This window comes from Quercus lobata, chromosome 6 (assembly GCF_001633185.2).
Source record: "Quercus lobata isolate SW786 chromosome 6, ValleyOak3.0 Primary Assembly, whole genome shotgun sequence".
In the NCBI taxonomy this organism is placed as follows: Eukaryota; Viridiplantae; Streptophyta; class Magnoliopsida; order Fagales; family Fagaceae; genus Quercus; species Quercus lobata.
In genome coordinates, this window is record NC_044909.1 from 45,989,472 (window position 1) to 46,124,261 (window position 134,790).

Below are 134,790 nucleotides of genomic sequence, written 5' to 3' on the forward strand. Positions count from 1 at the left end.
CACTGAAAGGCAAGTCAGGTTACTAAAATCAAACAATGCCTCTCTGCCTTGGATTATTATTATTATTAGGGGAAATTACACTTTACCACCCTAAACTATACACTAAATTACCCTTTGCACTTTAAACTATTCAATTTCACACTTTACACCTTAAACTATTACACTTATCACACTTTACACCCTAACTTTTACCGTTAAATTAGATAGAAATTAATAGTATATAACTTGCACATGATTTTCGCTTAAGTGTCACATTATTTAAAGCCCAAAACACCCTTTTCACAAACAATTAAAAACAAATGCTTTTTTTTTTTTCTTTTTCGTTTCCCATCTCTCTCGTGCGTACAACTCTTCCCAACAACTCTTCTCCTCTTTCTCATTGTTCAGTTACTCCTTTCCCCAAATCAAACGTACAAGTTTTCTCTAAGTCCCAAAATCAAATTTTTTTCAAAGCCCTAAATTATATCCCCAAATCATCGAGACATTTGCAACAACTTCATTAAATGGGATTCTTTGTTTTGGTACTGTTGATGACCCATTTCTTTTTTTCGCTGTTTTTTCAATTGGGTTCTCCTTGTTTTTCATTTTTTGTATCAGGGTCGTTTTTTGTTTACTATATTTTGATTGTTAGCTATGTGATAAAATTGGAATATGGGTTATGTATATTTGTTGTAGTAATCGATTTTGGTTTAAATGCTGCAAAAAAAAAAAATGTTTGGGAAGTTTAAATCTTGTTAATGCATTTGATGGTGTCAATAGTAGTCACTCTCATGTGGTATTTTATAACTAACATGCAAAACCAAAAATATAATGATACTACAATTTACAGTTCTATTGTTTGTTCACTTTCCGAATGTGACTAGCCTTAGTAATAGTGCAGCCTTTTAAGCGTTTTTTAGTTCTACTTTGTCAATGTTTATCGTTTGGTGGTGTTAGTAGTAGTCACTCTCATGTAATACTTTTATATCTAATTTGTAAAACTGAAAATGTTAGAATACTTTGTTTTGGTACCGCTTATGATTTTGTTTTGGTCTTATTAGAGACAACGTGTATGTTTGATTTGGGGAGAGGAGCAATTCAACAATGAGAAATAGGAGAAGAGTTGCTGGGCTAGAGAGAGGGCCGGAGGACCTGTATGCATGTGAGAGAGAGACTTGAAAAAAAAAAAAAAAAAGCAATTGTTGTTTTTTTTTTTTTGATACAAAAAAAAGCATTTGTTTTAATTGTTTGTGAAAATGGTGTTTTGGTCACTAAACAGTGTGCCACTTAAACATAAATCATGTGCAAGTCATGTGCTATTAATTTCTGTCTAAGTTAACGGTAAAAGTAACGCCGGGTGTAAAGTGTGATAGTTTAGGGTGTAAAGTGTGCATTCAAATAATTTAGGGTGCAAAGTGTAATTTAATGTATAGTTTAGGGTGGTAAAGTGTAATTTTCTCTTATTATTATTATTTTTTTAAACCTCTTTCATTTTTCTCTTAGAGGAATGAGTAGCCCTTTCGTATAAGGTAATTCTTTTAATTAGTATAATTTTTTTATTGGTTTATTGCTCATATGATTTTGACTGTTCTATATGATTTTTAGTTGCTTCTTCCTTTTTTATTTTTTTGGAAATTTTTGACACTAAACCAAAAAAAAAAAAAAAACCTCATCATTTAATGATAATAATAATACTCACTATGTTCTAAATTGTTGGTCCTCTTTAAAAAATTCAACATTTGAAGGGAACATTATTTAATGCATTGATGGACAAGTAAAAGTGTGTGAATTTCCAACATTATCCTCACTAATTTAAACTATAGAAGAAAAATGATATTGACTTTTAAATAAAGTAAGGATAATATAAAAATCTTATTTATTAATTTTGGAAAGAGGACTTCATTTAGGGACATTTCAAAATAGAATAAAGGACCAATAATTTGGGAATGGGGAGTAATAATTGATGCTAAATTAGGGGTCTCGTGACTAACGTGGCAATAGAGAATCTAACTATGGAATACTTACAAGACACAAGAAAGATAACATTGGTAGCAATGCCCTGCAACCTCTAATACTTAAATTAGCTACCTTATTAAAGAAAAATCTATTTGTAATTTTGTAGTGTATATATAGATGGCTCATACCTGAGAATTCATACCTGATTCTCAACAAAAAAAAAAAAAAAAGATGGCTCATACCTCATTTTGGTGAGAAACCATGAATTTATGGATGTGATAGTGGAGTATATTACTCTTTCATTAGTTCATCAAAGAGAATATTACTCTTTCATTATGGCCGTTACCTCCAGTGTGACCCAAATGGCCGTTGATGTGGTCATTACGGGTAATGTTAGGAGAAATTATTAGATCCACCAAGAGGACTGTTGACATGGTCCTATTTCACCCCTCAATCAATAAAATGCTCTTATTTATGCAAATGTGACGTCACCTAATAGTTTTTATTTTTTATTTCTTGTGATGATTAAGAAATTCACTTATATATTTGCATAAATGACATTATCTCATTAGTTGAGAGGACCATATCAACAGTCCTTCTGATAGACCTAATAATTTCTCCAATATTTAAAGGGGGGGGGGGGGAACATGCCCAAATCTCTCTGACTAACCACCCAAAATCCCATATCATGGGGAAAAAAGGATGGGGACTAGATCCACGTCAACACGAACCCACTGTTACATCATCACTCTCAGCATAAACCCATATCGACATTGAGAGAAGAAAGGTTGAAGGAGCAACAAACAAGGTCCAAAAATAACCTCTATCTCTCTCTCTCTCAAATTTAAAAAAAATATTTTCACTAGGGAAATACTATAATTGTTTAAGTTAGATATTTCCTAAATATAGATCTTATGTTTTTTTTTAATGTTACAACTTACAACTAAACATATGAATTGATTTAATTATTCTATTACAAAACCGTCTTTAGTAATAAAAATTATCATTCATGTTCTATATATCAAATATATATATTTATATATATATATATATATATATATATATATATCATTCTTGTTATAATCTCCTTTGAGTGTACCAAATGTGCCACTAAAGTAAAGTCTCAAGGATTGTTACTGATCTTGCAAATGAGTGTTGATCTTAAGACTGGAAATGAAAGGAGAATTGGATAGTGACAAACTTCAAAATATTTTAAGAAGAAAATGTTAAAGTTACAATCAATTTTATTACAAAAATCTTACAAACTGACATAACAATGAATATAATTAGTGTTAAATCAATAATATATAAATAAAGATATATTTTTTTATTAATTTATAAGATTTATATAATAAAGTTTGTATTATACTTAGCATCGTTTTTTTTTTTTTTTTTTTTAATTCTTATTCGTTGGATTTTGAGAAAAAAAAATGTTTGGAAGATGGAATGCAAGGAAATTCTCGTTTCCTAATATTTGAGAAGAGCAAACTTAAGATCAGAGAATATAATAGTGTCAATCTTCAAAATATTTTAACAAGAAAATTCTAAAGTTATTTTGTTACAAAAATTTTATAAACGGACACGATAATGAAAATGATTTGTGTTATATCAGTAATATAATAAAAAAGAATTTAATCAATTTATAAGATTGATATAATAAAATTTTTATTTTACTTAGCATCACTTAAGTTTATAAGAGGGAATTTTAAATCTATGTCAATAGGAGTATTTTGAATTAAAATTTTTATAGTGACTTTTAGTTAGCTCAAACATTATGGAGAGCACCAAAAATTTAATAAGGAAAATGCTAACGGATGCCCTTAGAGCAATGGTTAACAATCCATTTAAAGAAAGTTTTTATAGGAAAAGAAAAAAAAAGTATTTAATGTTTCGACAGCCTTTTTATTTCCCATAAAAATAGTGATAAAACTTTCCTAAAATGGATTGTTAATCATTTCCCTAAAAGCACTTGTTAGCATAACCCATTTAATAATTTGATTTGGGAGAATTCAAATGTTGATTCTTTTCATAAAAGATATCATTTAATGCAAAAGTCTTGTAGTTCAACTAACATTTCCTTATTTTCAACGAAAACATTTAGATTCAAATCATTTTACCTCCATCTATAGATATATTAAAGAATAATAAAAATAATACTTCTTTACTACAAGACTTTGGGCTAAACTTAAGATAATTAAGGAGCTTACAAACTTACATCCCTATTCACTTCCCACCGACTTCAGACTTCAAACTCATGGGCCAGGTTCTCTCTTTTGTTCTAGTCTATAATAGATTCATATTTGCTTGCTCCACAGCCCATTCAATAAACTCATGGGCCAGGTTTTTTCTTTGTTCTAGTCTATAATGTATCATAGTTGCTTGCTCTGGCAGCTCCACAGCCCACTCAATAAGACAAATACTATATTCACAACATTTTTGTAACAAATAATAAGTGGTAGACTGTTATTGGTTTTTATAGGTGGATAAGTAAGTAACTTAAGTTGTGGATTCAAGTTAGAACCTATAACAACTTACCACCTATGATTTATTGTGAAAATATTGTGAACGTAGCATTTCTCATTCAATTATAACACAAACCAGTGGTGGCGGCCATAGTTGTTAAATCGTGAATCAATTTTTGATTTTTTTGTATCGTGTATCGTAAGATACACAGACACCTAATAAAATTATAAAATAATTATAGATGTACATATATAAAAGATATACTCATTATAAATTCGAAATATATTCAACTAATAACTAATTTAATCATTACTTATGTAATAAAATTTAACAAAGCTAATTAAAGAAATCAAATTAACTTATGTTTATAACATGCACATTCAAATTTATTAAACTCAGAAGCGATAATACATGATATATGAATCAAAAGAATAATATCTTTTCATTATCTTGGCTAATCAACTCCATCAAAGTCAATGTTATCATCATGTTCAACATCTAGCAAAATTAGTTTTTCATAGACATTTTCTTCATTATTATCAACATTTACTATATATGTGTGTGTGTGTGTGTGTGTGTGGGATACAGAAATTTAATAAGGTAATAGTGCCATGTGTCATATCCAAGGCTAAGGAGGCAGATGCAATTTCGAGGAGATCATACCCTTGGACGGCAAGGCCAGGGAGGCGAGCCTTAACCATGTCAATGGCACGTTACTAGAAGAGGTCACACTGTAGAGGAAGAGTTTCAGGGAGGGGGTTAGTCTTGATGTGTCTGAAGGGATGGTAGCTACCACCACACCAAACCCTTTGGCCGCATTTATGTGGAGAAGACCCCTGAACAGTGCTGTCTTGGTTGCTGCAACTCACAGAAGATTTGGGAAGGTGTCTGATGGGACAAGCACTTGAGTAATGGCCTACATGATCAACAAATGGAGGGCCAATATCAACTGAAAAAGGCTCTGTAATGTAAAAGATCCTCCAAGAAGAAAGGAGGGGGGGGGGAGGTTCATAGAGAATCCCAGAGAGAGAAATACTGTAGCAAATTGTTCTTGAGAGCAATTTAATATGAGTATCTATGCTCGGACCTTGGCCGAGGACTAGTATTCTTCTTTGTTCCTTGTCTTTTTCTCCTTTTTCAACTATGCTAGGTTATTTGAATCAAGTTCCCGCCTCTACAAATTCATTGTATTATGTCAACTCATTAGTGGCACTTACAATTGGCGCCATCTGGGAAAATCTTCACTTAATCTACACACCTTTAAGGAGAGCGCCAAAGGATGTCTAGTAGCGAAGGATCCATGAGTTCTCATCTTGGTCGGCAGGATCGGTTCGTAAACTTGGAAAACCGCTGGGACCGTGAGGTAGCTAGGTTTGAGTCCAAGAGCTCGAGACCAACCCGTTCCCGTCAACGCAGCCACAATTATTCGAAATCACAAAACTGTCTCTCAAATGAGATCGTTGGCCTATGACGGGAGGTGAACCATCTACGTAGGCAAATAAGGTGGAACCAGAGAAACCGATGGAGTAGGAGTCTCACTGTGAGCTCGGGCTCTAGTTCAGAGCTAGAACGGGTCTTGCGGAGAAGAAGAAGGACGCCTCCTAGTGAAACGGAAACCGATTCTTTTGAAGATTCGTACAGAGAAAGGCAGCACCGCAGGCGGCACAGACCCATCCCCAGGGAGATAGGAGTAGGGATGCCATGAGCAAAGGCCTTTTCTAGATATCCAAGTCGCCCTTCACGAGGTGGATCGAAAGGGCCGAGCTGCCCAAATGCTTCGCGCAACCCACCTTTATCGTTTACAACAGGAAGACCGACCCCATAGAGCACGTTAGCCACTTCAATCAAAAGATGACCATATACACCAAAAACAAAGCTTTAATGTGCAAGGTGTTTCTCTCCAGCTTAGCCTAGTGGCAATGAGATGGTTCGATGGACTACATGAAAGGTTTATTGATTCCTACGAGGAGCTCACCAAAGTTTTTGGTGCAAGGTTCGTTACTTGCAGTAGGGTGCCAAGGACATTGGACTCCCTATTAGCGCTGTTGATAAGAGAGGGAGAAACCTTGAAGACCTGCTCGGATAGGTATTGGGAACTGTACAATGAATTGGATGGGGACTTTAAGGACGTTGTGGTACGCACCTTCAAGAGCGGGCTACCCACCGAGTCCGACCTATGGGAGTCCCTCACCAGGAGACCTGCTCGGACCATGAAACAGTTGATGGACCAGATAGATGAGCATACGAGGGTAGAAGATGACCGAGCACAAATTTAAGGAAAGGCAAAAGGCTTCCACAACTGGAAGGATAACTGCTTCAATAAGATAGGGGGAAATTGGCCCAAGGCAAAATTCCACAATTAGGGACAACTGAGTGAGGTCCAATGGGTCAACTCGGTGTTCAAGGTCCTAATCCACCAAATACTGCAAAATATTTGGAACGACCCTTACTTCACTTGGCCACACAAGATGGGTGGAGACCCAACCCAAAGAAATCAGTCAGTGTATTGCCAATATCATTAGGATAAGGGCCACACCACTAAGGAGTGCAAAACCCTACGGTCGTACTTGAATCGTTTGCTTAGGGAAGGAAAGCTGGAAGAGTTCACAAATGAGACCTTGGCACAAAGAGGAGCCCCGCATCAGGGATACTAGGGAAGGTAAGCACCATGACCCCCCTTGGGGACTATTCATGTTATCCTCGCTGAACTTGAACAGATGTTGGTCGCGTCAACAGTGGTGATGTCTGTGTCTTCCCCCGTCATCAACTTTAGCCAAGAAGACCTTTGCAAGAGGGCCAGGATGGGACCTAGTCTAGTAATGGGTTTTTCTAACGAAGACCTGGTTGGCATTACCTAACCCCATGTTGACGCTTTAGTTGTCACAATGCGAATTAGGGGCTTCGACGTGCACAGGGTAATGGTTGATGGGGGAAGTGGGGCTGAAATCATGTACCTAGATCTATTTAGAGGACTGGGGCTAAAGGAGAAAGACCTGGAGAGTTACAAAGCCCCACTCATGGGATTCGACGGGAAAATGGTTATCCCAAAAGGAAGAATCAAGCTACCGGTCCAAGTAGAGAAAGAGGAGATGTTAGTGGACTTCATTGTGGTGGATGCGTATTCACCATACACAGCTATTCTAACTTGGCCATGGCTACACACTTTCAGAGCCATATCATCCACTCTGCACCAAAAGGTGAAATTCCTTACTGAAGGTCGGATCGAAGAAATACGAGGATACCAAGTCTTGGCGAGACAATGTCTCATCGCAACAATCAACCATCAAACCCCTCCGGAAGGAATGGACGAGGCGCCACCAAAGTTATAGCAGTTAATACTTATCGCGACCAAGGCCGAGGACAATAAGGTTGGAGTGACAGAGGCCTGTAAGAGCCTTACCAAGGTGGCTATTGGGAGTAATCTCGAAAAATAATTTTAGGTAGGAGCACATCTATCACCGGCAGAAATGGACGAGTTGATGGCTTTCCTCAAGCAGTATATCGATGTATTCACCTGGGACCCATACGAAGTGCTAGGGATTGATCTGGACTTCATATGCCATTAGCTGAACGTGAATCTCGAAGCTCGGCCAAAGAAACAACCATATCGAAGATCCTTTGATGAGCATGCCAATGAAGTGAAAGAAGAAGTCAACAAGTTGAAACAAGCTTGGGCAATAAAGGAAATTTTTTATCTGGATTGGCTAGCTAACACTGTGGTAGTGAAAAAGAAAATGGGAAGTGGAGAGCTTCACTGATCTCAATAAAACTTGTCTCGAGGATAGACCAGCTAGTTAATGCCACCTTCGGGCTTCCTCGGATGAGTTTTGTTGATGCTTTCTATGGATAACACCAAATCCCTCCAACGCTCGTTGACTAGGAAAAAACAGCCTTTAGGACTCCTCTTGGCAACTACCACTACTGAGTGATGCCTTTTGGGTTGAAAACCCAAGATCTACCTACCAAAAGATGGTGACAAGAATGTTTGAGGCCTAGCTGGGTAGGAATATGGAAGCCTATATAGAGGACATGGTGATAAAAAGTAAAGTTGCGTCCGAGCATATACAAGACTTAGAGGAAGCTTTTTCTGTGCTCAAGAAACACCAATTGTAGTTGAACACTTCAAAATGTTCGTTTGGGGTGAGCTTGGGGAAGTTCCTAAGCTTTATGATAACATACGGTAGCATTGAGATCAACCCAGATTAGATCAAGGCCATAAATGACCTACATCCACCTCAGAACCCCAAAGAGGTGCAACGGTTAACGGGCAAGACAGCGGCCCTAAGCAGGTTCATATTGCGATCGACAAACCGATGCAAACCATTCTTCCAACTTTTGCACAAGTGGAAGGATTTCTCCTAGACCGATGAGTGTGATTGGGCCTTTCGAGAACTGAAGGAGTATTTGTCAAATTCACCGGTGTTGTCTCGCGCTGGGCAAGAAGAGGTCCTCTATGCCTACCTAGCTGTCACAAACCACGCGGTCAGCCTTGTCTTGATTCAGATTGATTCCGGGGTTTAAAAACCAGTGTACTACGTCAGTAAATCTTTACAAGATGTCGAGACGAGGTACTCTCAAGTAGAAAAAGCCATCTTAGCCCTCGTCCACACTACCAGGAAGTTACCACACTACTTCCCTGCAAGCGATATTACAAAAATCAAACTATTCTAGAAGGGTGGTATAGTAGGGAACTATACTAGGGGCTTTTAACATCAAGTACCAACCGAGGACATCGATTAAAGGTCAAGTCCTGGCTGACCTTGTCATCGAGTTCTCATAATATCAAACCAAAGAGGGTGTACAAAGCCAGGAAGCTGTTAGAGTTTTTGTCGTTGAAATTTCCCCTCCATGGACTGTGTACACTGATGGGGCTGCCAACTAGAGGGGCTTGGGATTTGAAATGTCATTGTCTCCCTGGCTGGGATAGTTCTGGAAAAGTCCTTGAGGCTGTCCTTCTCGGCTACCAACAACGAGGCCAAGTACAAGGCATTATGGTAAGGATTAGAGGCAGTAAAATGCTTGGGAGGAAACAGCATAGAGGTCTTCAGTGACTCCCAACTGATAGTGGGGCAGGTACTGGGAGAATATGAGCCAAGGATGCAAGCCTATTTAGGCAAGATAAAGCAACTCCAGGCACACTTTTAGGAGTTCACCTTAGAGCAAGTACCCGATACAAAAATTCTCATGCTGATTCACTAGCTACATTGGCAATGATGTCCGAGGGTAGTCTACCACGATTAACCATAGTGGAGGAATTAGACAAGCTGAGGTGGAAAGACCAAAGCTCGACCATGGTGCAGTCTGTCTAAGCTGGACCTAGCTAGATGGACCCCATAGTGGCATTCTAAAGGGGTGAAGACCTGCCAAAGGATAAAGCAGAGGCTGTGAAGATCCAGAGGCAAGCCCTGCAATACTGGCTATCTCAAGAGCAAAAATTGTATCGACGATCTTGTTCTAGGCAATACCTGTTATGCGTACACCTAAAAGCAATGGAACCATTGTTGGAATAACTACACGAAGGGATTTGTAGGAGCCACACGGCGGGAAGATCCTTGGCTTATAGAGCCCTTATCTAGGGGTATTGGTGGCCTAGTTTGCAGAAGTCCGCTCGGGATTACACGAGGAAATGTGATCAATGCCAGAGGTACGCCCTAAATATCTAATAACCCAAAGGGATTTTGAATAGGAGTGTGCAAAACATCACCGGAGTCGACCCAACTGACCGGCGTTGAAGACACCGTCCCAACTGTAACGCCGACCAAATGAGCTGAGGCCGGCGTTCGGACTTCACCCTCCGTTCCGATGCTGGTGCGGTGAAATCACTGAATTGAGAAATCTGAAACTGAGACTGTGGCCGAATCGAACTGATACAGGATCTGTCATTTTTTTTTTCTTTTTTATTTATAATGAAGCTGATAAAACAACGTCATATGTATGGGTGTTATTAAAAATAAAAAATAAAAATAAAAACAAAAGCAAAACGATGAGTTTTATGCTAGGTTTTCAGATTCTCAAGGGTATAAGTTCATATTTTTCTCTCAGAATCTTTTAACTCTCTCTCTTGCTCTTTCCTCTCGAGTCTCACTTGACGCAGCGCCTCGCCTAAGCTCTCACCGTCGTCTGATGCAACGATGCCTTCTGAGCTCTCACCATCGCTCACCAGTCATGGCAAAACAACGGTAAGCTTATTCGCGTTTTCAGTTTTGTTTGTCTTCGTGTTTTACTGTTTTTTCCTTTTCATTTGTTTGGGAAACTTGAAAGCATTAATGATTAAGTATTTATGTTGGTTTGAATGTTTGATTAAGTTTGGCTGTTTAGGAAAGAATGATTTATATGTTAAGTGTAATCCCCAAGACTCACTAAGTCACTGTACCAAAACTTTCTTTGCCTACACACTTCCCTCTAACCCGAGAAAGTAGAAACCATGGTGATTTGTTTGAGTATATCTTTAGTAGCTAAGCTAATACTATTGGTTTTAGCACCTTTTAAAATCTCTCAAAGCAAAGTTTGTGTGACTGTGTCTATGTCTTTCTATTTTGTGGGGGGTCCAACTCCAAGTAGTTGCTTACATATATAAATATAATATTATATTAAGGTTGGATGCTTACATATATAATATTAACTATTAAGGTTGGCTGTTTGTAGCTGCTTACATATATAATATTATATATACACTGATGCTTACATATAAAATATTAAGGTTGGCTATTTGATTAAGGTTGTGATTTACTAATTTTATAATAGTGGACTGTAAATTGCTGGAAAGACTATTATATTATATAGTCTAATAAGTATCTAGTTAGCCCCCAAAAAAATAATATAATATAAAATAACTATGTCATTAGTCTATGTTATTACTTTAGTAAGCTTATAGTAACAGTATAAACTATGTCTTAACTATGTCATTAGTCTTAGTTGTTACTTTAGTAAGTTTATAGTAACTGTTAGTCTACTAAGTACTAACTTCTTCTTCTTTTTTCAACATTTTAATTTTTGAGGGAGACAAAGATTGAGAGAGTTTACGCTTTCAATTCTTCATGGAGAGGTAATCACTAATCACTCACTATATTCAGCATTTCAATTCTCCACCTAGATTTTGTGCATCTGGGGACCTTAACCCAGCTCCTCCTAATCCTGGTAGTGCTAACCCTAACCCAACTGAACTTGCAACACCAACTAGACTTGGTGCATCACCGTTTATAGTATGACAACACTTCATTAAGTTGGTGGGTTCTGATCCCAATAATCCTAGGTTTGAATGCAAGTATTGTAAAAATCAATATAAATGTCATGGAAAGAAAAATGGTACTTCAGGCATGTTGCAACACGTGAAGGTGTGTAAGAAGTGGCCTTTTCCTTGTGATGATAAGCAAAAAACTTTGTTTTTCCAAGCCAAAAGGGAAGGGGAAAGTGGTTCAAATGTATTAGTGGTTGCAAATTATAGTGAAGAGAGGATAAGGTTGGCTTTGGTAAGGATGATTGTCATTGATGAATTGCCTTTTAAATTTGTGGAGCGTCAAGGCATTCAAGAATTTATGGAAATAGTTGAGCCTAGGTTTCCTATTCCCCATCACACTATCATTGCAAGGGCTTATATTAAGATTTATTCTAGTGAGGTGGATATTTTGAGAAGGGCTTTTGTTGGGCAACGGGTTTGTGTGACAACAGATACTTGGACATCCATACAAAACTTGAATTACATGGTAGTCACCGTACACTTCATTGATGGGGATTGGACTTACCAAAAGAAAATCTTGAACTTTTGCCCTATAACTAATCACAAAGGGGGCACCATAGGTAGAGCGGTTGAGTCATGTTTATTGAAGTGGGGTATAGATCGGTTGTTTACAATTACCATGGACAATGTTAGTTCTAATGATGTGGCAATTGATTATGTGAAGAAGAAAACAAAAGAAAGAGATAGTAGCATATTGGGTGGTGAGTTCATGCATATGCGTTGTTATGCGCATATCTTGAATTTGATAGTGCAAAGTGGGTTGAAGTCCATTCATGAATCAATTGCCAAAGTTCGGAATGCAGTGCAATATGTGCGAGCCTCTCCTGCAAGGTTTGAGAAGTTTCAAGAATGTGTTGAAAATGAGAAAATCAAAGCCAAATGTTTGTTGTCCCTTGATGTGCCAATAAGGTGGAATTCCACTTATCTCATGTTAGATTGTACTTTGAAATTTGTGAGAGTATTTGATAGGTTGGAAGAGGAGGATGGGCATTACAAACTTTATTTTTGTAAGGCGGATGGGAATGGGAAAGGGAAAAATCCCATTGGTCATCCTAACTATCTTGATTGGGAAAATGTCAAGACCTTTATGAAATTTCTTGGCGTATTTTATGAGACGACACTTAGATTTTCTGGGTCATTATTTGTCACTTCTAATACATACTTCCATGAGCTAATTAGCATTAAAGATCAATTGCAACAGTTGTGTAGTGTTGATGGGGATCCACTTTTGAAGAGTATGGTAGTAGAGATGAAAAAAAAAATGATAAGTATTGAGGAAGTATAGATAATATCAATTTGATGCTTTTTGTTGCTGTTGTCCTTGACCCAAGGTATAGATTGAAGTATGTAAAGTTTTGGTTTAGAGTGGTATGGAAAGGACAAGGGGGATGCGATGAGCTCTAAGGTTCAGGATGCATTGAAGAGGTTGTATGTGGAGAGAATGGGTTAAAATGGAGTTTCGAGTTCTAGTGGTAGTGGTGCTTCATTGTCTAGGGACTCTAGGATAAGTGTTGGTAATGCTTCATTGTCTGATCGCATTAAAAGTTATAATAATAGGTTTATGCAACACTTGGCGGACGAGGACAATGTGGAAAGCAAATCTGAGTTGGATAGGTATTTGTTGGAATCTTCTGAGGACCCTGATGTGGAAAATTTTGACATCTTGATGTGCTACTCTTTGCTTTGAGTTAATTAGTAGTTAGTATTATGTAAGTATACTTGCTATTATCATTCGTTTGTGTTAATTATAAATATTTTATTTCATAAACGTTTTATTGTTATTAACACATGTTTATTTTGTTTTGTTTTGTATTTTGTAGGAGTTTTAGAATGATGCATAGTGCATAGACTTACTGGACAAAGGACTTACAAAAATTAGCATTTTTTTGCCTATATGCTAATTATATTTGTACATGTTATTGGTAGTGAACTTTTCACTAATGGTAGTTATTTAAGTATTCATAGGTGGGATTATCATTGGGGATACAAGCAATTAGCATTCTTTTGCCTAAAAGCTAATTTAATTTGTATATCTTTCTTTTGGCATTTGTGGACAACTACAAATGGTTTTATAATACATTATTAAGTGGATACATTAACACTTATTGTTATTGACACTGACACACACAGTGACACTAATGATATTATATGCTACATGATAGTATTTTGAGAGTTGAACTCTTATTGAGGCAATTTCAAAATATTTTTACATGGTGAATGGTGAACATTTTTTTTTATGTGAACAGATTTGTTGAACAATTTTTTTTACGTGAACAGATTTGTTGAACAGGTTTTTTTTTATGTGAACAGATTTTTTGCACAGGTTTTGGATCAATGTTGTTTGGGTGAACAAATTTTTTATAAAGTTTCTGTTGAACTGATTTTTTTTTTTTTATAGGTTGAACAGATTTTTTTATAAAAAAAAAGAAAAGAAAAGATTGTTAATGCTTCAAATTAAGCCGACCAAACCGATTAAACCGAGCCGATCAAACCACACCGCTATAGGTCGGAAAACCAACCCTAATTGGTATGCATGGGTTTTAATTATTACAAAACCGATCCCTATTGGTTCGGTAACAAATTTGGAAAAAACCTGAGCCAATCGAACCGCGCACACCCCTAGTTTTGAACCCACTCTCTAGCCCGTGGCCTTTCGCTTAGTGGGGTCTAGACATCGTGGGCCCTTTCCTTCGAGCTACTGCAAACCGGAGATGGTTGCTTGTTGGGACAATTTATTTCACGAAATGGGTAGAACCCAAGCCATTGGCTAATATCCGAGACCAGGACGTGAAGAAATTCGTGTGGAGGAACATTGTCACGCGGTTCGGCATACCTTACGCCCTCATATCTAACAACAGATCATATTTTGACAACAAGGCTTTCTAGAAATATTGTAGTGAACTTGGAATCAGGAACAATTACTCTACCCCTACATCCCCACAAGGAAACGAACAAGCTAAGGCCACCAACAAGGTGATCCTTGATGGACTGAAGAAAAGATTGGACGAGGCAAAAGGGAAATGGGTAGGCGAATTACCCCATGTACTATGGTCATACAGAACTACCCCGAGAAGATCAACCGGGGAAACCCCCTTCTCCATGACGTATGGAGTGGAGGCAGTTATACCCGTGGAAACAGAATTCCCAACAATGAGAACAGATCAGTTTAAGGAGCATAACAATGATAGTTAGTTGTGTGCAAGTCTGGACTGGGTCGAGGAGAAAAGAGAGATGACAACGATAAAATTGGCCCACTACCAACACAAGCTGAGGCAGGGTTACAATAAAAAGGTGAAGTCACGGCCACTCGTGCCACGGGACCTTGTCCTCAGGAAAGTGGTCAGCAATACGAGAAACCCATCCTAGAGCAAATTGGGGCCAAATTGGGAAGGCCCTTATTGCGTCACCTCAGTAGCGGGCATATGTGCATTTAGATTAGAGGATTTGGATGGAAACACTGTACTACGACCTTGGAATGTAAGTAACTTGAAAAAATATTATTATTAATAAAAGTATATCTCATTTGTTATTCCTGTGTCATTGCATCTAAGGGTTAAATAGAATCTCAGCCATGCCTGGTCCCTCGGACCCATGCCTTGGGTAAATTAACTTCTCAACATATATTTAAGGGTTAAACAAAACCTCGACCATGATTGGTCCCTTAGACCCATACCTTGGGTAAATTAACACCTCAATGAATTCTCTAAGGGTTAAACAGAACCTCGGCCATGCTTGGTCCCTCGAACCCATTGTAACACCCCATAACTTTGATACCAATTTAATTATATGTAAATTATAAAGGAGACCTACAATTAAATAAATTAAATTGATTTGGGCCTAAGATATTAAAAATAAGATAAATACTATGGGACATGAAGCCCAAGTGAGGTGGCATAAGTAAATATATGGGTTGAAAACCCTAGCCTTCTTCCTTTTTAGTCACACGTGTATTTTACTGATGGAGGCTTCCTTTTTGCTTCAGCCGACTATTGAACTTTGTCTTTCTTCACTGTGGCGTTGAGTTGGAGTCTACATGTATGATTTTCTCATGCTCTAGATTTAAGAAGTTTGAATAGTCAATACCTATAATTGTATTATATTAGATAAGGAATGGTCAATACGTCAGGAAGGGCCACAAACTTTGAAATTGAACCAAATAGAGTAATAGGCTTGGACTTTTTCACCATGTTAAAGGGAAAAGAGTGCTTGTGGTTAATATGCATTCACACATAGCCTCGATTGTTGATCGATTAACCATCACCTCTTATTATTGTCTAAAACTAGTCCAGCGGCATTAAAGGGACAATAGGCAACTAGATTGATAGTAAGGCTAGCACGTGGCTTCCTATATTTGATTGAATATATATAATAATTTTTTTACTATGAAGATTTAAAGCTTTTAAAAGGAGGGCTGGTATTTGATGGATCCCAATCTGGGAATCTAATAATGAAGTTGGTGTTATGATCTTCTATTACACCCATACAATTGTAAATTGTGTGATGGAGAATTTCCCAAGCTGCCTCAACTTGATGAATTGCTTTGCCATAGTGTTTGTGGGAATAGGACTTAGATTGAATATATATAATATTAGGGTGAATTAGATAGTTTAGTGAATAAATAGAAAATTTGGATATATCAGTATTGTCTAGGATAAAATTGTTTAAGTGTGAAAACAGATTTTAGTGGGAAATTCGTGTACTGATAAACCTATTTTTGGTGTTGCTAGGTTCTAATTCTACTGAATTATTGTGATTCAAGGGAGGTTGATTTCCTTTATTTTTGCAACTAAGAGGTAAGTGGTGTTTACTAATTTTGGGGGTTTTCTCGAAACAGTGTTGATTATTAAACTATTTTATATTAAAGAAACATGTTGATATTTTATATATGAATTGATATTTTATAAATGTTTGATGTGCACATTGACTATTCGTTTTATGAAAAAACTTGTGGGACAACCTGAATTTATTTAAACTAGTATGCGTGAATATATCTTTATATTTTTTAGAATTATGAATGGATTATTTTTGTGAGCATATTGAAATGTGTTTTGAAAACCTATGGCAAGTTGTGATTAAAAGCTTAGTATTGTATTTAATCATTAGCAAGAGACAATCATACTGCAGCTAGTTCTTAGCAAGGAATGGTCCTAAAAGGGGGACAATGCACATTTGATAGCTCCTTAACAAGAGAGTATACTATTGAGGATCCAAAAAGGAAGCTCCTTAGCAACGGAGTGCACCTTTAGATTCGAAAGGAGTCATCCTTAAGAAAGGAGATGAAAAGTAGGTTCCAGTCCCAAAAAGGGGATAGCACAACCTTATCAACGGGACGTAAACGTTGACCACGAGAAAAGTCTAGGGAATTGTTTATGTGATGGTATTAATATATATATTATGAGGGCTCACAATATAAAGATATTATATATATATATATATATATATATATATATATGAAGTATTTGATGATAAATATTGATGAGTTAAAAGTTATGAAATTGTTGTAAGAATTATTTATTTGAAAGGTTTGTTCCCACACCTCAATGTTAGTGAATTCCACTTATTGAGTTATCTCACCCCCCCCCCCTTTATTTCCCATTACAGATACATTAGAGGGATTATTGCAGTAGAAATTCTTGGGAGACAGCAGTTACGAACTATTTTGTGGAACTGAGGATTTTATTATTATTTTATGGCATTAAACATTGTAGTGAAGAATTATTTTGAAAATGTTTTGTCTTTGGTGAATTAGAGCTCTGACATTCGTGATGAGATTTAAGGTTGGTGGTTTCTTTTATTTAATATTTTTATGGATTATTCAGATTATATATACTTTTATTGCTTATGATTTTGGGGTGTTACACCCATGCCTTAGGTAAATTAACGCCTCAACATATCTCTAAGGGTTAAATAGAACCTCGGCCATGTTTGGTCCCTTGGACCCATGCCTTGGGTAAATTAACGTCTTAACAAATTCTCTAAAGGTTAAACAGAACCTCGGCCATGCTTGGTCCCTCGGACCCATACCTTGGGTAAATTAACGCCCCAACATATCTCTAAGGGTTAAATAGAACTTCAGTCATGCCTAGTCCCTCAAACCCATGCCTTGGGTAAATTAACATCTCAACATATCTCTAAAGGTTAAACAGAACCTCAGCCATGCCTGGTCCCTCAGACCACATGCCTTGGAAAAATTAACGCCTCGCCTCACCAAGGATGGGACCTCGGCATATGCATCATCATGGGAAAACTAGGACCCATGTGGTAACACCCAAATAGAGAAGTCAACCTACGCTTTGGTTAAAGACTCTGAAGGTATGTTCATGAGGTACTCTTGAAATAAAAAACCTCAAACACCCCTTTTTCTACTAAGTGTTTCGTTCGTCTCTGAGGACTTAAACATTTCTACCAATCATACAATTTCTAATACCAACACATAGTCATTTTTCTCACTATTTGCATGGGCTTAATTTGCTTGAATTAAGAACAATTCATTACCGTTAGCTTTTTGTTAAAGTATGAGTTTTCATCCTTAGAAGCATCATCGGTCTAACTTCTCAGCAAAAGACAGTACCATTTCTACAGCCATCGAAGGTAGATATTGCAGGGAAAATGAAAGTTCACTTGTCATAAAGCAAAAGTTAACATCTTTTCATTAATAAAAAAGGAAAGGTACATCGTAAACCGTCGCAAACTGCCACAACAAAAGAAAAGTACATAAGAAGAAAAGAAAGATCCTAGCTAAGTCTAGGCTGGAGGAGGATCTTCTTTGCTATCTGGTTGAAGGACAAGAGGATCAACAGTCTTGCTCGAGGTGGCCTTCTTTTCCTGGGCTACAGCTTGAGGCTTGACCAGCTCGGACTCCTTTGTTTCGGAAACAGCCTCCTTGCCTTAGTTAGCCTCTAAGCCCTTGGTCTTTGGCAAAGGTTTAGCTTGGGAGACCTCTTGGCCGTGAATAGCCCCTTTGCCCCTAGCCTTTGGCCAAGTTCTACCCTAGGCAGCATCCTTGCCCTTGGCCACCTCTACCCCCTGGCCTTGGTCACCAACCTTGCCAGGCCCTTTGGAGGTCTCAGGGGGGTGAGAGAGGCCTGGGTGATTGGAAGCTGCTCCAATGCAGTTGTTGCAGGGGCAACATCTATCTCAAGGCCCAAAGGTGCTTCAGGAGCTTCTCGAAGGTCTTGTGGGTAGTAAACATTCTCAGCCCTCCTCCACTCCAAGGTAGCAGGAACTCTAGTCAATTTCAACGCCTCGGTCCACACCTCGAGGCAATAGTCCCTGTAGACCCCTTCCAACTCATCAGTCAGGCAGGCCTAGATCTCCTTCACTCTGAGGTCATAAAATTATTGTCCTTAAGCATCCATAGCCGCCTAAGCTACCTAAACAGCCTTTTTAGCTTTCTCCAGCTTTGCCTTCAAGTCCTCAACCTGCTGGTTGGCCATGGCAAGCTCTATCTCCGTATAGTAGTGCTTTTTATGTTGCTCCTCGACTTGCGCCTGAGCATTCTTAAGGCCAGCCTCAGCACTCTTCCTACCCCTATCCTCAGCAGCCAGCTTCAGAGTAAGCTCCTTATTCTTCTGCTTGACAGTGGCCAAAGACTTGTTGGTCTCTACAAAAAGATTGTCCGCAAGTCTAGCCTCAAACCAAGCATCTTTCACCCACTCTTCGACCATAAATACCTCTTGGATTGCCTGCACAAAAACGACAAGGGAAACCCAATCAGATAAGAAGAAGATAACCTAGCATGAAGTTAGTAAGATGTGTTAAAAGACTTGCCAATGCTAAGTCCCTCTGTAGGGATAGAAAGAGATCCTGCTGTTTTAAGTTTTTTAGAGTAGTTATATCCTTCGACAACAGAAGGGACTGCTCCAAAGCGTCGGTAAGATAATGGGCATTCCCTCTCTAGAACTCTCTAATGGTGGAGTTCCATGGTATAGTGGCCCCGTCCAGCTCTAGCAGAGAGTTCCACGTCGGGTTCAAAGGGTGCACCTCGGCCACATGCTCAGCCTCCTTACTCTCGGCCGAGGAAGCCCTTTGCTTACCTTTGGCCGTCTTTGGCACCTTCAGAGGAACCCCCTCATTAGAAGGGACCAACTCTCCCTCTTTGACCACCTCCTTGTCCTTCTTCCTCTTCCTCAAATTAGCAAGCGCGAAAGGGAAAACTGAAGGAGGAGGAGGAGGAAGCTGAGAGCCCGAGGCATCCTTAGAAGCCGACCCCTTAGACCTGCCTGCAAGGAGTTCATAGGGGCTAAACCCCTTCTTCCTCTCCAATGGCATTTGTTCTTCTTCTTCCAAACTACTAGTTATACGTGCAATGACAAATCCGGAGGAACGAACACCTGAAGTTCTATCAAGTTCGTCCTCCGAGTCCGAAAACTTAATCACAAGCTTTCCCTACTCCTCCCTTTCTTCCTCAAGCCAAAATTAGTCTATCTCCTCCTCAAGTGACAGGCGTGAGGAAGTTGTTTCTTCTCTTGGAACTACTTCTTTACGGGGAAAACAATGGGAGTGCAGCTTGACCTGCACGGTACCTTCTTAGGTTGGGAATTCGAGCACCAAAACGTCAATCTGAACTAGTCGAGGATCACCCGCTCTAATCACGTTGCCCATGTCCTAAAACTTATCGGACAAGGGCTTGAAATTAAGGATGAGATGGACAGCTCTCAGTTGTCTGTCCTTGCTCACAAACACCTCGGATCTCAGCACCCTGTTGAGATCTAGCACGATGACAAAGTTAAGATTGGGGGCCACGAATCTTTTATCTGTGAAAAAATCCGAGTAGCAAAACCACAGTTATGAAGGTGAGCTATCAGTCAAAAGGAAACAAACTACTAAAGAAATGAAGAAAGAAGCAAACTACAAAACTAATTCCCGTGTTGAATGACCTAAACCTAGGGTACCCCACCTTGTGCTCCTTCTTGGGTTGAGCAGTGAAGACCGTCATGTCATTCATCTGAGACGATCAGATAAGCCTAACTTCAGAAGAGCTAGACTTAAGATAATAGCCAAAGTCTGGGAGAAGATGGCACTTGTACATCCAGACAACACCGTGCTAGGTAAGGCCCAACTCCATTTGCTTGTTGAGAGCGTCTACACTACCTAAAACTCTAAACAAGTTGGGCACGCATTGATGAGGGCAAATCCTATAGGCGATCAAGTGTTAACACCCTATTTTGCAACCCGCATTTAACCTCACATGAAAGGTAAAAGGGTAATTTTACCTTGGAAATATGCATTTTGATTCTGGTCATTAGATCATTAATCTCATTTTACCAAAATGATCTTGATGTTATAACGATCAAATCGACTGGTCATAAGCCCGAATTGGACCACCAGATTGAAAGTTATCATCAAATCAAGTTTTAATGGCTGAGATGCATCATCACAAATTGAGTCCGACTATATGTGATTATGAACAATTGATTTCAATTGGTTATAAGTATAATCAATTTGAGATCAATGATGTATCATAATTTGATTGGTTAGGACTACATTATATGGTAGGGTTGCATACACCTAATTAACTAGATAGTTAAACATTAATTATTCAATGAGTAATTTGTGCAATTATCTTTTAGTTAGAGTAAATTTGGAACCATTTAAGTTTGAAATGGGAGTGATTGGAGCCATTTTATATTAATTGGGAGCTAATTTGGAACCTATTAATGTTAATTGTGCTGAAACCAATTTCTAACAAATAACCTCTGCTCACTATTTCATCGATATCTCTCAGAATATTTTGAATCTGTGGATGAGGTTAATTTTCCCAGAAACTAGACATCCGGGGTTTCAATTTGAGCACAAGAATGAGACAATTCCAATCAGAATTGAGTCAAATATGATTTTTTGAAATTGGCTCTACAGGTTGTTATAGCAGCTACGGGAAAACCGAACTTTGCTTGCTCCTCACTCTCATCAATCTCCACATTTAATGTACCAAATTTTCTCAAAGGTTAAAATGAGATCTAGGTTCATGATTCTTTGTCAACCTTCATTAAATGGCCTTCCATTCATATTTCTTCCACCACTACTATATAAACCCCTCCTCTCCTTCATTTCAAAGCACACGAAAACCCCCTCTCTTCTCCTATCTTGAGTTCTAGTGAAGTTTAGCAGTTTTGTCATATCTTGGTCTTCCTGAAACTCAAGGTATTGAGTGAGACTCACTCTTCCTCTCCTAACTCTTCTTTTCCTCTACCCTTAGGACCTCTACCAAGAGTCTCTTCCTCCACCATATGGATCTTGCATGAAGGTATAATCCATTTCCCTAATTTATTTTTTGTGTTGCCATGATGAGAATTTAGGATTAAAGCATGATAGTAGCTATTTAAATTCTCTTGAATATGTTTGAATGTTCTTAAATGTTCTTCATATGTTCTTGGTTGTTCATCACATGTTCATGTATAATACTAACTTCGATCTTAAATCCACATCAAAAAACATGAAAAAGATGTTTATTTAGTGGTTCTTTTAAATTCTTGAATCTAGGATATCACCATCCACACACATTCACTAGAGTTTATTTTTTAATCCAAATGCCATGCTTAATAAATTAAATTAGGGTTTATCATATGCACACACATTAAATTCAACATGCAAATTGATTGATAACATATTGCATGATGTGATATGAATGTTGGCCATTACAGTCTAGAAGACCGGTTTCACCGAGTAAGGTGGGTGCCTAACACCTTTCCACCTTGTAGCATAGCCTTCGAGCTTAAATTAAGGATTAGTAGATCAAATGCTTATCCATATAATTTTTTATTTTTAGATTGTAACTAGGAAACAAAGCCATGTACTTTATCTTAGATTGTATCTAGAACCAAAGCCATGTAATTTTCCTATGATCAATGTAAATTCAATTACACGACTCCACCCATTCACATGGGTTTGGCCCAACATTCTATAAAAGTGAGCCGGGGGCGCGGTCTCTCACATCAAGTAGTCCCTGGTCACTCTACCCATGGGAAGCCTTATTCTCCCTTCTATGAAGGTGGTCATTGGAATAACAACCTCCCTCTCCCTTCTGAGGGTGTGCCATTCACCCAGAGGGCAATACTGCAAGGAGACACCCTGGGGAATATGATGTAGGGCCCTAAACCCCTCCATACCTGCAGGGGTATCTACTAAGTGAGCAAACCTACCCATTTAAGCAGGCTAAGGTGAAAGGAAAAAACTTTTTTGAAGAAAGAAATAGAAAACACAAGCCCAAGGAGATTGGCCGAGGAGAATAAAATTAGGATAAACAGGGAACTTATGAAAATAATGACTAGAGTCACCTCAGGAGCTTCTTGAAAGTTTAAAGATTTGGAAAATGGGAGAAATGAGTCCCTCAGGCGCCTTATATAGGAAGTAGAGTTGGGCGGAAGTTACCCTGCCCAAATTTTGAGGAAAAATACTAGTCATAGGATCTCCATCTCATTGTAGGATATGGGGGACAAGGCGCCACATGGAGCATGTAATGAGTCATTACAGACTCTGAAGCATCAGGAACAATTACAGGGCATGCAAAGTGATGTTCTCATGTGGGAAAATCAAAGAAGAGTGTGGAGCCAATCACCCAAGATCAAAACCCCATTTTCCACCTCGAACAAGAGGGAAAAACTGAGAGTTTTAAGGGGCATTGTGGGATACAGAAATTTAATAAGATAATAGTGTCATATGTCAAATTCAAGGGCGAGGAGGCTGATGCAATTCTGAGGAGACCATACCTTCGGACAGCAAGGCCAGGGAGGCAAGCCTTAGCCACGTCGATGGCACATTACAAGAGGAGGTCACACTGTAGAGGATGAGCTTCAAAGAGGAGGTTAGTCCTGACGTGTCTAAAGGGATGGTAGTTGCCACCATATTTATTGCACCCCACCAAACCCTCTGGCAACATTTATGTGGAAAAGACTCCTGAACAATGTTGTCTTAGTTGCCACAACTCACAGAAGATTTGGGAGGCATCTGATGGGACAAGCACTCGAGTAGTGGCCTACATGATCAACAAATAGAAGGTCAAGATTAACTAAAAAAGGCTATATAATGTAAGAGATCCTCCAGGAAGAGAGGAGGGAGGAAGGTTCATAGAGAATCCCAAAGAGAGAAATACTATAGCAAATCATTCTTGAGAGCAATTTAATATAAGTATCTATCCTCGGACCTTTGCCGAGGACTAGTATTCTTCTTTGTTCCTTATCTTTTTCTCCTTCTTCAACTATGCTAGGTTATTTGATTCAAGTTCCCGCCTTTACAAATTCATTGTATTATGTCAACTCATTAGTGGCACTTACAATATATATATATATATATATATATATATATATATATATATATATATATATTATTCTAATAAATTTTTCTTGTAATTCTAGCCTTTTAGACTCAGACTAATAATAACAATATAAAAAAATTAATATATTTTCATTTAATATATTATTAATAGCATAGAAAATAAATTTGCACATATGAAAGTGAGTGTTACGAGCATAGTCTAAATTTTGTAAGAGAACGAGAAGAGAGGAAAAAAAACTTAATTAAGTTTCCCAATAATTTTGTGTTAAAAAAGTCTAACAACTTGTTTAAATCAAATAAAACCACAAATTTTAACCAAAAAAACTCATTTTAAACTCTCATGTCTATGTCTCGTATGTTTTATACGATTCACTGATACGATACGATTTATACGATACGCACTTATATATTAGACGATTCATGAACACTTACGATACGCTCTTACGATACGAAAATTTTTGTACATGATACATATCACATAGTGTACCATACTAACAGGCGGCATTTAATCCTTTGGGCTTGATTACTTGAAAGGAATGGCTTTAAATAGTAAGTACACGTGGAAGGACAAACCGACGACGCATCATTCCCTTTTACACTGTGTTTGGTTGGGGTGAATTTAGGGAGGATGGAAAACATAGGAAGGAAATGTTGAGGAAAACAGTGTTTTCCACTATTTGGAAAATTGAAGAAAATAGGAAGGAAGGAAAACTCGAGAGATTATTTTCTCTCCCGGGCTCACAAATTTCTTCCTCCCAAATCGGGAGGAAAAGTCTGGAGAGAAAATTCTCTCACAGCACTTTTACCATAATGTCCTCTCCCACCTACCCTCTTCACAAACAGAACGGTCGTTCTAGAATCAAATAAAAAAAAATAAAAAATAAAAAATAAAATACAAACAAACAAACAGAGAGCGAGAGCTGGAGAAAAAAAAGAGAGAATGAGAGCACTTCTTGAATGAGGGAGAAAAAGAAAGAAAAGAAGGGGGAGATAAAGAGATAAGGACAAACATGTATGGAGGGGAAAAAAAAAAAAAACAAACAAACAGAGAGCAAGAGCTGGAGAAAAAAAAAAGAGAGAATGAGAGCACTTCTTGAATAAGGGAGAAAAAGAAAGAAAAGAAGGGGGAGATAAAGAGATAAGAACAAACGCGTATGAAAAAAAAGGTATGGATGAAATGTAACGAGAGAAAGGAGAAATAATATAAAGAATAAAAAATCCTAATTGAGAAATGTTACCACAATATTTTCACAATAAATTTTAAGTAACAAATTATTATTAGTTAATATTAGTGAGTAAAAAAATAATTTCAGTTGTGGGTTCAAATTAAAACTAGTAACAACTTTCCACATAAATTTTGTTATGAAAGTATTGTGAAAAATATTATGGACGTAACACTTCTCATTGAAAAATATAATTGTTGATAAATTTTTTATTATTTAATGAGTACAAATAAATTTATTTCTTACCTATTATATAATAAGAATATAATAATCAATTTATATAAACTACATTTTCTATCCTCCTACTTTTCTTTTCAACAAAATTTATATAAACTACATTTTCTTTTCTACCCTCCCACTTTTTCATCTCTCCAACTAAACACACACAAGAAAAAACAAAATATTTTTCATTCTTCCACAATTTTCTATCACCCCACTTTTCCACTCTTTGTCTAAACCAATCTTTAGAGTCGACGAGCCACAATAATTTTGTTGTTTGGGAATACTGTAGATGTACACGGAGTCTGATGTTACATCTGCATCAATATGGTTATTTCATATTTGTTTCTACGATTGAGTTGACCCCACAAGCCACAACAATTATGACTTATTATGACGCAGCGCTGTCGTTGTAGGAGTTGACAAGTGAATGGTAACGCCTTCACAATTCTGGCAACCTCTTTGTCAAGAGAAACAAATGTTCTGGTAAGTGGCATTGCCTTTACAATTCTGGCAAACGCTCTTTGTCAAAGAGAAACAAATGTTCTGGTAAGTGTAGATGTAGAGGCAAATCCACTTTGACACTCAACTAATATTCAAGATGCGATTGCTGCCTAATAATTTTTTGAGAATAAGAGCCTGTTTGAATCTGCTTATTTTGCTAAAACTGAAAATTTTTTGCTGAAAGTACCGTAAAAAAAAGTAAAAATTAGCTAAAATAGTATAGTGAGACTCATAAATAATACCAAAAAGTACAATGAGACCCATAAATATTAGCAAAAATAAACTGAATAGTAAAATAAGCTGATTTTTTAAGCTGAACTCAAACACACACTAAGTGACATTCCGGGTGAAATTAAAGTTGTTTCCATCATAAGCTAAAATTTATTAAAATATAAAATTATATGTGAATTTGGAGTCGGTAACTTGGTATACCATGTATGTAATCACCTTCTCACGTAGGGTACATAGGATATATTGGATCATTTTTTTGTGTTTATAAAATTGTTGATTTTTTAGTAGAGTTTTAAAATGGTGAATGATGGATATATTATAGGAAATTAAATTATTTTTGTGATTATGTAAACAATAACAACATGCAAATTTAATCATAAACAAGAACACAAACAGATTCAATAAATAGATTTTGTAAATAAGATATTAGAAATATAATTAAATAACCCATAGACCAAGTGCCTGGTTGGGAAGCTTTTTGCTAAAAGTACGGAAAATAAAAACTAAAAATTAAATGAAATTAGTACCCAATCGCACACTAGATACTTAAAAAATGAATGATACAAAATTGATCAAGACTGGTGTTTGACACATTCTCCTTTAGACAAATTTCACCCCTCACATTATTGCATCAGTCATGCTTTGAGACTAATGGATGTTTGCCTCTTGGGATACAATGGTCAACAATATTTATAGAGTCATGCTAACGAGTGCCGGACAATGATTAACAATTCATTTTAAGAAAATTTTGACACCACTTTTATGAAAAATGAAAAAAAACTATTAAAACATTAATTACTTTTTTTTCCCATAAAATTTTTCTTTAAATGGATTATTAACCAATACCTTAAGTGCATCTATTAGTATTTCTCATATTTATATGAGATTAAATTCTATAAGGATGGAATGTAAAATCCATATTTTATACCAACTAATAAGTGATTGTCACGTCAGGATTTTACTTAAAATTCAATACATCATGCCACCCATAATAACATCTCAATAAATTCCCAATTTAGTTGGATTTATATATTGATATTAGAATTGATTGAGTGTGATTATATTTATTCTTAAATATATGATAAGATAATGTGATATGTTGGGATTAAATGGGTAAAACATTGGTTTTACACCACATCACGTCTTTATAGAATTTAATATATATATATATATATATATATATATATATATAAACTACAATTTGCATGTACAACGAACATAATTATGTCTCTTTCTCTCTCTCTAAGATTCTATGCACAAAAATATATTTTATGGGAAAAAACTTACTTTTTGGAAAAATCAACGTTTATGAATGAGAGACTCTTTGTTTATATTGTGCCACATGAACTAACATACTATTCCGTAATAAAAATAAATATTGCGCAATAAACATACACTTAAAATAAAAATAAATAATTATTTAATATTGGACCGCTCATATGGGCTCAAGCTCATAAGTATATTTATTTATAAAAACCCAGTTTCATCTAACGAGCTACTCATGGATTTTTATCACTTTAAAGTTCAAAGTATGTTTAAGTTGAAATAGTAATACTCAAATTTTCAATTACTTATTAATAGTCTTTCACAACTCAAAACTTGCAAACGACCATTTTTTTTAAAAAAAAGGGACTACTCTTTACAAATTTTACGGGGTTAAACTCAAAATATATGTTCCAATAGGCTCACTTAGTCCCTTAGATATAAATATATACATTTTTTTCATTTGTTAAAGTGACTCTCCTAACTCAGAGAGCCATTGTAGTGCTGCAAACCATTATTTTATAATTCTTCCTACGGCCATAAGATAGAAACCTTATATAATTCAACAAAGTGGGGAACTCGATTTGTTGAGCTCCACACTAAACCTATACTACACTGATTTATGTATTTACACACATAATCGATCAACGAAAACCACGCAACCTTAGTCAATCAATGCCAAAAATTGATAAGAATAGCAAACTCTGCTTTGGGGAGAATGTTAATTCCTTTTTAGATAGTTGGGTGACCACATTCCAATAAATTAATAAAGTTTTTTTTTTTTTTTTTTTTTTTTTTTAATTTTGATAATAGCCAATTTAGAGCATTCATATCCAGCTCGACCTAATTTCTCTATTTCATTGAAAAGTCATTTTTTCTAATTTACAACTTTCTTCTAAAACAAATTCCCTATGTCCAATTAAACTAATATATTTTTTATTGGACAAAGTTTTTAAAATTTCTTCTAATCCATTATCTAACAATTGGTAAAACTATCTATATGTACAAAAAGTATACTTGGATGGTTTTATCCAGCACCGCATGGTAGATTTAAGGAATATTCATCCAAATTGGTTTGGAGGTAAATATTTTCATTTCTGACCCACAAGGGCAAAAAAAACCTTAGCAAATCAACCCAATTCATAGCGCTACCCGACCCCAACCTGTCATCACGAGCCACCAAATCAAAATAAAGGAGAGATCATGTCAACAACCGTGACCATCTCAACCCTCATCGCGCAAACCTCTAGCCATTGCATGACCCACAAAGAAAGCCAATCAATCCATCAGTGAGTACAAAAGCGACAGCGGAAAGAGAGTGTGAGAGAGCAGAGATAGTGCCAGAGATAATAAGCCCAAATATAGTGCATCGGTATATTTAGACAATCAATGTAGTTTGTAAATTTAAAGTATTTTTAACAATAATGCATGACTAGGTGTGGGAGCTTTTTTCTTTTCTTTTCTTTTCTTTTTTGTAATTTTTTACTACAATATTGGCTAATTTAGCTCAAAATTAAGTAAATGAGAATGCTCTCTTGGGTCTTGATACTATTTCACTAATTAAAATATAGTGTTTTTCATATATATATATATATATATGAAATAGAATTCTACTCTATCATAATGTAAGTGTATATGAGTGTGAAATTCTATTTTGAAGTGACCATTATATTAAAAGTGCACGATAATGAAAATAAATTATTTTGATGAAGAATGAATGATGTGCTAAGTTCATAAAAATAATTGATATAATTATTTTTTGTTTTTTTTAGAAGATTAGTACTATCATACTTGACATTGTATTTATTAGATGATAAATTTTTTCCTTTGTTTTCTTCCGCACATATGAAATAAATGCTTTATGCTTATAGCCAAAATAAATAAATGCCTTTTTTTTCAATAATAGTGGGTACTGGCTAAATTAATTACAGCATAGTGGGATCCAATATTTATTTTGCATCTATTTTGTTGGACCTCCACCTAATGACTCATCTAAGTACAACTTTTATGCTATGATTGGAAGTTTGGAGAGAGAAAAGAGTAACAGAGAATAGTTATCCTCCACTTTATTTGAATGTTTTTAAAATTAAGTAAAGGGAAAGAAAATAATTAATATTTTTATAATTTGTAATTTTGTTAATATAGTAAGAGTAAATTTGATAATTTATTTAGTCAAGTATTTTTATACTCTACTCTCCCTTTAAATCTCTCCAATTTTGGGAAATTAAAAATGAGGAGTTAGAAGTAATTAGAACCTATTTTTATACTCTACTCTCCCTTTAAATCTCTTCAATTTTGGGAAATTAAAAATGAGGAGTTAGAAGTAGTTAGAACCCTTCCAAATCTTTCTCCCTCCTCCCTTAAAAAACATTCAAATAAAGTAATTTAACTTACTCTCCCTCCCTCTAATCTACTCTCCTCTATTCCCCCTCCATCCAAATAAGCTATTAAGATCATCTAAGTACGACTTCAAGCTAATAATCATCATTATGCCATTATATAACCTTCTGTTTTCATTAATGGGTACATTAATGATCAATTTTAGGAAATTTTTTTATAAAAAAATTAAAAAACTGTCCAAAAAGTTTACTTTTTTATTTTCTCACAATTTAAAAAAAAAAAAATAGTATATTGATGTATGTTCTTAAAGCATATATTAGTAAAATCCTTCATTAATTTAACGGATATGGGTGCTATGAATCCGTTATATAATCAAACATCTAAAATTAGCCTTTTTTTTAGTAAACATTAATACTTATTAGAACACACATAAAAAAAAATAATAATGTTTTAAATCGGATTTATATAATCAGAGTATAACTACAAAATGCCTTATCTAAAATTAGTTGGTAGTTCAGACTTTAGACAAATATGGATCCGATCCCTCTTCCTTTTTGTAATTCCTTGTTTTGCTCTTCAATAAAATATTTATTCAGGAAAAAAAATTAAAATAATGGCACAAAATTAATCATCAAATCTTTTCTGTGATGCTTGTTTCTGACTTTAACCCAGTTTCATTTGTCTCCTTGGGGTGCACAGCAGACAATCGTGACCTTGGACACCGTTTTTTATAAATGTGAATGGTTGGACCAAACCACCACCATTCGTTGTCTTAACAAAACTTGAAAAGCATAGGAGGTTTGACTTAAATGCAGTTTGACAAAGGTTTCAAGTCGCTTTCTTCTCATTGCACCGCGGGATTATAGTCAATATTTTATTTTTTCAAATAAACAAATTCAAAGTTCCAACTTCCAAAAAAAACCCTTTGTTCAACTGCGGAGGCCGGCCTCCGCAGTTGAACAAAGGGTTTTTTTTGGAAGTTGGAACTTTTAAAGTGATTCATAATCTTTCTTTTTTTTTTTCTTTTTTTTTTTTAATTTTAGAAAACATAAAATCATCACTTTAAAAAAGAACGAGAAAATGTGTGAAGTACCCTTAGAGCATCCACAACAGGAAATCTCATCCCATCCTATTTTACCATCCCAAAAAGTAACTTTATCAATTATAACATACCATTTTTCAATACATCCAACATCCCAAAACTCTATTTTTTTCCCATTTCATTTAAATATTCTTTTTTAATCTTTTTTTACTATTTCTCTTTTTCTCTTCCTTTTCCTCTCTTTCTTCCTCAACCTCTAGCACCGGCCTCAACCTCTAGCAAACCCATACCCACCACCATGAACCTGACCAACCATACCCATCGCCACCCATACCCACGGCCAAAACCCATCACCAAAACTACTAGACCATCAACCCCACGCCGATCTCACAAGCTGCCATCACCACCATCAACAACCCCACTGCTACACCACTTGCCACCCCAGCAAAATCACAACAAAAAATCCATACCAAAATCACCCAAATCAAACAAGCAAATCACAACAAATCTAAAACCCAAAACCAAACTCCACAGCACCACCATAGAAACCACCACCAGAAATGAGTCTTTGTGCAAGGACTGACCCAAAACCCACTCCCACCATGCCGCCGCCGTGCAAGGACTGACCCAAAATCCCACTACCCACTACCACCGAATGCCCACATCCACTGCCACCGCCGTGCCACATCACAGATGAACCCACCACAGACCACCGACCCAGACCCACTTCGCCACCACTGCCACACAACCTAGGCCACCGCTACAGGGAAGACGACATCGTATTGGAGGATCCACGCCTACCTCTGCCGCTACCACCACCATCACACGGGGTTTTGGGTTTGAGAAAAATGGAGGTTTGGGTTTGAGGAGAGGAGAGAGCAGCCATAGAACAAAAGGAAGAGAGAAAAGAGAAGACAGAGAAATGAGAGAGAGTGTTGAGAGGAGAGCATCAGTCAGTGGGAGAATAAAATAATGTTTTTTGTTTTACAATTGAGCTACAGTGCGATTCTACATTTAGAATCGCACTGTAGCACAATTGAAATTTTTTTTGCAATAGGATGCATTTGCAATACGGGTTGCTGGGGGAAATTAGGCTGTAAATGCTAAAATGTTGTTACATATGCCATTTGCAAGTTGGGCTGCGGATGCTCTTATACACTACTTGGTTAGGCTGTGAATGAGGCTTTTTATTTTTTAGAGATATTACGTCTACAACATTTTTACAATAAATCATATGTGGTTAGTTATTATTGGTTCAAATTTTAAATTAACGCTAAGATTACTTTTTTGCCCCAACAATAACAACTAGTAGTAACTTGCCACTTAAGATTTGTTGTAAAAATGTTGTAGACATATCATTTCTCTTTATTTTTTATTTTTGGGGTTTACACATTTTACCCATGGTAGTTTTTTTTTTTTTTTTTTTTTTTTTTTTTTTTTTTTTTTTTTTAAGAATAAATTGTATTAGTACTTGACTACTAATGTGAGATAAAAATATGGAGGTAGAAAAAAACAGTTTAGTGATTAAAAAAAATGGTAGGTTTGTGGAAAAAAAAATAGTTTTTTTTTTTTTTTCAAAATGAAGAAGTATTAGGATGAATTTAAGGGTATTTTGGGCATCTATATTGAGGATCCTAAATAAGAGAAACCCCTTAAATAGTAGTATAGATAACTAACTTCTATTGTTATTGTCAAAAAAAAAAAAAAACTCCTATTGTTATTTTTCGATCAATTGTAGCATGCTAAAAAGAATTACCATACTTTAATGGAAACTCTATGTTGGTTTCTTGAGTTCTCTTCGGTCTTTAATATGTTTTTGGATGTGAATTTTAGGATAATAATTCCAAATTCAAAATCGTTGTAGCCTTGTAGGTATTATTCAAAATTCCCTCTCTCTCCCCCTCTCTCTCTCTCTCTCTCTCTCTTAGTTTTTCCTTTTTAAATTGATTATCAACATCATTTACTTTTGCCAATTGCCACTACTGCGATCCAATCACTGTGGTGTTGAGATTCCATTTTTTGTGTTTTATGATCAATTTGTAGCTGTGTCCAATATACTTTAGTTTAACAGTGTTATAAATTTATAATGCTCCTTTTTGTTATTATTTTTTAAAGAAAGTGTAAATATGCTCTTTGTTATAATAATTATAGAGATACGACATCCAATAATATTAAAATTATAATCAATAGACTATTGGAGAAAAACTACAATGTTGATGCATTTTGAAGCTGGTAGTTGTCGTGTGATGTTTAAGGGAAAAAAATTGCAAATCAAGCAAAGGAAAATGCTGATTCTCAACAAAAAAAAAAAAAAATGCTTGATAAATTGTTCTTTTAAGTGACTGATATTTTCATTGGGTCTCTTTTTATATATAAATATATATATATATATATATAAATATATATGATGTTTTTTTTTCATTAGACCGTATCTCAATATTAGAGCATGCTGCATGTCTTATGGTAGTGTTTACATAGGCATTTTAAAGAAAACAAATTTTTTCTTTTCTAAATTCACTTTATATTCTACTAATCACAATTTTCTATATATATATTTATTTATTTATTTATTTTTGTAAAATAACTAGTTTAAAATGGGAAAAAAAAATTCATGTGACATACTATTTTTTTTTGAGAAAAATGTGACATACTATAATATATAAAAATGTGAGACAAATCTTTTATATTTCATTTTGAATTTGAAATTTGAAAAAGATAAGGTCAATGACAGAGTTAAATCTAATAACCCGCCTCAAACTTAATTTTCATTTTGTCAAAAACCTTTAATTTTGGTGAGCGGGGTCCGTCAATCTATTATTGAATGCTAGCCGCTATCTATAGCATTACTCTTGTAGGGTTTTATTTACGAGAAATGATATGTCCACAATATTTTCATAATATTTTTACAACAAATTTTAAATGGCAGATTGTTATTGTTGGGGCAAAAAATAATTTTGGTATTAGGTTCAAATTTGAACCAATAATAACTAACCACCTATAATTTGTTGTGAAAATATTATAAAAATGTTGTTGACGTAGCACCTCTCTTTAAAAAATTTGCCATCCTCCGCAATAAAGGAGCAAGAAAAGATCGTGAAGGACAGAACAATTACCAAAAAAAAATGTTGTGAAAGTGCTTTATCAAGAATTATTATGTTGAACTTATTGTTGTTGAAATTGAAAACTGAAAACTGAAAACTGAAAACTGAAAACACTGTAACAAAATAATTTTTAAATGTGTAAATAATACTGTGGGATCCATTTTTAATATTTTTTAATACGTGAACAGTATATGCACAGTACATGAACAGTGCATACACTGTTCATAATAGTAAATGCTGTCTCCCAAAGTCAACAAATGCGAGAAAAAAAAAAAAAAAACGTAAAACTTTGAAAACGCAGACGCCGGATTCAGTGGAATCCAAACGGCCTCATAATGTGGTTGTTATAAAAAAAAAATAAAAAGAAGAATTATTATGCAGCAAATAATATGTGAACCATTTTTTTTTTTTTTTTGATAATCCAATAATTATCTTCAAATCAATTTTTTTTTAAAACATCCTCAAGTTTATCCCCAAAAAAAACTAAATAGATATATATTACAATTTCTTTAAATTGTTTTTAACTTCTTTTTAAAAATTAAAAACAAAAAACCTAATGAAAAAAAAAAAAAAAAAAAACCCTCGTTTTTATCCCAAAAAACCCATGTTTGTTGTTGTTGTTGTTGTTTTTTTTTTTTAAAATCATCCTCACGTTTATCTTCAAATCAAATTTTTTTTAAAAAAATCCTCTAGGCTCCCCAATTAATTGCTCCGTTCCTCACCCTTGAAAATAGGTCACACAAATCCATTGTAAAATTCAAAACACACTATTATCCATATTGGCAAATGGCAACCCACTTTTGATATTTTTCATTTTAAAAAAACAAACAACCACACAAACATGTTTAATTAGTCTCCCACTCCAAAACAAAAACCTCCCTCTAACATAACCTCCTACCACTCTTAACTGGTTATGCTTATCAATTATCACACCACATCTAATGTGGTGCTTGGTATGGGGGAATCCACATTACTCTTGGCATCCAGATTCCTAGGAATATGATTCCTTCCAATCTGGATGCCTAGGAATGTAGCTATTCCTATGTTTGGTTTCATTGGGAATCTCTTAAGATTCGTAGGAATGTGAAATGATAATGTTTAGTTTACTCCTAGGAATTTTAAATGAATTATTTATTTTTCCCATTCTATCCTTTGATTTTAATGTGAACTACCAAGTCCTTTAAAAAAAAAATCCTCTAAATAAATAGTGAAATATATATATATATATATATAAACTATTAATAATTTGTTGAACAACACACACAACAGCAAAAGTGAATACCTAGTAATAATAGAGGGTTCCCTTCAAACTTTTTTTTTGTTTTTGTTCACACGTGAAACCTAAATAGAACTTTGTTAAAGAATATATCAACAAAGTTGTCTATCCTGTTTATGTTATTTTGGCGGGAAAAGATAAAGACAAGGGAAAAGATATTGATGATTTGTTTTATATTTTATCTTAATTGCTTAAATGATAAAGTAAAATAGTTAATATTGAAATTTATAAAAAATATTATTTCCTTTATGCTTGGGAATCTGGATACCCTTCTATTTTAAAGGTAATCCACATTCTTACTGAGAGAGTTTTAAAGGGGGAATCTAAATTCCCCTAGCATCTGATTCCCTGGCGTGATTTGCAACCAAACATGAGAATCTTTAAACATTCCTGAGAATTCTAAAACATTACCCTGTACCAAATGCCAAATAAATGTTTCCGACCACCATGAGTCTCTTAAGCAAAAGCCTGTTTCCAGAACTATTTTCACATTTCAATTTGGTGATTGTGCTGCCCGAACCAAAGCAAAACAAAAACCAGCAAATGGAACAGTTGTTTGTAGTGGAAGCCCTTAACAAGTGTAGCAATAAAAAGTTGTTCAAGAATGGAGGTTGAAACCTATGCGAGTAATGCCCAATTTTCTTGATGAATTCTTTAGCCTTTTCTTTTTTTTTTTTTGGTCTTCAAGGGAGTGTTAATCAAACATAGAAAGTTGTATTGTGTTATTAGTAGTTTAACACCGATGTTAATTGGATGTAATTTTAGATGTTGAAATCTTTGGTTAAAAATTCTTCTTTCTGAAACCAAATTCAACAAGCTGTTGAAACCATCTTAATCTATAAACCACAAATCTATTTTGAAAAACGCTTTTGCAAATATTAAAATTTTTATTAAAAATTTGTACCATGATTTTATGTAACTTTCATTTATATTTTTTATATGCCCAATTAGTTTTTTGACTTGAATGGCCAAATTTTGTTGAATTTTCACTTGGCAACAAGTTTTTTTTAATCATAAAACATTAAAAAATTAATATGAAATTACTAAGGCTATACATTTCTTCTTCACTGTAGTCATATTAATTTGTAGCGTAAGGATCCTTCACCTAAGGCTATACATTTCTTCTTCTTCTTCTTCTTTTGTGAAGACATCTAAGGCTATACACGTTTTGTAGGGATCGACTTACTTATGGGGGTGTCTACAAAAGAATTTATCATGAATTTATTCATTATAATAATTCATTATCCTAATGTTATATTTGATTTATTTTCCCCTCAAGAAATTCTATATTTGATTGTGGTTCTTTTTCCCAGTATTATGGTGGTGACTGGTGAGGGAGATTTAAGGGAGATGGAGGACATTGTACACAGGTTCGGCTAAAAGGATTTGAGGCATGGAATAATATGTTAATTTTGCGAGTGTGTAGTGAGTGGTGAATAAGTATGTTGCTCTTCAAGATGCATGTACATGTTGTCTACTAAGGCAAAATTATCTCTTGCTTCATGATATAGAAGTTAATTGCAGATGTTCATTTTTTTGTTTGATAAAAAGTAAGAAACATGTGAGTTAAATTAGAGATAGAAATTTATATAGAAGGTGTTTAATTTAGACAAAAAAGAGATGAGGCTTTTTTTTTTTTTTTTTTAGTGTTATAATTTTTCACTCATTCTAATTTGAGATTTACCTTTTTTTTCCGCAGAAATTGTGCATTTGAGACTACTAATATAGCTGGAAGGGTCATAAGGTTAGCTACAAAAAATGAATATCGAAATAACGTTGAAATCATATGTTCATGTGTGGATTTGTTCATTTTTTATAGCTAACCTTATGACCCTTCTTGCAATATTAGTAGTCTTAAATGCACATTTTCTATGGGAAAAAAATGTAAATCTCAAATTAGAATGAGTGAAAAATTATAACACTAAACAAAACAAAAAAAGCCTCATCGCACATGCAAAGCACGTGTGATAAAGCTAGTAATAATATTTTTTTTTTTTTGAGAAACAATAATTATAATAATAAAGGAGAGATAATTTGAATTCGGAATATTTTTCCTAGATATAGTATAAAAAAGATTTTGTATGTGTGTAAAAATAACTACCTACTGTTATGTTTCACATTTATTAGATTTCAATACCGCTAATATGGTATCATTGATACCAAATACCTTCTTTTAAATTATGAAACTCTTGACAAGATTTGAACAACTGAACTCATGCCCTCACATGGGAAAAAAAATATTTATATATTTATACGTAAAAATAATAATAATATTTGAAGTAAGAACTTATTAATAGTGTAATTTGTATTATTTATCTTCTATTATGATTTTTAACTTATGATGCGAGTTTTGAGGCATCTTGTTTTTATAAATTTTATGAGGAAAAATACCCTAATGGGTGGCTAGTACTTCTAAACATTAATTGTTTTAGGGTAAAATATCATTTTCGTCCTTAAACTTTTATAAAAGTTTGTTTTTTGTCCCTAAACTTTCAAAAGTTCATTTTTCGTCCCTAAACTTTACAAAACTTTTTATTTTTCATGCTTCCGTTTATATCAATTAGTTTATGTCCTATGTGGCCTAACAGAGTGATGATGTGATATCTAACTTGGACCAAATTATTTTATTTATAAAATTATGGACACACAACAAATAGTTATTGGCACACATGGATTAAAATTAAAAATATATATATAATAAGTCAGATTTTAATGTAAGAATTTATCAAGATTTAAAATAAAAATTCAAAACACCAAAAATATCAAAATCCCTAATTTAAGCCGACTATTCATCTCCTCCAATCTCTCGCTGTCGGCATTGATTCAAGCTCTATACTTTGGTAACCACCACCCACCCATGTCCTCATTAGTTTCATTTCAATCCATCCAAACGTTCATCCTTTTTTGCAATGATGACAAGCACTAGTGAAACAAGAAGGAGAGCACTGGAGAAAGAAGAAGGAGATGATGACAATGACAACAAAGTAGTGGGTTTCTTAACAACCAATAAACAGTGGCTTTTACGAATTACAAAGACTTTTATCATTGTCCATAAAAATCTGCCCTCACTTGCACACCTGTCCATGCTACAAGAAGATCTAGTATTTTTCTCAAAAAAAAAAAATAGAAGGAAAAAAAAAAAAAAAAAAAAAAAACCCTTCCTCTGTTCACACCTAACAATATATAACACCCTAAAGATCAGGGACGGAGCCATTCTTTGGCTTTGGGGGGCAGTGGCCCCCCCTAAAATTTGGAAAAAAAAATTTTAGTATATAAGCCCAAGAAAACCCAAGAAAATAAGCCCCATAACAAAATCAACAATAAGGGAAGTTACAAAATTTAGCCTAATCTACCAATTTTACCAAAATTAAAAAAAAAAAAAAAAAAAAAAAAACCCAGCCCTTAAAAATTTTTGAAACAAAAATATTATGTGAATTTAAATTTTTGATCCTTCCAACAAATTCCCAAAAAGAAGAAGAAAAAAAAATACCCTAAATGAGAGAGACGCTGAACTGCAACACAACTTGGTAGCAGATTAAGCACACTTCTAGCACAACACATATGACAAAGTTGCACTTCAGCCTCTAAATCTGGTATTTCTATCTCTCTCTCATTTGAACAGGAGATCTCTATTTTTTCACTTTCTCAATTCCCCTTGTTAGGGATGGCAATTTTTCCTCGCCCCGCTTAACCCGCCTCTCCCCGCTTCGCCCCACGCGGGTTTTCTCCGCCCCGCAAAGGCAGTGGGGCGGGGATGGGGCAAGATTTTAGCCCCACACCATGGGACGGAGTGGGGATGGGTTTAGACTTTTTAGACCCGCCCCTCCCCGTCCCCGCCTCGCCCCGCATTACTAAGGGTTATAATTGTAAATTTTTCATACCCTAAAACCCTACTATTTAAACAAACATATTAATATTAGCATATTTTATTCTACCCAATGTGATTCTCTATCTTTATTTTGTTATGTGTTATAATATGAGATTTTTATTTTATTTTTATGATTGTCTTGTTAAACACTTGGATATATTATTCAATTTTTTCTAAAAATTGATTTGATTTGATGGGATAAATTTGTAATTTCAAGTATATTTTTATTAATGAAATAAGTTTCATAAAAAAAATTGTACTAGTTGTAGGGCAAATTAACAAAAAGTAGAGTTTTACAGGGCAGAGCGAGGCTTTGCGAGGCCCCAAGGGGCGGGGATGGGGTGAGAAAGTATTTCCCGTCATGCGGGGCGAGGCGGGGATGGGGCAAGACAAAACCATACGGGGCGGGGACGAAGACCCCATCCTTCGGCCCCGCCCCGCCCCATTGCCATCCCTACGGCCCTTGTACTATCTAAAATAGAGAAGAGAGGGGCAGAGAGCTTAATGCCTCTATCTTTCTCTCTTTATCTATTTCAATAATGACTCGTGTTGTGCAGTGAGTCAGTACAAAGATATTTTCTCTACAATAAAAAAAAAAAAAAAAACTAGTGGATCAAATGGGTCCAAAATTACAGTTTGGATAAAAAATTTCACCTACGTTCCTGCAACTATTTAAGTATAGCAATAAATACATGAGGCGTGACCCAATTATGTTAGTGGGTGATTTTTATTATTATAATATGTTTATATAAATTGAATTTGTTTTAGCCATAAATGATACAAAATAGATAAATGTTATAGTTAATAGATGTGTTTCTGTCTTTGTTGACAGTTTGTTAATACTAATTGAAATTTCATAACTTTCTCAATTTTTTTTCCTTGAAATTTCATAATAATTTTCATTTTATATAACAGGCCCCTCCCCCCCCCCCCAATTCAGGATCCTAGCTCCATCCCAGCTAAAGATCCAAAATTTAATCATACAAAAAAAACCTACAAAAAAAAACCATCAAAACATCAAAAAATGAATGAAAGATCTAGGAAGTTTTGGTTGAACGTCATTAAAGATGGACAGCTTGAACTGTTTGTTTTTTTTTTTCTTTTTTCTTTTAAATGTTTTGGTGTTTTAAGTTTTTATTTTAAATCCTAATAAATTCTTAACATAAATACGAGCTGAAATTTATTTTTTATTGTTTTAAAATGCCTCATTAGTTTGAAAGGATGCCATATCACAAAATATTTAATCCATGTGTGCCAATAACTCTTTGCCATATGTCTATAATTTTATAAATAAAAGTATTTGGTCCAAGTTAGATATCACGTCATCATTCTGTTATGCCACATAGGACATAAATAAACGGTCATAGACAAAATGATGAAAAGTAAAATGTTTTGTAAAGTTTAGGGACAAAAAACAAACTTTTAAAAGTTCAAGGATGAAAAACAAACTTTTATAAAAGTTTAGGGACAAAAATGATACTTTACCCTCTTTTTTTTAAAGAAAATATAGCGTATGAAATGTGAAAGGCTCACGCATATGTGCTTCATGGGAATTTTTTTTCATTTAACATTATTTTTGAAATATTTTAGTTAGTTGTCAGACTTCAAAACCATGTAGCAAACTAACATCTCGTGTTTCTAAAACTCGAGTTCAAAGATGGAACTTGAGTTTTTAAAACTCGAGTTGCATGTGTAGGCAAACTAATGTGGAAAAAATCCACGTGAAAATCGAGTATTTAAAACTCGATTTCCGTTGTTCTTCTTATTCTTCACCTAGTCCGTTCTTCCTCTCTATTTTTCTTGGTTCTTCTTCTGCAGGTTCCTTTCTTTTTTGTGCTTGGGTTCTTCGTGTTCTTCCATGGGTTGCTTTCTTCTTCGTGTTCTTTCTATTCTCATGGGGACTGTTCTTCTTCTTTCTCTATGGGTCACTTCATCTTCTTTTCTTCTTCAATTTTAGATCTTCCTCTTTCTTCTTCAGATTCTTTTTCTTATTCTATGAAACTTGAGCCTTTAAGACTCGAGTTTTATGTGGCAAAAACATCTCCATGTTAGCAACCAATCTCGAGTCTTTGAGGCTCGATTTCTTCACCGAACTCGACTTTCAAAAACTCGAGATGCTAGTTTCCTAAATGGTTTCAAAACCTTACTAACTAACGATATTCTATCTCCTCACTATGCTAGTGTGCAAATTCCCTCTGCTTCATGGTGATGGAGGACACGCTTTTGGGCATTTAACTGTACATCGTTTCTACCTTTTCCTTTTTGCCATTTGGTCTTTAATTAGTTGAAGTCTTGGCTGGCCACTGTCCATCTACAACAGTACAACCGGATTTCAAAAAGAGACAGGAAAGAGAAAAAGAAGTCCATCCATAGATCATTCAATCTAGAGAACAAAAGAAAAAAGAAGTGAATTGAAATTATAGATTTGAATTTTTTTTGAATTGTTAATTTTTTTTTTAAACACAGTAGCAAACATAACCTTTTTCTTAATTTTTTAAATTATATATATACTAGTCTCTAAGCACACACGTTGTGCATGCTCAGGAGCTCTTCTATTTTTTTTTTTTTTTTTGTAAAAGTTAATAATTTTCATTTATTATAAAAAAAAATTTAAAAAAAGCTAAATTTTAGGGAATAAAAAGATGAATGTAAAGGAAAAAAAAAAATCCTAAATTAGTTCTCTTTTTGAATTCAAAATAAATTTTGTTATTTGACATTTATAACCCTATTTCTAAAAGTAGTTACCCTTCATAATGTGGGTATTTTTGAATCATATAGAAGTTTAGTTCAAAGAGAAGAATCTTCTTTTATATATATAAATTTATCTTTAACATCACTTTAATTTTTAATTTTAAAAATTGATACATGTAAATTATACACTTTTTCTTCTTAACTAGACTTACTATTTTTTTTTTTTTTTTTTTTATAGAATGTGCTATTATGAATTTATGAGAGCTATTATTACAAGGAAGGAAGAAATATAAAGTCGCTATACTTCTAGATTATTGAATTAAAGAAAATTTATATACACAACTTTTGTACTACAATTTCTAAAAGTAGTTACCCTTCATAATGTGGATATTTTTGAATCATATAGAAGTCTAGTTCAAAGAGAAGAATCTTCTTTTATATATATAAATTTATCTTTAACATCACTTTAATTTTTAATTTTTAAAATTTATACATGTAAATTATACACTTTTTCTTCTTAACTAGACTTACTATTTTTATTATTTTTTAAAGAATGTGCTATTATGAAGTTATGAGAGATATTATTACAAAGAAGGAAGAAATATAAAGTCGCTATACTTCTAGATTATTGAATTAAAGAAAATTTATATACACAACTGTGGGAGGACTTTCGTCTTGGCCCCCAATCAAGTATTGTATACACTCATCCTTAGGCCAAAGGCTTATAAGGCATGAGTGGGAGGTGTCTCTCCCCGATGTGGGATTGAACAAATCTTTAAGAACTAAGGCTCAATGCCATTTTCAAAGAGGACAATACCTTATTAGGGGCCAAGACGAAAGTCCTCCCACAAAAAGGCTTTTGGGGTTTAAGGGGAAACCCCCACCTTCCCCCTTCGTAGGTTCATGTGTGACCCGAAGGAGTGCACTACCACAGCATGCGCTAGCAGTTTTTGAGACTACCACTACTACACATGTGTAGTAGTGGTACACTCATTCTTAGGCCAAAGGCTTATAAGGCATGAGTGGGAGGCGTCTCTCCCCGATGTAGGATTGAACAAATCCTTAAGGACTAAGGCTCAACGCTATTTCCAAAGAGGACAATACCTGATTGGAGGCCGAGACGAAAGTCCTGCCACAAACATGTGTAGTAGTGGTACACTCATCCTTAGGCCAAAAGCTTATAAGGCATGAGTGGGAGGCGTTTTTTTCTGATGTGGGATTGAACAAATCCTTGAGGATTAAGGCTCAACACCATTTCCAAAAAGGACAATGCCTGATTGGGGGCTGAGACGAAAGTCCTCCCACAACAACTTTTGTACCACAATTTTAATTTGGTAGTGATTGATGAGTCTATATACAAATAATAGGGCAGCCACAAACAATGTGTTATACCAAAATTGTGACAAAAAAGTGGCACAAAATGTTGTGATCTAGGAGAACTTATTGGATGGGGAAATGTTAACGAGTGCCCTTAAGGCACTGGTTAAGAATCCAGTTAACATAATCCTTAAGGACACTCGTTAACATAATCCAATGTCTTAAGGACACTCGTTAACATAATCTTATTGGATAATTGATTCTAGAAAAAAAAAATAATGATCAGTGAATAATGCGAACTCCAGTAAAATATAATTACAAGTTGAAATCTAAGCATGTCGTGCAGGAAAAGTTATAAAATTTCTAGAAATATCATAAAACGAGTTTACTTTCCGTTATTATTGTGTACAGTACATAACGAGAAATAAATACTTGCTCTACTTATATAGAATATTCTCTAATTACCTGCAGTGAAATTTGGTGTGGACTAATGAGGTGTCTAATAAATAAATCCAAGAAATATTAGAGACACATCAAATGATACAACTTATACCAAAACTTGTCCGTCTAACAATGAATTGTGAATGGTAAAGATTTGAGGTGTTGAAATGTTGTTGTCTAAGTCTGACAGCGAGACGAGGCCAGTAACAAAGTTTCACCACTATAAATAAAAAAAGAGAACCTACGCAAAATCCTCGACTTATAGCTCCCTTTCTCTCACAACGTGTTAGCCATACCGAAGAGAAAGTTCGGCGAGAGAATTCTTTCATTAATTTCTACGCAATGCCATTCTCGTGACGTTGACGATTCGACTGAGGAAACTTTAAAAAACGCAAACAAACAACCAAAGAGAAACGCACGCCCTCGCTTCTCTCACCCATCTCCTATCCTACGTTATTTTTCATTGCCAAAAACATCAGAAATATATATTTTTTTTTTGTTGTAAAAATCTGAGTTTTTGAGTTTGAACTTTGAACTTTGAAGCTTGTGGGAGCTTTCACTCTTTCCTCCAGGTACGTTGTTTTTATCACTGATCGGCTTTAATTTTATTTTTAGATTAAAAAAAAAAGGCACAGATATAAGTTTTTTTCTTAAATTGCATGCACATCTTCTGTTTCTAAATTTGGAATAGATGTAGATCTGTCAGCAACTTCTCTGTTCTTTGCTTTATTGATTTAAAAGGTTAAGTATAGAGTTGTCTATTTATAGTTTAGATCTTTCTAGAATTATATCTTAATGAAACTTTCACTTTTTTTTTTCTTTTTCTTTTTTTGTGATTATATAACACGTTGGGAAGTTTCTTAAGCCTGACTGTTATTTTCTAATTTGGGTTTGAAAGAGTCAGTTTGAGTTTCTGATTGTCCAGTTGCCATTATTGCTAAATTTATGATTCAGAATTGCCAGTTCTCATTTGGAAAAATGATATGTGAGATCATTCTTTTTCATTTTTTGTACCTTTTAAAAGAGACAGCAGGCTTGAAAATGGCACTACTGCAATCTTCAAAATTTTCTGAACTTAAAAGCTGAGAGCAATAGATGGATTAGATGAACATGTTAAAATAGAGTTAGTTGATCAAGTAAATTAGTAAAGGAGCTAGTTTTCTTTTTCTTTTTCTTTTTTCTTTTTTTGGGGGGTCAAAAGAAGGAAGGAAAAAAGAGGGGCTGACTAAAACAATCTTCTATTAAAATTATCACAGCCGTTGGTTGCTATTGTGAGTATGGCTAGCACTAATAGAATGACTGGTCAAGAGAGATGGCTGGTAGGTCATGAACATCTTGCATCATTTCTTCTTCTTCTTCTTCTTCTTCTTCTTCTTTTTTTATTTTTTTATTTTTTTTAATTATTAAAATTTTATAATTTTGTTATTAAAGTAAAAAAATTTCGAATATTTCCTTAACCATGATTGATTATTTGCGTACTTGATTACTTTTGTTAATCAATAAAACTGATTACTAATCCATAAATAAATAAACCATTTTAATAGATATTAACATTGTGGACTTTTCACAAGTTTGTTAATTATTACTACCTACCTACCGATTCAATCAACACGGCATTGAATTTCTGATTCTGAAAAATAAATCTCATTTGAATTAAGTATTGCTACAGGCTATGGTTGGTGAAAATTTAGAATTTCATTGGATAAAACCTTTAAGTGTTTGGGAAAAGTCAATGGCCATTCTTAAAGATTTTTCCTTTTTTTTTTGGGGGAGCTGTTGTTTTCAGAGAGTGGTTAGTTTATTGATGTGCTTTACAGGTTTAGTACTCCGTCTATTTTAATATGTCTAATGCATTATTGCAAAAATAAAGTCAAAGATTGTATTGGAACTTTTATGCTTGTCTTACTTGAATGATATTTCCTGTAGGGGTGAACTTATTTGGCAATCAACATGTTTCTTTTGAGAAAGAATACTCAGACTCAAAGTCATCCAGAGGATCTCAGTTTGGAGAAAGATGCAAAGGTAAAAAAACTATGTGGACAGGCATTCTAGGGCAGAGGGCATTTTCTTTAGGACAAAATATATGTGATATTTGCTCTCAATTTTATTGGTTGCAACCAACCTTGCAGTCTATTTTGATGCTTCTATTCATAATAGAGGGCAAAGTTTTCAGAACACGTTGAAAAAAGACATTTAATGAGCAAATGTCTTTAAACAGGTCAGTGAACTCAGGGCTGCTCTTGGACCTCTATCGGGACGTTGTTTAAAGTACTGCAATAATGCATGCCTGAGGAGATATTTAGAAGCTCGAAACTGGAATGTTGATAAGGCAAAGAAAATGTTGGAAGAAACACTCAAGTGGAGGGCCACTTATAAGCCTGAAGAAATTCGTTGGGTGAGTATGTAATAAATCATTGATTCATGTTATCAACAACATGCAAAATAAGTACCAGATATGCCCCACTTTTATGATTTTTTCTTTATATGTATTGATTAATTTTTCTTGGATTTGTTGGGATCTTTTTCCTTGTCTAATTGATAATCAATGCTAGGGTGTCCTAGCATATAAATTCTTGTCCTCTGTTTCCCATCATATATTTGGCATACAGAATTGCATTTTGAACATATGTTTGCACAAGTTATTCATCACTTGTGTGCACTAGACATAGCTGTTTGTCTAATTGAGGCGTATCAATTTTGTGCTGGGACCAATCCCAGTACTTTTTCAGGTCTAATTCAAACCCTAATGCTTTGTTAAATTATTAGAAGCATTTGATTACTTGTTCAACAATGTTAGAAATGTCAATTTCAAAATGACTAAATTCAGATGAGGAAATAGTTTGGAGTTCTAAATTGTTGTAACCAGGCCAATAGATTACTATTCACATTTTGCATGACATGTATGCAATGACTGAGGCTATGAAATGTGGTACTCACTGATGTTAATAGTTTTCTTTTAGATTTGGAATTAGTAATTACATACACACCAATCTTGAATCCATAATCTCATCTTCCACCTTGTTTTTACAAGAAGATAAGGTTTCATTTGAGCCAGAGTTCATCGGTTGATGTTAATATTTTTAATAGGATTGCTTTATTTAAGTCTTTCCTTACTCTAGAAAGATGTCATTGTCCAGCATGAAATAGCCCATGAAGGTGAGACTGGGAAAGCGTTCAGATCAAACTTTCATGATATGCTTGGAAGGACCGTGCTTATAATGAGGCCAGGGATGCAGGTTGGTACTAGGATTTTCTTTCATAAGATGTAGTACCTTCACTATGCTTTTGTGCATTAACCTATCATCCTTCTTCTTTTTTTCAATTGTCAGAACACCAATTCGCCAGAAGATAATGTTCGTCATATCGTCTATCTTTTAGAAAATTCTATACTTAACCTTCCTGAAGGACAAGAACAAATGTCCTGGTTGATAGACTTCACGGGGTTCTCATTGAGCACCAACATCTCAATCAAAGCAGCCCGTGATATTATTAACATTTTACAAAACCACTACCCTGAAAGGCTTGCTCTTGCATTACTTTACAATCCACCAAAAATTTTTCAGGCATTCTATAAGGTTTGATATCTTCAATTTGCTTTATCTTTACATGGATATTGTTGTTTCTTTGTTTAGATTGAACTTTGACAATCACTGGTTCTTTCTTTCAATAAAATACATAAATTACTCATTTAATCATGCAATGGAAGCAAGTTCATATAGAAAATTTCTTAATCAGGATTGGGGATAATCATACTCAAATTCATTAGCTTGTGTGTTAATTTTGTTGCTTTAGCTTGGCCTTGATTGCTCAATCTATGCACTTAATCCCACAAAAGAGTTGTTTTACCAAAGATATCTGTTAAGCAATTATTTAATTTATTTTCACTACTTTGTTCTCTCTCTCTCTCTCTCTCTCTCTCATGCTGTCCAACAACTTACCACAACCCTCCTCCTTTTTCCCATCTCCTTTTATTGACTCATATAGTCTGGACTAGATATAATTCTGGATGTGAATCTGATAATTCATTTAATTTAAGATTTCCATGGCTTGCGGATATACTGTTGCAGCTTTAAGTACCTTATATTTTAGCAGCTGGATCTGTCATTGAAGAACTTTGTGGTGTTTTCAATTTTTTAGGCTGTCAAGTACTTCCTTGATCCAAAGACTGCTCAGAAGGTGAGTTTTGTCTACCCCAATAGTAAAAGTAGTGACAACTTCATGAAGACACTCTTCGATTTAGAAAATCTCCCATGTGAGTTTGGGGGAAAAGCCACTCTAAAATACGACCATGAGGAGTTCTCACGAATGATGGCTGAGGATGATGTAAAAACTGCCAAGCTCTGGGGATTTGATGAGAGGCCCCACCACATTATGAATGGGCACTCGGGAGCAGCAGTGGTGCAGGAGGCAATGCCCATTTCATCACCAGCTAGCTGAGTGAACATATCTAGTTCTAGTATTTAAGAAATTAAGATATGTATAATACGGCCTGACTAACTGAAGACATGCAAACTTCAGTACCAAATTCACAGACCCTTGTTCAGTTCCTTGTTGGGGTTAATAAACATTCATTTCTTCTACTTATTGCCAACTGTGAGGGAACTCTTTGTCAGTTCCTCTCCATATCCTTGCCTTCCTACTTTATGAGCAAACAATATTCAAGTCACATATATAATTTTCTCTTTTGGTAAATAGGGGCTTTAATTAACAATGCATTAAGCATTAAAACTGTGGAAATGATAATATTTGAGAGATCCAAATAACTTGAAAAGTTCCATTTCAGATAGGCAAAATCATTGCTAACAAAATCCATTGGAGGCAACCCCTTGGGAATAACAGGTTCCTGTAATATCCAGTTTTGCTGGAAGGTACTTAACAGGTTCCTACACTTGTAAGCATGTATATTATTTTCCTAGGTCCATGTTAAATGATCCATGGTCCAAAAAACTTAAATTATTAAGATATGGTAAATGTAATTATTTAATCACGTAAATTTAACACTTCCCTCTAGTGTGGGCTCAAATTATCATTTAATAGGTGAGGCTCACGCGGGATTTTAAATGGACTTCCAGAGGTATGCCCACAGTGATGCGCCAATTAAGAAACCTCTAATTGGTATTGATGTTGTGCCTCACTTGGCTTTTCTCGTTTCAGTTGAACTGTTGAAGAGTATAATCTGTTTAAAGCTAGATCATGTTTTGGCCACGAAGGAGAAGAATTCAGTGGTTTTCTTAAGTTATAAAAACAAACCAAATCTCATAAAGATTGTGGTCAATCTCACCAACTTCGAATACTCGTTTGTCAACATGCACAAGAAATCTCTGAAGATCCTCCATCGGATGGGACATATTTGAGACTCATTGACATGCCCCCACAATGCAGTTCCCCGAGCCACGAAAGGCCCCGGCAAAAGTGTAGGCCCTTTAAGATTTTATTTGTTAGGGTAAATTTCACAAACATAGCCTGAGGTTTGGAGAAATACCAATCAAGTCCATAACATTTAGAAACTGTCCATCTCAGTCCTTATTCTCAAACAGCTTGTAACGCCCGTTACATCTCTCCTCTCTCTAAAGAAAAAATTGAAGAACAATAACTTTCTCAATAAGACAAACAGAAGGCAAAAAAAAGCTTGACCACTAACCCAGCAAATCCCACAAACCCGATGACCATCGACCACAAGCAAAACCCACAAATACCATCAGCAAAACCCACAAAACCGTTAGCAAAAATCCATCCACAAACCCAGAACAAGCAACCACAAACCACCGGCTTCAACAAATTCAAAAATCCAGCTAAACCCACAACAAAAAAATGGATAGCCACAGTGGCAAGCAAATGGATTCTGTGTAGTTGTGGTGCAAACACTTTCAGCATCTACTCCTCAGTTCTAAAATCAAGCCAAGGTTACGACAATCAACGCTCTACACAGTGGCATTCTTCAAGGACTTTGGCAGCAACGCTGGGGTTCTCGCTCGGCTCCTCTACTTCGCCGTAACACTCAAAAGACAACCTTAACTGGGGGTGGTGGGTGCGGTCTAGAATTTCTTTGGGTAATTTATGATATGGGCTTCTATGGTGGGATTGATCAACAGCCACCGGTGGCATTGATGTGTTTGTTTATATTCTTGTCTAGAGAGAGAGAGAGAGGTGTAGAGAAGAGAGGTCAGACCGTCTGATGGAGAAAGATCAGGAACACAAAGAAGGATCTGGAACTTGAGACTCGAGAGAAAGAGAGAGAGGAGAGAGAGAGACTTGCACGTTTGAGAGAAAAGGAAAAATGAGTAACGGAGGGTTAACGGGTTAGGGTTAAAGTTGTCTTTAAGGACTAAATTGATAAATTTTGAAATATGTTGGAGTTGATTAGTGTTAGCCCAATCCTCAGGATATATTTGTGAAATTTACCCTCTTTGTTAATTTATAACACTAAATATAGATCGTGAGCGCCACTATATGCCAGAATTCAGGATAAATTATACAAAGTTTCTATTTGGCAATGATGCATAGGAAGTGCCAATTATCATGTTGGCCACTTTCAACGCATGTGATGTGATACACGTAATGCCAATTATCAAATTGCTCAATCATGGAGGTGCATGGTGATCCCACATTTTGACTGTAAAATGTGGTTTTCAAAATTCACATGGGTGATATTTGAAAATTAGGCTTCGCAAAACTTGGATTACACGAGATGGTAGGTAAACTAAAGAATATGGGATAGTCTATTGAGACTCTATTCTGCTGGGGTGATTCGACTCTCCACCAGATTAATATTGAAAAAAGATTGACACGCAATATTGCTTACTGGATTCTAGTGAATTTTCAGAGTCATAACAAAACCTGCAACCTCCACTTTTCAAGGTTCTCTAAAATTGGTTTTAAATGCTGACTACTTTCAATGATTGCATGGTGATCCCACATTTTGACTGTAAAATGTGGTTTTCAAAATTCACATGGGTGATATTTGAAAATTTAGGCTTCGCAAAATTTGGATTACACGAGATGGTAGGTAAACTAAAGAATATGGGATAGTCTATTGAGACTCTATTCAGCTGGGGTGATTCAACTCTCCACCATATTAATGTTGAAAAGAGATTGACATGCAATATTGCTTACTGGATTCTAGTGAATTTCACGGTCATAACAAAACCTGCAACCTCCACTTTTCAAGGTTCTCTAAAATTGGTTTTAAATGCTGACTACTTTTACAAAGTCTTTTGGTTGAATATTGCAAAAAATTGAGTTTATTGATAATATAGGTACTGTTTAAAGTTATTTGAAAAATTGAGAAAAGAGAGTGAATTTCAGCAACACTATTGCCGAAATTGCAAGAAAAAGTATGAGAGAGAGGGAAGATAAGTGATGTGATGGAGGAGGGAGAAAAAATTAAATTTCGATAATAAGATTATCAAAATTCTTGCTGCCCCAATCTCTGCCCGTGAAGTACCCCAGGTGCTATGCTAGGTGGAGTGCTTGAAAGGGAATATGAATTGTGGCAACCAAGTTGCTGAAATTGTAGGGAAGGAGGAGAGAGAAAATATGAATAGTGGCAACCAAGTTGCCAAAATCTTGGGGAGAAATTAGAATAAAAAAAAAAGTGGCAATTGATTTGTGTCAATAGCATTGCCGAAATGAAGGGAAAAAAAATTGTGGCAATTAATTTGTGGCAATGAAATTGCCGAAATGGAAGGGGAAAAAAATGTGGTAATTGATTTGTGGCAATGTTGTTGTTGAAATGGAAGGAAAAGAAAAAAAAAAAATTTGTGGCAATGGAGTTGCCGAAAATTGGAGGAGAGAGAGAGAATTGTCTGAATAAAAAAATATATTTTAAATTTTTATTCTAAAAAGTACACATATTCTTATTCTTTCCGTAGTTTTTTTTTACCAAAGCAATTTGATTTGTGTGTATGTCATGTTCTTTCATTTCGTATTGTTAAAGTACCATATGAAACAAATAATTATAGATTCAAGTACATTGATTTTAATTCTAAAAAAAAGTACATAGATTCTTATTAGATTCCTATCCATGCATGAAAGAAAATTATGGAAGAAAAAAATGATTGATGTGCACACTATAAAAATAATAATAATAATAAAAAAAAAAAAAAAACAAAGAAACTAAGATTCTTTACAGTGAATATATGTTTATAGTTAAGTAATTTATTTGTATCAGAGTGTCCCATTTTGGTCTGTGTTGTGTTGTATTTGGTCAATTAGCGTATCTAATTATACAGTTTAAAATCTAAGAATTTAACTTAGATAAAACTTGCATCTTATTTAAACATCACTAATATTACTGAAGTTTCCACGGTTCTTATTTTTTACTCTTTTTTCCCCTAAAAATTCCATCAACCTTCTTCTCCACTCTTATTCCCCTCATAATTCTACCAACCATTTTCAATTCATGCATGCCATACATTCTACAAACAACTATAAAGAACAACGCTTGTAAATATCTATCCGTTCTTTATCTCTTACAAGATAAGTTACATCTCTTAAGTAGTTACTTTTGTTTTTATAATATTCATGTTGATATGTTTTAGGGGCATAGCTAAGCATGAAAATCTTGCTTTTGTTAAATTATTTGTTCATTGCGAATCTTGTTTTTGTATTATGTGTTTTGCAACATGAACTGATTTGTATGATTTGTTTTAAATTATTTATCCATGAATTCTTGCCTAAAATTTCATATAGCAAAAATATATTTCAAAATTGACATAAATTTTCCTTAAAGAAATACTTACTTTGTTAACCTATAATATACACGTATGCTATAAGAGAACCAAAAAAAAAAAAAGGTTAGTATATGCTCATAAACCCTTAAAATCTAAATTTTAGGTATAATAATAAAGAAAATTGTACGATATTAGAAATATTTATTATAGGGACATTGGGCCCAAGGGTCCATTATCTATTTGTATATTGGGCCTGTGGCCCAAGCCGAGATCTAAAAGTTGTCCGAGGAAGAAAAATCTTTGACAGAAGAAACTGTGTTAGTAAACGAAGAAGTTAGTTCTGGTCATAATGGCCCAGGATGATTGTCCGAGGATGAATGCCTCCTTGGCTAATAGAGGCTGAGGTCAAGAGGAGTGATCCATTGTTTAGGGAAACGTTCCAGGAAGTTTGGTCGGTATAGATAGGCACGGTAGAGACATAGGAAAGGAAAAAGTCCCAAAATATTTAAGGAGAAAGTTGTTGCCACCACATTAAATGCACTGCAGCTAACTCTCTGGCCGCATTAATATAGAGATGATACCTAAACAGTGATTATCAGCCTTACAGCTGCTACATGAAGACTTTTGGGAGGGGCTGATGGGACAAGTATCAACACTAACCATCAGGCATGCACGTGAAAAGTGGAGATGAGATGGGGAGACAATATAAAAGAAGAAAGAGGCAATGAGAGAAGGGGATCAAAAAATCAAGAAAGAAATACTGTAGTAATTTAGAATTAGACTTATAACCATACTTAAGAGCATTATATAAGAACCATTCTCCTCGAACTTTGCCGATGACATTTTTTCTTAAGTCTCAACTTGTATGTTTTCACTCTTTTGTCTCCAACTTACTTAACTTGTTATTTGATTAACTAAAACCCAGTTTTCTAGCCCAGTTTTCTAGCCCAGTTTTCTAACTCATTTTCTATAAATTCATTATTTTGGGTTTTTTGGGTCTAAGTCCATTCATACTTTGGGCTAGGAACTCCTATTTGGTCCTTACATTTATCTATTATCGTATGGGTGCATGAGAACATTATACAATCTGTCTTGTTCTAGAAGAAGCAAAATGAAGAGTTACATAAAATAATTAACGTAACCATAACAGATCCTTCTAAATGTTAATGTTATCCTAAATTACTTAAGAAAAGGGAAACAAAAAATAATTTAACTGCTATGATAGACAGTAATAAATTATCAATGAACCAATAATCTTTAATAGAATTCTCTCAGCTCTAGCTATTTAAGCATTGAATATTTTTAATGGATTACCTTCTTGTATTGCATTTTAATGGTTGTGTAGTGTCAATATATTAATACTATTGTTATGTTTTAGTGTAGATGGCAAAAAGTTGTTTATTTTTCTCATCCATTTCGGTGGAATAATTAAACATGGCGAAAATGAGATTTATTACAAAAGGCCACCTCCTTTTATGCTTCCATTAAGCCGAGGTGTTACATTTGAAGATCTATATGATAGAGTAGCATCCACGCTTTATATAAACAGAGAAGATTCAAAACTTACTATTTGGTATAGATTTCATTTTCAATGTCATCCACATCCTATGATTTACTAGCAAGTTTTTGTAGAAGATGATAATGGTGTCAATACAATATTCGATATGTTAGGTTGCCAATATGGATTTGTAGGTGCAGAGTTGTACGTGGGTGTAGAGCCCATAAAAATCCACCGAGATATTTTTCCCATTCGATATGCCAACAAAGGTCCGAGTGCATCGTTTAGTTATTTACATGGCGGGCACTTTCATGATCCATATGCCACTTATACTGATCATTATTCTGAAAATGCGACTCATTCCCCAATTAACATTGGTGGTGCTAACTATCATGCTCCATATATCCATGTTGCAACTAAGGACCAACATGTTCCTTATCGGCCAATGAACACCAGTGATACTGATTATGATAATCCAACTGAGCATATCGCACAAGAGACAACTTGTTTTGAGTTTGAAGCTCAGTATGACCAAACCGTCACTCAGAGAGCTGCTAATGATCCCAATGATACACATCACATAGCTACTACTACTGAAAATGCAGTCCATACATTATCAGAAGGATGCGGGCCATGGATAGTGTTGACCAACTTGATAACGACGATGTCCTTGATGATGTTGGAGATGAACAGGAGCCTCTTAATGAACCTAATCATGAAAGCAGTCCAGCAATGGCATTCCATCAACCTTCATCACTAAGCTTTTCACAAAACGCGTGGGATAATATAATTGATCCAACCCCACCATTTGAAAAGCCCACTCAGAGTATTTGGGACCTTACCCAAGAGTTTTACATGGGTTTTCTTTTTGCTGATAAGGATGAACTACAAGCTGCTGTTAAACACTATCACATCAAGAGGAACCAAACGTTTAGTGTAAAAGAGTCAGATCCAGCATGTTAGTCTGTAAGCTGCAAACATTGTTCTTGGCATCTTTGAGCATGCTTCCGGGCTACACGTGGGTTGTTTGAGGTTAGGAAATATAATGGTGCACACACATGTACAGAGTTCACGCTCACACAAAATCACGAGCAATTAGACACCTATGTTATTGAGAAAGAGTTGAGGGATATTGTCAAAAATGATCCAACGATAAAGATTTCTTCGCTTCAACAGACTCTTTATAGTAAGTACCAATACCGGCCTTCTTATTTTAAGGTGTGGGAGGCGAAAGAAAAATCAATTGGTAGAGCATTTGGTGATTGGGACAAATCTTACCAATTATTGCCAAAATGGTTGAAAGCTTTGACTGATTCAAACCCGGGCAGCACGGTTATTTGGAGAACAATACTTGCTACTGTGCTAGGCTGTGCGATATTCGAGAGAGTGTTTTGGGCTTTTGGTCCATCAATTGAAGGTTTTCAACATTGTAGGCCAATGATTAGTATAGATGGAACTTTCCTATGTGGTAAGTACAGAGGTAAGTTACTAATTGCATCAACGTGGGATGGTGACAATAGACTTTTTCCACTTGCCTTTGCCATTGTGGAGGAGGAAACTGATGATAGCTGGTATTGGTTTTTGCGTTGTATTCAAATTAATGTCACTAATCGGGAGGGGTTATGTGTCATATCTGACCGTGACCCTGGTATAATGTCAGCGATACGGACTATATGTTAATCAACACGTTGGTATCATCGGACTATAATGTCATCAATTGAAGGTTTTCAACATTGTAGGCCAGTGATTAGTATAGATGGAACTTTCCTATGTGGTAAGTACAGAAGTAACTTACTAGTTGCATCAACGTGGGATGGTGACAATAGACTTTTTCCACTTGCCTTTGCCATTGTGGAAGAGGAAACTGATGATAGCTGGTATTGGTTTTTGCGTTGTATTCAAATTAATGTCACTAATCGAGAAGGGTTATGTGTCATATCTAACCATCACCCTGGTATAATGTCAGCGATACGGACTATATGTCAATCGACAAGTTGGTATCATCGTTTTTGCCTACGCCATGTGGCTACCAATTTCAATCAACAAATTGGGGAAAAAAAAAACTTGAAGGCTATGGTAATGTGGGTAGGCATGGAGAATCAACTACGAAAGTATCAAATAATTAGGGATACAATTACTCAATTAAATGCAGATGATGATAAGTATTTAAGGTACATACCAATGCAAAAGTGAACGTTAGCACATGATGGTGGACATCGTTATGGGGCAATGACCACAAACTTGTCTGAAAACTTCAATAGTATTCTAAAGAGTGCTAAAAATCTGCCCATAACTGCGTTAGTCGAACTTACATACTACCATTGTGTAGCCTACTTTGCCAATCGTTATACTAAGGCACGCGTAGAGGTTACAGTTGGTGAACTCATTACAGCCTATGCAAAGAATAAATTCAATAAATGGGAAAAAATGCACCAAAACATTCAATTACTGTGTTTAGTCATGAAGATGGTAAGTGAAATGTATGGGTTTTAGATCGCCACCGCTCCACTAAAAAAGTGATAAAACCCCAGTCAATATCTATATGTGGTAGGCAGGTAACACGATATAATCTACATTGATGCAAATATGGGGTGATACGCTCGCCTAACTGCCGGGGGGGAGGGGGGGGAGGGGGTTGCAAATGATTGGGGTCACATTCGTAAGGTGGAAACCTAAAATTTTTTTTAAAATGTACAATGTTATATTGCTAATGTTGAAATTATTTTCATGTAAATTGAATAATTGTAGATATTATTAGGACATTAATAAATTTTGATCTCGCAACGTACATTACCTCCCATTGCATCATTAGAGATATGATATTGTTGTTGGGTTAGTAGAGAATGATCAAATGGCACAGGCTCCATTTCAAATATATCCTACATTAAATGCTACAACGAGCTAAACCATGCAACATCCATTACCTCTATATTAGTAGGAAATTGTCTATAAATCAAACTAAATTAACCATTTTTTTTTTTTTTTTGGGACTAAGATAACCTCTATGACATTAATGAATTAACAATAAAGTACTATTAAGATCTTGGTCAACCCTGAATTAAATAGAATATAAGAAATTAATCATAATCATACTCATACTCATAATTGGAATGGAATAAGCCTAATTATCGTATTCTTAAATTCATACACACATAATACAAAAGTATAGTGTAAGTGAAGATGCATTTTCACAGTATCTTTAATATATAAACACTTAGATTAAAAAATTACAATATCTAAAGGTATATTTTTTACAAACCATCTATATAAAAAATTACAAACTAAGAAAATAATTTCCAATTAAATTAGGGGGCCAGAAAGCTTACTACAATTGCGATACAAAGTGAAGGAATGTAGGAATTATAGAGTGATACTTGCAAGAAAAGAAAGAAAGAACAAAAAAAAAAAAAAAAAACACACACACACACACACACACACACACACACAATCGGATAATCATAAATATCTTCTAAAAAAATATAATCCTAAATAAAAACAAAAGAACAATAATAAAATTAATATATAGTGACTATTACTGTTTTTTATGCTAAATATTAAATATAACTTACAATGCTTGTAGTTCATAATAAAATTGAAAGAAACTCAAATAAAGGATTTATGAAGCAAATTTTTAATAATAATAATAATAATAGTTTTAGCAAAAATAATCATACACACAATAATTAGTATTAACTGTAATTGTGCGCGCCGGAAATGAGACTATTGGGCTTAGCCTCACTTGGGCTCACAACTTATTTATAAGGTGGCCTTTAGGATTTCCTACTTTGGGTCGTTCTCGGCACAGAGACTCAAAATAATATCCTCTCTCCCTTCCTGAATAACTGTTTTTTCTCTTTTTTCTGAACCCCCTTTTCTTCCCCAACTTCTCCTATTTATAGCTCTAAGTTAGTGGGGAGATCATGATTACTGTCATTGTTAGTGCAATTGAAGGTCCAATATTATCTTTTGTAAGTGGATGTTTAGATGAGAGTGGAATGCAGCGATTATGGCTTTGGAACTTGGTTCCAACTCAGGTTAATATGCTCGGTAGTGATGTTTCCTGAATTGCCGAGCATCCTATGGTACGTCCGGACAAGACTTCCTTATTTGTTCAGGAAATTTATGCCGAGCATCGGTTAGGGGTCAAGGCTAAAAACTTGTAGTTTGTGAAGGTAGTTTCAAGCAGAATTTAAAGTAATGGGGCCGTGCCATTAGGCCTGAACCCAGGGCCTAATTGGGTCTTGGGACCTTAGTGCCGTACATTAGCCCCCCTTGATTCATACCCGACTGCCGGGAAGAATCAAGGAACTGACCAAGCCTTTTAGTTTCGAAAGCCCTACGGCCAGGGACTCATGCGGTTATGGCTTCCCATTAATGCTCTTCTCAAAAGACGCGCTATTCCGGGGTGCCAGGTTCAGTTGTCATAATTGCCTAACGGTTCGTGAACCGAAGCGGTGCGCGTGTCAATTATCTTTGGCATTCGTAGGGTCTTTCGTGAATTGTGCCCATTTATTGTTGATTAAACGTTCCCATGCCCTCTTCTACTCCTATAAATAGTTCTCTTTAGAACATTCTTTCACTTTTTCACCTTTGATTTCTTGAGCATACTCTCTGCCGATCACTCCTTTGAGCGCTTACTCACCAGCCCAGAGTTCCTTTCTCCCTTAGAACCCAAAGTAAGTTCTCTTCCTTTTCTTATTCCTTCAACTTCTTTCTACGAGTTCCCTCTTATAGTATTAAATTTCAAAAATGGGTTTCTCTTATCTCCTGGAGGCCCCGGCGGCTTTGGCCATCTTTAGGCAAAAGTTTGATGTCCCCAGTGACGTGGAAGTGGCTTATTGCTATGAGAGCGAAATCGCTCTCCACCGAGGGCGTGGTACAACTTTTTTTTCCTTTAATGGAAATTCTAGAGGGTGGGGTCAGGTTCCCCATGGATCCTCTTTTGATTAACACACTTAGGTACTACAGGCTGTGTCCCGACCAGCTTCCTCCCAACTTTTACCGGGTAGTTAGCTGCGTTAGTAGGTTGAATCACACCTTTGATTTACAGTTAGATCACCATGACATTAACCACATGTATAGTCTCTATGGGAACAAAACTTCCAACTATTACTTAAAAACTAGGGATAATCGGGTACGGCTGATATCATGCCTACCTGATTCGAATAGGAACTCAGCCGGGGAGTTTGTCCAGGTGCGCGGCAACTGGTTTGTCGGGGAGGTCCCTTGCCCTCTTTCACGGCATGAAGTGGGTTCGTATCAATCTCTGACTTAACCATTTCCCCCCCCCCTTTTATTTTCTTTTTACTGAAGTAGTTTTTCATTACTGGCTGTTGATATAGCGTTTCGTTCTTTTGCAGACGACAAAGTGTTCATTCCGGACATTAGAACAGTCCACGTCAGAAACTTAAATTTTATCCTCCGTTCCGAGATATTCGTGCACTGGGACAGACAGCTCCGAGCCTCGCACTTGATCCTCGGAGTAGAACTTGTTTATTCCACCTGGCAGTCCTTTAAACAGGCGCTGTTAGTTGACAGTTCACTTTTGTCATACATAGACGTTCGGTTCGCGAATTTTCTGCCGTCAAAGCTTACGATCGGCGAGGCGAGAGGGTTCGGAAAGTGTTACACCTGCTCGGCCAAGCTAGCGCATTTGCGAGACAAGTCTGCGAAGCACATGTCTCGACATCTTCGAGAGTTAGCTCACAAGGCTATTCAAGAAGAAGCCCTTGTTCAAGAGCCCGCTCAGCCCGAGAACCCCGTTGAACCCGAGGCCCCTGTTCGGAAGCCAAGCATCTTGCGTTTGAAGCAACCAACTTGTCGGCCATTGATACCCTTCTCGGCGAAGACATGGTGACCAGGAAGGTCATGACTATCGATCGTTTCGTGCCCGGTGCGCGGCAGGCCACTCAGCCCCCACCCTCTCAGAGTCAAAGCCAGGTGCCTCCTCCTCCACCCCTTCCTCAAGCTGGACGAGCCCGGAAAAGGCAGAGGGTTACCAATCAATCGCCCACGGGTCCGGGAGACGTAGCCACTCAGACTCCTCCCCAACCAACAGGAGGTATCGTTATTTACGAGCCGCAAACCCAGGTCGGGCCGGGTGTTGCATCCTTCTCCCAAGCCGCGCTAGCGTGGAAGCCTAAGTTTTTGCTGGACGGCAAGCCTCTGCCCTCAACTGCCTGTGTGCGGATATGAGAAAAAGGTGAGGGGGGGTCACATTGCTCAAACCCTGGCCACGGGTCTTCTTCTTCCCGATGACGTACATGCTTTTGAGGACGGGTTGGAGGCGTCCGTGGGGCGCCGGTTAGAGTGGCATACTATCGTGGTAACTCTTTATTTGTCTATTACTTACCATTCCTTTCTTTTTATTTCCATACTAATTTCTGTGTTTGTCAGGCTACTCAATTGGCTCATATCCTAGTTGGTCGTGCAAAGGATCTTGCCGAGGAGGTTGATCGTGAGAGGGGGGCATGGGAGTTAATTGCCAAAACGGCGAAGGAAAAACTGAAGGCAGCTGATTCTGCCGAGAAGAAGGCTGCTGCTGTGGAGAAGGATAGAGCGTTGGCGGAGAAGAGGTGCGCAGAGCTCTTGGCTAAGCAGAACGAAACAGACGTCAAGCTAGCTGAAGAAATTAGCCTAAACACATCCCAAGCCGAGGAACTCACCAACCTGAGGGCGGCTTTGGAGGCCTGTGAGCAAAAATGGTATAATGAAGGGTTTGCTGATGCCGAGAAATCTGTGGAACCGATGGTGGACCAAGCTCGAAGGCTGGGTGGTTTGCCACCCTGCAAGCTTTGGGTGTTCCCGAGGATTCCCCCCTGAGAAACCCCGGCCAAATTCCCTTTCCGAGCCGCGTTACTGCCGTGCAGGATCCCCCAATGCCCGTTGAGGAGGAAGGAACAACAAGCATAAGGGAGCTGGTGGAACAGATCGATGCTCATGTAGAGCCAGATGAAATGGAAGCCACCAGCACCCCGAATGCACAAGACCTGCTCGGTGAGGACCTGCATTTTCCCGTGACCGACCAGCAGCAGCCTGAAGCAATAGATCCGACTAGACCCTCCACCTGACTAAGTTACTTGCCGTTCAGCTCTTTTTATGCTTTTACTTCTTTTTACTACATTTTTTCTCTCTTTTTTTTTTAAAAAAAAAAATTGGTAAATTTGCCTTACGTCAATGGGTTGTGGTGACTGAACAATTTCCTTATTTCGTGGGGATGACCCGTAAACGATTGCCGAGTTTTGGCGATGAAACATTACTTCTGCTTTCAATTATGCTTTTAACTTTTTGAATGACTTTCTATTCATTGTGTGTTTGTTTGAATTATGTTTGTGAGCGCTTCACTTTGACCCTCGATGCTGTCTTTCTTTATCTATTTTTGTCGTTATTTATTCTGTCGCATGTTTGGCCGGGAGCTGCCTGCACGGTGGGTTAAATCGTGCCCCAATATATCGCGTTCATACAACGTGTGTTAGTTTTCCTGACTGTAAATGGCATGATGCCTCAAAACCTGGTGCACAATTCTCCCCTGCTCGGCGATTTTTGATGATTCGAGAATGAAATTGCAGACGTTAGTATTTGTAAGGGTGTTAAGGTTTCCACCTGCTCGGCGATTTTGATCGAACCGAGAATGAAGCTTCTGTCCTTAGAGTTTTTTTTTTTTTTTGGTAACAATAAGGTTTCCACCTGCTCGACGATTTTGATCAAACCGAGAATGAGGCTTCTGTCCTTAGAGTTTTTTTTTTTTTTTTTTTTTTTTTTTGTACAAAATATGCAATTTACTTAAAGTGCAATGACGGAATCGAAAACAGCTTAGACAAGTAACTTCATCATTAACTTGATTTTAGCGAAGTACAAGATTTTGACTTACATTCCAGTGTATGGATGGTCACAGATAAAACTTCTTTAGGTTGTGGACATTCCATGGCTGGGGGAGTGGCCTCTCGTCAAGGTCTTCTAGGTAGTAAGCCCCCGCACCTGCAATGGCGATAACTCTGTACGGTCCCTCCCATGTTTGAGCAAGCTTCCCTGCAGCTACGTCCCGCATGTTTCCCACGACCCTCCTCAACACCAAGTCCCCGGCGCTAAATTCCCTACCCTTTATATCTCGGTTGTATCTTTGGGCAAGTCTCTGTTGATACTCCGCGAGCCGTATGGCTGCTGCCTCCCGGCATTCTTCTAACCAGTCCAAGCACTCCATCATTAAATCGGCGTTTTGGACGAGGTCAAATCCTGCGACCCGTGCACTACACAGGCTCACTTCGGTCGGTATCACGGCCTCTACCCCATATGTCAAGGAGAAAGGGGTCTCACCCGTGGATCTTCTGGGAGTTGTACATTAAGCCCACAAAACGTTAGGTAGCTCTTCAACCCACCTCCCCTTTGCCCCATCCAACCTTCTCTTCAACCCATTCAAAATCGTCTTGTTCACTGCCTCAGCTTGGCCGTTGCTTTAAGGGTATGCCGGAGTAGAATACTTGTTCTTAATGCCGAGATCGCTGCAGAAGGCCCGGAAACCTTTGCTATCAAAATGTAGCCCATTGTCTGATATCAGTGAGTCCGGCACCCCAAACCTTTTGACTATGTTTTTCCATACAAACTTTTTCACGTCGATATCCCGGATATTGGCCAAGGCCTCGGCTTCCGCCCACTTTGTGAAATAATCAACTGCCACCAATACGAACCAGTGGTTACCTGTTGCTCGGGGAAAAGGGCCGAGGATGTCCAGCCCCCATTTTGCAAACGGCCATAGACTGCTGACGGGGTTTAGACAACTTGCTGGCTGGTGGATCAGAGGGGCGTGTTTTTGGCACTGTTCACACCTCCAAACATATTCCACGGCATCCTTCTGCATCTGTGGCCACCAAAACCCCTGGGTCATCGCCCTGTGTGCTAAAGACCGCCCCCTAACATGGCCACCACACACTCCGTCATGCAGCTCGGTCAGAAGTTCATTTACTTTCTCGGGATGTAGGCATAAAAGGTATGGGTCTGTGAAAGACCTTCGGTACAATTTGCGATCTGCCGACAGCCAATACCGAGGAGCCACTCGACAAATCTTTTTAGCCTCTTTTTCATCGTCCGGAACTTTATCCTCGGCTAGGAAATCTATGATCGGGTTCATCCAGCACGGATTGGCTACTGATACCACGGCCACCTCAACCCCGGCCGGGTTACAATCATCTTTCATATCGATACTTGGCTCCCTTATAAGTTCTATTTTGACGAGCCGAGGAATCTCCTCGGTAGTAGACGAGGCCAACGTGGCCAGCGAGTTGGCGTGTTTGTTTTGTGCCTGACCTACCTAGGCCACCTTCATTGTCCCAAACTTGCTAATGATTTACTTAGCTGTGCTCATATAAGCTTTCATCCAAGAATCCTGAGCTTCAAAGCTTCCTAAAATTTGATAAACACCTAGCCGAGAGTCTGAATAAATCTCCACATTCTTCACGCCCAGATGCAATACGGCCCTCAATCCGGCTAGAAAGGCCTCATATTCGGCTTCGTTGTTTGAGGCTTTGAATCCTAATATGAAGGAATGTTCTAGTTGTATGCCCTCCGGGGTGGTTATGACAATACCGACTCCGGCCCCCATAGCATTCAAAGCGCTGTCTACAAACACCTTCCACGGACAACTTTCTGCATTACAGATTATCTTCCCGTCGTTCATAGGGGTAAATTCTACATTGAAATCAGTAAGAACCTGTCCCTTCACCGAGCTTCGCGGCCGGTACCTTATGTCGAATGAACCCAACCGAGTTCCCCACTTGGCTATTCGGCCCGTGAAGTTTAATCTTTTTAACAATGACTGCAGGGGATACTCGGTAAGGACGAACATAGTATGAGCCTGAAAGTAATGTGGCAGCTTCCTCGTGGTGTGCACCAGTGCCAACACTAACTTCTCCAGGGGCAGATATCTCGTCTCGGCATCTACTAAGGTTTTGCTTATGTAATACACCGGCTGCTGCACTCCTCGATCTCTTAGCAACACAACACTCACGGCGTGGTTGGACATCGAGAGGTACATAAACAAATCCTCTCTAGACTCTGAGGCCGTTAACATGGGCGCTTGTGCCAAGTATTCCTTCAAATCTCGAAAGGCCTTGTCACATTCCTCATCCCACTGAAACCCCTTCCACTTCTTCAGAATTTGATAAAATGGTCTGCAACGATCAGCAAATTTGGAGATGAATCGATTTAGGGCGGCTAACATCCCGGTTAGCACTTGTACTTCCTTGGGATTGCTCGGCGGTTTGAGACGATTCACGGCCTCTATCTGGTCGGTATTGGCCTCTATCCCCCGAGTAGAAATCAGATATCCCAAGAACTTACCAGCCCCCACACCGAAAGTACACTTCTCGGCGTTCAGGCGCAACTTATGCTGCCGAAGTATCTCGAATACTCCCCGGAGATCTTCCGTATGTTGCGATTCCTGTCTGCTCTTTACCACCATATCGTCAATGTATACTTCTACCGTGCACCCAATTTTCTCTTAGAACATCCTCGTCATCATCTGCTGGTAAGTGGCTTTGGCGTTCTTCAACCTAAATGGCATGACTTCATAGTGATAGTTTGCACCCGGGGAGATAAATGTTGTCTTTTCTCGGTCCTCGGGCGCCAAGGCGATCTAGTGATACCCCTGGAAAGCATCCAAGAAGCTCATCCTCAAGTGCCCATAGGTGGCATCTACTAATTGATCAATCTTGGGCATTGGGAACGGATCTTTAGGACATGCTCGATTTAAGTCTGTGAAATCCACACAAACTCTCCATTTACCATTCTTTTTCTTTACTACCACCGTATTTGCTAACCATTTCGGGAAGAATATTTCTCTTATCACTCCTGCCTCCTTCAGCCTCTGGATTTCCAAGTTTACCGCGTCAACATGCTCCTTCGATGCTCTTCTCGGTTTTTGCTTTTTCGGGGGGAATGATGGGTCCACATTAAGCTTATGGACAATGAACTCGAGATCTACGTCGGGCACTTCATATGGACTCCAAGCAAAAACATCCACATTCTGCAAAAGGAATAACAACATCTCTACCTTCTCTCGATCATTCATGCTCGTGCCTATCTGGAAATACCTGTCAGTGTCTAGAAAGATTCTAACCTTCAAAACCTCATCGGCACCATTCGCCCCTGTTTCTCCTCGGGGCTTCTGTAATTGCTATAAAGTTTCTCTTTCGGTGGTTTCTGCTTGTCCAACCTGTTCGCCCTTCCACCTGATCGCGGCGACAAGACACTGCCTAGCCACTCGTTGGTTCCCTCATACCACGGCCACTCCATACTCGGTGGTAAATTTAACTTTCACGTGTAAGGTGGACAGAACAGCCTTCATTGCGTGTATCCATGGCCTTCCCAAGATTGCAGTGTACGGCGAGAATGATCGGACTACTATGAAAGTCACCATTACTTCCCTGCCTTCCATGTCCACCGAGAGAGAAATTTGACCTTCGGGGATCACGACTCTTCCGTCAAACAAGACCAGCAGCGTATCATATTTCATCAAGTCCTGGCTTTTCAATTCGAGCCCTTCGAACAAATCTGGGTACATTACATCAGCTCCGCTTCCCTGGTCTATCATCACTCTTTTCACCAAGAACTCGTTTATCCGAGCTGTTACTACCAACGCATCATCATGAGGTTGGATCATCCCCTCCAAGTCTTCCTCGTCAAAAGAGATTGTCAGCCGACCAACTTTCATCCTTTTCTCGGGTGATTCTCCCTTCGCGCAAGCCACTATCAAACTCCCTTAGCTATGGCCGCATCTCTCGGGGCAGCTTGGATGACTTCGATCACTCCCAGCAGTGGTGGGAGGGGATTCCTTTTCTGCTGAACACCCTGGCCGGCATCTCGATTTACGGAATCCACTACGAACTCTTTCAGATACCCTGCCTTTACTAGTTGCCCGAGATGATCTTTTAATACCCAACACTGCTCGGTGGTGTGCCCTTTATCCCTATGGTATGTGCAGTACAAGTTTTGATTCCTCCGAGATGGGTCACCTCCCATCTTGTTCGGCCACCTGAAGAACGATTCGTTCTTAATCCGATCTAGAATTTTGTGTACTGGCTCTTTAAACGCCACATTAACTCCTTCAATTTGCGCTTCTGATTCCTGCATCCTAAAATCTTTTTTGGTCTTGCCGGAATAATGCCCTGCCGAAATCTGCCGAGTAATGGGGCCTTCCCCTTATTTTGCAGCCAATCATCTTCCAGACGCTTATACTCCTCAATGCGCCTCATAAGTTGCCTCATATCCTCGGGAGGTCTTTTCGTCAGCGACTCTCGTAGTTCAGAATCCTCAAGGAGCCCCATCCTGAAGGTGTTTGCCGCTATCTTCTCATTTCCCCCACCGATCTCGATGTATAGTTCCCAGTACCGACTGGCGTAACTCCAAAGGGTTTCACCAACACTCATCTTTATGGAAAGTAGTGCATCCACCGGTTGCGGCACTCGGCTGCATGTCACGAATCTACTGCCGAACTCTTGGATCAACTCGGCGAAGCTGCGAATGGAACCTTTTCGTAACCCATTGAACCATCTCAGGGCCGTGGAGCCGAGACTAGAGGGGAATACCTTACACATCAGCGCATCATTGTGTGCATGCAAGGACATCATGTGGATATAATGACTGACATGCTCCACAAGGTCTGTTTTCCCATCATAGGAATTGAATGGTGGTCGTGTAAATCGACTCGGCATAGGGGCCTGTTCAATTTCATTGGAGAATGGTAACCGAGCAGCCCTTCGTAAGGCCCAGCTCATGGCATCCATGGCAGCATTGTAGGTTCGCCTTTCCTCTGGTGAATCCGAGCCTCAATCGTCGTATCCGCACAAACGTGAACGGTTCCGGTGATGACGTGTCTCTTGGGAGTGTGAGTGGTTCCTCCGCCGGCATGATTCTCGGGAGAGTGACCGGTCCTGGAATCATTGCGGACTAGATTGGCTAGAGCTCTCTTCGCCTCGATTTCCCATGCTATCATCTCTCCTTTGTCGGTGGTTTCGATCCCTTTCCTGGCGTCGACCCCTTGCTTCCAACTCTAGATCCATTACCAGTCTGCGCAATTGCTCCAGCTCTCGGTCCCTATCATCACGCTGCCCGTGCCCTGAGATCCCCGACATCATTCGATGAATCTGGTCCGATCCCTCTCCCAGGCCAGATTCTTCTTCTCCTCGCAGACGTTCCCTATCCTCACACCCTTTCTGTCTTCTTTCCCGCCATGTGGAACCACGAGAAGATCCTATTGAACCACTCTGAGCGCGCCCTCCCAAATGCCCCTCAGACATTTCCCTCATTTGAGTCTTAGTCGAACCACAGCTTTGTAGATGAGCCCCGGCGGTGGGCGCCAATTGTGCGCGCCGGAAATGAGACTATTAGGCTTAGCCTCACTTGGGCTCACAACTTATTTATAAGGTGGGTTTTAGGATTTCCTACTTTGGGTCGTTCTCGGCACAGAGACTCAAAGTAATATCCTCTCTCCCTTCCTAAATAACTGTTTTTTTCTCTTTTTTCTAAACCCCCTTTTCTTCCCCAACTTCTCCTATTTATAACTCTAAGTTAGTGGGGAGATCATGATTACTGTCATTGTTAGTGCAATTGAAGGTCCAATATTATCTGTTGTAAGTGGATGTTTAGGCGAGAGTGGAATGCAACGATTATGACTTTGGAACTTGGTTCCAACTCAGGTTAATATGCTCGGTAGTGATGTTTCCTGAACTGTCAAGCATCCTATGGTACGTCCGGACAAGACTTCCTTATTTGTTCAGGAAATTTATGCCGAGCATCGGTTAGGGGTCGAGGCTCAAAACTCGTAGTTTGTGAAGGTAGTTTCAAGCAAAATTTAAAGTAATGGGACCGTGCCATTGGGCCTGAACCCAGGGCCCAATTAGGTTTTGGGACCTCGGTGCCGTACAGTAATATAACCATATATAATATTTACAATATATTAGTGGATAATATTTATAAAGCATATAATTAATTTTCATTTCCCAACCTATAACCACCCTAAAAGGTAAAGATTCAAGAAACTTAATAAATTTTTATACCAACTAAACTTTAAAGAAAAAGAAACACAAATGTATGATTTATTGTACTAAATAATAATAATAATAATAATAATACACATACATCTCTTTATTATAAACCAACAAACATATTGTGCAGTATATTTTTTCCAAGTAATAGATGTAATAATTGATAATAACAAAGTAAAATTGATTATAAAAAGATCACAATAATACAATTTATTACAATTTTTGTGGTCATATACTAATAATAACAATAAATAATATTAAATAATTTCAAAATTAACAAAACATATACATAAATTTAATTAGAGAGTTGAGATGCTTACCACAATTGTGATACCAACCGAAAGAGTGAGAATTATAGAGTGATACTTGCCAAAACACACACACACACACACACAATCAGATAATAATAAATAAACAAAAAATAACAACAATACTGAAAATGCTTTTAGTCCTAACCATAAAAAATTCATTAATTTAAAATTTGAATAACAACAACAACAATAATCATAATCATAATCTTAGGCATACAAATAATATTAACTACAACAATACATAATATTTTACAATGTATTAGCTTCTAATATTTACAAAGCATATATTTATACAATAATAATAAATTTGTTAATTTCTAGAGCTATAAGTTAATAAGCAAAGTAAAAAAACTTACAATCCTTAGTTGTGCACACTAAAGCAAAGCAGAAGAGTAACTAAACAATCGGAGGATGTAACTTTGTGAGAAGATGCAATCCTTTAGTGAGGGAACTTGCCTTTTATTACGAAGAGGAGAAATGAAAAGACAAAAAAGAATCCTTGACATAGAATTTGGGCGTGATATCAGTAGGTTAGGTTTTATTGGGAATGATCAATGAATATTTTCCAAGTACTTTGGGGAATAAAAATCAGAGAAACAAGTGAGATGATTGGCTGATTGACTCCTCCAATTTTCAATGCCACAAAAAATTTTTTCCTCTTATTTCGGCAATTCCATTGCCACAAATCAATTGCTACAATTTTTTTTCTCTCTATTTCGGCAATGCCATTGCCACAAATCAATTGTCACAAGTTTTTTTTTTCCCCCACCATTTCCGCAATGCCATTGCCATAATTTTTTTGGTTGCCACAATTTGTTTTCCTCCCATTTTCGGCAACTTGGTTGCCATAATTCATATTTTCTCTCTCCTCCCTTCCCTACAATTTCGGCAACTTGGTTGTCACAATTAGTTTCCCTTTGGGCACTCCACCTAGCACTAGCACTTCAGGCACTTCACACTCACTTGGGTAGTAGCTTTGGGTAGCAAGAATTTCAATAATCTCATTGCTAAAATTCAGTTTTTTCTCCCTCCACCATCACATCACTTATCTTCCCTCTCTCATACTTTTTCTTGCAATTTCGGCAACGGTGTTGCTGAAATTCACTCTCTTTTCTCATTTTTCCAAATAACTTTAAATAATACCTTTATCACCAATAAACTCAATTTTTTGCAACATTAAGCCAAAACACTTACTTTTACTAGTGACAAATACCTAACACCAGCTTGGTGGTGTAGTGAGTATTGACCAATCAAGAGGCGGTTCGCAAAGATTAAATTCTGCAGGACCAAAATTTGGGGCAGTGTTTGTATTATCATTGTGCACAAATCTGCGTTAGCATAATAATGAATTGGGCTTTACCCAAGACAACAAGATCAACAATATGACACTTTGAACTATAGGCTTGTTCTACGAGTAGGAGATTTTAAAATGATACAATGAGCAATTTGAAGTTACACTGTATTGGTAATGAAGATGGCCTGACGATTTAAAAACGTACAACTCTTACAAGTGCATTGTGCATTATGACAACCAACAATAGCAAGGACATCCACAAGGAGAATTATAGCATCCAGTAGATAAAATTCATAACACAAAAAGCAGGTTCTTATTACTTGATAACTAGTGATGTTTTCCCTGTACAGTGGCTATTGAGCAGGAAACTATACTTGCTCAAAGTTCACTCGAGTAGAGACACTCATCCACAAGTTGACGAAGGTTGGGATTCTCCAACGCAGCAGCAACTCTTTCCTTATCATTTAACTGCTTATTAACTACCAAAAGGAAAAATTACACAATATCTGAATTAGTTTGGTGTGAATTAAAATTGGAATAACGCAAGAGATCATAAGAATACTCATGCTTGAATATTGATTCTAGAGAACTAGAAATACTCAATGAGAATATTGCTCCATAGACAACATTAATCTCCTATATACACCTTATTTATTAATGAAGATTAGCATATGTCATTGATGTGTCTGACCAATGACATCTTCAGGCATAATAAATAGTCTAAAAAGAAACAAGTATTTATAAGAATCTACAAATTTCTCTCTTCTTTAAGAGTCTTCCAATTGTCAGTTTTCCGAAAAGATAGTATGAAATCCCAACTCTAAAAAATTATTGGTTCAATGATGCCCTAGCATGGTAAATTAGTGACACATTCGCATTCCTGCATGGGTGCCACATGATGGCCAAGATTGGATTGCTAAATTCTAGCGTCCCATCCTCTTAGAAAATTTGGTCTAAATATGTAGTTTGTAGGCCATTGTGTAATCTTCATATTTAGAATAGGAGAGAAAAAAAATTCTACAGTTGAATGAAAATTTGTTTGACTTCACCTGATTCTTCATTTGCATGAGATCCGGGAGATACTTTGATGTCAACCTGAAAATATGTATCAAGAAACATATGGATGATAAAATGGTTAGACAAATATCAAATAATGATAGTGCAATGCAGAAATGAAGAGTCTATGCGATTATGTTATTTATATTATCATCACAAACTATTCTCTCAAAATTTCCTATTGCTAAAGATACATGCAGATAATCCCCCAGCAATTTCTATTATTTCTTTGTCTACTATTTGGGGAAGGGTTATACTGCAATGCTGAAGTGTGGACATACGATAAAACTTCAAACAAGGTAATCAACATTTTGTCCACAAATAGGATAAGCTGAAAGTTAGAGAATAAATTAAGGTGGACAAAAACATACTCACATATACAGAGTCAGACAGACTTGCATTCAAACAAGGTCTACAGATTCCAGGTAATATCCCAATATATTTTATGATATACACATTTATGGTAATATATTCAAACATTATCAAGAGTGAGGTGATGTGTGAGGGTGTGTGAAATGCTGAAATGTCGATTATGAGAGGATCTAGATGCACATTTGAGGAGTCTAGATTTAGATGGGATCCCTATGGATCTAGATCTCGGGTGTGGACTCTTATGTCAATAGCAAAAGCAACAATGAAGGTTGATGAAGAAAAATTTTGTGACTTTTGTACCATGTTAAAACAAAAAGGAGAAAAATAAAATAATATTAGATACTTTGGGAACACGAACACGATACTCCATCCTCCCATATGAATGGTAAATCCTACCATAAATTTAATTAATAGGACACACTATTATGTAGGAGGAGGGAGTCTCACACTACCATGTCGTTGTATCCTTTGAGTATTGAATAATTATTCCAATGGCTACACATTTATGATACTATTAACTATCCTATTTCTTTTTTTTCTTTTTTTCTTTTAACAAATACTAGGAAACCACCTACTTCTTTTGAAACTTAAGGACAGGTATGAGAGAGTTTCCACTTTAGAGTTGCAATCAATTTGCTCATGCTAATGAGGATAAATATTTCAAAAAAGCGCATTTAATTACTTTCCCTCACACTATCATTTTGTAAAGTACTTCTCTAAGAACTTTGAAGTAGGCGACTCAATTTTGATCATGTATATTAGCACCATGAATCAATCCACTAAAATATTAGCTTCTAGGTATAATGTGAAAAGGACAAAGTTTGGCTCCAAACATTTTTTGGAGCTATTTTTTCCAACTCATTACGTGGCAAATTATAAAACTATCCATGTGTATTATTTAAACAAGTCACATAACTATCAGAATAGTCAAGCACTCATCAAAAGAGTCATGCGACTAAAATTACAGATGAATGGACTCTTCAATTGCAGCATAACTAGGTTCAAGCCCGTTTGGAGCCAAACTTTTTCCATCTGAAAATGGGTTTACCAACAAGTTTGCCAGTCGGTGTTTAAAATATGACATTGGTAAAACAGTACTCAAAAAAAAAAAAAAAAAAAAAACCCAACAAAAGCAACAGAGAAATTGAGTTTGAATGAAGAATTTAATTCAGAAACTGACCTTATAATGAGGAGGAAAACAATGCTTTAATTTCACTCTCAGGCACAGACCAATTACCGTTGCCATACTGCAGTGCTGGATGGTTGGCGTGAAAGTTATCCTATTAAGAAAATATATGAAATTTTAGTACTGCAAAATGAAAAATATAATATATTAATATTCCTAATAAACATTAAAAAAATAATAATAATAATAATAAAAATTGAATAGTGGATCATGATTCATGCATCTGAATACTAAACGACAAGTTAGTCAATTTCAATTGTACTGAAACTGGTTAAGAAGCTAAAGAAATGAAATCGGAGGTGATGGATTAGAACTACTCACAGAATACGACCGAGCTTTTCATCAACGGTGATTGATTCCTCAGAAAGAACACTGAGCTGTTCCAAAGAGTAAGGATGCTCCGGATCTCTTATATCCCTCACGAAATTTACCAATACGAGTCAAAGATACCAATTTCTTTTATGATATATAAAAATAATAATCAGCACCAAAATACTAAACTGATCTCAAAATACGAAGTGTAAATAGCTTAGTTTAGCTGAGGTATAGAACGAAAGGCACCTAGATAGAAGATTATAGTATGGTATTATTGAAAACAAGAAAAAATAAAAAAAGAAGAAGAAGGATATCATAGATTTCTAGAGGATCAACGGCGTCGTCGCCGTGAGGATCTTCGGTGCGAGCGACTCTTTCTTTCTTAGCGTGAACCACGGGGTTCGCATTGATCAGACCCAGCGTCATCTTTTCTCTCTCTCTTTCTCTCACTGTCTGTCAAATGATTTCGCCTAAACACTGATTAGTTCACGGAGCAGCTGGGGAATAGGTGAGTTCGCAAATGGTAATTATCTATGGGAATGTTAACAAGCATTGCAACTTGCAAGAAAGCGAGTTATTGTGGGCCAGTTAGTAAAAAAGAATAAAAATTTGATGTAAATTACCGAAAATGACTTGAAAATATTATTGAAGACTTGAAGTGATAAAAAAAAATTTGGAATTAATAATAAATTATACATGGTAAATTGTTATTAATTGTTACGAAAAGACAAAAAAATTACTTGTAAGGGTAGTAGGCATAAGCACTGGAGTTTAAATTCACACGAATACACATAAATTAAGTTAAATTGAAATTTTTATCTTATATAAAAATAATAATAATAATAATAATAATCCCTTGATCAGCATCAGCATGCCACGTATATATATCTTTTTCGAGATTGCCACAGACAACACTCCATGTGTCGCTTGTTTACCAGTGCGGTGCGGGCCATTTTTCGGTGATTACTAAAATCTGTTTCTATGGGCTACACATTTGCATTTTGTTTTTTCCTATACACTTGCACATGTTTGATGGTACATGAAAAAAAAAGAAAAAAAAAAAGAGAGAGAGAAGAAAATATTTCTCTTTGGTGTGTTTGAATATAAAAAAGGAAAGAAAAAAATGAGAAAATTATGGGGGGGCATATTAGTAATTTTATTGATATAAATGTCAAAATTCCTATGACATCTCTCTCCCTTTCCCTCACTTTCCGCCAATTTTGTAGGCCCACGAAAATATTTTCACTCCAATTTTGCTTCTTTTCCCTTCTATCATGCAATGACATGCAACCAAACAAAAGAAAAGAAATTCATTCCCTTCATATTTTTTGCCTTCCCTCTCATTCTTTCTAATCCAAACTTATCCTTAGAATTTAGAACTATCGCACAGTGAACACGGTTGAAGTTTACTAGCATTACCTCATCTTCTTTGTAAAAATAAGATATTTGGCACATTTGGTGTTGGAATTTCATACACAAAAAATTTATGAGTGTTTTAGCATGATAATAAAAACAATCATTGTGGAATTCTTTGTAAAATAAGAGATTTGGTGCATTCGGTGTTCGAATTCCATTTACACAAAAAATTGATGAGTGTTTTTAGCTTAATGATAAAAACAATCATCATAAAGTGGGTGCTATAAATTAAAATTTTATCAAATCTATAAAAAAAAAAAATATGGTCTCAAATATCCTATAATGATTGAATTACAAAGAAAAATACTAACTTATAGTATTATTAATAATTTAAAATTTTTGTATTTTATATTAATTGAATGCTTCATTTTAGATTTTGAGATTTAATTTGAATTAGTTAGTTTAATTTTTTGGTTTTTGAAAATTAATTTTGATGAAATTGGAATACCATACCAAATTTTAAATTGTAATCATTTATTGAATAATCAAATTAAATCACTTATGTGAAATTTGTGGTAAGCCTTAACTCCTTTTTAAGTTTGAGCTAACAAGCACGAAAATTTTTAGAATCGAAAATGCTCGAGTTCACCGGATGAAAATTGCACATAAAATTGTGCGTTCTTCACAGTTTGCATCTCAAATTCCCTTCACAAAGAGAGTGAGAGAGAGAAGTCATCATGTGATAGGTCCTTCAAATATTCTCATCATAGTTTACAAATGGTGCGTGCAAGGGAAACTTACCACCCAATTTCTCTCTCTTTGAAAACAAAAAGTACCACTCAGATAGAGCTCGATCAATTTCTAATTTTCTATTAGATTCGAATTTTATCTAAATATTTTTTTTAATTACCCAACGTCGATTTGCAAATTTTTCATGGGTGCATCAGTTTAACTGAGTATTATATGATCTAGTTTCATTATGTTTTTGTATTATCTGCAACTTGATAGTATGATTTACCTAACGATTTATCACTATGCATACTACAACTGTTTGTAGGGTAGAGTGAATTATTTGTAAGGGTGAGTTGATTAATTTTGCCACTCAGCCATGCAACATGCCAGTTTGTAAGCTTGAAAATTGTCTAATGGTAAATCCAAACAAAATATTGAATGATTACCATGCTATATCAAGTTTCAGCCTTTCGTTTTTTTCTTACCAAATTTTGGCCCAAGTTTGATTTTAGTCATTCTGGACACTCTTATTCTTCAATTTGATTATTAAAAGCTAATTTTTCAACTTATGCTACTTAATTCCACAATTTGGATTAAGATGCTGACAGAGGCTGACTATTTGGTGTTGCTGGGTAAAATAAAGCATATTCTTTTTGATTCTATAGACAAATACAGATACAAAAGCAAAAGGGAAAAAAACGAGGTTGTAAATGCTTCAAAAAGTAGAAAATAATAAAACTAGCAAGGCCACCAGGAAATGTAGAGATATTTCTACGGCTAGGCACCATTGCTGAAGTTAAATAAATTGTTCTCAAATAAACACTCAGTTTAGTTATAATAGTCTAGAACAAGTTCCATGTCCCAACTGCCATGCTTTGACCCACTTTTCACTTCTCGCAACCTTACTACTAGTGACAGTGATCACAACAATTAACCCAAATGATTTAAGCAAAAAGAGAACTTCAAGGATGACAATGCATATGTAGTGCTTTTAGGCACCACTTGCTAGCTAAAATATTACACCACTTCTATTCTTAAATTGAAATGCAGTTCCTCACTTCCTCCACCTTATTTAATATGTTGCCTTTGTTGTCTTCAACCAACAAGATTGTATGCTGAGCATCAACAATGGGCCTGTCAAATTCCAAATGTAAAGTACATTTGGCATACAGGCCCAGAATACGCTCAGCAATTGGATGGCTAAAATCATCAGAGGCCAAATTTTTTTGACATAGCGCTACAGTACCATCTCATATGTGAGATGGTACTATAGCGCTATGCCAAAACAATTTAGTGTATTTTAATCCGTTCAAGCCCCTCTCTCTCTTGCTACGGTATCGAGTTTTGCTCTCTCATCCCCTCTCTCTGTCTCCCGCCATTGTCAAGCTTCTCTCTTTCTCTCTGATCACCAAGCCGCTATCACCAAGCCTCGCTTTTCTCTCCAAATCGCCAAGCCGCTGTCACCAAGCCTCTATCGAATGCCGATTCACCCTCATCCATCTCCAAATCCGTTTTATCGATTCACTCATCTCATAAACCCAACACTCTAGATACCCATTTAACTTTTCACTCTATCACTCTCTCTTCAAACCGAGATTCTCAAGGGTTCTCAAGGGTTTGTGGGTTTGGATTAAAATTTTGTTTGCAAAATCTCAAACGAAGCTCCGTTAGTCTCTCAAATCAAATCAAAATCAATATCAATATCAAAGCAACTTACTAGGTGGGTTTTGATCCATGTTCGAGTTTTTTTGTTTGTGTTTCTTTTCTCTTTCTGCAAGAAAAAGGGGGATTCAGCTTCTGTTTGGGTTTGGGTTTTGATCTAAGAATTGTTGTTGATGTTTGCAAAGGTGGGATTCAGCTTCATCACGAGGGGTTTTCGCTCGCTGTCGGATTAGCATCTTCAGAAAGTTTGCTCAGGTTCAACTTCAATTACCAAAATCCCAATTTTATCAAAATCCCAATTTTATTAGATAATCGGTGTTCTTGTTTACTGATTTTTTCTTCAACAAATTAATATGTTGTGTGGAAAGGTTTTATCAGTGGTTTTTGTTGTATTCAACTCTATGGTTTTATTTGATTTCTATTTGTACATGTTGGCCATGTATGGGCTGTGTTTGCAGAGAGTATATTTTGAGTTATATTTGCTGCTGTATTCTATTAATATTTGGCTGTGTAAAGGGCTTGTATTTTTATAACAAAAAATTATTGTTGTATATATAGTTGAAATAGATTGATTAACAGCTGTCAACATATATTGTTTTGACTAGGAGTTGTTAACATATATTGTAGGATGTTGCTATACGTGAGAAACTGCCACCAATCATAATATGTGAAGGCTTTGAACTCTTGTAGATTTGGTTAAGTTTGTATTTCTAATTGTAGTAATCACTTACCACAAATACTTGAACTCTTGGACTTTGTGAGTTGGCTCTAATTGACTTCATACACTAACTGTTTTAAGTTCCTTATTTAAAAGGGATGGGTACACAAGAAGAGATAACACGATATGCTAATATCTCACAAATGGATGATGATGATTTTCTGGCACCATTTTTAAATGGGTCTCAAAATACTTCAATGCCCATCCAAGAGTCTTGTTCGAAATTTGAAATTGTCACCTCTAATCTAACAAAACATGGTGGCAACTTCAGTGTAGATGAAGACAACGTCCTCGTCTCTGCATGGCTCAACATTAGCATGGATGCCGTGCAAGGTACTGACCAAAGGATTGAAAATTTTTGGGAGAAAATTTGGCAATACTTTTGTGAGGACAATAATTACAGAACCACACGTTCTGCTTCCTCCCTCCAAAGTCGATGGGGAAATATTAATAGGGAGACAAGTAGGTTTACTGGGTTCATGGCTAAAATTGAAGCCCGAAATAAAATTGGTGGAACTGACAAGGACAAGGTATAAATTGAACTTTATGGTGTCACAATATTAATTTCTGAATAGTTTCAAGACACTAATTATTTATTTATCTTTAAAAAAAAAATGTAGTTGAAAGATGCAAAGGATCTATATAAAGTTTCACCAACTCCAACAACCGGCAAAAAAATAGTTTTTGCATTTGAACATTGTTGGGTTGTGTTGAAGAACCAACCAAAGTGGAGTATGCCTAAGGAAAGATCAAAAGGGCTCCCTCAAACTCTTAGTTCAATTGATCAAGTTGGTAGTAATGATGATGACACAATGGAGGTAGAGAGACCAATTGGCAGAAAAGCCGAAAAGGCTAAGAGAAAGAGAACAAATGGTGATAAGGGTTTTGATGATTATTTGGTGAAAAAATTGTAATATCTTCAGGAATCACATGAACAAGACAGAGAGGCACTTCGCATCAAAGCGGATAGGGTTCGAGTGGATGTGCAAAGAGCTGATATTGAAAAGGAAAGGCTTCGTCTTGAAACTATTAGGGAGGCGCAAAAAGCTGATATTGAAAAGGAAAGACTTCGTCTTGAAACTATTAGGGAGGAGGGAAGAATAATGACCATGGATACAAGTGGCATGAATGACAAAGAAAGACTTTATTTTGAAAATCTCAAGGATCAAATCCTTGCAAGGCAACAATTAGAGTAAATAGTTGGGTTTAACCCAAAGAGATGATGTCTTGTCATAACTATATTTTGGTAGTAAATTTTATATGGGTTGGGGTTTGGCATATGTAGATAATATTTTGTTTCAACCTTGTTTTGGTAGTAGCTTATTTTAAGCGTAGGTTTGGAACATGTAGATGATGTATTGTTCCAACTTGATCAATTGGTAGTAGGTTGTGCCACTTATGTAATCACATCATTTTTGCTTATATGAAAAACTTATGTCTTTTCTATGTTTGATGATGTATTTTTGCTTATAATAAGATTGATTAACTAAACTAGATGGTCACAATTAATGGAAAGTGACAACTTTTTTATGCCCTTTCCCTATTTATGTCCCTACCATTAAAATTGAACTTTATGCCCTTTCCCTATTTCTGGCTTATTTAACGATAAAATTGAATGACAAGCTAGTGTTTCAATTTCTTGATTAATACTTTAGTACATGAATGAATATTTAGGCTTTACTATACTGTGAACAAGAGCTTAATACTTGAATTAAAGCTAAAGATATTAGTCATTTAATAAATGCTTTTTAGCCCTTGACCTCTTTCTTAACGAGATGGGAATTAGGGGATCATAGTTTATTGCATACAAATGTTTAATTCTAGTTGTTTCTCAACCCAAAAAAAAAATGTTTGATTTTAGTCTATCTTTTTAATGTATCATGTCATAGCGAGCAACTTCACTTGCAGTTCAATGGACTTCCCACGTGAAATAGGTCAAGAAATGTATAAGAATTCCAATAAATTTTTGAAAATCTTGAGTCTATATTGTATGCTGAAATTGTAGTATTCAAACTTTGAGATCGAGTTTAAGATACAATATTGAGTCTATATTGTATGTTATTGACAAAGCTAGAGACACAACTGGAAAGGGAAAGAACCTGTAGATATTTCATAATTACTATGTACTTGACAAAGCCACTATTTCATGAAGAAACACAGTGGTGCAGAGCCCAATATTAAAAACTAGCACCCCAAGGTGCAACCTATTAATTATTTAGTTGACATTGATAATTAAACATAAATGTTAGGAAAAAGGCATAGTCCTGGTCCTCCTAGATGGGAGGAAAAAAGTTGCTGGCAAGCTCCATTTTCCTAAATCTATCATTGTATCTAGATTAAAGTAGCAAAAGAGTTTCAAACCTTAAAAGAGTTTCAAACCTTACAAAGATTAAAGTAGCAAAAGTATTTCAAACTTTAAAGTAGCAAAAGATTAAAGAGATCTGGGGCCAGCAATGTTATCCAATATGAAGCCATTAAGGTGTTAGTGTGCTACATTTCTTTAATAAATGAAGAATGAAACTCAGCCAAATATCATCTTTTCAAACAAATAGATTTTAGCATTGCTAATAGAGTCAAAATTCTGAAAACTCTAGACTGATGTGCTACAAATATGTTACATTTCAAATGAACAATAAAACTTGGATTGGTTAGGCAAGGTCTTAGATTCAATCTTACCAAGCAAAAAAAGAGAGAAGAAGAGTACCAAAAACTTTATACATTATTTGTCAGTATTGGGGTGCTTGAAAGCAGAATATCACCTCTAGAGCATCAGACTCTACACTAAATCTACGCATACATAGCTTTCCTTAGAATCCTAAGATCAATTACTCTCCAAGTTAGAAGAGGCACTAAGCCCATAACACAAACACACGAACAAGTAGAGAGGGAGATATGCATTACAAAGAATAGAGTGGAGAGAATTAAATCCTCTAGTTGGGACCATTATTGCTTTTGTAGATATTAATTTAATAATGAGTAATAGTTTAGGGGTCATTATCTAGTATGATGTTGAAAGTCCTGGGCTGTAAAGCGTCAGTCCTGGCATCCCCTATATGCTTTATTTCTTATCAATCTTTACCAAGGGACTTTTGCTTTGACTGATTTTAAGCTTTTTTTATCGAATAATATATCTATTTGTTCCCTTTCCATAATGTAATCTCTGCTTGCTTTGCAATAATAGTGATAATTTCCTAACACTATTGTCTTTAAGGTTGTCACTATAGGTCACTCTAGGCTTCGCAAATTGCTTTTTGACAACTCAGATGAGAATGAGATAATGAGGCGAGTTCTTAAGGGTTCAACATCACAACGTAAACGTCGTCGGTATATCGAACATGATCGTTTGGTAGGCCATAAAAGACTTTATCTCAACTACTTCGCCGACACACCAGTATATCCTTCTCATTTATTTCGGAGGAGATTTCGGATTAGTCGATTTCTTTTTCTCCGTATTCAATCCAAGGTAGAAACTTATGAACCTTACTTTATCCAAAAAAGAGACAATGCCCAAAGGCTTGATTTATCTTCTCTTTAAAAGATAACAGCTGCACTTAGGATGCTTGTGTATGGAGTGGCAGCTAATTTTATGGATGAGTATGTGTGGATTGGAGAATCCACTGTAATAGAAAGTCTGAAAAAATTTGTTAAAGCGGTGGTTGATATTTTCTCCAAGAAATACTTGAGGTCCCCAAACAACGAAGACATTTCTAGACTTTTAGTCAATAGGGAAAGACGTGGATTTCCAGGGATGCTAGGGAGCATTAATTGCATGCATTGGAAATGGAAAAATTGTCCAACTGCATGGAAAGGTCAGTACTCTAGTCACATTCGTGAGCCAACCATTGTTTTAGAAGCAGTGGCATCATTTGATCTTTTGATACGGCATACATTTTTTGGGTTACTCGGGTCAAATAATGACATTAATGTATTAGAACGGTCTCTTATATTTTCTGAGCTCGAACAAAGACGTGCTCTTGCAGTTAATTACTCAATCAATGACCATGAGTATACAATGGGATACTACCTTGCCGATGGCATATATCCGAAATGGTCAACATTTTTTAAAACAATTCCATCTCCACGAGGACATAAAAGAAAATTATTTACAAAAACCCAAGAGGTGAATAGAAAGGATGTAGAGCTTGCATTTGGAGTGCTTCAAGCAAGATTCGCAATTGTGCGTGGACCTGCAAGATTTTTCTATAGTGAAACGCTCCAAGACATCATGAAAGCATACGTAATTCTTCATAACATGATCGTTGAGGATGAGCGAGATGTAAATAAAGCGGTGGAAGTAGATTATGAGCAAATTGATAACAATCCTACTATACAACTGTCACGGGAGCACACAAATGAATTTACGGAGTTTATTGAAACCCATCAATGTATTCAAGACCGTGAAATTCATGATCAACTCCAATTAGACCTCATTGAGCATTTATGGCAATTACAAGGGGAGTTGTAGGAACTTAAGTGTGTGAGTTATGCATGTGGGGTTTTATTGTAATTTGATATATGTACGAGTTTTCTAAAGACAACATTCATAGTTATGTATGTGGATTGTATTTGTATATATTTACGTGGATTATAAAAGTTGGTAGGTTGAGTACATTGATATTTGGCAGGTTGCATGTAGATATATGTATGTGGATTTTAAAAATTGGCAGGTTGAATACATTGAAATTTGGCGAAACTACACTATCGGTCCCTGAAGTTTTCCCTGTGAGCATAATTGGTCTCTCAAGTTTCAAGTAAGCACTTTTAATCCCTCAAGTTAAAAAAAAAAAAAAAAAAAGAGTATTATTAATCCTTCTGTTAATTACCGTTAGTATCAATACTTATGTGGCTAACGAAGTAGTAGCATGGCATCTTTTAAAGTATCGTGACATTTTTTTATATTAAAAAAATACAAAACTCAAATAACACCTCAAAACCCAAATTCCCCACACCTGATTCTGTTCTTAACGGATTACCCAAATCAAATCTCTCTTGACCCAATCGTCCTCCTCTATGTGATGTTGTGATGCCACCTCCATTGCCTAGTGACGACGTCATCCTCCCTCACACGATAGTAACAGCGACGATAAGTGGTGAAAAACCCATTTTGGCTCTAGCTCTTCAAGTGTTGTTTGCCACAGCCACTACTGCTTCATCGTGCTTGCACAGCCATTAGTGCCTCATTGCTTCTCCTCACCTCTCCATACAATCCCTCAAATATTGCTCTTTTTTCTCTCTCCGTAGTCACAGTCCTTCAAATTAGATTTTCTTTTTTTTTGAAATTTTAGATCTTCTTGTTGTTGTTATGCACACTATCTATTTGTGTTTATGCTTGAATGGTTGAACCATCATTTGGCTAATTCTCCGAAACTATGTGTATGTTATATTGTAGGCATTTTTTTCATAATTGTGTTTTGGCATTTTATTGTTTTGGTGGTGCGTTCATTATGGATTGTGATTCTCCTTATTCTGTTGAGATAAAGGATGGAATTGTATTAAAGAATTGAAAAGAAGTATACACTTACAGTCTTGAAGACAGAAATGGCCAGGCAAGGAAAGAAGGAAAAAAAACAAGGATTTGCAAATCGTATGAAAAACAATACAAAGATTTAAAAAATGCATAACAACAACTAACAGAGTGATTTTAAAGCGTTGAAGAGTGATGGTGAACGGTGACATTCTTTGATCGTAGATCTCATAGGTAATTTGGGAGATTTGATTTGGGTAAACCGTTTGGGACTTGTTCAGGTGTCGGATTATGAATTTATGATGTGTCATTTGAGTTTTGTAAATTTCTAATAAAAAAAGACGTCACATCACTACCCCATTAGCCACATCACTACTCCTTTAGGCATGTAGACATTAACAGTAACTACAGTTAACAAAAGGATTAATAAAGCTCATTTTTTAAACTTGAAAGACTAAAAGTGCTCACTTGAAACTTGAGGGACCAATTGCGCTCACAAGGTCAATTTCAGGGACCAATAATGTAGTTTCGCCTTGATATTTAGCAATTTATATGTATATATATGTATGTGGAGTTTTTAAGTTGGCAGGTTGAGTACATTGATATTTGGCAGGTTGTATATATATATATGTATGTGGATTTTTAAAGTTAGCAAGTTTGAGTAAATTGATATTTGGCAGGTTCTTTCTCAAAAAAAAAAAATTGGCAGGTTCTATATATGTGTGTGTAGATCATTAAAATTGGCAGGTTGAATATATTAATATTTGACAGGATGCATCTATTAATATGTATGTGGATTTTACATTGATATTTGACAGGTTTGATGGAATATATATGTATGTGGATTTTTAAAGTTGGCAAATTTGAGTACATTGATATTTGGCAGGTTCTTTCTTAAAAATAAAAAAAAATTGGCAGGTTGTTGAAATAGTTGGAAAGAAATTGAAAAAAAATAAATAAATACACCCAAGTTGTTGAAATAATTGGAAAGAAATTTTAAAAAATAAAATACTGGCAGGTTGTTGAAAATTAACCATTGGAATTGTTGAATTTGAAAAAGAAATGATGTTGGAAAGAAATAATAAAGAAATATTAAAAAATAATATTTTAATAAAATGGTAAAATAATAGAGTTATGAGATGCTAGGTGTATTGTAAAATGATATGGTATAATTGATAAAGTAGTTTTTTAGGATGGTAAAATAAAATGAGATAGCAAAACCGGTAGGAGATGCTCTAAGCAATGCTAGTATTATAACTTTTTATATAACTTGTCATGTGGCGAGTTGTAAGTGGAGAATATGTCTCTACCATTTACAACTTGTCACATAGCAAGTTGTGGTAAAAGGGTCTCATACTAGAATTGCTCTTGTTTGCTGTGTGTGACCTTGTAACACCCCCATCAAGTCTTCAATGCCCATGTTCGTAGGATCGTAGCAAAAATGATACCCTCCTCCTCCTCAACAGCCTTAGAGCATTCTTATCAGGTGTGACAAATGCCAAATATTTGGCATTTGGCACACCAAACACCAAAAATCCTCTCTCATGAGGTGTGCCAAATGCCAAAACATTTGGCACATATGAACAGTTCCGTTCTAAAAATAGAACGGTACGGCCAGAAATGCTATATGCAGAAATTAATTTTTTAATGATTTTCTCTCTCCTCTCTATCATTTTATCTCCTTTTTTTTTCTCTCTCTCATCTGCCTCCCTCACTTTTCTCTCAGCCCTTCTCTCTCCTCTCTCTCTCTCTATCTCAGCCTTTCTCAAAATCCGCCACAATGATCTCTCCACCCATAGCTCACCTCCTCCACTTGCCAGCAGCTCACCTCCTCCACTCGCCAAGCAGCTCGCCTCTCCTCCAAGCGGCGTTGTCGCTCGCCTCTACCGACGCCGCTCACCTCCGCCGATGCCACTTTCCAAGTAGCTTGCTTCGCCTCCGCTGATGTCGCTCCAAGCAACCTACCTCCGCCAAAATTTGCTTGATCTCATTAAGATCCGATTCCCCTTATTTGTTTGGATTTTTTATGGTTGATTTTAGGGGTTGGATCTGGTTTGAGAAAATGGATTGGAGAATAACAATTATTTGAGACGGGTTTTGAGGTTTGTGAATGTGGTGGGTTGTTATGGATTTTTTTTTTTTTTTTTTTTTTTTTTTTTTTTTTTTTTTAAGGTGGCATTGGTGGATGTGGGTTTGTGCCGGTGGTGGCTGTCGGTGTTGTTTCAGTAGTGGTTGTTGGTGGCCGTTGTTGCGGCAGTGGTGGTGGTGGTTGTGCCGTTGTTGTTGATGATTGGAGGAATTAATATATTATTTTAATGTGTTATAAATATTATTTTAATGTATAGAATTGAAGAATAGAATATCTGATAAATAAGATATTGTAAAATGATGTGGTAAAATGATAAAATAGGTTTTTGGTGTGTCAAAATGTCATTTTTTATGAGAGACCCGATGAGAATGCTCTTAGCTTCAATATCTAGAGTGCACCCAATGGAGCTTTGATTTTCTTACTCATAACTCCTAAGTCATACTTGCTACCATTCTTCTCCTAGTAGATTATGATTTATTAGTTCAACACTAGTATGTTTAGATCTGGTTTTTCCTCAAAGGGCGTGACCGTTGTCCGTTAGCCTTTTGCCATTCCGAGGCTTCCATTTATCTCATGAATGCTATATATTGGTAAATGATACGAATGCAAATGTATTGGTCCCGTAGCTCAGTTGGTTAGAGCGTTGGTCTTATGAGCCGAAGGTCGCGGGTTCGAGCCCCGCCGGGACCAATCTTCAAAATCTCAAGATATGTTTTTAAATTTATGTTGTTTTCCATAAAATAAATTTGTGCTAAATTATAAAAACCGGTATTTACCATTTAAACGGCAACAAAATTTCTAATAATACTATAGAAAAATTGGTAGTTACTACTTTTTTTATGGGGTGGTTAATATTTAAAAGACCAAAAAAAAAAAAAAAAAAATCTAATAACAATATTGCACAAACCTTTCGGGATTTTACCCTATTTGTAAGAGAATTTGAGAAAATACATAACAGTTAAAAAGTAGTAATAATATTGCTGATTTCTTAAATTTTTTAAAATTGGTTTAGGGAATGCTTATTAATTTCTAACTAACCTCATCACACGTGCTCCGCACGTGCGACGATGCTCAATTTTTTTTTTTTTTTAGTTTAATATAATTTTTCAATTTGAATTTATTTATTGTTAGTGAGGTTACGGGAATGGATTTTTATAAAACTAAATTTTAGGATTTGAAATTGAGTAAATTGCTGTGTTTAGTGTGCACTAGTTTTTAGTAAAAGAAATGTATCAAATGTATGTGAGATATATTTAGATAAAAAGTGCGCTAATTTTTAGGAAACAAAAATTTATCTGGAATTTTTTTTTTTTTTGAATTACAATTTTAACCATATTTTTTATTTTTTAAGAATAAAGATTATCTAATTAGATTAGGGGTATTTTTGACATTTTCTGAAGTCATAACTAACTTTCTGAATCTTCTTAATATATAGAGATAACTATATTAAAAAAAGTGAAGAATAACATAACAGTTAACTATAGAGATAACTATATTAAAAATTGGTAGTCACTACTTTTTTTATGGGGTAGTTAATATTTAAAAGACCAAAAAAAAAAATCTAATAATAATATTGCACAAACCTTTTGGGATTTTACCCTATTTGTAAGAGAATTTGAGAAAATACATAACAGTTAAAAAGTAGTAATAATATCGCTGATTTCTTAAATTTTTTAAAATTGGTTTAGGGAATGCTTATTAATTTCTAACTAACCTCATCACACGTGCTCCGCACGTGCGACGATGCTCTTTTTTTTTTTGAGTTTAATATAATTTTTCAATTTAAATTTTATTATTGTTAGTGAGGTTACGGGAATGGATTTTTATAAAACTAAATTTTAGGATTTGAAATGGAGTAAATTGTTGTGTTTAGTGTGCACTAGTTTTTAGGAAAAAAAAAATGTATCAAATGTACGTGAAATATCTTTAGATAGAGAGTGCGCTAATTTTTAGGAAACAAAAATTTATCTAGAAGAAGTTTTTTTTTTTTTTTTTTTTTTTGAATTACAATTTTAACCATATTTTTTATTTTTTAAGAATGAAGATTATCTAATTAGATTAAGGGTATTTTTGACATTTTTTGAAGTCATAATTAACTTTCTAAATCCTCTTAATATATAGAGATAACTATATTAAAAAGAGTGAAGAATAACAGAACAGTTAACTTTAAACATTTTGGTGAATCCATCTTATACGCACCATTGGGTGTGGTGAGGTTGGTTTAAAACAATGTGCTTGTCTTGGAAAATGTCAAAGCTTGAAGCGTGGGTTTGGCTAACAAAGTAATTTGTGTTCCCATACAAAACAAAGAACAAAAAGAGTCAATTTGTAGAACCAGTGAGGGAGGGGGGGGGGGAAGGTAAAGAAATTTCTCGTTGAGTTACGGATGGAGAGCGGTGAGTCGGTCATAAAGGCTATTGAAATAATGGGAGCAGTATAGATTATGGCCTTTTACTTGCTTAGTGTGGACACTTTGTCTTGAGAGATTAAAGAGAGGATGTAGTCACATGACCTAAGAACCTCAATGGTCTAGGTTTAAAAAAAAGCTTAGCCCACAACAAGGCCTTGCTTGCCAAAAGAGTGTGGACAATCTACGCTAGACCGAACGATCTCTGGGGCAAAACTTTCGGAAAAAAAAAATACCCCCCACCTCTACATATGCCAAAAGGAAAGCCAATACCTGGGCCAGCCTCTCAAAAGCTGTGAAAATTTGTGATAAGGGTACCAGGTGGCCCATCTACAATGGAGCATCTATTTCTTTTTGGCATGGTGACTGGATTGGGCATGGACCACTCCGAAAATTCATTCACGGTCCCCTTTATGCTAATGAAACTTCACTCAAAGTCAAGGACACATGGGACACCCAAGGAAATTGGAACCTAACCACTTTATCCTTTTTGCTTCCCACCCATGTCCAAAACATAATCCACGCCACCCCGAAGCCATTCTTCTCCACTTCAGACGATCTACCCACATGGAGTTGCTCCCCATCGACAATTCAACCCCAGTTCAGCTTACTTGATTGCGGCAAATTTCCCTCCAATCTCAACCCTCCCATCCTAGTCCTGGTTTTGGAAAACTCACACCATCCCTAGAGTGTGGACATTCCTCTAGCAAGCCTACCATGACTGCCTCCCTACCAAGTACAACCTCCACAACAGACACATCCTTAACGATGACACCTGTCCTCTCTGCCTCTCACACCCTGAAACAACATTACACATCCTTAGGGACTGCCCCCACACCATGCCCATTTGGAACATCCTCTCATACAACAACCCTCCCCCTGATTTCTCCACCCTAAACCTCCTCATTTGGATCAAATGCATTTCCACCTTTGCCCCACAAACTCCTAGCCTCCTCGACATCCCTTGGAAAGTTTCCTTTCCTTTAGCCATTTGGTCCATCTGGTCTGCTCGTAACAAATTTCTGATGGAAGCCCACCCTTTTGAGACCCACAAGATCGTCAAAAGAATAAAAGCCTTAATGTAGGAACTCTTTCACTTCCTCCTCCCAAGAATACCCTCATTCAGAAAAACTTGTCTTATGTAGGATGGAAACCACCACCCCCGAGTTTCTACAAATTAAATACTAATGGTTCAACTCAAGGCAATCTAGGTAGGGCTTCCGTGGGGGGTCTGTTAAGAGATCACAATGGAACTTGGATAGGTAGCTTCAGTAGGGATATTGGATTCACCCACTCGATGGCTGCGAAACTTTGGGGCCTAAGGGATGGGCTTATGCTTGCTGGGAACCTTAACATCACAAAAATCATGATAGAAATTGATGCCCTAACTGTTTTAAATGTGGTCAAACCCCTTTTTGCCCCGACAGATCACACTCACCCTTATATGAATCTTATTAATGATTGTAAGTCCATCCTCCAATCTTTTGAGGTAGCGCACATAGACCACTAACTTTTAGTTGATACTTAGGGTGTTGTATACCCTAAACTTTGTAATTCTTAATTAATTTATCCACTTTACCCAAAAAAAAAAAGGGACTTGCTTTCTTCATTTGGTCACACTCAACCGCTTATTCAAAAAGTAACTGTCTAAATTGCTCTCTCTCTCTCTCTCATTGGTAATGTTTTCCACACAATTTCTTTGTTATAATACAATTCTTACTTATTTTGATTTAATTTTTGGATGTTTATAAATTCATTTGGGATTTAATATATATATATATATATATTTATCATTATGAGGTTTTTCCAATTTGGCATGCAACATCAACATAAATTAGTTTAGGTAATGTGTGCGCGCGTGTATATATATATATATATATAATTTTGCAAATTGCAATGCTATGCTGATTTCTTAAAGAAGTTCATTTTTATTTTTATCTTTATTATATATATAATTTAAAAAAAATGGTAATGCGATTGAAATGGGTAATAAAAATGACAAGAGAGAAAAAAAAAAAAAAAACCTATGACCAAATACTTGCAGATTTTGTAAAAAAAAGTCAGTAAATGTTCTTCCACTTTTCATTTTCTTTCAAATCCTATACAATTTTCCATGTGCCAATTTGTGAGTGTCACATGAACTCATCACCGAGGCTATATTTGTTTTGGGAAAATATTTTCCCCATATTCGGGTGTTTGGTGCGGCTAATTCATCATAGTGGAAAGTGACTTGCTTTCAAGATTTCACATTTGTCATTTAGTAGCAAAAAAAATTTCGATTTTTTTTTTATTAAAAGTTGATCGTAAAATAACTACTCTTGGGATGAAAATTGGTTTACAAACCACTCTCTCTCTCTCTCTCTCTCTCAAACCCTTTGTCGAACCCATTGCTGATTAAACGCAATTGAGACCCAAACTTTATTTCTCTCAATCTAAACGGTGGTAGCCACCCATCTCTCTCTCTCTCTCTCTCTCTTTGTAGGTGACTCAACCATCACATATGATGGTCAAGGTGAGAGATTGGATTTGTGAGTTTTTTGAGAATTCATTTGGTGATTTCATGGGTTTGATTTGAGTTGGTTTGTGATTTCTTAGATTTGAATTGATTATTGTAGTTGTTTTGAGATGATTAGCTTATTTATTGGGTTTGGTTTGATCATTGGGATTTGATTTAAGTTGATGGTTTTTGTCATCATGGGATGGTTTGATTTTGGAGTAAAAATGGTTTTTTATAATTATTTTTATATAAGACAAATCATTAAAAATTTTGTTTGGCACATACTTAATTCATGAATAATTTATAAAAAAATATCTTATGTTAAAACAAAAACGCTACTCGACACCACTTTTTTTGGTTCATCATTCATAACATATCATTTCAATAAATTGTGAAGATTTTGTAGGATAAATTGTGTCACTAGACTTGTGCAATGGTTTGGATTGTTCCCTCCTCATTTACAAACTTGTGTCTTATTAATGGGGCAATTTTTGACACAAGATTTTTTTCTCCTCATTTCCTAATTTGTTGTTGAGAAAAGTTAATTGATGGATGATATGTTAAGGGCATTGGTTTATAAAATATTTAAAAAAAAACTGATGAAAAAAGAAAAAGGTAATTAACTTTTCTAATAAGAGTTGTATTTTTTTTTTAAAAAAAAAAAGTTTATTAACCCATGAATGGGACCATTTTTTCTTATTTTTAAAATTTTGTTGTTCAAGGTAAATTTTGACACATCAAAATGTGATACTAACTTGAGTTATGGAGTGGTGTCGTAAACTCATGATTGCAAGGGATTAACAACAACAACTCATGATTGCATGGGTTTGATTTGAATTGGTTTGTGATTTCTTAGATTTGAATTGATTTATTGTGGTTGTTTTGAGATGATTTGGTTATTTATTAGGTTTGGTTTGATCATTGGGATTTGATTTAAGTTGATGGTTTTTGTGATTATGGATTGGTTTGATTTTGGAGTAAAAATGTTTTTTTTTTTTTAATTATTTTTATATAACCCAAATCATTGAAAATTTATTATTTGAAATTTTTTTTGACATGTAATTAATAATTAAGTCATGAAAATTTTATTTAAAAAATCTTATGTTCAAACAAAAACGCTGCTCAACACCACTTTTTTTTTTTTTCATCATTCATAACACATCATTTCAATAAATTGTGACTTTTTTTTTTCATCATTCATAGCATATCATTTCAATAAATTGTGAAGATTTTGTGGGATAAATGTGTCACTAGACTTACGCAATAGTTTGGGTTGTTCCCTCCTCATTTCCAAACTTGTGTCTTATTAATGGGGTAATTTTTGACATAAGATTGTTTTCTCCCCCATTTCTTAATTTTTTACCGAGAAAAGTTATCTGCATTAGTTTATAAAATATTTTTTAAAAATTTGTTTGAAAAAAAAAACTTTTCTCGGTATTAAAATTTTTTAAAAATAATTTATTAACCCGTCAGCTGGACTATTTAAAATTTAAAAAAAAAAAAAAATTTTTTTTGACACATCAAAATGTGATAATACTAAAATTGAGCTATGAAGCGGTGTCGTAAACTCATGATAGCAAGGGATTAACAACGACGACGACAACATGGTACACAGTGCCTACGATTCCTTCCAGCTCCTCAGCAATTGCCCCACCAAAATCGATGCCGTCGAATCGTACGGCTCAAAGCTACTCCTCGGCTGCTCCGATGGATCCCTTAAAATCTACGCCCCAGACCCCTCCAGCTCCGACCGCTCTCCACCGTCCGATTACCTCCCTCAGGCCCAAGATCTGCGCAGGGAGCCGTACGTACTGGAGAGAAACGTGGCTGGGTTCTCGAGAAGGCCTCTAATCTCAATGGAAGTGTTGGAGTCTAGAGAGCTCCTTCTATCGCTCTCGGAATCGATCGCTTTCCATAGACTCCCAAGTTTGGAGACCAACGCTGTGATCACCAAAGCCAAGGGCGCCAATGTGTATTCTTGGGACGATCGGAGAGGCTTTTTGTGCTTCGCGAGGCAAAAGAAAGTCTGTATTTTCAGACATGACGGTAATTCCTTGAATTCCTCGCGAAGTTGTGGTTGTAAAATAGAGTTTTGGGTTTTAAAAACGCTATTTTAATCTCCCAAAACGCCTAACCAAACGGACCAATACCTGACTTAATCTAATTAAATGTGAAAAAAAAAGTTGCAATATCTTGGAAGTTTTTTTCTAACTGGTTGCTAAATGTGCTTTTACAAGTTTGTTGTTTGGATAATGTGTTTTTTGTAATTTGGCTAAAGATGTCTGAATTTGGGAATTGTATGAACTTGGGGTTTTTAGAAAATAGCACAATTTGGCATTTTATAACTGGTTCCTAAATGTAAAACTGTGTTTTTTTACATAGTATGGATTAGTTTATGTGTTTTTGTGGTTTGGATGAGGATTGCTAAAATTGTTGTTAGTGAATGGTACTATTACAGTACTACTAATATTGTTGTGCATTTCTACTGGGATTTACCAGTTTTTTAGAGCGGGTGTTTTCTGTGTGTTTTGTTTAGGGGGTCGGGGATTTGTGGACATGAAAGAATTTGGTGTTCCAGATGTGGTGAAGTCAATGTCTTGGTGTGGTGAGAATATATGTTTGGGTATCAGAAAAGAATACATGATACTGAATGCTACAAACGGCGCGTTGTCTGAAGTATTTCCTTCTGGGAGGCTAGCCCCGCCTTTAGTGATTTCTCTTCCTTCAGGGGAGCTTCTTCTTGGAAAGGTATTCTTCTCTTTGTTGGCTGTTGATATTCTATTTTCCTGAACAGACATAGATAATTGATTGTATATTTTGTAGCTGTTACTTGTTACATACAAACATGCTAACAGAATGGCCGATGAGCTATAGCTCAACTGGCACTTCTTTCTCCCATAAAAATGGGTTGGAGAGTAAGATTGTAGATTCACGGCCCACTGGATGCGTGTGTAACATATTAATAAATAAACTGCTAACAGAATGCTAAACACAATTTAAAATTTTCATAGAATGCCAACATGTCATTCCTTCTATTGTGTATGCAGCATTTATGTTGGGGTATGGTCCAATCCTATATTCTGATTGTCAAATGCTACAAATGTTTCTTGCTGCTTATAGGAGAACATTGGTGTCTTTGTGGACCAAAATGGAAAGCTTCTTCATGAAGGTAGGATTTGTTGGTCAGAGGCCCCTGCACAAGTTGTCATTCAGAACCCATACGGAATAGCTTTATTACCAAGATATGTTGAGGTAGCCTGACCGTTTGCTAAGTAAGAGTAACTTGCTTTTCTGTATTTAGTTGTGCAGATATTCATTTTCTGCTACTTGTCTTTTACAGATTCGGTCTCTTCGAGATCCTTATCCACTCATACAGACTGTTGTTCTCAGAAATGCTCGTCATCTTCACCAAAGCAACAATGCTGTAATTGTTGCACTGGATAATTCTGTTTATGGGCTCTTCCCAGTTCCTGTTGGTGCACAGGTATAAATGTTGCATCTATGGCATGATTAGATACAAAACATCATCTTTGGAAGCTTAAGACTAGAACAGGACCAAGAAAGAAGTCTTTTTGGTCCAATAGTAGTTAATTAGGTCATTAATATTTTATTTAATTATAAATATATATTTTTTGGTACTAGTAATATGCCCATGTGATGTATGGATTGATAAAAAAGCAGATGTGAATTAAAGAAAATATTTCATTAATATTGTGGCAGGCGAAAAGTAGATTTGTTAATTAAGACTCGTTTTAATTAAGCTACAGTTCACTCACACAATGAATTTAAAGAGATGGGATGCTAGATCAACCTTGAAATACCTGTTGTGCAACAAGAAACAAAGATCAGAGTTAAATTTTCTTATGCGAAATGGAAATATTCAATTAGAAATAGCATAGAAATTAGCTAAGCGTTCGTCCTCGGGTTTAGTCTGAGGATGAAAGTATAGCTGAATGGTTTCTCTCTTTCTTTTGTTTTTCTCCCCTCAATTTCCCGTTCCCTTTGATCTAGGTGCTCCTTGGCTTTATATAAATTAGAAAGGATGCATCTAGATCTTACACTTGGTGGGTTGAGATCAGATTTTCTTGATACTTGTTCCATCAAGACCTTGCTAGAAGGTTTCTACAACAAAATATGAGCTGTGAAGGACACTGCTCATGGTCATTTCTCCATTAATGCAGCCAAGTAAGTGGTTGTAGTGCATTTAATGCGAAGGGGATGGCTGCTTTGTCCTTCCTTTTTCTTCTCTTCCTTGTTCAGCACCAAGTTACCTTTGTCTCCCTGGGGATTGCACCATGCTTCCTTCATTCCGGATTCTCGGCCTTCCCGAGGTCAAGTAGGAATCATTGATATCTTCATTAGTAGCATCATCCCGAACTCCTTACTAGTTAAACAAGTCCTCTCCGTATAGTCCCCTCCTCGGAATTACTCTTGCGGCCTCCATTAACTACCTTTGATCCTTGTCCCCCCACAAATATAATTGAAATTGAACAATAAAATAGATTACGTTATAAAAGAACAAAAATAACTTTAAGTTACATGGCGTGTAGGATTGAGTTTTATCAAAACGAAGAATTATAATACATTATTAAAACAATTTAAAATAGATAATGAAACTCCTTTGAAACTTCGTAAAATTTTTATTAATTGAGTTTTAATTAGAGTAGTATTTTGAATTTCTTCAAATTTTGGTAATAGAGTTTTGCTTACGGTAAACTATTTATGTTAATAGTTTTATCTACTTATAAAGGCATGAGGAAAAGGGGTATTTTGCATCCTTGTGATTTGACACAATTGCGATTTTTTCCACAAACTTTCAATTGCTACATTTGATTCTTTAAGGTTTGAACTAAAATGAAATCGTTAGGGTTCCTCCAAAAAACCTCTCACGATTTCATTTTTGTCCAGACCTTAGGGAGTCAAAATGTAACAATTGAAAAGGCTTCTGGGACTAAATTGTAATTGTGTCAAACCACAAGGGGGTTTGTCCAAAAAATGCAAATTTTTTTAATTGGACAGAACCTAATAGTTTTCATTTTATTCTAAACTTTAGGGGTCAAATGTAACAATTGAAAATTTGTGGACTGAGTAAATTGTAACATACTCTCCCCCCATTGGTGGAACTACAATATGTAGGACGAACTTTTATTAGATAGTATGTATATGATTTGATTTTTCTAGGGTTGGGTATTTATGTAATTCTGTAATTACTGGTGGTGCTTAATATTTCTAGGCCATGGGGGCTTATTTCATTGATAAGTGAGTCTTATATTTGTTTATGATTGTTTACTGCCTTTACGAGTAGCCTTTCTTCTTTTCTAGTTATGGGTTTGTGTACTAGTCAATTTAAGTCTTAGTCTTATTAGGAAAGGTTAAGATCTAGATTGTGTGCATATATATTAAACCATTGTACTCAAATAATCCAGGTTTTTTTTTTGCCTGAACAAAATAATTCAGAATTGAATAATAGAAATTGAGCACTTTGGCTTATGGAAGTTTTTTCTTTTTATTCTTTCTTGGGTGCTTTCCATGTTACTATTTACAACCTTTCTTTTCGCTTCTTTGTGACCCTAACTCAAGGCCTTTCCCTTGCCCTATAAAAAGCCTACAACTTGATAGCGGTCAATTACACTGCTAAAGAACCATCTTTGGTGTCTTTTAATTTCTTAACTGGAACTACAAATCTGAAATACCAATTATACGCCCTAAAGCCACAACCTTTAACCCTGAAGCACTCCATAATCATCCACAGGCAGATTCCTAATATGTTCAGGTATTCCAAGTGCGCTTACAAGAACTTCCAATGGTATCTGTTGGTAGCTTGAAAATGCATCACCTTCTTCTGAAGTGCATGGATGAATTTGACGCCTTTATACAAGATTTATCTGTTCTTAAGATTTAAATGAATCTTTTGAATTCATTCATTCTTTAGGAGCTTTCTTTGTTTGGACTGCTGCTTTAGGGAAATGCTTGACGACTGATAATTTATGAAAAAGGAAGGTGTGGATTTTGGATTAGTGCTACATGTGCAAGGGTAATGGTGAATCAGTTGACCATCTCTTCCTTCATTGTCCCGTTGCTATGGATTTGTGGTCTATGGTTTTGGGTTTATTTGGAGTAACTTGGGTTATGCCGCATACTGTTTTGGGGCTGCTAGGGTGTTGGCAAGGCAGGTTTGGTTGTCATTGAAATGGTTATATATGGTCAATTGTTCCTCATTGCTTAATGTGGTGTCTTTGGAGGGAGAGATATAGTAGATGTTTTGAAGATATTGAGAGATCCATTCCAAACCTCAAGCTATTTTTTTTTAGAACTTTATTGGATTGGTTGTTTGCTTTGCAAAAACAATCATTCCCTTCTTTTATTGATTTTCTAGATTCTTGCAATTTTTGTATTTGATTTGTTGATCCCTTGTACACTCCCTGTGTACTAGGGTGTTCCTTTTTGATATCAATAAAACTTATTACTCATAAAAAAAAAAAATCTTTTGAATTCATTATATCTCCTGTTTCTGTTTGTTATTACATCATACCTACAGTTGCAATTGCATAATGCTTTTGGTGATGACATACTTGGCCTAAATAAAAAACCACATAATGTTTTTTCTTTGAAAAGCGCAATAAGATTTTGAACTGCATTGCAGATTGTACAATTAACGGCATCTGGCAATTTTGATGAAGCTTTGGCCTTGTGTAAGCTGCTTCCACCAGAAGATGCAAGCCATAGAGCTGCAAAGGAGGGTTCAATTCATATAAGGTGGATATTTTCCATTAAATAATATACTTTTCTAATAACTTTTATGATGACGTTAATTTTTTACCAGAATTTCTAAATGACCAGAATTTCTATAGAGTTGATTTCATATGTTGCATCTAACGATGTACTTAAAACTGATTCAAATTGTCATATTTTATATCATAAATTCAAAATTCTTTAGATACTAAGAGCATTAGCATTGGTGGTGCAAAAAATTTTAACTTTTGGCATCACAAAAAACTACTTTATCTATTTTACCACCTCACTTTATAAAACACCCAACATTAATGGTTTTATTTTAGCATTCAACACATTAAAATAATATAAACAACACAATAAAATAATATATCCATTGCAATAAATAACAGCTAGAACCACAATTACAACCACCACCACAGCCATGGAAACCACCGCCAAAACCCACACCACACAATCAACACAACCCAACCACACAAACCCACACCCAACCTGACTGCACAGTGCACACACATACAGTTAGCACAACAACGTCAATGGAAATTTCAATGGGACTTGGGGCTTGGGTCGGCGATTGGGCTTGGTTCGGCAATGGGGCTTGGTTCATGTTGCTCATTGGTGTTTCAAATTCATCTACTGCAAACCGACTTGGAATGCAAGTCCCTTTACCAACAAATCCAGATTTTGAAGAGGTCCTTGATCAAGCACTTCACCTGTTTTTCAACCATAGGAACCCTGAATATCTTGCCCAATGCCCATTAGGAACAAATCCAGGCTGTCTGGAATTACCAAATGTAACGGTCGAGCTTTGAAATTTCCAGAGCAAGACGATATGGAAGGAGAAATAGAACCTGAGCCTGAGTGGATCGGGAAGAGGAAAAAAAGGGAAAAGAATAAAATGAAATAAACATTATTTTAATTGGAGGGAGAATAAAATATTTTATGTTACTTTAACATTTGAGCTACAGTGCACAGCCATCTATGGCTGTGCACTGTAGCTGATGAGTTAAATAATTTACATATACCACCACCAATGTAGCACACTTTTTGTATATTGTGGTGCTAAAAATAGCATTTTAGTAATTTGACACCACCAATGTGTCAAATTGCTAAAAACTTTTAGCTTTTTGCTTTTTGTCTCAGTTTTGTTTTCTGTTTTTTTTTTTGTTCTGTTTTGTTTTTATTTTTTATCTTTCAAATTTAACAAAACTAGCTTTTTAGCTTTTTGTCACACATTTAACATAAAAGCTACCAAAAACTATATCTTTTGATAAACACTATGAATGCCATATACTATTCATTACTTGATAGAGCTGAAGTAATTTAACTGGCAGTTTCTTAAAGTCACATTTATTTATTTATTAATATGATGCATTGACTTATAAGTACCAACTCTAGACAGTATATATGCCATATACTAACCATTACTTAACAAATGAAGGAACGTGGTAAACTTAAGTATTAATACTGATGTTTATTTCTGGTTTACTTTGTGAATTCTTTTGCAATATTAACTAGTCAGTGGATTTAAAGAATTCATCAATGACAATAGATCAGTCTTGCCTCTTATACATATTTTGATCAAACATCTGAATTGAATGAGTTTGTATCTCTGTATTCCAGATATGCTCACTACCTCTTTGATAATGGAAGCTATGAGGAAGCCATGGAGCATTTTTTGGCATCTCAAATAGATATAACCTATGTACTTTCTTTGTATCCATCTATTATCCTTCCTAAAACAACTCTAATTCCTGAGCCAGAGAAGCTTATGGACATCTCTTTGGATGCTTCATATCTCTCAAGAGCTTCATCTGGTTTATCAGATGATATGGAAATCTCATCACCATTACCACAGCTTTTGGAATCTGATGAGAATGCAGCACTTGAGTCAAAGAAAATGAGCCATAATACTCTCATGGCTCTTATTAAGTTTTTACAGAAGAAGAGATACAGTGTAATTGAAAAGGCCACTGCAGAGGGAACAGAAGAGGTGGTTTTAGATGTTGTTGGAGATAATTTTGCCTCATTTGACTCTAGTAGGTTCAAGAAATCAACCAAGGTAGACAGATTATTTTATTTTTGTAGGTATTCCAGCAAATTCGTATGATTTATGATTCATGGATATTTTATCATATTTTTACATGATTGTAAGGAATGTATATAATAGGGAATTTAAACTTGCTAGTTCTTATATGTTTGTTGGAATAAATATGTTATATAATTAGAATATCCTTCGTTGGTTCTCTTTATGAGTGGTCCTTTGTGTCGGGTCTCACAGATAGTAACTCTATTCATTCTTTCATAGATTTGATCCATAATTAGATAGTTCTCCTTTTGTAATTCTTTAGGCTACTTTGTGACTATTTTCATGAGGTAGTCTTGTTTCAATAAAATTATTTTTACCTATAAAAAAAAAAAAAAAAAATCTGGAAAATACTTAATGCATGAATTAAATAATTTGTTATTGCAAAATAGTTGTTAAACATGACTACAGATTTTAATGTCATCCTAATTTTTTTTTTCTAAAATTATTTTTATAGCAATCGGAGCTTAGTGTGATGGCAACTACCTTTTTTAATTGAAATATTAGAATATACTTGATGTAGTTAAAAAAATAAGTTCGGTAGTTTAGTAAATATATTAAAATATTGGTGTTATTGATGTGACAATGTTTGGTAGTTTAGTAAATTTATTAAATGTATTGGGTCTCAGACTGTTAAAGTCTTTTGTCTGTGTTCTTATTTGATTTGTCCAAAAATGTCCACTACAATGTTTTTCTCAGACTTAATATTATTGGTCCTCAGGGGCGTGGCAATATTTCCATTGGCTCTGGTGCTCGGGAAATGGCAGCAATACTTGACACAGCACTACTCCAAGCTCTCCTTCTGACCGGACAGTCTTCAGCAGTTTTAGACTTACTGAAAGGTCTCAATTACTGTGATATGAAAATATGTGAGGAAATTCTTCTGAAAGGAAATCATTATGCTGCTTTGTTAGAACTTTACAAGTGCAATTCAATGCACCGTGAAGCTCTTAAACTTCTTTATCAATTGATAGAAGAGTCAAAATCAAACCAATCAATAGCTGAACTTACCCAAAAGTTTAAGCCTGAGTCAATTATTGAATATCTCAAGGTAAATTTTCTTACTTGGTAGGGAACCCTTTTTCTTAATTTCATATGCTGGTTTTGCAAAATTCTATATTATGTTAGTGGCAGGGAAGCATTAAAACTGGCTGATTTTTCCACATACTAGAATTTGGATGAACCAGATACTAGCTTTACAGCAATCTCCTGTATATCTATGTACTTGCTTAGGGAGGTTCCCTTCTCTTTTATTCCACCTCTGTCTTCATCCAAATGAATTCAAGTCATTCAACTTTTCAAATTGTCTATGTCATGTCCTGAGAAAAGTGCTGCTACATTTGCACTTACCCTACAAGGACTAGTCACAATTGTGACTCCTTGTAATTGCTTATATAGTCTAGATTGACCTAGTAAACACTCTATATGGGAATCAGCACATACTTGTGCAACACCTTCACAATCCAAATCCATACAATCTAGGGTATTATTGTTACAGTCAAAGAAAAACTTTTTTAAGTATCTAAGTTATGACAATGATTTCTGCCATGGTACTTACTAAGTTTATGTTTCTTGGCATTCATTACTGAATTTTTGTACATGTGCTTGGGAACAAAAATTTCTTCCTATAACCGAGAAGGTGATCCGGGGTTTTCCTCTCTGAATGATAATTCCTGAAATTTCGATATTTTCCATCAGCTAGTTAGATAAAGCGCTACTTTTTAGCATCCAATGTAGAAGTTACTTGTATTCTGGTGACAAGTTATTTTTGAAAACTTGAGAGCTTGATAACGAGTTAATTTATAGCTGGCATATGTTATATACCTAATAAGGTTTGATGGATTTTCCTATGCAGCCTCTGTGTGGGACTGATCCCATGCTTGTTCTGGAGTGCTCAATGCTTGTTCTTGAAAGCTGTCCAACCCAAACTATTGAGTTGTATTTGTCTGGAAATATTCCAGCGGATTTGGTCAACTCTTATTTGAAGCAACATGCTCCAAGCATGCAGGCCAAGTACTTAGAACTCATGCTTGCAATGAATGAGAATGGGATCTCAGGAAATCTGCAGAACGAAATGGTGAAGACCTCTTGCATTTAGTTCTATAATTTTAAAGGAATTAATATTTTTCATTTAAGAGTCATTGCAATTATCAAAATTAAAGGGGAAAAAAAGTACAGACAGAGAACAGACTGTGTTCAAACACAGCTACTCGGCTATTGTCATGGTTAGTGTAGGTGGTGATAGTAGTTTGGCTGATCATGCTAATCCAAATTGTCTTTGCATGTCATTTTTATGCATGGTAGGTGCAAATATATCTCTCGGAAGTACTTGATTGGTATGCAGATTTAAGTGCTCAAGAACAATGGGATGAGAAAGCATATTCCTCAACAAGGAAGAAGTTGTTGTCTGCTTTAGAGAGTATCTCTGGATATAACCCAGAGGCTTTGTTGAAACGGCTTCCTCCAGAAGCTTTATATGAAGAGCGTGCACTATTGTTGGGTAAAATGAACCAACATGAGCTTGCCTTATCTCTTTATGTTCATAAGGTACTTTCCAACATAAATTAACATGCTTCCTTCTTTATTAGAAAATCCATTGCCAAGGGGACATGAAATGAACCTGGAAAATTGTTGAGTACCTGTAGATACCCAAATTGCACATGCTAATGATGTTCTTAATAAAAAAGTATGAAATTTAGTCGTGCCTTGTAATTTGGAAATTCTATCAATTGGGTGGCCTTTTTAATTTACATTGGCTATTCGACAGGTTATTTGTGTGATTCTTATGTGGAAAACCTTGATAGAGTCATCACCTTACCATTGAAGGGAATATTCTGTATTTGAACCCATTTTTATCAGAATAGCTGGGTTGAGTTTCCTCTTATGTGAGTTACACATAAATTTGGCGAGCTTTTGTTGAACATTCATCCTTCATACTCATTTTAACTAGGCCTTAATCCTGCCATTTAATTTGGGCTTGTCTATATTAAAATTTTATAGCCTCACTGCTATTATTTATTAACTATTCATTTTAGCATTCATGTAATGATCAGAAAGGCTTTTATGGGCCTTCAATTTGCACCATTTTTTGAATTATTTCTTAATTTGTTCGTGGCAGATGTTTTTGGACATTGACGGTTCTCTGAAATGAATTTCATGCATTTTTTTTTTAATTAATTGATTAACAAGAGATGAAAATATTAATTTTTTATGGGCTTTGTATGTCCATGTTTGTGCTATTTGCCTATTGCTTCTTATATTTGAGTTCCCTTGCATTTGTAGCTTCATGTTCCTGAGCTGGCGCTGGCTTATTGTGATCGGGTATATGAGTCTGTAGTTCATCAACCATCTGTAAAATCTTCTGGCAATATATACCTCACTCTTCTGCAAATTTATCTGAATCCTCGGAGGACAACCAAGAACTTTGAAAAGCGAATTACAAATATAGTATCACCTCTGAATACAAGCATTCCAAAGGTTGTTCCAGGGACTTCAGTTAAAGCTAAAGTAGGGCGTGGAAATAAGAAAATTGCTTCTATAGAGGGTGCAGAGGACATGCGAGTCAGTCAGAGCAGTACCGACAGTAGTAGGAGTGATGGTGATGTGGATGAATCTAGTGAGGAAGGAGGTTCTGCTATTATGCTTGATGAGATCCTTGATTTGTTGAGCCGAAGGTGGGATAGACTAAATGGAGCTCAAGCACTCAAACTTTTACCAAGGGAAACCAAACTACAGGTATCAATTATATTGATAGAGGACTAGTCTGTAGGGTTTCTCAGTCACCCTTTTCCTTGTCGAATTCTCTCTTAAAATTTCATATTTCTTGCTTTTTCTGGGTCATGAAGTTTCTATAATCTGTAAGCGCAGCCCTTAAGACCGCCTTCCCTCAGTTACCATGGAAGCGTTTCGAGTCATAGCTGCGCAAAATCAAAATCACCTCTTTTGGTTTGAGATTTCTCTTTAGGGTTTTCCTTTTGAGTTCTCCTAGCGTCCCACCTAGTTTTTTTTTTCATGAGGCAAGTCTCTTTGCCATTGGATCTGTAAATTTTCTGATCTTTTTGGAACATCATACAGTTTCAATTAATGGGTCTTATTTTCAGCTCCAATTTGGTACATTTTTAGTTTGTCTCATTTCAAGGTGGGGGAACATTTTAATTTTTAATTTTTAATTGTAATTATTATTATTATTATTATATTGATAGAGGACTAAAAACAAAAAACTAGTTATATTTGATATGTTGATAAACGTGGACCAGACAAGGCATCTTGAGCGCCTTGCTTGTTGTGCCTATCCTTGTTTTACTTAAGCTAGATTTTGTGTGTGATTCACTAATTGGGTTATACTTGTTCAAACTTTGTCTTTCTCCATGTTATGCGAGAGTAGGGAATTGTGTTGAATTAGTCTTATCTTATGCTTGTTCTTGATTTCATGCTAATTCGTCATCATCATCGTGTGTTTGTGTGTGTGTGTGTGTGTGTTTTTTGACAAATTTGCTTTGTTAGGCATCAGAATATTAAATGTTAGCTTCATGATTAAAGTTTGTTATTTTCTGCTATCTGCAGAACTTGCTTCCATTTCTTGGACCTCTTCTGCGAAAATCCAGTGAAGCATACAGAAATCTTTCAGTAATCAAAAGTTTGAGACAGAGTGAGAACCTGCAGGTATGCATTTATCGTGCATGGGAATTCATGTAAGGAAGGAGTTGAATATTTTTGGATAAAAACTAATTGATCTTTCGATCTTGAATGGTGTAGCTTTTGATTGCACTTTGAGTTTCTTGGACAAATGTCCTCACACACATTCATTCTCTATCTTCCTGCTCAATAATTTCTTTGTGTGTAATCTGCTCTCATAATTCTTCATTATGAGAGGTTTATGTTCAGTGCAAGTACCCCTTTATCTACTTCTTCTAACAAATCATTTTGTGAAACAGGTGAAGGATGAGCTCTACAACCAAAGGAAGACGGTGGTGAAGATCACCGGTGATAGTTTGTGCTCTCTTTGCAATAAGAAGATAGGGACAAGCGTTTTTGCAGTCTACCCCAATGGGAAGACACTTGTGCACTTTGTTTGCTTTAGAGATTCGCAGAGTATGAAAGCCGTGGCCAAAAGCTCCCCGCTAAGGAGGCGATGATATTCGGTAATCATAGTGGATGAAAGAAATCTGTACTCAAAATTAGCAAATGATGATTTTTTTCGTCAAATTCTGTAAATACAGTTGCAGAAGGAATGTAAAAATCTGTGCCTCTGCTTTGAAGTGTAAAACTACCACATAAATATGAAAATGAGAGCGTATTGGTTTGTAATTAGTCTAAGGATCATTCTGTGTTGATTTGTAGATTGTGTGAATGTGAGATGAGAAGTTTTAAGGCTTTTGAGTGTATTTCTATTTTTGGTTATAGGGTATTAATGAGTGAATTTGAGTGTGAGAAAGCGCATTGCAATTGTTTAAAATTATGATGATCCAATTGTTGACAGATTCATTTACTTTGGAATGATAATTGATAACCTCAATGATAATTGGAAATTTTTGCAGGGCAAGTTACAGGGTCTGTTTGGTTAGACATTTTAGCTGATTAAAAGAGCGTTTTTAAAAACTCAAAAACTCTGTTTTATAGTTACAACTCCCCGTAATTTTTTCACAAAACACAGATTTTCAGAATACTCCAAATTTCTTCAACATTCAAACCAAAAATGAAAGTTCCTACAATGAGTCATCAAGTCAAGCTAACGTTTGACAATGCAGAATTCAAACTTTGAGGCTTCCTAGCAAAACGGTAAACAACAACTCCAACCCTAGACCCCTGGCTGGGACGATCCACATGAAGAACCTCAACGTGAAAGAGCTTCCTTGCCTTCTTGAAGAAAACCGATTCCTTTTTCCACCGCTTCAAATGTGCCATAACAAACACTGTTTCTGTTTCTTTCTTTTCAGTTTGACTTTGACTTTGACCCTCGCGGTCAACGAGCAACAACAACCGTAGCGTTTCGAGCAAAGGCTCGTAGAGGTGATCGTGATACACTACATCCGAGGCCAGTACAAGATCGAAGTCTCGCCCAATCAAATTCACATCATCGGCCTCTCCCCACCTCAGCGGCGCCACGTGGACGGTCCCACCGTTCGCGGCCAAAACAGCGGCGTTCGCTTCAGCGTTGAACTGGAGGTTCGTGATGACGTGTGGGAGGTCGGTGACCGTGACATTAGCACTGAGAGTAGCGGCTGCGGCGATTCCGACTAGGCCGGTTCCGGATCCAAGCTCGAGGATATTGAGACTGCGACGTTGATCGAGGAGTGTGGAAGACAAGGGACTGTTGCTAGGGTCACAGCGGTGGTGATCAAGGAGGGTGACGAGAGTGGTTGCTGCGGGCCAGAGCTGGAACGAGATGCCTTGCGATGGGAGCTGCCTGATCACCACCGTTGAGTCGATCGAACGGACGTAATGCTGCTGTGGTTGTTGAACCGTAGAGAATCTCTTAGCATCGTTGTCGTTTTGTTCATCTGGTAGGATCATTGTGACTGGGTTTATGTCGTCTTCATCATCGTCGTTTTCATGAGTAGTAGTAGTATCCATGTTTACTCCTTTGTATACATAAAACCCGCCGCTGTCTCAGGCTATTTTAGGGCTTGTTTGGCGCAGCTTTTATATCATATTATCCGTCCAGGTTAATACAAAACGACACCGTCTTTTTTTTACATTTTTTGTTTTTATTTTTTTATATTTTTATTATATGTCTATGTGGTAAGCAACGGCATACCGTTTAGACAAGTAAATGGCTAGTCGTTAACTACAAAATATAAAAGGATGGATTAGTTAAGACTTAAGAGTAAGACCTTGAAATAGTGGTTGCGTTTTTGGGAAGAGAGGGCAAAAGATGATACGATCGGTGATGGTAATGAACACTCAGGGCAAGCCTCGCCTTGCCAAATTCTACGATTTCCAGGTTTCTCTCTCTCAATTTTTAACTTCACCATTTCCAATTTGGGAAGATCGTCAAGTTATAATTCCGCTATAAATAATCAGATTGAGTTTCATTCTTTGATTTCAGACTGTCGAGAAGCAACAGGAGCTTATCCGCAGCGTTTTTGGAGGTTCTCTCTCTCTCTCTCTCACGCACACACACACACACACAACATTTTTGCGATTAATAATCGAATTGCTGCGTTAAACGGCGTCGGATCTCGGTATAACATTATGCTTTGGTTGGACCGAACAGTTATAACTAATTTTTAATTTAATTTGTTTGGTATAATCGGCCATTTCGAGCGAGTTTCTAGGGTTTCTTTTTTTGTTTCACTCTTAAATGTTGATTGTGATACAGTCTTATGCAGTAGAGCTGAGAATGTAAGCAATTTCTTAGATGCCGCGTCTATTTTTGGTCCGGTAATTTTTTGATATTCACTTCTCTTTTGGGTTCTTAATTACAATATTTCATAGTAAAACTCTGTAATTTTAGCTTTTTACTTAATTTTATTTCTACAGGATAGCAGCCTTGTATACAAGCACTATGCAACACTTTACTTCGTTTTAGTTTTTGATAGTTCTGAAAATGAGCTGGCCATGCTCGACTTGATACAAGGTAACTTTTTTTTTGGAATTATTCACTCTCCATTGACTATCATGCGTTGGCGATACTATCTGTGTCAATAGAATGTTAATGTAGAACATATAAAATGTTTGTGAAGCAAAGTAGTGGTGAATGAATGTTGCAAATTTATCACGAATCAGTTATTGCGAAAGTAGACTTTAGGACCACCTGTCCATCTGTTAGAGAGTTATAAATATTGCTGAAGCATGGGAGGCAGAATAATCAAAATGGTATTAATTATTAAGATGGAAGGAATTTTTTTAGCACGTACTATCTAGATAGTGAATCCCGAATATAGTTTCTTTTTACTTAAGTTTATGTAGGCAAAGCTAAATTGTTGATTTGATGCAAGCTTCTCCAATTGATAATGCTAAACCCCATTGAGATTTTTTTTTTCTTCATATAAGCATGTGAAAGTATTTAATTTGTCCCCAATTTATTCAAGAAAGTATTTGTCCATGGTTATCTAGCGCTAATTATGTGGGATTCACTCAATAGCTCAGTGGTGTGCAGTCAGCGGTTATAGTTTCTGTAGTGCTATGAGATTTCCTTCTGATTAGATTGGACAGTCCTTCATTTTCCCAAGTGAATTTCTTTGTATAGCAATTAGAAGCAATTGAAAATTTCACCTTAATTACATTAAAAGGTTAAGCAATTTGGAGGATGCTTTGGTATACTCTTGTATGAATTTGATTATGATGGAATCAATATTCATCCTTGTAAGCTTGCCTAATTTTTTAGCTATTCTGTAACTTCAGTTAAGATTTACTGCTCTTTAAGGCTTATCACCTTGAAGGTGTGTTATGTCATAATATGTATTTGATCCATATTGAAGTTTATCATAGTTTATGCCAATAGACTTCTTTGTTATGTATGTCACTATATATTGAATAAGCTGAATGTGACAGTGAGTAGCCTATTTATTAGTGTAAAGCTCATACTTGTCTCTTGAATTGTTGCTTTTTTCGTATGATTGGATTATATGCTTACTTATGCCTTAATGCTGTACAGTGTTTGTGGAAACGCTGGACAAATGCTTTAAAAATGTATGCGAGCTTGACATTGTGTTCAACTATAGCAAGGTTTGTATCCCTTTAAAGTATTTGAAATAAATGTTTCTATCTCAGTTCTTCTGAAATATGAAATTGTAGAAACAACTGCTATGCACATTTTCTGTACTATGAACTTGACAAACAACATCTTATCCGTCAGCTTCGGACGATGCTCACTAGAAGATTGGATATTTAATTTAATCACTCTGCTTCTAAGGATGCAGTCGGGAAAATTGTCATTGGATGTTATATTTTGGGGAAAGTCCAAAAAGAGGAAACCCAGAGTTTACCCCCTCATGAAAAATTACACCGTGACCTTTGAATTTTGGCTTTTTTTTTTATAAGTAATAAAATGACTTTTTCCATATTCAGGATCCGTTTGGGATCTGCTTATTTTGTTGAAATTGAAAATTTTTTGTTGTAAGTACTGTAGATAAAGGTAAAAGTTTGTTGAAATAGTACAACGGGACTTGTGAATAGTACCAAAAAGTGCAGTGAGATCCATGAATAATAACAAAAATAAGTTTAATAGTAAAATAAATTGGCAAAAATAATCTTTGCCAAATGGACACTAAATCGTAGAGTTCATAAACCGCGATAATCTAACACTTCCTTCATGTATGTTAAAAACCACTAACGAAGCAACCTATCTTATGGGAGTAAAATTTTTATTGGAGTATTTTTTTCCCAAAATGGCGCTGATTTGCTAGGTGGTTGACTTCTTCTCCACATTTGAGAGAGAAACTTTGAGAGAGTGGGGAGGTGCAGAACACAATAGAGGGAGGGCCAGCATCAATAGAGAGAGAAAAACTTTAAATATAAATAAGGAGTGAAAATGATATATAAGAAAAGAAGGGATTGAAGTAATGAGTCTCGAAACAGGTATTTCATTAGTGATCTTTAACAGATATAGACAGAATATTTAGATTGTCATGACTTATAAAGTCTGGAGTTTAAATTGTCAAGGTTTAATTTGTCATTAGGGGCAAACTTTAGGTTTTTTTGAGCTCTAATACTATGTAATGTTTGCTCAGACCATGTTTAAGTCAATCATTTCCTTTCCACATTGACTCAACCAGTTTGTTGTTTTCTTGTGGTTCCCATTTGAACTTCCAGTGCCAATGTTTAATTCTTATGATTTATATCATTAGGCATTAGCTTTAAAGCATTTGCTACTCAAAAATTAAGTTAAACTGAGGTAGATTCTGATTGTTATAATGAATTCAATCAATTGCTTTTATTTGTTAGTCGTATGTTTCCCAAGAAAAAATTCGTGCAAAATCTCCATTGGAATAAGCTTCAATTGTTTTTCTTGTGTTTTTATCAGATACATACTATTTTAGATGAAATGATTTTTGGAGGCCAAGTGCTGGAAACAAGTTCTACAGAACTCGTGAAGGCTGTTGAAGAAATATCAAGGTGCCCTGTGTGTGTGTGTGTGTGTGTGTGTGTGTGTGTTTGTGAGGGGGATGTTTGCGTGCGTTACTGATAGAAGCTCAGTTTACACATGATGCAGGTTAGAATCTGCCTCCAATTCCATCACCCTTGTACCCAAGTCTGTTTCTGGCTGGCGGAACCGATAGCATCTGGTTTTTAAGTGAGCTATTAAATGATCAACAATATTTCCTGCGAATGTTATCATACATAGCCTCCAAAAGTTTGTTCCTATCTTTCTTGGGCTTTATATTCTTTTTTGGAGGTGAGGGAGGGGTGGTTCATAGTGCATACAGTTTCTTGCCATTCCTTGCATTCCCCCAGTTGATCCAGATTGCTCTTTGGATCTGATCTCTTTTAGCATTTGGTTGTTCAAACTTCAAATGTCGTTTGATTAAATATGAAAAAAAGGATACAGATTATTTTTCTGTTTAGCAATTACTGACTGGTTTAGAATATCACATATTTTTAACCTGGCAGCTCATATTTTGTAACTGAAAATACCTTTTATTTTTAGAGAAAATCTAGTTCGTGTGGGTTTGAATTAACTATTTTATGTTAATTCTCACTTTCATGTACAACTTTTTAAAACTTAACTATTTTTAATTTTAAAGCTACAATTGTACTTGTGCCAGAGTTTAGCAAATAAATTAATCCAAATCACAGACAGTTCTCTTCAAAAAAATAAAAATAAAATATCACAAAAACTTAAGCTGTTGTGCTTGATTTTTCCGTTTGACTATAAAACCCATTCGCTTGGGCCCTAATATAGCCTGTCATTATTTGGGTGGACTTTTTATTTCAGGCCTTACAAGTTGAGCCCTCTTAAAATTAGGCCCATTATGTTTTCGGGCAGGATGGATTTAGTGTTTAAAAGGCCGGGCTGGGAAAAATCTTGAGAATTATGTGTGGTTCAGTCACAGAATGTATCATGCAAGTCGTGGGAAAAATTTGACAGTCTCTAACCATTCTTAAAATAATGTGATTATTTTTTAACAAAATATGGTCATACAATATATTTTAACAAAACCTACTCCAGGTTACCCAATTAACTCAAGAAATACATTCAATCAAAATATGTAATAAGTTGCTCAATAGTTCACTCATGGAGGATTTGAGCAAGTCTCAGTACATTGAAAAGTGGCAAAAGGAAATAAACAAATACCCCTTTAGTGTCTATTTGGCAAAATTATTTTTGCCAACTTATTTTACTATTCAGCTCATTTTTACTATTATTTATGAGTCTCACTGTATTTTTTGGTACTATTCATGAATCCTACTATGTTATTTTAACTAATTTTTACATTTATCTACTGTACTTTCAGCAAAAATTTTTTAGTTTCAGTAAAAAAAATGAATCCCAAATAAACCCTTAATTCAATTTTGTGCAACTCCCACTTCAGCATTCATTAATAGACCTAATAAACTATGGCTTTCAAAAAACCAAGCTTTGTAGAAGCTCCAATCTATTTGTCTACATGTGAGGGGAAACAGAAAGCCTGGGTGGTCTGACGTTTATAAAGATAGCAAGTGCAAGATAGTGCTGATTCATAAAATAACTAATAGTAAAGCAAATCCTACTAAAGGAATAAAAGGAAATAGGAACTCTTAAAAGCCTTCCATTTTTATTTTTTGCTTTTTGTTTTTTGTTTTTTTATAAGCTCAGTTCAGACCATATGGCTGGGGAATTTTAATATATCAATTTTATGATTTGTTGACATCTTGAAGAACTAGCTGTGCAGCATTACGCCCAGGTGCACCCATCACACCACCACCAGGATGGGCCCCGCTCCCACACAAGTACAGCCCTTGGAGTGGAGTCCTATAATTTGACCTTCGTTCCCAAAATCACAAATCAAATTAGATTTCAATACTTCCCCATGTAACTATCAAACTATGTAAGAACGAATGGCAAGAAAAAGACAAATTTCTATGATGATTCTAATTGTAAACATCTATATGCTTTAATGAATTACCATCCTTTTACCGGCCGCATGAGAAAGAGAGAATCCAAACCCATAGCACCATGGAAGACATTCCCTCCTGTTAAACATCATTTTAGATTAGAATGGTTTAAGAAACAGTATTTTTATAAAAATTGTATGATAAGCAGCTTGGTTAATTTATGAGAATAGTCACAAAGTAAACAAATTATCAAGCTTTTTTGTCCCAACAATAACAACAAAGTCTTATGAACTTATATTTCTGTGAACTAAATTTTTGCTGATTTAGAGCTAGTACTTTTTTAACATTATTTAGATGGTTCAAATGACCATGCATGTGTATTTTTTTTAGATGATTAAGTCATCTAAACAAGTCACATGGCTTTTTAAATAGGCCATGTAACAAAAAGTATTCATGAATGCTTATTTAAGTTGCCTGATAATAGTTTGGAAGTTTGGAGCAAAACTCTGTCAACTTGGTTTAGGATTCCAACCCTCCAACCAAATATTTGTGTAACCCTAACAGAGTTTGTGTTTTGGTTTAGGATTGTTTGGTTGTAGAGTGCCAATCAGACCCTAACTTAATTGCCTGAACATCCTGTCGAAACTCCTAGGTAATATTTGTGGTTATGAAGTACCTGTCAGACCAATTTCCCTTTCAAGATCTGGTGGAGTCAACATGTCATAGCCAATGACCGATGAGCTAAATGCAGGGGCATATTCATCAATCAAGGTAAAACATTTTTGTGCGAATGATTCCTGCAAAGAAGATAATTTGCCAGTTTTCCAAGGATTAGTCAGAACAATGAAGATCCGCTACCCACAAACAAATTAAATCATAATTAGAGTGAAAATTTTCTAATTGGGACAACAAAAGAACATGTGACTGCTGAAAGATAAAAGACATTTTATGTATAAAGCAAGACGAAGCAATTGCAGCATTGCAGGACAATGTCAATGCACCAATTTCTAAAATATAACTTACTCTGTAAGCAGGATCTCCCCAGCTACCATCCGATGGATTATATGGTGTGTATTGAATGAACAGGTTGATCACATGCTTACCTATGAAAAACAAAAAGATTCTGACAGATGTGCTATTGAAAAATGAGCAAGCAGAGGGTACTTGAGAATAAAAACATCTCTAGATCATGCCCAACTTCTAGGTCATCACATGAAAGAATATCAGTACTGCAAAAAAAAAAAAGGTAATAACATCATTGAAAACGAAGCAAATACAGATGGCCATGTCACACGCTAATGGTTCTCCAGAGTGGTTTTAACACAAAAGCTTATAGGGACCATCCTACTTACTCAATCCATCCCTTCCATTTTTATTTAAGAACATTTGGGGTTAATTCTAGCACATCTTATTTTGAATACCCCCCCCCCCCCCCCCCCCAACGCACACACACAAAACAACTTACAGATGGCAGAAAGTTTTAAGTGAAAATTACAACTAGAAATACAAACATAAATTAAGCATATAAAAAATTTGAGATATGCATTTTGCACACCAATGAAACACATGCTGAACTGAAAATCTGTGTGTGGGTGAGCTAATTACTGAAAGGGTAAGAACGTAAAAATATAAGTTGATGGACATCTTTTTCATAAGTTTGCCACAATACGAGAGTGAATTCAGAATTAAGGTTCCACACCAATATCTTTGATTTTGGTATAGAAAATACAGAAGGTGTGCAAAACCAATCAATTTAACGACATACAGAAAAATGCTAAGAGGAAAAAGATATCACAATTGCCTCAAAGACAAAGTTAGTACCTGGTGGAGATATAGTCTTGTCTAGTACAGAGGGAATTGTCATCTCAATGACTGGTCTTCGTGATGGTATTCCATTGGCAGAATCTTGACAGGCTGAGTGAATTTCCTCCATACTTAAAAGATAGGCAGAACAGATATAAGAAAGTTTGGAATTGCATTCAAATATTAGATGTCCAAAATAGAGGTAAAGGACGCAGAATTGAAATATAAAATTAAAGGTGGGGGAACATTTGCCAGGATCACTCAACTTTTGAAGGTAGTCCACTATTAAATGATGCAACTAAATGTTTCAAATAATCTGTTCATCATAGTGAAAGGTTTACAATTCAATCTCATGATGTTAGAGTTGTTTGGGAAGGGAAACAACATGTTAGGAATGTCAACTAAACTGGTCAACAAAAGTTTATTCCACAACTGCGACAATCACCATGTCTATCAGCATACTCTAAGCTCAACTCCTACAGTTATTGAGTTTGCTACATAAAACCCCCTCTGCATTTCTGCCTTGCTTGATGTTGCTGGTAAGAGAACCAGCAGAATTTTGAGCCAATTGTCCACTGGCCACTTCCCCCTCTTATAAGGTCTAAAATTTAACTCAACGTGAAAAGCATTAGATGAGTTTAGTGTAATGAAATAACAGGTTAGACATGCATCTAAACATTGTCGTCAAATATTTTTTGTCAGCTGTGCCTTTCACCCTATCCAAATCAAATTGCCAAAGGATTAGCATAATCTTGGATGCCCGAAATTAGTGATCAACAATTTTGAAACATCTTTTTAGTTAATTGTCTCAGAGAACATATGAGAAATAGCTCATGGATCCAAAACCAATCTATTATTATTGCTGAGATAATGCCATACCTTTCAGACCCAATATGAATGGTGCCAAAATGCTGAGGACCAGCATCAGGATGGCCTATCTTGCAGCATTGAAACTGGGGCAATTTATCAACTGCCAAGTTTATTTTTGTTGTTGCCTGTTTCAGTAGATGATAGCCACATACAGAGGAAGTAAGTAACTTTGAGTACTGGTAAACAAGTCCTGCTACAACTTTCAATTGGTCCTGCAGGCTCATTTGGTAATTTCTATGTACTAGAACTGATGCTACTATAGTTAGAAAGTGCCGTAAACTTTCTGCAGACATAAAAAATTTTAATACTTCCCAGAATCATAGAAGCTTAAAGCATTTTGACTTCAAGTTCATGAAGCGATACGGGATCTTATCATTAGATTCTTTTACACAGCATAACAAAGTGCTAAGGAACACAGAGTCTCGGAGGATTTTGTTCACCTGCTTCTTTTGACCTTTATGTATCCACCATAATTTCATTTATTACACAGTCCTAGTTTCAGTCAAATTATATTTTTCTATATCCTTCAGGCCAATAGATTGCTAATATCTTTTCTTATTGCAAAGTAACATAAACCCAATGACTTCAAATAATGACAGGATTAGAATGTATGAAGGCCAAAATCTTAGTCAACTGAAAGGTTCATAATAGACTTATCTCACAATTGGTCATAGATTACATTTAGACCAAGTTTCATGCAATCATCTAATCCTAATTATTACAGAATGTTAGAACATTCTTCTTCAATAGCTTATAGTACACAAGAAGCTGTTATATGTCTAATAGACTTATCCCACAATTGGTCATAGAAACATTTAGACCAAGTTTCATGCAATCATCTAATCCCAATTATTACAGAATGTTAGAACATTCTTCTTCAATAGCTTATAGTACCCAAGAAGCTGTTATATATCAGCCTCTACCTAAGCATTCCAATATAACAGACAAAGTGACACAAAAAAGAAGGTATGCACTTGACTGTCAAAGTAAATACAGTTGAACAGGGAGCTTACAGAACTATAGTCTGAGTACTTAATGGCTCGGATGAAATCATCAGGAAGAACATCTCTAGGCACTAAATCCTGTCACATGAGCAAAACCTATAATCACAATAAAATCCAAGCAGAACAGAGGGTTAAGAAATTTAACCTAAATACCTTTCTTATGATTACAACATCAGTTGTGTATGCTTTGAGTAAATTCAAAATAAATCAGTAGTGTCAATAGAATACCATGTAAGTTTTATAAGGGGTTGCATTTGATAAAACAACTGAAGAACGCACTGGTGTACCATCAGCCAGCAATACCTAAATGACGTTAGCCATGTATAGAATAATTAGTTTGACCACGCTTTAAATCTGCTCCACTGAGGGAAGCCATGCAACAAAACTAACCCCATTCACTGCACCAGAGTCTTCAACCAACAATTGTGAAACCTAAATGTCAAAAATGAAAAATCAAGGGTAGCAAAAGACAAATACAAAAAGTATAACTGCATCAGCTGAAAAATATTAAGGAAACCAATGAAGAAAAAAAGTTTGCAGTGAATTACACCAATTCTATTTTATGGGGATCCCTAAATCAAAGATAATTAAGAGAATATTTCCCTTAAACTCAGCATTTACATCACTATCATCTAAAATATTTGGGTGTTCAGTGTACTGTTGTCTAAATTATTTTAATCAGAGGCACTATGGGACCTGCTTGAAGGTTACATCGTTCCTTCTAAACTGCTTGATCCAACTACGGTAACTATTTAGTAAAGTTTCCCAAGCTCTAGGTCTTTCCCTCTGTAGGCACTCACAGTCATAAAGGGCAATTGGACCAGGGCTCTGCATGCTGAAATCTCAAATAAGGCATCAAGTAATGCAACTCTCAACATATTTAAAAGTACAAATTCAAAATTTTAATTCTGAACAGTATTTCCATGATGTTGTAAATTCCTGAACAACTCAATACATTCCATTGTCTCAAATGATTTGAACCTTCGATTAAAATCTTTTAGAATTTAATTAAATTTCTAGAATCTAACATTTCCATGCCTATCCTGGTTGTGTCTGACAACAAAATTGCACTGATGCAACCGAATAATATCAAATTGAAGTTTATAGAATAATGTTTAAAAGTACTTATAAGAGGGAGGTGCATTACTGAAAGCTACTGGAGTGATTCCAGACACATATACCTCTGCACTTGTGACAATATGAGCCCCAGCTTCCTTAGCAGCATTACTGATAGCCAAGGATACCGAGCCCATCCCACCTTCCACATACCTACAGGAAATATTAAGATTCAAGCACATCCGTTCTCTAATAGGGAGCTTAATGCAATAGCTCCTACTTGTATACGTACACGATGACTAATTCAGTAACTACCAAGTTTAACAAGAAAAGGAGAGAAATCTTGATTTTCAAGTACACCAGTTCTCTAAGAGGGAGCTTAAAGCAATAACTCCATACTTGTATAAATTTAAACATGATGGCTAATTGCCCAATTCAATAACTACCAACATTAAAAAGAAAAGGGGAGAGCATTAATTTGAGGTTTTTGTAAAGGTACTAATTAATCTTGACCAAAAAATGGGCACATCATACAAGCTTAAGAAAAATATATAATGATTTAAAGATGTAGAATGGTCCATTGTTTGTGCAAATCTCCCTAAACGTAAAGCTTTCTGAAGTCAATGTAAGACAAAAACATATAATGTTACACATTTTTAGTATTTGCCAAATTGATAAAGTTTCTTTGTCATCAAGTTAGAGGATTTGGCATCCCTTTATTCTGATTTCCAAAGCTAATGGTGACATTTCTACTCCATGATAGGCCATATTTTCTTGCCCTATAAATATCCTCATGCAGTTACACTAGAATTACAATATATCACTGCTTCATTTTTCTATTCAATTATACAAAATATATTTAGCTTTTTTTTTTTTTTTTCCCAGACATATTTGGCAATTAACAATCAATGAAATCTAGATTTCTTTTAAATAGGAAAAGGATCAAAGGCAATTTACAATGCTGTTTTTGTGATGAACAAATTACACGTCAAGCCATTGTTAGAGATACATACGACCAAATTCCACGATCGCCATCAGTTTCTCCCATCACATGATGAAGTAGAACATATCCACTCCCAGGTGTATGGACACTCCCCTATTGTACAGATTATAGGAGGTCAATTGTATATTAATACTTATAATGTAGCAGAAATTGTGCCAAATAGTTTTTCAGGTTGTTCACATGCCCATTTGTGTTATATAGAATGATTCAATGCTCAAAAAAATGCTTCTCCATGTTTTTCTAATAACAACTCTTACTGTGGTTCCTATTACAGCATCTGTCGCAAGCGTTGCCTTCAGAACATCTGTCTGTAAATATCAAAGTCAGTAACAGATATTCATTGAACCAATAGAGTTAAAAATTTATAAGGTTTAAACCCCATCAGAAAACTATCATAGTCAATTATGCCCCCAACAAGACTATATTCAAAATCACTACGAGAACACTTTGATGAGTAAAGGTGAACAATAACATGAATATATCATACCGCATAATTTAAGAAAGAATCCTTTAGTTACTTTACAGATGAGGAATGACACAAAATGAAAAGCTCTACTATGTCAATGAATGCTTAAAAAATAATTTAAACAAATCCAAATGATCAAAATTCCTTCCCAAGTGAGATTTCTATATGCCTAGACTTGAAACTAGTTAATGAAGTAAATTTGAACATCACCTTTGAGTTTTGATATAAGTGGAAGCAATATCTTAATAAATAAAATTGCAAAGAAATCAAGATTAAAATGACAACCTCAAACCAGTTATTCAAAACCTTCGAAGCTGGGGACAATAAAAGGTCCATAAAGTCCCTGTCAAAAATCAAGAGATACATATCATAAAATGGCTGAGACTGTAATTCAAATTTTTACATAAATCAAGCAGCCATGGAATCCACATGAACTTTCAAGAGATTGGACCTTAGAACCAAATGAATTAGGATTCTCTCCATTTTACGAGTCCATTTTCGGATTAAGATTTTATTTCTTGTATATCTAACCATGTACTGTGTATATGATGCCATGTCATTTAAAATTTTGAATTACAAGGCACTAGCTATTACTTTAGATTTGTAATATTTAATCCGAACCATAAAATTAATCAATTTGAAAGAACTGAATCCCACAGAAGGGGGCAGAACCAGTGGGGCCATAAGAACATTGGCGGTTTCCATATACACTTGACCACAACAAATAACTGTATTTGCAAAAATAACCAGAAAGCAATTCGTTAACACTACAAGGAAATAATCATACATCAAGAACAAGAACTCTTACACCATATCCTTTTGGCCCAAGGCGATAGCCTGCCGCAAACAATGAGCCCAAAACGATGATTTTTGTATTCCATTCTTGAAACGATCCTTGAAAGATGAAACGCCTTGCAAAGATTCAGGAGGTGCTGAATCCAAAAGCGGATCCATAAATTTACAGAAGTTCTCTAGCTGATTTTCATATCTGTAAATCACAACCACAAAGCCTTATTAGTCCCAAAACAACGGCATTAGCTATGGCTCCTTGATAAAACTAATCATTAGTCGTTCGTATGTATTCTTCTATGTCATTTTTGTTAGAATTATGGTCAAACGATTAAATACTATCGCTAATTTAACATGCTATCACAGCTGGAGATATAACGAAGAGGAAAGAGAAAATTGCATAGAAGGACCTTGGATAAGCATCGGCGTCTTGTTTGGAGAACTTGGAAATCTCAGAATGATTAAGGTCCTTATCAGGTCCCAACAGAAGATAGCGTCCATCCAAACAAGGCGTAAACGAAGATGGACTCCTCTTTAAGAGCTTCAATCCATGTCGCCGTAACTCTAACTCTCTTTTCCATTGCCAAAAATTGCAAATAAACACAGTTGCTTAATTAACTATAACATAAAATTTAGAGAGAGAGAAAGAGGTGCGAAATAAGATGAACCTGATGATGGAGGGGCGGAGGAGGCTCTGGAGGTAGCTGCAGCGGGAGAATTTGAAGCCAGGGATGAGTTCTTCGGTCACGGCGGCGCCGCCGATGACGTGGCGACGCTCGAGGACTGCGACGGAGAGGCCGGCGCGTGCTAGGTACGCGGCGGATGTTAGGCCGTTATGGCCGCCGCCGATGACCAGCGCGTCCCATTTCTTGTCCTTCAACGCGCTCGTTGCGGTTGCGCTGCTGCTGCTGCTAAAGCACCTTCGCCACATTCTCTCAGAAGAATAGTACTAAGTGGAAGTTCAGGGAGAGAGTGTTTTATTTATTTGATATGTGTTCTCTCTTCTCTGATCAACGATTTTAAATTTAGAGAATGAGTGAGTGACGGTTGGTGCTTTTGAATAAAAAGGAGGCTAAAAGACAACTGACAAAGACCAAGCTTTGACACGTGGGATGGGACTTGGGAGTAATAAACAACTGTTGATACTTGATACAGGCTTATAGCATAGCACATACTACGCCCAGTCGTATTTTGAAATCGATTGTCCTATGCCATTTCTGTTTTCACGGCATGTTCTACCTGACAAGTTTTGCAGCCTCTGTGAAGAACATCCTGAAGATACTATCCACTGCTTATGGCTGTGTGATGGGGTCAAAAGTATTTGGCTATCGGACCCTATTTTTAGCTCCCTACGTTCAAAAGTTTTCAGAAGTTTTGGTGATTTAATCGCAGCTGTGTTGGCCGATACAAGTCCAAATTTTGCTGCTCTGTTTTCAATGGTTGCATGGTGTATTTGGGTTAGACGGAATAAATTGAGAGAGAAGCAGCCGGTTTGGGATGTAGGGGAAACGGTGCGACGGGCTCGGGAGCTATTGCAAGAATTCCGGGATGTTCAGGTCCGCCCATCTCGGACTTCCGTTCAGCGCATGAGGCAGAAGTGGATGCCGCCGGGCTTAGGAGTTTATAAGCTCAACTTCGACGGCGGTATCTTCGAAGGTTCTGCGAGAGCGGGGTCGGGGGTGGTAGTGAGGGATGCTGAAGGTATGATCATCGCTGCACTTAGCCAAAATATTCAACTTCCTAGTTCAGTGGACTTGGTCGAAGCCTTAGCTGCTCGGAGAGCTATCCTTTTTGCCCAGGAGCTTTGTCTTGCTCACGTGGTGGTGGAGGGTGACTCACTGAAGGTCATCACAGCTACTAATAATCCACAAAAGAATAGGACACAGTGGGGCATGTTATTGAAGATATTAAAAAAGCCAGCTCTTGGTTCCAAATTTGTAACCCACTCCTAGCTAGAAGCGCAGTTTTAACTGCTGTTGGTTAGAAGAATTATCACAGGACTTGTTTGATGTATTTTAGTCTGATTTATCTCAATAAAATTGACTGGCCTGTTCCTCCAAAAAAAAAAAAAATGTTCAATAATTTTTTTACGAGGCAAATATAATAACATTATTCAAGCATTAGTACAAGAGTAGAGATTAGAGAACAGATTTAATGTGCAATTGCTTTCGATGGTTAAAACTTACACTTTGTTTGGAAATAGAGGACGAGAAGAGAAAAGAAAGGAAATTGTGCTGACATGACAAATGTCTTCAGTTTTGTTGAGATTATAGGATAGAAAAGAAGAAAAAATGGAAGGATTGAGCATCCATTCGGGTCCACTTTTCTCATCCGCCCAAATTGGGCAAAAATGAGAAGAAAGACAAGTAACAAAACTTGCAATTTTAAGGAGTCCACTGCTAATGGCTTCTAAAATTTCAATTTTATCCACCACCAAAACAAACCTTGTAACTTTTATTAGGGGTATTTAAGCAAAAACATGTCTAAATTAAATATTTTATTTTATTTTCTTTTTTCTTCCCACACTCTTTCCAAACATGTAAAAAAGGAGAAAGTATATGTTGTTTCTGGACTACCAAGTCAGCATCTAGTTGGTGTTTCATGGTCCAATTAAAACTTGACACACCTGTATAAAAAGTGACAAGTCAGGATACTAGCTTAGTTAAATTAAAAGTACAAAAATGCTCTTGAAAATTTTCAAACTCTCACCCCTTTAACACGCTTTACACTTCCGTAAAATCAAAAGATTATCTTCTCCTTCTCTTTGTTTCTCTCTAGCACAGTTGCACACACCAGCAGGGGCGTAGCCACGTAGTGGCTTGGGGGGCTCGTGGCCCTTGCAAATTTTTTTTTTTCCATTAAACTATGAACAAAAAAATAAATGGGCCCCCCAACATTGGAAAGCCGGCCCCCCTATCCATTTCTCAACTATTCTCCTAGCCCAACCCCATCTTTAGTTTTAAGTACTCCAAATAAAACAAAAATCTGTTGGCCGGCTGGCCCACTTCATTTAAATACTTTAAGTCCAAATAACAACAAAATTACACTTTCTCCCCCTCTCTAAAAACCCACTCTTACCCACGGAATCCCTTATCCCTTTTTACTTCTTATTCTTTTTTTTGGCTTCTTTGATACACTTTCAGCATTGGTACTGGCACCTACCAGCCCCTAAAACTCCAGTCCTCTATCCTCATAGTCCAAAAAAAAAAAAAAAAAAATTTGATCAATTTTTTCTTTCTTCATTAGCTGATTCAGCTTTAGCTTTAGTTTTGGAACTTGGTTGTTTTGTCTTCTTTGATATACTTTTATCACTAGTACCGCTGCCTACCAGCCCCTAAAAGTCCAGTCCTCTATCCTCACAGTCCCGAAAAAAAAAAAAAAAATCAGACCAATTTTTTCTTTCTTCATCAGCTGATTCAGCTTTAGTTTTGGAACTTGGTGACTGCCTGGTGAGTTTTCTTCTCTTTCTTAAGCATTAGACATTCATGATTCATCTCTTTTTAGTGTCTTCTTTTGATTTTCTCAACTATCTACACCTAAATATTCATATGCTCTTTATATTTTCATAGATTTTTAGAGAAATATGTGATTGAAGGCATGGGGAAATTGTTTGTGATGAGTCTTGAAAGGAAGATCTTTTGGAGGCAGAGGCAGTAGGCATTGCCACACGGGTGACCCATCTTTACACTTTGTGAAGACAAAGTTTCTAAGGTAAAATTGTTTTGATTTATTACCTATTTTTGATTAGTTAGATATCATGTTGCTGTGGATGTGGCTGTGGGTGTTGTTAAATTGTTTGGTTTATGTTGTGTACCAATACTTGTGTGTTTAATTTTTGTTTTTGTTTGAGGGGTTATTATTAATTAAAGTCGTATTAAAACTAGGTTGGCTGTTTAAATTATAGTGAAAATTTTGTTTTTTCTTGAGTATGAACATTCATATAACTAAGTAAAAATTTCTAATTAAAATTTTATTTTTTAAAGTTCTTTTCAGGTTAATTTTTGAGTCGTATTCTTAAAACTAAAAGAATTATGAGTAAACGAAAAACAATTGATGCATTCTTTAAGAAAAAAAGATGTTAGCAATTCAGAAATTAGGACACCTGTGGCTGTAGAAACAAATATTGATATTTCAATGGCTGATGAACACCCCTCCAAATGTTTAAGAATTCAATCTGAAGAGATAAATTGTGATCCAGGATCACGTAAACAAATATGTGAATTCTCTATCAACAAACAAGATGAAATCTGACGAGCTTATCTCAAAGAAGGTCCATATCAACCTAAAAATATAGACTATCCATACAATGATGATACTCATCATCGTCGATTTCAACCTTCGAATCGGCCCCCCCATGTACAAATTCCTGGCTACGCCCCTGCACACCAGCCCCTTGCACCTCCATGTACTCTCTTTCTCAACTCCAAAGCTTGACAGCCATTGCTTAGCATCGCCATCGGAGATAGAGATACACAGCTAAACAGTACTAGTTCCTACGAGATCGGCCTTTGTCTTGTCAGAAAATGCCCAAAGTCGTCTCTTCTTCTCATTGTTCCAAATTCCAACCTCCGACACTGGAAGTTTGCTCACGTTTCTAACAACTGATGTTGCAAGAAGGTCTTCTCTCTCTCTATTTTTTTTATTTTTTATTTTTTATGAATTTTTCTGTTTATAGAGATGTGTTTTGTTTTGTTTTGTTTTTTTTAAAAAAAAAAAAAAAATAATGAATTATACATGTTTGATAAAATGCTTCAGTGAAGATTGCTACACTAATAATACATTAAAAGGTTTATTTTATTTTATTTCATTGTTCTTTTGGATTAGATTAAAAGTGGTTAGTATGTTGCGGTTTCATCGGTAGAGAAATAAAGCTTTTTCTTTGTTTATTAGTTGAGTTGTTACACGATCTGAACTACAAATTTGTTTTATGGTGAATAGCCAAATGGCAGAATACAAAAATACCTGTTTGGTATCTCTTATGGCGCTTTAAATTTGTCTAATGAGATGGTAAACAATCTGAACTACACATCTATCTTATGGTGAATAGCTAGATGCAACCTTCAAGCATCAATATCTTTGGGTCCACCATTTGTAATTCTTTTGTCATTGCCTTATGTGATTTATTGAGCATTGCCTCAATAGTCTTTTTTCCTCTTTTAATTCTTGTTGGTATTTTTTCCTCGCTTGAATGTTATGGTGGTTTAAACTCATTTTTTTTGTTTTTCAAGTTAAATACCAATTAACTCAAGACAAAGTGCTTTTGTTTCACATGGAAATAAAATTTCAGGTCTATATCTATTTTTTTTTTTTTTTTTTTTTTTTTTTTTTTTTTTTCATTATATTTATTGTTTAGTGCTTCAAATCTAAGCCTTATAGCTTGTGGAATTCAAGCTAAGCTAGCTGGAAATTTTGAAATATCATATTTGCAACTCTTGGCCTTTGGTCCAAGTATATTTTGGGTTGTCCACCAAATTGTAGTTGGAAACTCAACCCCTCAGGGTTATGTTAGGTTGTCACCAGAGTATCTTGATACAAATTAAGATACATTTTTAGCCCATGTGATTATGTACAAGATTGAGGATTATGAATTGATATTATAGGGTTGTTGAGGGCCATTTTTGAGAATCCAAGTAGAAAGAAGAAAGCCCAACGACAAGGGCAGCAAAGAATTGACAAACAGATGGTAAAACCATTAGGTCCAAGCGGCAGGAATAATGGATCACAGACCCATGAAATAAACAAATGGGTCTTGGAGAGGCAAATGAGCTTAAAGGAGCCCGAAAAGAGAGAAATAGCATACCTATGGGCAGTATATGATATAGGAAAGTGAGAAAGGGCCACTGCAGGCCTAAAGTAATGCAAACAAAGAAAGTAAGGGGTTACTGACAGGCCCATGAACCCCAAGGATAAGAATATGGTAATTGGGCCAGGAAAGCCCAATGAAGTTAGTAAAAACCCATGAGAATACAGAGTTAGTAAAAGGGCCAAGGAACCCCAAAGAAAGCAAATGGGCTAAGGATGTCCAAGAGAAAAACAAAAGGGACATAGGAGCCCATAAGTAGGAAAACCAATGGCCATGCCAAGCCACTAGGGGAAAGAGTAAATGGCTGGCCTAAAGAGGCCCAGCAGGATTGAGTCATTACAACAGGAATAACAGAGTAATATGGCAGGAAATAAGGGCAATCAAGAAATGGGCCGAAAGAAATGTATGGCCCAGTATCAAATAAAGTCCAGCTCCTAAAGGGAGCGGAAAATCGAAAAGCAGCTCACATAAAAGGTTAAAGAAAACAGACGGCAGACTATGCAGGCAAACCTCCAGACCACAATAGGCGAATGAGCAGGAGGCAGATTTTGGACACATACGGAAAGGAGGCACGCGCAAGGCCCAGACACCACCAGCCTATACCCAGCCAATATAGGGCATGGTGAGGTTGTGAGTCATAAGTAAGAGGGCATGGTTTGGTGGTGGGGAGAGGGGAAAAATTTATTTTTAAGGTTCCGGCTTAGACTCTTTTGGCAGAAGTGTCCTACTGGGATGACATACTACCTAAAAGAAGCAAGCTAAGTTGGAACCACTAGATGCATGCCATGAGGGATAGGGAGAGAGAAAGAACCTAAACCGTAGCAGGAAAGGGTGTCACAGCAGACAAGCAAACAAAATACCCTTCTTTGTCTGGTGATGGAGGGTGGTACACAGACGGACCAGTGGTGGTCGGCTAGTACACCCAGACCAGATAAAGGAGGTTAAGGGCTAAAACAGTAAAATCCAGTTACGACAGGCACTATAAAAAGAAACCCTGGCCGTGAACAAAAGGATAGCAACAACGGGAACCATAACTGAGGAATAGGAATTCAAAAAGATAGACCAGGAAATAGAAAGAAACAAGTGTGAGGGAAAGAAGAAAAGAGAAAGACCAAAAGGAAAAGAGATAGAGAGTTAGAACGGCAGGCATGCACCAATAGATTGATTCCCTCTCTCCCCCACGAAATCCTACTCTCTGTTAAAACCAAAAGGAGCCCTTTATACATCAACCATTTAGGTCTGTTTCCCTTAAGGTAGTTAATTTCCACGACAGGACTTTTCTGGGAGATTAATTACATTGAGAAGAAACGTTCTTTCCTCTCTGATTTTGCTCCTGCGGACTAGATTTAATTTGACTTCTTTTTCTTCTGATTAACCCACATATATTACCATTTGTTCCCTCTATTCTTTTTGTGATTATTATTACTGTGATTATATTTCTTGAATAAGGATCATTTGGTCATTTTCTATTAAGTAGCCAGGATATTGTATTTTTGTTATTATTACCATGTCTGTTTGCCACAACTTATCTGAAACAGCTCTGCCTATCGCAAGCATGCTCCTAGCAAATAAGGCATAGTTTGTGCATAAGTCGGACCAAATTGTATTGCAGTTGGACCAGTCCTAACTCCCTTATCCAGAAAACTTGGGCCTAGTGCAGCAGGAAGCAGCCCAACACTACAAGCAAGACCCAACACCTTATAATTGGCAACTTCACTGGGGAGTTGGGAAACAAATAGGGGTAAAAACACAGAATCCCTCGCAGACAATGCCACTAAAGTCCAGAACGACACGAAATATGAGTTTCGTGCCCTTGCAAGCAGAGTCCAGGCCAACAATGCCATACCAACAGTAGCCTAACCAAACGGAAGGTGCCAACAAAACGAGGGCTGATCCTTAGCCACAACCAAGAATTCCCACGGACAATGTCAATACTTTCATTGAAGTATTGCAATCACTATAGCACTCGCAACAACAAATGATGGACAAAATCCGTCAACTAAAAGTAGACAAGACTAAAGAGAAAGGAAGCCAGCATGACCTAGAGCATGCGGTAGACAAAGAAGAGACATCAACAGGAGGTGTCCCACGGAATGCAGAGCAACATTTCATTACTATGGCTGAAGTAGCGGCTCTCTTGGAACAAGAGAGAGTCAGAACACCTAAGGAGAGGTTTTATGCACGAAGGCCTCCTTACCCATTAAAGGTACTCAGCAAACAATACCCCGAAAGGTATGAGTTGAGGGCCTTTGTACAATACGATGGCAGGAAGGGAAGTGCAGTTGAGCACGTGAGCAAGTTTATTGATACCCTTGGTCCTTACGCCACAGATGAAAACTTATGTCTTCGAGAATTTTCAAAGTCATTATGTAACCGGGCATACACCTGGTACATCGGCCTAAAACCAGGATCAATTCCAACTTGGGATGACATAGTGGATGTATTTTGCACTAAGTACTTCCACGGAGAAGAAACAGTAACGCTTGCAACCTTGCAAGTGACCAAGCAAAAGAATGATAAAAATTTGATGGAATACATCAAGAGGTTCAGGGACATAGCACTTGACTGCTATGACCATTGTGAAGAAAGAACTTTAGTAGAAATGTGTATAACTAACATGATTCGGGAATACAGAGCAGTCTTGGAAAATCTAGAAATTTTCTAGTTTACACAACTGTTGTAGAAAGCCAGGAAGACGACCCAATCCGAAAAACCAAGCTCAGACAAAAGAAACGCCTCGCAAGCTTTGGCAGTATCCACTAGAGAACGGAGAAGCAAAAATCGAAGGGAGGGAATACGACATGCCCTAGCCCATACCGTGTACCCCAAAGGAACTGGATGTGCTGCTAGATAAATGGATAGCAGACGGAATCTTTAAGCCCAACCAAGTTTCTAGAGAGCCCACAGAGGAAGAGAGAAGAGACCCTCGCTTCTGTCGCCTGCACAACTATGTACAACATCCCACCACAGAATGCTGGGCTCTTCGCAGATTGGTGCACTGTAGGATTAAAGAAGGAACTCTGGAGTTAACCTAGTAGGAGGTCCAAAGAAACCCACTCCCAAATCACAAGGGAAAGGGTGTGGCAGCAGTGGTAATATGCGCAGACCCGGGGGAGGACGAGGAGGAGAACCCAGCCCTGCCTGCCGCAACAATTACCACCCTATAGCAAAGCCAAATTCAAAAATTTGTTTAACTAGTTGAGGCTCACAGTAAAGGAAAGAAAGATAGCCACAAAGGCTTTGGTGAGTATCGCCTCTAGGGCAGGAGTAGAATGTTTATCAGCAGAAATCCCAGATGACAGAGCTCTCTTACAGGAATCAACTGAGATCACTTTTAGCAATGAGGATATGGAGGTGGGATACCCAGATCACAGGAGGCCCTTCTATTTGGCAGCATCCATAAACCAAATCCCCATCAAGAGGGCTTTGGTAGATACAGGTGCTTCCGTAAACCTCATTTCATTGAGCACCTTACAAATGGCAGGAATTTCAGAAAGAAAGATCCAAGGATGCCCAATGGAAGTGACAGGGTTCGACGGAAGGGGCGAGTACACCGCAGGCCACATCCAGCTGTGGTTGAAAGTAGGCCCCATAGCTTCTTTAGCTCGTTTACATGTGGTAAGAACAGAAGTATCCTATCATGTGCTTTTAGGAAGGCCCTGGTTGCACAAACATCGATTGGTCCCGTTCACTTATCACTAATGTGTGAAAGGAAGATTGAATGACAGGATGATACATATAGCCGCAAAGCCCTCACCATTCGAGTAGGCAAAAGCTCACCTAATGGAAATTATGTTCTACGACCAATGGGCTCCGTTTGGGGAAAGCTCAGTATCGAAGCCACGAGGTACCTTTGTACCTAAGTGGGAAGATGTCTAAAGTGACCCAAACCTGATCTAAGGGAGTTGCTAGCATGAAAGAAGAAGAGAAAAGAAGCGCCTGTTGCAGAATCAAATGACACACGCTAATGCGTCAGGGTCCGAGGCCCTGATGGCAGGATAGTGTACAAATTATGAAGACGCGCGGGGCCCACAAGTGAGAAATAAGCGGGCCCCACCCAAGAATGGTAGCACGGGAGTTTGGCGTGTTGTGTCACTCAAGAAAGTTTGAAAAAAGAGGAAGAAAAGGATGGGGAAGTTGTGGCAGAAAAAGATGGGGAAGTTGTGGCAGAAAAAGATGCACAGGTTGTGGCAGAAGAAGAATTGGAAGAAGTTGATCTAGGGTCTGGTTCATAAGAATCAAGACCTATCTCAATTAGAGCAAGTCTAACAGAAAAGGAAAAATCAGAGCTGATACTACTGTTGAAAGAGTTCAAAGACGTCTTCACGTGGGATTACAATGAAATGTTAGGATTAGACCCTGGGCTAGTTGCACATACATTAAATATAGACCTAGAGGCCAAGCCAGTGGTCCAGCTTGCCAGGATATTTCACACATAAATAGAAGGGCAGATAGTTAAAGAAGTACAGAAATTGCTGGCCGCAGGATTCATCAAACCTATTCAACACCCTCGTTGGCTATCCAACATAGTACCAGTAAAGAAAAAGAACGGCCAGATAAGATGTTGTGTAGATTTCAGAAATCTCAACAAAGCCTGTCTGAAGGACGAGTTCCCATTGCCGAACATGGATTTACTAATAGATTCTGCGGCAGGAAGCGCCATGTTTTCGTTCATGGATGGGTTTAGCGGATACAATCAGATTAGGATGGTACCAAAGGATGCGGAGAATTGCTTTCAGAACCCCCATGAGTAATTTCTACTACACTGTGATGCCCTTTGGGTTGAAAAACGCAGGTGCAACTATCAATGAGCAATGATGGCCATATTTCACGATATGATGCATTAGGAACTGAAGGACTATGTGGATGACATAGTGGTTAAATCAAAAAGGAGAGAAGAACACTTCTACGTGTTGAAAAAGGTATTCGAAAGATGCAGAGTTTTTAAGTTAAGAATGAACCCTCTTAAGTGTGCATTTGGGGTGTCCTTTGGGAAATTCTTGGGTTTCCTGGTTCACAACAGGGGAATAGATGTGGACCTGACCAAAGTCACGGCCATAGCAACCATGAGACCTCTGGTCACGGTAAAGGAGTTAAAGAGTTTCTTAGGAAAAGTCTCATATATCTGGAGATTCATCCTTAAGTTGGCATCAATCACTTCTGCTTTCACCAAGCTGCTTAAGAAGGGGCAAAGTTTTGAATGGGAGGAAGCGTAGTAGACGACCTTCAAGAGGCTACAGTAGATCATGATGAACCTCCCCATGGTGCAGGCCCCTATCCACAAAAAACCATTGCTACTTTACTTGGCCACCAACTCGTATGCCATTGGTGCATTAGTCGCCTAAGAGGATGGAGGTGGCATTGAGCAACCAGTGTACTACATCAGCTGCGCCTTAAAAGATGCATAAACTCATTATCTGAGGGTGGAAAGAGCATGCCTAGCTATTGTGTATGCTTCGTAGAGGTTACGCCATTATTTCTTGGCCTACGAAGTATGGCTGATGACCAAGTCCCATGCTATCAAAGTTTTGTTACAGCAACCAATCCTCTTAGGCAGAATATCCCAGTAGTTGTTACAATTGTCACAGTATGACTTAAGAATGGGGATACTTAGGGCGGTGAAAAGCCAGGCTATAGCGGATCTATTAGCACAATTTCTAGGAGAGGAAGAATTCCCGCTGAATGATGAAGTTCCAAGGGAAGTAGTTATGGCAGAAGAGGTCAGAGAACAATGGGTAATGAAATTTGATTGTTCTTCTACCACCCAATCTAGAGGGGTAGGAGTAGTTTTATATCATGGAGAAGATAAGGCATGGCTATCATTCAAACTGGAATTCTCCTATTCAAACAACATGGCAGAATACGAAGCCTACCTAATTGGGCTAGCCACGACTCTCGAAATGGGAGTCAAACATCTAAGAGTATTGGGAGATTCGAACCTAGTCGTCTGCCAGACCAAGGGAAGCTTCTCCTTAAAAGAGCCCAGCCTAGTCCCATACAGAGCAATGGCCTAGAGGATGGAAGAAAAGTTTTCAACTTTTGAAATAGAGCATGCTCCAAGGAATGAAAACCAATTTGTGGATGCGTTAGCCGCACTGGGGCCACAAATAATTTTCGAAGGGGATAGTACCAGGATAGAAGTCAGCAAAAAGAAAGAATCCATTATTGAGGTGTTGAAGGAAAGGTTTCGAAAGGAACAGTGCGAAGGTGATTGGCGGATCCCCATAATGGAAGTCTTGATGAGAGGAGAAGATGCCACAGAATTAAAGATACTAAAAGACTACGCCTTGGTGAGAGAGGAGTTGTACCACAAGATGCCAGGTGGGGTCTTATCCAGATGCGTGGTGCAGGAGGAGGCCCAGAGAAAACTGAAAGAAGTACATGACAAGACTTGCGGATCCTGCGGGGAGGTCAGCCTTTACCGCAGAGTTCAAAGGGTAGGCTTCTATTGGCCAAGTATGGGTAAAGATGCAGATCAAGTCCAAACCCAGTGTGGGACCTACCAGCTCGTGGCAGACAGAGAGGAAAGTTACGCTATGTTCATTAGCGAGGACTGGAGAAGCCCATTCATACAGTACTTAACAGAAGGCATCCTGCCACAAAAGCATTGTGAAAGATATAAGTTTAAGAGGTTGGCAACATGTTACTTTCTGCATAACATGGTCATTTTCAAAAAAGGGTACGATGGAGACCCTTTAAGGTGTTTGGGCCCTGAAAAAGCAAAAGAAATGATAAAAGAAGTACATTCAAGAGAGAGTGGGGAACACCAGGGGAAGAAAAAGCTCTACAGATGCTTGCTGCAGATGGGCTACTACTGGCCTACCATGAAAAGAGATACGACAAAATTTGTAAAAAAGTGCCACAGTTGCCAAGTGCAAGCCAACTTGATTCATACTCATCTGCAGAATTTACATAGCAAGGTCACCCCATAGCCCTTCCACACTTGGAGGCTTGATTTACTAGGACCAGTTAACCCACCATCACGTCGATACATATACTAGTGGCTACAAAGTATTTTACTAAGTGGGCAGAGGTAGTACCACTCTGCAAAGCTACAGAGGAGCAGTGGCAAACTTCATCAAGGAGAATATAATTGTAAGGTTTGGGGTGCCCCATAGGATCATCAGTGACAATGGCACACCATTTGTCAATAGTGATGTAAGGAAGATGCTAGAGTTCTATCAAGTCAAACACCACCGGTCATCGGCTTATTACCCTCAAGGGGATGGGCAAGCAGAGGCAACAAATAAGACTCTCATAAAGAATATCAGCAAGATGAGCCAAGAGTATACAGAAGAATGGGCGACGCACCTGCCAGACGCCCTTTGGGCTTATAGAAATTCACCAAAGTCAGCCACAGGCTTCTCACCTTTTTCCTTGGTCTATGGAACTGAGGTAGTAAGTCCAGCAGAAATAACGACTCCATCCTTGAGAGTCATGTAGATGTAAGAAAAAGAAAAGGAAGGAGAAGTCTTTGCAGCAGAAAGGTGCGAAGATTTAGAAGGACTTGATGAAAAGAGAGAAAAAACCCAGGAGTGCAGCCGCAGATACAGACAAAAGATGACTGAAGCTTATGGCAGGATGACCAAAGAGAGAGTGTTCGTAGAAGGAAAACTTGTGTTAAAAGTAGCAGAGTATGTCAAGCGAGGCATGGCAGGACCATCTAAGTTTGCACCGAAGTGGGAAGGACCTCTTGTGATAAGGGAAGCGTATCAAAATGGATATTACCGTTTGACTCAAATGGATGGCAGAGAAAAGTTATGTGGTTGTCCCTTTCTTTTGTCCTATTAAAAAGCTTTTTATGTTTCCTTTACCTTTTCCTTCTTCCAAGTGACTATGTCACAAGACAGAATTGTAACGTGCTTTCATGAATATGTAATGAAAAAGTACAAAGTATTAGCACTCTATGTGATAGCAATAGAAAAAGTAGTAGCAAAGTGTAGCATCATAATTACGAACCCAAACTGTGGCAAATACACACCAAATAAGTGTTATAGAAAATATATAAGTGTTCTGGATGAAGTAATAAGAGAAGAAAAACAAAATAGAGAAAGAAGGGAATTGCATCATCATCAACGGAGTTCGGAAATGAGAGTTTGATCTCCAAAACGGCTAGGCCCACCAATGCTAGAAAGAAGGCGCTCGCGACGGCCCTTCAAGTCTGCCACCTCCTTCTTCAAAATCTCGATCCGTGCATCAGTAGCATCAACAGCTGGCTGAACTCTCCTAATAAAAAAAGTTTGGGAAACCTCACGGAGATGATCCAGAATAAACTCCTCGGCAAAACCCACACTGATGAGCTCCTAAATCGTGGCCCTCCACTATAGGATCCTCTCGGTGGAAACGGTGTCAACAAAGCTATGCTCAATGTCGTTCATCACGCTCCCCAACATCTTCAAGAAGTGTTTCCTGGCAGAACGGCCAAGACGGAATCCCTGCATAAAATCACCATGGCTGCCGTAGACCATCACCAAGTGAGAAACGCAATCCTCGGGGACTCGGAAGCCATGGAAATCCACATAAGTAGGCCCAAAAGCCCAGAAGTCTACAGGGCCAAGGTCATTGACCTCAGGCTGATCAAAGTGGGCAAAAAAGGTTGCAGCTTCACTCGTAGGGTCTGAGATGGTGGCAGAACTGCTGCCCACCTCAAACTGAGAAGGGGTAGTGGGAAGTGGACCTATTAAGAAAGCACGAGGCGAAATGAGGAGCCATGATCTAGAAAGGACAAACTCAAAAAAAATGAAGGAGAAGATAAAGGGGAAAGGAAACTTACCAGGGCCAGCAAGAATGAGGGTTATGGGAGCGGCAAAAACAAGCACTGTGGGTATGGCAGAAACAGGTGCAGAAGGTACGGTAGGAATGGGTGCTATGGGTATGGCAGGAGCGGGCATCCCTATCTCTGCTGCAATTCCTAGCCCCTCAAAGGTCTTTGCAAATAAGGAAATAGGCATACAAATGAAAGGGAAACCGCAGCAAGGAGCAACACAAATACATATGTACAAGGAAGAAGTAACAAAAGAAGAAAAAAAAAAGTGAACTTGGTAGAAAAGGGGGAAGAAACATACCCATGAATTCAGGCTCGGGTGGAACACTCTCCTATTCGTTAGAATCAGAAATCCTCTTTTTCAGGACAGGCTCGTCGTCGGGGTCCTCAAGAATGTCTTCAGACCCCTTAGAGGATAAGTTTGTGTTAGGCCCACGTGTAGCAGAATTGGGGATGGAGGAAAGAGTAACCACCAGAGAAGAACCATCCTTCACAGCCTGGGATAGAGCTGCGAATGGGTCACTGGTGGAGATGACAAGAGGCAGAATAGGGGAAGCAGCCTCGGTTTGAACAGCAGCAGGAGAAATAACTCCCTCTGGAGGAGTAAGTGTCTCAGCAGAAATAGGTGTGGTCTCATTAACCCCCTCAGTATGAGTACCTTCTTCTTTAGGTACCGACTCGGTGGGAGGGGTAGAAACCTCAGTAGGAACTCCATGTGCAGCGGCAGAAGGAGTAGGTGTTGCAAATGCTACATCAGCCCCACTGAAAAAGCCCTCCATGGGTACACCCATGGAGGTAGAGATCTCCTCGGCAGTAGGGCGATATACGGAGAGAGGTTTAGGCTCCTCTTAAAAAAAATATACATATAAATACATATGTGAAGACCAAAGGAACTTTTAATTGCATGAGACAAACAAAAACATGTGGTAAAGGAAGCACGTGCCAAGAAAAGAAAGAGAAGAGAAGAAAAGAGATGTACCTTAGACTCGGGCTCATCAAGTAAAATGGGACAGGTGACTGACGTATCCTTCTTGTGCTTAGACAATAAAAAGAAAAAATAGGGGGAACAAAAGACAAAGTTAAAGAAAAAAAAAGGGTAGCAAGGTTAGCTATAAGAAATTCAAAAAGTATTTTAGAGGTAACTTACTCTCCGCTCAGCAGCAAACGCAGGATAAGGGGTTGTTTTTCTCTTGCTACCTCGTATTCTACTGGCGAGGGGAGCAGCTATAGGTGGCCGTGGAGTAGTAGGCTTGGACTTACTAGCAAACTTAAGCTTGGTAGGACCTTTCTTACTCGGTGCAAAGATGTTTGTCACTTTAACTTTTTCTCCCAACCTGGAGGATAATCACCAGTGTGCCAATACCACCTTTCTTTCTCCTCATCCCATTCAAAGATGGCAGACCCGTTCTGTTTCTTGGCATATGCTTACACGGACTTGGAGGGTATGAGCAATCAAGGATTAGCCGAAATAACCATACTGAGCCCATTAAGAGGGATAAGGGAGAAACCACGACTACCCACCAACTCTTGCTCGAACGAAGTCATCACTGCTTGCCAACACCCATGCATGGCAGGAGAACAAAGGCCCTCCCTCAGTGAGCTAGGAATGGTAACTGTACTGAAACGTTGCCTCCAGAATTCAAAGGCAGTGTCCTGTAGAAAGGGTCAAGCCGAAGTAGGGGACTCCATAAGAAAAGAAAGATCATCAGGAATGTCCTGATCTAATCCAAACTGTCTTCTTACTCGGTTGGCAAGATAATGAACGAACATGATGCCTTCATCGGCTAAGTAAGGCAACCATCCGACATTGGTGGCCACCAAATAAATAATCCTTGTCTCATCAAAACCGGCCAAGGGTGGTGGTCCCAATAGTGTCAACAAACAAACAAACCCATTGCAGAATCTATGCATGTATAATTCACACCCAAATTTCTGTAAGCCTTCTAAGAAAAACCAACACCTTCATCGAAAGACTCAACAACAGAATAACCAATAGGCTTCAAATCCGACCAACGAAAAGCCAGCGGAAAATTAGACTCAAATCTGTCGCAGAAATCAGTAATTGCCCGAGGGCATGATTGATACTTCTCTTTAGCAAAGTGAGCGGGTCTACACTTTGGCAAATATTGGGCACAACGCTCGAATAACAACTGCTGCAAGATAGTACTATGAACGGAGAAGGTAACTATGTGATAGGATCCCGCTTAACTCTCGTCACTCCGCAGGATGTCTAATTGGACATATAGATGCCCCAAGAACATAGGGGCCAACGTTAAGCTCACCCCGGCAGATATCTTTATGGCTAAACGGAAGTATAAAGACTTTATGTCATAATAGGGGTGGGATCCAAAAACAAATTTGCAAAGCCAAAACGCAACAAAAGCCGCACGGCGGGCAGCTACAGAAAATTTAGAAGAAGAACTAACCCAATATGACAGCTTGGCGTTCCCGATCATCCTCTTCTTCAATTCGGTCTCAATGGCCTCTTCCTCCAGAGAAAGTTCTAGAGTGGCAGGATCAGTGTCGCTGAGGATGGGCAAGAGTAACTGGTTGGCCACATCTTCAAGGGTAACGGTGAGTTCGCCGTAGGAGAAGAAGAAGGTATGGGTGGTAGTACACCATAGACGGACCAAGTGACGAAGGTTGTAGAGGTCTCGGAAGTTGGACAAGCAGCGAGATGAAACGATGGCTTCAGAAAACCGGCTCGCTACAATAACCCCATGAAGCCCATATCGGATAACTCATTATCTACCCATTCTCTCCAACCCAAGGTGGTACTTGACCCAAATTCAAAAAGGATAGGCACGGGGAGCGAAATGCCTTGGCGAATGACTAGATTAGGGATCGAGGAGGCCAATGGGGCCCAAGAAACATCGGGGTTTTACCGACAAAGGGCAAGCCACACACAGGCCGGTCGCAGCGGTGCATAATCGCCGGGAATCTTTGGGAAGTGAAGGTGGACGTCGTACCATGGATCGATTAAAGGAGCGCATTCACTGTTGGGGTCACGCTGTACTTCTTCCTTAATGGAGTGTTCTGACTCAAAATACTCTGCCTCTTTGCCTACGTCAGGTGCAGTGGGAGGGTTGGAAATGGCCTCTTTCCCTTTATGGCGGGAGGAGCCTTGGCTTTTCATTGGCGCTATAGTATGAGGACTTGATCGAAGTAGATGGGTGTGAGTGTCTGAGAAGAAAAAAATGGTGAAGAAAGAAGGATGGAGAGAATGTGTTCTTGGAAAAGAAGAAGTTTGTGTTTAAAGCACAGAGGGATTCCTCCTTAAATACCCAGGTCATTAATACCGGCACGAAGGAAGGCGACGGGTTAGCGATCAGAATGTTATGAAATT

At 36.8% G+C, this 134,790-nt stretch overlaps 10 protein-coding genes and 1 non-coding gene across 16 annotated transcripts; 6 read left to right on the forward strand and 5 right to left on the reverse strand.

The window, feature by feature from the left end:
• Window positions 1-7,283: 7,283 nt before the first annotated feature.
• Window positions 7,284-7,727, forward strand: LOC115950360. The gene has a single exon (XM_031067566.1). It carries the CDS (start codon window positions 7,284-7,286, stop codon window positions 7,725-7,727), a length of 444 nt encoding a protein of 147 aa, XP_030923426.1.
• Window positions 7,728-43,684: 35,957 nt separating this feature from the next.
• LOC115993687 (CRAL-TRIO domain-containing protein C23B6.04c) lies at window positions 43,685-48,090 on the forward strand. 4 transcript variants are annotated; one of them, XM_031117635.1, is made up of 6 exons: window positions 43,685-43,996; window positions 45,351-45,446; window positions 45,643-45,819; window positions 46,544-46,660; window positions 46,754-46,999; window positions 47,562-48,090. In XM_031117635.1, exons 2-6 carry the CDS (start codon window positions 45,375-45,377, stop codon window positions 47,859-47,861), a joined length of 912 nt encoding a protein of 303 aa, XP_030973495.1. In that variant the 5' UTR covers window positions 43,685-43,996; window positions 45,351-45,374; the 3' UTR covers window positions 47,862-48,090. The 4 variants fall into 4 exon arrangements, with proteins under 4 accessions (XP_030973495.1, XP_030973498.1, XP_030973496.1 ...); XM_031117638.1 differs by having other exon boundaries at window positions 43,687-43,996; window positions 46,562-46,660; XM_031117636.1 differs by lacking the exon at window positions 43,685-43,996 and adding an exon at window positions 44,658-44,743.
• A 16,770-nt stretch (window positions 48,091-64,860) lies between these two features.
• On the reverse strand, window positions 64,861-65,298 carry LOC115950362. Its single transcript, XM_031067567.1, has one exon. The coding sequence runs from the start codon at window positions 65,296-65,298 to the stop codon at window positions 64,861-64,863; it is 438 nt and encodes a 145-aa protein (XP_030923427.1).
• Window positions 65,299-65,647: 349 nt separating this feature from the next.
• On the reverse strand, window positions 65,648-66,370 carry LOC115950363. The gene is made up of 2 exons (XM_031067569.1): window positions 66,233-66,370; window positions 65,648-66,172 (listed from the first exon to the last, which is right to left on the reverse strand). Exons 1-2 carry the CDS (start codon window positions 66,368-66,370, stop codon window positions 65,648-65,650), a joined length of 663 nt encoding a protein of 220 aa, XP_030923429.1.
• A 2,954-nt stretch (window positions 66,371-69,324) lies between these two features.
• LOC115993779 (protein AE7-like 1) lies at window positions 69,325-72,687 on the reverse strand. Its single transcript, XM_031117750.1, has 5 exons — window positions 72,479-72,687; window positions 72,171-72,276; window positions 71,844-71,943; window positions 70,285-70,330; window positions 69,325-69,714 (listed from the first exon to the last, which is right to left on the reverse strand). The coding sequence occupies exons 1-5, from the start codon at window positions 72,588-72,590 to the stop codon at window positions 69,614-69,616; spliced, it is 465 nt and encodes a 154-aa protein (XP_030973610.1). The 5' UTR covers window positions 72,591-72,687; the 3' UTR covers window positions 69,325-69,613.
• Window positions 72,688-76,730: 4,043 nt separating this feature from the next.
• On the forward strand, window positions 76,731-81,097 carry LOC115950364. Its single transcript, XM_031067570.1, has 5 exons — window positions 76,731-77,162; window positions 77,349-77,450; window positions 77,556-77,754; window positions 79,857-80,023; window positions 80,171-81,097. The coding sequence occupies exons 1-5, from the start codon at window positions 76,731-76,733 to the stop codon at window positions 81,095-81,097; spliced, it is 1,827 nt and encodes a 608-aa protein (XP_030923430.1).
• A 3,704-nt stretch (window positions 81,098-84,801) lies between these two features.
• On the forward strand, window positions 84,802-84,875 carry TRNAI-UAU. Its single transcript has one exon. It is a non-coding gene; the product is annotated as a tRNA-Ile (tRNA).
• A 5,739-nt stretch (window positions 84,876-90,614) lies between these two features.
• On the forward strand, window positions 90,615-103,291 carry LOC115993618 (vacuolar sorting protein 39). The gene is made up of 12 exons (XM_031117556.1): window positions 90,615-91,135; window positions 91,626-91,837; window positions 92,210-92,341; window positions 92,430-92,573; window positions 95,733-95,845; window positions 97,445-97,883; window positions 98,629-98,958; window positions 99,763-99,984; window positions 100,212-100,454; window positions 101,190-101,642; window positions 102,471-102,569; window positions 102,842-103,291. Exons 1-12 carry the CDS (start codon window positions 90,694-90,696, stop codon window positions 103,040-103,042), a joined length of 3,030 nt encoding a protein of 1,009 aa, XP_030973416.1. The 5' UTR covers window positions 90,615-90,693; the 3' UTR covers window positions 103,043-103,291.
• Window positions 103,292-103,561: 270 nt separating this feature from the next.
• On the reverse strand, window positions 103,562-104,581 carry LOC115993619 (protein N-lysine methyltransferase METTL21A-like). Its single transcript, XM_031117557.1, has one exon. The coding sequence runs from the start codon at window positions 104,478-104,480 to the stop codon at window positions 103,626-103,628; it is 855 nt and encodes a 284-aa protein (XP_030973417.1). The 5' UTR covers window positions 104,481-104,581; the 3' UTR covers window positions 103,562-103,625.
• Window positions 104,582-104,702: 121 nt separating this feature from the next.
• Window positions 104,703-108,419, forward strand: LOC115993620 (AP-3 complex subunit sigma). 3 transcript variants are annotated; one of them, XM_031117558.1, is made up of 7 exons: window positions 104,703-104,850; window positions 104,931-104,998; window positions 105,239-105,290; window positions 105,390-105,486; window positions 106,507-106,577; window positions 107,875-107,966; window positions 108,064-108,419. In XM_031117558.1, exons 1-7 carry the CDS (start codon window positions 104,782-104,784, stop codon window positions 108,128-108,130), a joined length of 516 nt encoding a protein of 171 aa, XP_030973418.1. In that variant the 5' UTR covers window positions 104,703-104,781; the 3' UTR covers window positions 108,131-108,419. The 3 variants fall into 3 exon arrangements, with proteins under 3 accessions (XP_030973418.1, XP_030973419.1, XP_030973420.1); XM_031117559.1 differs by having other exon boundaries at window positions 105,242-105,290; XM_031117560.1 differs by having other exon boundaries at window positions 104,722-104,850; window positions 104,956-104,998; window positions 105,229-105,290.
• Window positions 108,420-109,570: 1,151 nt separating this feature from the next.
• LOC115950682 (pyridine nucleotide-disulfide oxidoreductase domain-containing protein 2-like) lies at window positions 109,571-117,900 on the reverse strand. The gene is made up of 16 exons (XM_031067907.1): window positions 117,546-117,900; window positions 117,288-117,449; window positions 116,897-117,076; window positions 116,374-116,431; window positions 115,880-115,930; window positions 115,633-115,715; window positions 114,745-114,832; window positions 113,954-113,995; window positions 113,792-113,866; window positions 113,573-113,641; window positions 112,569-112,684; window positions 111,708-111,820; window positions 110,910-110,989; window positions 110,563-110,683; window positions 109,958-110,024; window positions 109,571-109,815 (listed from the first exon to the last, which is right to left on the reverse strand). Exons 1-16 carry the CDS (start codon window positions 117,806-117,808, stop codon window positions 109,686-109,688), a joined length of 1,698 nt encoding a protein of 565 aa, XP_030923767.1. The 5' UTR covers window positions 117,809-117,900; the 3' UTR covers window positions 109,571-109,685.
• Window positions 117,901-134,790: the final 16,890 nt, after the last annotated feature.

Coding starts and splice junctions, on each gene's coding strand:
- LOC115950360 (XM_031067566.1), top strand. CDS start 7,284: ATGCGAATTAGGGGCTTCGACGTGCACAGGGTAATGGTTGATGGGGGA.
- LOC115993687 (XM_031117635.1), top strand. CDS start 45,375: ATGTTTCTTTTGAGAAAGAATACTCAGACTCAAAGTCATCCAGAGGAT. Junction 46,661..46,753: donor TAATGAGGCCAGGGATGCAG/GTTGGTACTAGG, acceptor TTCAATTGTCAG/AACACCAATTCGCCAGAAGA. Junction 47,000..47,561: donor TTTTTCAGGCATTCTATAAG/GTTTGATATCTT, acceptor TCAATTTTTTAG/GCTGTCAAGTACTTCCTTGA.
- LOC115950362 (XM_031067567.1), bottom strand. CDS start 65,298: ATGAAAGTTGGTCGGCTGACAATCTCTTTTGACGAGGAAGACTTGGAG.
- LOC115950363 (XM_031067569.1), bottom strand. CDS start 66,370: ATGGATGCCATGAGCTGGGCCTTACGAAGGGCTGCTCGGTTACCATTC. Junction 66,173..66,232: donor AAACAGACCTTGTGGAGCAT/GTCAGTCATTAT, acceptor CTGATGTGTAAG/GTATTCCCCTCTAGTCTCGG.
- LOC115993779 (XM_031117750.1), bottom strand. CDS start 72,590: ATGACGCTGGGTCTGATCAATGCGAACCCCGTGGTTCACGCTAAGAAA. Junction 70,331..71,843: donor GTTTTCCTCCTCATTATAAG/GTCAGTTTCTGA, acceptor ACATATTTTCAG/GTTGACATCAAAGTATCTCC. Junction 69,715..70,284: donor TCATGCAAATGAAGAATCAG/GTGAAGTCAAAC, acceptor TCCTTTTGGTAG/TTAATAAGCAGTTAAATGAT.
- LOC115950364 (XM_031067570.1), top strand. CDS start 76,731: ATGGGTACACAAGAAGAGATAACACGATATGCTAATATCTCACAAATG. Junction 77,451..77,555: donor ATGATGATGACACAATGGAG/GTAGAGAGACCA, acceptor TAATATCTTCAG/GAATCACATGAACAAGACAG. Junction 80,024..80,170: donor ACTACTTCGCCGACACACCA/GTATATCCTTCT, acceptor TCTCTTTAAAAG/ATAACAGCTGCACTTAGGAT.
- LOC115993618 (XM_031117556.1), top strand. CDS start 90,694: ATGGTACACAGTGCCTACGATTCCTTCCAGCTCCTCAGCAATTGCCCC. Junction 91,136..91,625: donor CTGTATTTTCAGACATGACG/GTAATTCCTTGA, acceptor TGTTTTGTTTAG/GGGGTCGGGGATTTGTGGAC. Junction 98,959..99,762: donor CAATTATTGAATATCTCAAG/GTAAATTTTCTT, acceptor TTTCCTATGCAG/CCTCTGTGTGGGACTGATCC.
- LOC115993619 (XM_031117557.1), bottom strand. CDS start 104,480: ATGGATACTACTACTACTCATGAAAACGACGATGATGAAGACGACATA.
- LOC115993620 (XM_031117558.1), top strand. CDS start 104,782: ATGATACGATCGGTGATGGTAATGAACACTCAGGGCAAGCCTCGCCTT. Junction 104,999..105,238: donor TATCCGCAGCGTTTTTGGAG/GTTCTCTCTCTC, acceptor AGTCTTATGCAG/TAGAGCTGAGAATGTAAGCA. Junction 105,487..106,506: donor CATGCTCGACTTGATACAAG/GTAACTTTTTTT, acceptor AATGCTGTACAG/TGTTTGTGGAAACGCTGGAC.
- LOC115950682 (XM_031067907.1), bottom strand. CDS start 117,808: ATGTGGCGAAGGTGCTTTAGCAGCAGCAGCAGCGCAACCGCAACGAGC. Junction 113,996..114,744: donor ATATTGTCACAAGTGCAGAG/GTATATGTGTCT, acceptor TTTGACATTTAG/GTTTCACAATTGTTGGTTGA. Junction 110,025..110,562: donor AAGGGAAATTGGTCTGACAG/GTACTTCATAAC, acceptor GATGTTTAACAG/GAGGGAATGTCTTCCATGGT.